Here is a 141,862-nt window from a genome sequence, read left to right as displayed (position 1 = left end):
CTACTGTTCTCCCACTCCATTTTGTAGTATGTAACTGAACTATCGAGTGATTGGAAGCTTCTTCATGTTGAAATGATTTTGGATATGTTACTGCTTGGCCGATGGGGAAATAATATCTTGGTTCTATTTTTCTAGTTGTACATGTTGATGATAGAAAATTACTGGCTATAGAACTATTTGCCCAAAGAACTAACTGAAGCTAATGGACAATGCAGAATGTTGTATGTTCCATTCTTTTTAAATAGGATTACTGAAACTGAAGAAACAAAAAATATATGCATGAGCTGTAGAGCTCAAGAGTGCCAAGCATTTATGAGTTGTATTTTTTACATCTTTGTGTTTATGCTCTGATCCCTAAAGATTTCTAGGCAGGTCTTTTCTTCTCATGCTATTCATACTGTGTTTTGAGATAACTGTTCTACCGTTCATCCTTGATCTTAATTTCTGACATCTAAATTCTGCTAGTCAAATTTCATACTATTTCATGGACATCTTAAAAGAATTCAGACAGGTGGTAATCTGTGCCTTTTACAAGGACTTGGATATTTTAGTGACAGCATTTTAGAAGGCATTATTGTCTTTAGCCTCCCAGTCGGTGAAGTATGAAACCATCCAGCTGAGATACTGAAACATCTGTGTATTGTAGTGTCTTTTTTTTTTAACTCTTTTTGAAGTGGTTAGGAGGAAGCAAAGAAAGCACTTCCCCCAATTTATTAGAAGAATTCAAAGATTACAGGAAGAAGGAGGAGGTCAGACAGAGAACAAGGATTGCAGAGCAGAAGAGAAAATACAAGAACAGAACTCGATAAAACATCAGAGCCTCAAAGTCAATCATGAGAGCCTCAAGGTCAATCAATAAGCAAATCAGAGGCCTTTACTGCATGGAGGATGGAGCAAATGATGAGAGTTTGCTCCAGGTTTTCCGATGGCCCTCCAATGCTTTGTTCGAACCCAAGTGTTCCCAGATCTTGAAAGTATGCAGAATTTTCTGTAGAACGGAGAAGATAGAGTAATGTCGCTCGAGAAAGATTCTACCATTCCTTTCAAGCCAGATGTGCCGAAAGACTGCCATCAGCAACTGATCCCAGGCTCTTCTCAATTCAGATTGAATTCTTCTCTTCCTCCAAGCAGTCCACAAGGCGTGCACGTTTGTAGGCCATCCTCTCAAGTTGAGACAGGTTTTGATTGTGGTTCATATGCTTCAGACAAATGGGCATCTCAGAAAGGTGAGAAATAATCTCAAGATTACCACCACAAACAGGGAATTCTTCCTCACTGCCCAACCTTTTTTGATAAGCAACTGACCCGTATGGAGCTGGTTCTTCAAAGCAAGCCCCATGAAGACCTTGATTTTTCCCGGCACGCCTGCTTTCCGAACAACCTTGTAGAACGGGCAAAGCAAACCACCATTGTTGATGAATTTGTAGAAAGAATCGACTGTAAAAGAGTCAAGCCATTTCTAGTGAGTTTCCAGCAGGGAGAATTGGCCACCTGCGATGATCAAAGTGTGAGATAAGATCCATCAAATTTTGGAGTTGTGCCATTAGTGAATGTTGGAGGGGGTGGCGCAACTTATTTTCCCTTTCATGGATCTCCAATACCATTGTGATGCAGTACACTCATTAGGTTTGAGTGCCTTTAAGAAGACATCAGTGAACAGGTGGGCAAGCGGAGAAATTTGATGTTCCTCCAATTTCCAAGTCTGAAGGAAGTGCAATTCTAAAAGGCATTTAGATCTTTGCTAATGTCCTTCTAGACATGGGAAAACTTGATAATACCTTTACTAACCCTCATAGCAAATTTTCTTCTAAGATAGTAAGAGCTTTTGATTTGATTCTTCCAAAGTAGCTCCTGTATCGAACAAGAATTTCCATGCCCGTTTTGCCAATAAAGCCAAGTTCATATTTCTCATGTTTTTGATTCCAAGGTCCCTTTCCTCTTTAGATTTGCAAACATTATCCCAGATAACTAGACAATGGAAACTACTAATATTCTCTTTTTCTTTCCACAAAAAGGCTCTTCTCATTTGATCGATCTTGTGAATCACCTAGTTTGGAAGCTTGAAGATGGACATAAAGCAAGAGGGAGGGCTGTGAGAGCTGTATTAATCAGAGTTAGGCGGCCTCCCCAAGATCAGCATTTACCCTTTCAAGAGGCAAGCCTCGAGAGTAGTTCATCATGATGGTGGCCAAAGAAAGAGGTTCCTCGTCATCCAAATTTAGGCATAGAACCAAACTCTTATGGAAGTTAACCTTCAAGCTGGAGGATTTCTCAAAAGCAAGCAGGATGGCCTTCGCAACAATCAAACTAGCCCTCTTTCCAGCACAAAAGAGGAGCCTATCATCAGCAAAATGTTAGCTTTTAATTCCATTAGTCCTTGGGATTAATAATAAAAAAAAAGAAGTGAAGTTTGGAATGAAATCACGCTAAATTAGTGTGAGCCGCGGAGTTTAGCACCAAGGCAATTTGTTAAAGTGAAGTTCGGAAAATTTAATGCTGCAATCCAAGGCAATGGGAATGTGATCGGAGGTCAATCCAATGAAAGAATTGATTGGATCTTTAATAGCTCTCCATTCGGCCGGAGCACCAGAGCCCTAGATATTCCATGCGACAACTAACATGTTAAGATGATGGCAACCACAACCATAGGGGGCCTACCCAAACCACACCACGAAAGATCCAACCAATTAGACATCAAAGATCCTCTGAAAGATGCACAACCAAAGCACTCCGACCAAATAAAAAGACGAGACAGAGAAAGCCGCCGCATGGAGGAAGCCGATTCACACCGCCCAAGGATGATGCCTCTGCATTGCAGTGTCGGTTGTCATTTTTCCCAAGACTAGATTTGGTTGCAGGTATTTCATTTCCGTTCCTATCATATGTCCCAGATTCAGAAAAAAAGCCAGTTTCACCAGCTATGGCAGTGTCTCCACTTGTTGTCTCGTTAATTTCCGTGCTAAGGTAGGAAGTTGTCTTTTTTTCTTTTCTGAAAAAAAGAGAGAATTACTTAATGGTGCACTATTTTATTCGAATGAGCCATGATTTTGTTTTCTTGTTTATTTCTGGCTGTGCTCATCCGTCTGTTTCTGCCTCTCTCATGGACTCTCTTGTCACGGAATTAAGATGGAAACATTAAACTAGTCTGGGATGCGAAGAAGAATGCCTCGAGGCCATTAATACATGAGAACTTATTACAGTAGACTGGATGCCAGTCGCACAAATCGCCAAACAATGGTTTTGCTGCAGCTGCCAACCCTAACAAAATAACATTGGATAGAGGGAGCCATGCCAATCTAACTGGCTGGCGCTTCGAGCATATGGATCGATGGCTTATCAATGGCTTGGATTGGAGTGTGAGATGTTAATTTTATCAGCATTATCCACTCGTTAGATGGTGGGTCAGCAGCAAACAACTGCAACTGTGTACTGTCAGCAGACAAAGACCATGAATTGTCCTTGACAGATAGGGATCCATGGCCACCTAAGTTTGGCCCACTCTGTATGATTCTGATGGAAGTATTTAAAGAAGGATTAGACGTATGCTCAAAATTAAAGCAGGTCGGTAAAATATCTTGGTGGCTTCTGACGTGCATTCTTAGTGTACTATTTGCTGACAAAGATGGCCATGTTGGCGATCAAGCAATCAATGAATGTTCCCTCTCGGGTAAAAGGATATGATCCAAATCTGAACCCTAAGATGGGTCAGCATTGGCAATTACTTTGTCATTGTTGATATAACTTATGTGATGATCCAATGGGTCTGACAGTAACCATGATGGTTGGATGTAAAATAATAGCATGTCAGACCATCGAATCTCCAATTTTATCAATTCTGATGGTATGGTGAATGCGAGAGAACTCCTCAGGTGGAGTGTTTTTTTTTTTTTCTCTCTCTCAATACAAGAACTTTAATAGTTGATGTGGTGAGACTTCCATCGCTTAAAGAGAGTAAGGTTGATAGCATCTGTCAATTGATCATTTCAGACCTTGGCTAAAATATCTTCATTTCTATGCTCGAAAGGAGAAAGTATCGAGGAGTTTGGAACCTCTTTCATATGAGCAAGAGGATGCTCCCATTGAGCTAATTGAAACTGCCACATTAGCCCTCAAGATCATATTTTATCCAACCAGAGACTACTAATTTTCTCGTGAAGTAGTAAACCTCTATGACCTTTATCTCGCCATACTTGCAGACCCAGGTTATGCGAAATTCCGTAGTTCCAACCAAAGGGATTCTCCAAATTACTTCATGCTAAAATTTACCTTGGGTATAAATCCAACGTAGTAACTAGCAACCAAAGCCCCGAGTTTCCAGGCTTCATTTAAGGTTGCAATGAATTTGTGGCCGTACGGCCAGCAGATGCAGTATAAATCCCTCATTGCTGACATTAAAATTTAAGCTCACTGATGCGTTGGTCATTTACCACTATTCCACAATCTCGTAAGCACAAGAAAGAAGATATTAAGGGCCGATGACTGGCTTTTTATCGTGCAGCTCGATCTGACAGGTTGCCTAGAATCTTACAACAAGGGTAACAGGTCAACCAGAATCTTGTAACAAAGTTACAAATTCCCCTCACTTGATAGTTGATACGCATCAAGGCTGTCGTAGAAAGGGCATAACCTTAACATGTATTAGATTGATTGGGCCACGGGTACAGGAGTGAAGGCAACCCAGCTAGCGCCAGTAGCTGAAGGCGTTTTGATAATGGATTCTTTATTTAATGCATCTCAAATTGATTAGAGCCAAAGCTGATTGGGACCAGAAAGGTAGACTGTACATTGTTTTCACCTATCATGTGGCACGTACATCATTGCATTTGTATATAAAAGATTGGGACAACACTCACCTGCACACAGCTTATTATTTCATACCATAGATTCCAATGATTTATCAAACAGATCTCACAATTCAAAAGCGCATAAGAATGGAAAATCTAGGTAGAACCGATCTCACAAAATAGCAGGAAAGAAACCGATTCATGCTTTCATGTTTAATAGCTGCTGCCAAGTGCAGAGGCCAGAAAACCTTTACCCAAAGAATCACAAGCACCAAAGAGCAAAAACAAGGAAAACTAATTCCTGTTTGATGACCAAAAATCAGTAAATACCCTGTCGCTTCTAATTAGATTAGACACTTCAAATAATATCAACCATGACGATATGCAGCTTCCATATCTTTAGACTGGAATATATATCTGTACAGGAGAGCATTCCATTATTCTCTGCTGCCACACAAATGGCAGTACTAACATGCTGCAACCAGAAGCATCTTACAGCATAAAACTTCAGCACTTCCATGAGCAGCTAACAATTGAAAAGATGCAAGAACTCCACTAACTCTTCATCAGCAGTAAATCATAATTAAAAAAAAAAAGATCAAAGGGACCAAATAAGCTTCGCATTGGCCAAAGACAAGCAACTGACCGATGTTGCATACCAGCAGGCAAGATCCTAGTCATGTAAAGAGAACAGCTGATGGTTGCTTATAACTTGAAGTAGTGGATTTGATGGATAATGTAAGAGGTCTGTCTTTTGAACTAGCAAAACCTGCAACTGCTTCGGAGGAGTTTGATTGGGTGCTTTCACCATTCCCAGGCCTCACCCAGATCTTGATATGTCCCTCCCGACAAACAGTAAGCACTGATTCATTAGTAAATATCAAACCAGAGAGTGGCTCTACATGCACACGGTGAGCAACCAGAGGCGAGAGTTTGGGCACATCCCGCATACTTGGAGAAGGTTGAAGTGTGCCTATGGGACAAATGTTGTCCCAGTGAGCAGAATGACTTCCGCTGCTGAGTGTTGGGGACCCACCAGGAGGACAGGATCGAAATGGCACCACAATTTCATCCATTACCAGGTCCCACAGCAGCAGCTGAGTGTCCTGAAAACATATAATGAAAGACAAACAAATGACAAATATAAAACGCCTAGCACGCAAATGCAGGTTAAAAGAGATTAAACCATTGAATAGAAACTAAATCTTTGGCCCACATTTTGCTTGAGATAGCTTGTAGGTGTGACAGCATTCAACAAGAGCTCCAGAAATTATTTGATACAAGACCACAACAAATTATTGAATTTTCAGCAGTAAGTTTAAACCATTCTATCAACAGAAAGCATGAGGTCACATAGTTACAAACTGGTCATGGCTGATAACGCAAACTATCTCAGAAATCCTGTGGACAAAGTTCGGTCAATTCCTACAAGGTGCATTAGCCACTCTTGTAATAAGCACAAAAAATGCAGAAAATATAATATAAAACATATTTTTTAGAAAAAGAGAATCTTTACTGAACTATAATGATTTTTCATAATTGTTATACTTGTACTGTTACTTTTATTGAACCACTTACAATAACACAACAATTTCACAAACCAAACATCATGTGCTATCATGCTCGAATCATCCAAATTGCATGTAGCTAACCTACATGAGTATGGAGTCAGAAATCAGTGAATTTGATTCTGATAGATGAATGTTTCAAGTGAAGACAGCAAACAAATGTCCCAACAAACGTTATAGTGAACTCCACATACCTCTTACAATTCTCAACCTCAAAGCCACTCCAGCTAACCCTTTGACCACCTCAACTATATGGCACTGTATACCCATATGTAGACCCCCATAGATGGAATAGGGTATGTTCATTTATGCTGAAAAAAATATCATTTCTCATGCATCATCAATATCCAAATCCATAACAATATGCATGCATGCACAAGCATGGTTCACCGAATCATCACAAATCGGGAGTTTTAGAGCGTACCAAACCGAATTATTCGCTAACTAAACAGCATAAAAGGTGGTTCAAATATTTCTTGCTTCATTTCTATCTCTGGCATCCCCTAACTGACTGACACCAATGCAGATCATTCCCAGGTAAGCCCTCCATCTCTCTCTCCCCTCCCTCCCCCTCTCTCCCTCCCTCTCTTCCTCCTCCTCCCTCTTCCCTTGCAGTCTCCTCGACGCCACTGTTTTCGTTTCAAAACAAGGGAGAGTGGAATAGGAGAGCAAGGGCACGAAGCATAGGATCGCAATCATGATTCTCTGTTTTAAACTTTTTTTATTTTCAAATTTTGAATTGAAGTCGGCAAACCATGTGGCAACATTCCTACAATGAACTCGGCAAACGGTCTATAGACTTCAGTTCAAAATTTAAAACTAAAAAAAGAGCCACCCCAAAACGGCATGGCACAGATCCATACAGCATTGTACCGCCCACCGACCAATACGAGTCTTGATACTGGTATGCACAAGTATCCAAGAAGCATAGAGAAATTTATATGATTCAATATATGTGAAAAAAAGTCCTAGGTTCATCTCATTAGTCAACTTAAAATGGGAAAAGCATGCTGTGATACATTAGTTCATAATCATATATATTAAAATCAACTATTCATACCTTGTATGATCAATATCGGCCTCTGCATTTCAAAGAGTGTCTCAGTATAACATGACCATGGTAGAGAAGATAATTCAATGGCAAAGATGCAATAAAAGCTAGGTAGGCTATGATGAAGAATCATTACATCAAAGAAAGAATAAGAATTGTATGAATGGAGGCTAAGGTGATGGATAACCATGATGGCAAAGGCATGTGAAACAGATACAAGAGGAGAAACCTTGAAAAGGCAGTTTAGGCTTGTATTAAAAGGTGAGCAAAGAAAAGAGGAAGACCTAAAATAACATGAAGATGTGAAAAAAGATCTAGCAAAGAAAGAAGGGAGAACAAATCTAGCCACATGCATTAAAGACTTGCAAGCAAAACTCAGAAATCCAAATTGAAAAGGTTGTGGATAAAGCACCATGGTTACGGCTAAAGGTTTTCCTACCATATATATTAGCATGGCTTTGCCAACAAAGCCATGTATACTGGTGCATCTCTTAACAGACTCTATAGCATAGGCAATATACACAAACCTTTAGTACAGAATTTCCTAGTGTATCTACCTTCAAATAGGAAGGAATAAAATATTGCTCGGATGGATGAATGGATTGGATATGATTGGTCACTGCTCACTAAAAAATAAATCAGATGAGAATTCAGTTAGCCTGCAGTAGACAACTGAAAACGAGATTATTGAATTTTAACACTACATTCAATTGTCAGAATGTGGAAGAATTACAAGATATGTATATTATTTATAGCTTTCTTCATGTCTAAATGACAATTGTAGCTGAAAAGTTCAATGTTAGCATGATGGTTTTGGTTCTTTTTTACCTGGCCAACTGAACCAAAGCGATACATGACATTCTCTCCTGTTCCATCTGAATTTGGTGCTGACCAGTAGGAATCAAAAGCAACGCCACTAACCTGCCAAATAACTTTACATCAATATATGTTAAATGGCTAATCAAAAGATGTTACACAGAACATTAGATTAAAAACTTACCCATGAATTATGTCCCTCACCCCACGCTACTATCTTCCTGTCTTCCATGCTCCAAACTTGAACTAGATCATCTTCACCGCCAGTCAATATATATTTCCCGTCTGAACTGAAACAATATATAACATTCTTAATAAGGTTTGTTCTCCTAAAAGAAACAAATTGCAAACTCATCTAAGAAATCCGTGTTATATATAGTTTTGTGCTTCATGAATTTTAAGCAATTGTTGTATGCTGGTGAGACATAAGATGATGAATATGTCCAAGCACATGAATGAGATTGGCAGAGGTAGGAAGCCGATGTAGGTCAATGAGCATAAAACAGGATTAAACTTGTGGTATAAGCATGATAACAAGGCTAAGATGTCAAAATAATAGAGGCCAATTCAAAGTTGCAGTTGCACCTATAAGAGTGATAGGAAAACAACTGAGATGGTATCGCTCGAGAGACTGACAGCAGTGCAGAAAAGCCAAAAAATATGATGAAACCATATTTGTACATAATAATGAGTTGATAGGAGCCAAGGACCTAATAAGGGCTGGCTGCAGATTCTGCTAAAAGATTTGGAAAGGTTTCTTACAAGGTTTGTTGTACCAGTCAATACCATACCATAAGGAGCATACCATACTGTGCCAGTACCAAACCGCTACGCAGTTTCATACCGCACCAACACACATACGCCTTGCTATCTCGTACCGTACCGCAAACTGACATTGTAATAGGATGGTACCGGTACCGAGGTAGCGAACCTTTCTTATTTTATGGAATAGCTCTTAATAGGTATGCAGCAAAGAATGATTATATTCAAGGATCAGATAAATCTAAAGAAACAGAGAGAACAATATCAATGTTGGATTGTAGGAACCACATCACAGGTTCCAAGCAGAAACAAGCATAATTTGTATGGAAGATGTTTTGTAATACCTCCAGGCACAACATAGTAAGGCACCATAATAGCTTTTCCCACCAAATATTAGTTGCTCTTTTGTGAAATCAAATACTCTCAGATAACCTACAAGAGCCAATCTACCTCAGGTTAAAGTGAACAAAGAAGCACAGAATATGATGGAGAGATACTAAAAGATAATGGATCTATATGCATGAAATGAAGCAAATACCATCTCTGCCAACAGTGGCTAAATATGCTCCATCTGTTGAGAAAGAAATGTTGTTGATTGAACCTTGGCAAATATGCCATCTAGCGATTGGATTGCTCTGCAAGGAAAACCATTGTCTCAGGATTAAAAATATAACAGGACTGCAGAAAATAGAACATAATTGTCTCATAAATGTCCAAAAGAAAAATCTTGAAATGCACTGATGCAACATCCTGTCAATGATGTATCCAATAGACCTCAACTGATGAGAGAAGACAATGACCACATAAGACTGCCATCTACAGTTGAATTCCCCTAAGAGAGTTTCTCCTAGAAGAAAATTGTACAGGTACTATGATTTCCTCCTCGGAGTTCCAAGGGAATGCAAACAAGAAAATCCGATTTCCAATATAAACCTAGGACATGAATCACAAGCATACATAACAACTTTTGCCGCAATATAGCAAATAATCTGGGACATACTTCACTAAGATGGAAACTTATAATAAAGAGCAACTTATCCATTAAAAAAAAAGGAATGTCATGAATTATATGAACCTTTTTGGGCCGTACTTTCACCAAGATGAAAGCTTATCATAAAGAGAATCTTATCCACAAAAACCAAAGAGAAAAGAAATGAAAACACAATGTCATGAATTACATGAGCCTGATCATGCATGGCTTAATAACCAGATCAAGCTAGTCTAGCTACTAGTGTATATATCATAATTCTCAATTCAGGTTCAAAAGGAAGCGCTTTTATGTCCATAAGCTATCGGTGATGATTTGCATTAGGAATATTTGCAATTTTTTTGTAAATTGAATTAAATAGAGGTGGCATCAAGCTGATCAGTGAAGCAAATCATAAGTTCACCAAATATGTTTAAGTTTTCAGAATAGATTAAAAATTTGTATTTAATTCATGATATAATGCAGTTTTCATTGAATCCATCTTATTGAAAGATTAAGCACATTATCACTAGTATCAGCACTTACCACCATACAAAAACAAGTTAACAATATTTCTCTTGACATATAAAAATATGTATTGGTTAGTTGTTCTATAACAGAAAATACTTCTTACAAAATTCAATTACTGATTTGTGATTTCTTTCGATGTTATGCGTTCTTAAATCTTCCAGATTTGGATGCAATCTGAGTTGTCAAAAACATGCTCCCATTGCTCATTTAAAAACGAAATTATACCAGCTCTTTTAACACAACCACATTAGTCTTTTTCCCCCTTATCAGGGGTGCAGGGGTGCGGGAGTAGAGGAGGCATGATTTTCACCAATTTCAACTATATTCATGCATGCATATGAGAAATGCATCAAGCATATGACTACAAACATGATTCGATGATCAACCGTATTAGACAAAATTTTCCTAGATGAAAATGCTGTTTTTACAGGATCTACATATTTTTATTTCATTTTTATTCGCCAAAAACATGCATGCTTTCATCTTTTGTGCCTAATCTCTTCCTCATAATGTTGAAAATTATGTAAATTTAAGTAAACTTGTGACTTTATCTATCATCTTGCATAACTTAAAAGGCAGTTTGTCACAATTTTAGTCATTACCATATCTTAACACAAAGAGCCCCACCATGACTTCATTCACCTCCACCATCTTATGTACATAACTTTTTTTTTGCTCAAAACAATCTAATACAATTTCTTTCATCTAATCATGACCATATTCACCATTACAATTGAACTTAGTGAATTTCTCATAAAAGTTGCTATTGTAGCACAGAACGAGCACATCATTAGGGAAATTCAACAGTAGATCTGTCACTAAGACCCAAAGACCAATCTGAATCCATAGACCCACAAGCTGGGCATAGATTCAATGATTAGGCCCATAAATCATTTCAGATCAGGGCCTAGGTCTAGTTAAAGTGCAGAACCCAGACCTCGCCTGATCGTATAATACATAGGGTATATGATTGATTATTATGAACGCAATAGGATCGATTACTATGAACCCAACTCAACCCACCCGGATCCAACTCTGATAGTTTGCGCAGCATACAACGTATGTTTCTACACTCGTATCCTTCACATTTCTTATGATATTTATCTAGTATACTTATATCATTAGGGACTTGTTTCGAGGGTATGAAGGACTGGTGGATCTTGTCAATTTTCTCATACCCAAACCTTGACTTGGATCCCACTAGGGCTGTAAAAAGAACAAGCTGCTGGTAAGCTGGCTCATGTTTGGCTCAAAATTCAGCTCAAGACTGGCTTGCTCAACTAGTGAAACAACCAAGCTTGAGCCCGATTTTTGAGCTCGAAAACTTGAAAATTAAATGAGCCAAGCTTGTGCTAGGTCCAACTTGTGCAAAGTCAGCTTGAATAACTCAAAATATAAAAACATAAAGATTTATTATTTATTATTTATAGAAAAATATTAATGCAAACGTAACAAAATAATGGAAAAGTGACATTTTAGTAGTGCCATATCTTGGGGCAAGATTTATGGGTTACTACATTTAAAATATCCTCTCACCTATTTAAATCATCTCAACCATTATATTTCTATTTAACAGCTGAGATAAGCTGCGAGGCATAAGAAGAAACAAGACAAAACCTTTCACTAGCCTTAAAACTATCTCATGATTTGTTGGAAGCCTCTCCCTCCATCTCCATCTCTCTCTCTCTCTCTCTCTCATGCGTGAGCAAGCGCTTGCTCTTTCTTGTAGATGTTCGATCTATTGCTTTCTAGTGCCAATCTAAAAGTTTGGCCAAATATGCTGCTTGTTGCCTCTCAAGTCTCAACATTATGTCAAGATTGGTGGTGTCACCACCAGCTATTCCCTCACTCCACTCTCAAGCATAGCCTTGTCCTCTTTCACCTCTTTCTTCTAAACTCTCGCCATCTCTCTTTCGCTCTATCCATGTGAAAAATATCAAGGCTAACTGAGCCAAGCATGAGCGAGCTTGAGTTTAAATAAGCCAAGCTTGAGCTCGAGCCTCGCAGCTTGAGCTCATGTCAAGCTCAAGCTGAGCTCCAGCTGACCGAGTTGATTGTCGAGCTGGCCTTTGCTCGCTCATGCTCTGCTTGTTTTCATCCCTAGACACAATCTATTACTTTAATGGGTGGTGTTTGGATCAAAAGTTTGGTCCAGAATCCAAACAAGTTTGAGTACAGGTCTAGAAGTATCTGGACCCAACTTGACCAAATAGCACCCCTATTCAACAGCTGGAAAATAGAGAACATAGAAAGCATTAATGAAGTATATCAATCTTAGAGTTTAAATATGCAAATAATTTTATATCTGAATTTTATTTCAAGCATAAAATAATTTACTTCATATGCAGGAAATTCTATGAAAGGAAACATTTGGCATCCCAACTATTTCTCAAGCACAAAGGAAGAAAAGCAGTAAAGAAAGAATAAAAGAAAAGATAAGTAATAGACTAAAATTTTTCATTAACTTGTATAGTTCATCCAAAAATTATATGCCTCAAACGCTCTTGAACAACACCCAACCGACCATTGATAAATGGCTTAACTTTGAAAACAACTTAAATGAAACTACTGTCAGAGCAATTTCCAATGACTCGATAACCCTACTAATGAGCTTTCTAAACAATTCCTAAAAATCACACGAAAAATAGATTTCCAAATACCAAAAGGTCGATAATACTCAAAGCCCCATCTAAACCTAGTTTGCGTTAACTACGAGAACTGCCAAGTGCACAAACAAAGTTTATGCTCAATCAGCTCCCCAAGAGCAAGGACATGGATATATCCAATAAAAGGCCTAAAGAAAATGTCAGACACAATATTAGCAATTCTACAAGGCAAATAAAAGAATGATACTAGCAAGGCAAATAAAAATGTCAGACACAATATTAGCAATTCTAGCAAGAAAATCAAGTTTGCTCGGTGCTTGAAGGAAATTGGTGGACAGCTAATCCTCACACATGAAGGAACAATATTCTACAGAGAAAACAATGTAGGCTCATCCAGGCAAACATCTAGCTAAAAAGATGGTTAATGTCAAAAGAAATGTATGATTTAATGAAATCTACCTATGGTGCCATTACAGCCAGCAAATAGGCAGAACAAGATACCTAGTAATATTATATCTTAAAAAAAAGGATTCAATGGTTGAACTTCTCCACCAAAAACAAGCCATCTTGATCGAATTTTCTAACATACTGGTCTTTTTTAATCTCAAGAGTATTACGAGTAAATTAAAAGTATAGAGGTAAAATTCCAAAAGTTGTCCAACAATATATTTGATGCACATTGAAACTGACTTCAAAATGCAGATCAGGTTTATTTCTGAAGTTACCTTACTTGACCGTGCATGTGCAACAGAAAATTGGGTTTGATCCTTGATAACAGGAAATGAACAATCTGCAGTCCCATCCTTGCTCTATACAAACAGGGCAAGAGTCAATTTCAATTTTAGAACAAACTTAAAGGCAATCACTATTAGATTAAACTGAATAATCGATCCCACACCTACTTTTTCATACACATACAGATTTCCATCAGCATGACCAACAACAAAAGCACCATCACCTTCTGGAACCCATGCAACACCAGTGCATCGGCTGCAGAAAACCAAGGAATGCGCACATAAATGGTAAATAAATATTACTTTTGAAATTAATAAAACAACAAAAACTAGATAAAAAAGAATCAACCAAGCACAATAAGACTATAAAAGGAGCTACTTTATTCAACCCCACCCCTTCATGAGCTCACATGTGCGCACACCTCCTTAGTTTTCCATTTGACTTGCTACTTATCAAGCTTTCCTAGAAAAAGTTGTTCAAACAAAGTTCCCAAAGTTTAGCAGCTAGCATGATCTTAACAGCAATAGTTGCCCAAGCAGTTTGACTTATTCCCTAAATAGCATTGTTGTAATAAAACAAATGAATTAAAATGTTTAAGCTCCCCAAATTTTGATGAGTCTTAAGATAAAACTCAAAAGAAGCTTATACCCATCATTTTCTTCTAAGTCTTTAATGCATCATCTAGAATTTTCCCTTTTTGCTCACAACTACAAGTGCAGCTACTGGATAGTCCAAATTCAATCAGAAAGAATGAATCTTAAGTGTTGATCGGCAAAATATACCCAATACATGGCACACAGGCTAGAATCTTAGCATGCTGTTGTGCTGGGACACGCCAAGAACTGGCACAATGCAGCATGGAACCATACCACTAGCAGACCAGCATGCCCTTGGAACTTCAATCCTTCGTCAAAGTACCCCTTTCACCAGATCTTGCTTGCGAAGAAATATGCCAGCCATCTGATGTTAAACAGCCCCTTTCCAATGAAGAATGTCTGGAGTCCTATTCCAATGGGGTTTTGTTTAAAAATGTTTAAGAGTATTTCAAAGAAAATTCAGAGTCATTTTCAATCATCTACTTCGCTGGTTTTAGGAGTATAGTTTATTAATAGTGGTTTTGATATAAATGAAGGGTAATGCTATAGGGCGTCCCTCATACTCAATCACACGAAGTTTGTTATGCCATATGTCCACAAGGGAATTATTATGATTCACAGGGGCCGGTCAAACCACGACACGCCATATTGGCGCCATATTGGCACCATGTTGGTACAAGGAAAATTTTTTATACTAAAAAGCACTCATAGCATTTTAGATTAGTGATTCCTCATCAGAGTCTAGTTTGGGGAGCAAGCAGTAACTAGTTAGTCCATTTAATACAGGGAATATTTGGATGCTAAATATCCCTATTTTGGAATCCTGAAAGGCGATGAATAAAGAAGTTGAATGGTCCTCATTTTGGAGGATTTAATCACCATTTTGTTTCAGTTTTATTTTTAATTAGGGAATCCTAAATTAATTGAGGTCAGAAATGTAGCTGATCAAAGCTCTCTAAAAGAGGTTTGGTCAGTTGATTACGAATAGTTGATTCCTAATTTGATGAATCCTAATAGCAGGCAAAAAGGGGATGGTCTAGAACCGACCTTGGGCTGCTGTTTGATTTGAATGTATGCAGAGCTTATTGGAGAAATAAAAATTGGCTGCAAGACTTTACCCTTTCTCTTCTTTCCTCTTGTTCCTCTACTCTATTTTCTCTTATTTCCCCCTCCCCCTCTTTCTAGACTTAATCTATTGGTTGTCTGTGATAAAATGCAGCAAATTAAGCTTTGTACCCAAACTGAAGCCACATCTAAATAAAATTTGCTTCTGTTTTGCTCCTGACAGCAGATTGGTGGGCAGTCTAGAAGCTGATTACTGTCATAGCTGAGTGAGCGATAAAAATTGTATATTAATCAAATTGTTTCCAATCTGCTTAAACTTTACTAACATGAATTTCATACAAAATCCCAAAACTCCAGTAAGATGCCATCAACAACTTAAAAAACTGGAAATTGATTCCTTTCTGGAAGTTATTCCATATCATCATTATGCATCATGCAAATGCATTAAATAAAGGTCCAGGTCTTATCATTGTTTTTCTCATACCTAAAACCCTGCACATTAATTCCATAATCAGGTTTTCCTTAATCTCCCCCAACTCTTTTCAACTGCAACCAAAATGTCTCTCCACGAAATGTTGTCTTCATTCTCATAGCAAATGGCTCCATCAGCTCAATCGGTTTCCTATTACTTTGTCTTCAGCTCAACTTTCCATAACCATATTGGATCATGCTATCCTTTTAAGCTCCTTGTAATGTACCATCCTTACATCTACTCAAGCATATAAATCAATAGCCACACTTTTTACTATAATTATCCTATATGCATATACCAACTTTATTGATCGAAGCATTGATCTTTAATAAAGCTGCATATATCTTACTGTTTCATACTCCCCCCTGACCATCTTCAACATGTTAAGAACTCCGAACACTTCTTATTTGTATAGGCCAAGGTCTCGCTCTTCAACAAAAAGGAAAAGAAAAAATCATCCCACCCAATTCACTTTAATTGTACGGCAGAACTGAGTCAACAAATATGAACCCAAGCCTAATATCAATATATTGTGGAATTTGCTATTCACTTGCTTATTTTTTCTAACTGACTTCAATGTTTATCCTCCCAATATGTTCCTCCATGGTATTAACTTAGCCCTCATCCTAAATTTAGCTTTAACAATTAACAATGAGTACCTAAAACTTGTCACAGCCCTCCTCAATGCCTGGATACTGCTGACAATTTTCTTGGAATTGTCTTTTTCCCTTGTAAGCACTTGCTTAGTACTCTATGAAAGTATTTATTTAATGGTAGGCGCATGGATTAAAAATCTAGAGAGAAAAATAATGAAGGTACAAACTTGGTTCTCGAGGTGTGGAATACCCATGACACTGACACTGTATATAATGATATTTGCTGGAATAAAACATTGTTGGATGATCACATTAATCCATTAAAAGTGTCAAACCCCAGAGTGCAAGATTGATGCAAGTGAGAAAACAAGAACCGGGAGAATACATGCCTGTTATTTATAGTGCCATCCTTGTTATAATGCTGAGCTGCTACGAGCTTCCTTCCAGGGTCCTGCAATTGTTGCCTCAATGACACCGAATAAACTAAGACACCATAGATATTGACATTTAGTAGGGCAGAACGACAATTGAATCAACAAGAAATCATAAAAACAGAATATAACCAGACTGATTTAACCCCATAACTGAACTCACCATCACCGGAGTGCAGACCAATGAGCAAATCGTGCCCATCCTTAGCCTCGGCATCAAAGGCATGGCATACAGGGTTCGAGTTGCTGAAGTGGATGGACTTGATTGGATCCTGGAAAACAACAACATCCGGTGGTGATCAAACTGCATCGCAAGCCAACAAAAAAAAACAGATAAATGAGAACCTTATCCTGCGAATTGAGATCACTGATGAAGAGAGTGTCAGCGGCATTGAAGATAAGGTACGCCCCCTTGCCGTCATAATTAGACGTGGACTGAGAACTACTCGATCCAATGGAGGATCCAAGGGACCCCCCGGTCCTGCTGTTCCCCGAAACCACTCGGCTAACGCCATTCCCCCCAACAAAGCTAAGCGCCCGGCTCCCGTTCCCAGCCCCAAGCAGCCTCGCCGCCGCCGACCTCACCCCTCCGCCGGAGCTCGGGGTCGACGGCGTGGACGGCGCCTGGTTGGCGGGTTTCTCCTTCAGATAAGCGATCGTCAACTTAATAAAAAAAAACAATCTTTAGCAAAACATGGAATCACGCAAGCATCAAAGGGTGAGGGGCAAAACCCTAACCCTAGGCCAAGAAGCACGGTACCTGGGAGACGGCCTTGCCATGAGAGTAGTGGAGGATTGCGGCCGGGTGGGTCTTCTCGTACTGGAGCTTGTAGCGGCCCTCGGGGGTCTTAAAATAGGTCTTGAGGCCCGGCGACTGGGCGTTGATGGAGGTTGACGTTGCTGCCATGATCAGAGGCTTAGGGTTTTCGAAATTAACAGAATGAGGACAATCGATCGAGTGATCATACTACCCTCTTTGTTCTCCGAGGATTAAACGTTAGAGACGATCAAGGATCGAAGAATAACGGTTTTATCAGGGAGAAGATAAGGATGGAGGCGAGAAAGAGGGGCGAAGGGTTTCCATCCGTCGTCTTCGTTGCCTCCGCTTAAATCTCAACGGCTCCGGGGGAGAGGAAAGGGGAAATCAGAAAATAAAAATAAAAATAAAACCAAAGCGTGTCGTATTTCGATATGCCGGTTTAAAAAAGGCCTTAAATGGCCGTCTTTCTCTTTTTTTCCGCTTGAACTTTCACCGCCCGAGGTATCTTGACCGTCCTTTTGGTGGCCCCTTCTGTTGGACGGATGGCATTATGGCTCTGGAATGTAAATTTAGGGTATAATTAGATATGGGAATCGTAATCTATTTCTCAAACAGATCAAATCACGTTAAATAAAGTAAATATATTTTAAATAGATTGAATAGATTTAAATGGATTTAACAGATTAAACAGATTGAATTAAATAAGGTAGGAACATATTGAGCAAATTTTAAATTAGTTAAATAAGCCGAATCTTTGACTTATTCATTAAATCGGTAAATGAATTAAACAAATCAATGATTTAATTCCAAATCTAAATTATTTAATTAATAGATATAGACGATTTGATCCTTCAAATCTATTTATATCAAATCTAAAACTATCTAAATCAGATTATTTATGAATTATAAATTATCTTCCTTAGATGTGACATTGGATCTTTTGCGCCTCTCTAAGATCAATCCAAGAAGAAATGTTTTGGCGAGGTAAAATAAAAATAAAAATAAAACCAAAACGTGTCATTGTTCAGTTTGCTAGTTTAAAAAAAAGCTTATATGGCAGTCTTTCTTTTTTTCCGCTTGAACTTTCAGCACCTGAAATATCTTGACTATCCATTTGGTTGGCTCTTCTATTGGACGGATAGCATTATGGGACTGGAATGTAAGTTTAGGTTATAACTAGATATTGAAATCAGATCGGGTTGAATACGGTTCAAATCAAAAATTCATAATTCAATCTCGCCTACATAATTTATTTCTTAAACAGTTTAGATCAGGTTAAATAATTTTTAAATAAATTAAATAGATTTAAATAGAGCAAACAGATTAAGTAAATTTTAAATTAATCAAATAAGTTGAGTCCTGATTCGATTTAATTATTAAATCCATAAAAATATATTAAAATCTACTTAAAAAAGGTTATTTATGAATCGAATTGGTCTGTGAAATTATAAATTACCATTCTTAGATGATACACTGGATCTTTTGCGCCTCTCTAAGACCGGACGTTCAGGAATGCAGGATCGTGGTCCCGGTGGCTAGAATCTTAGAGATGGGAAGTATATACATCGAGGGTTCTAATGTTGTTCGGATCCTCTCCAATCCGAGGTTACACTGGAGAGCTTGAGCCATCCAATCACAGCCGTCCCTGCATCGTACGATGGCCGTGATAGAGACGGATCCATGCGTCCGTTTCCAATTGAATCCGGGATGGGAGAGGAGGTCAATTGTGTTTTTTTTTTAAATAAATTGGACCTTTTATTCCCGTCCGAGATCGATTACCGCTAAGGAGTCATATCGGTTATAGACTCGTGTTGTTTTGTGCATGCCTATGGCTAGGTGATCAGCATTGAACTTTTCAATGAATGTGACTTCAAAATCCAGCAAATATTTTTTTTGCAAGACCAAGGAATTGAAAGGTCTGAATAAAAAAAAAAAAATTAAGGTAAAGTTTGGAAATCCGTGATAACAAAATTTTGATCTGAACAAAAAAAAATTTAATATACTATAAAAAAATTATGCAAAATGATAAAAAGCATTTGTCCATGAAAAATATGGACCATCCATGCGCACTATTTTCATGTCATGTGGAAATACAAAAGAACGTGCAGGTGTCAAATTTCATGAAGAAAATCTTCAATCTAAACTTAGGTTACATTCAGTCCCATACTTTAGAATTTAGATCTTATGCATATGACTTTATTCAATAATTTAGCCAAGTGACATATACCAACATTATTTTTTTTGCCATTTAATTGAATATGGATATAGCATTATTAAGCAAAACCAAACCAAAATAAATACAGTCTAACTCAACAAATAATACATAAATCATGAATAACTTGGCCAAGCAACATGCTTATTAAAAGAAAAGAAAATTTATCAGCTATCTATGTCTTGTATGATTGGACTTTTAACCTGAAGACAAGGCAAAAAAAAAAATCTCTCTTGCTATACTTTAATAATAAATTATATATGTTAAACGAAATGGTCAAATATTTTGCAAGCCCCATAGAGTGTGGCAACTTTTAATCGATTTCCAATATCTTTCTAAGAAAAAAAAGCACAGAAAAATATTTTCTTTTGTATATACCAGATATGCAAATATTAATAAAATATAAAAACCAAGATTTTAGAGAGAGAGATAGATTAGGATCCTTCGAAAAGGTTTGGAGTCAGATTGACTCCCTCATCGTTCAATTGGCATGAATCATAGATTAATAAATAGTCCACTTAAAAAATTAACTTTAGCCATAAATAAAAAATAATATTTAATGAGTCGAGATGGGAGGCCAAGCAAGCTCCCATTTTTCTTTAGCCTTTTCCTTTCAAACTAGCTAACTTCCCCCTCTTTCTCTCTCCATAGCCATCTCTCTCCATTTGAACCTTCCTCCCCGTGTCTCTCTCTCAATTGAACCCTCCATCATCTCTCTCTCATCGGAACCCCAACCTCCACCTCTCTCTCCTGCTAGAACCCCAACAGAACCCAAAACCTCTCACTTCTCTCTCTCCCAAAATCCTAACCCCCCTATCTCTCTCACGCTAGAACCCCAATCCCCTACCTCTCTATTTCTCTCTCGTTGAAATTCCAACCCTCACCAAAAAACAACTCTCTTCTCCTCAATGCTGGTTTGGTAGCCCGAAGATAATAATTTTGCATACATCTCTATGTAATGTTCTAATTTTGATTATTTTATGTTGTCTTTTAAGATAGTTATCTTTGTAATTTATATCCAATGACTAATACTAATTTTACATACATATCCTTGTAATGTTTTAATTGTTATTAATTTATGTTATCCATTAAGATAGTTGTCTTTGTATTTTCTATCCAATGATTAAAAAAAAAATCTGCAATTTTCTATCCATTAAGATAGTCGTCTTTGTATTTTCTATCCAATGATTAAAAAAAAAATTTTCAATTTTCTAGCAAAAGAGAGATAGAGAGGTAGAGGGTTAGGGTTCCAACAAAAGAGAGAGGTAGAGTGTTAGGTTCCAATGTGTGAGAGAGAGAGGTGGTGGGGTTAGGAATTTTGCAAGAGACAAAAGGTCGCGGCTAGCTTTCTATCTCATCTCATTAAATTTTATTTTTTATTTTTTTAAATAGTCAATGTTAATGTTAAATAGACTTTTTATCATTATATGATTCGTGCTAATCAAGATAGAAGAGTCAACCAAATTGACCCGAAACCTTTTCGAAACAAACCTAGCGTGCGTATGTATATACAAAAAAAAAAAAAGCAAAATAAAAAGAATCATAACCATCAAAATTATCAGAAAACTTTTATAAAATCAAAAATAAAATAGATTTATAAAAAAATTAAAAAATAATTAAAACCGCACAACCTAATGAGAATAGAAGCTTCTACTTCAACTCATCCCTTTGTCCCCTGTCCCCCAAAAATAGGAGTTTCCTGTCAGCCGCCTTTTGATCTCTCTCTCTCTCTCTCTCTCTCTCTCTCTCTCTCGTGTACGCTGTGGTTCTTCGATCGACCAAGTCCAGCGTTCCCGGAATCAAATCAAGGTAGTTTGAAAGGGAAGTCGACGCGGAACGCCGCTCCTTCCTTTGTTAAGTGATGATTAAGGGCAGTGGCACTTTATAAATAATCCGGGAAATATAACGCCCCTGATTCCACTTGTCCTAACTTCTTCATCCATCCCCCCTCGCGCCCTAAATCCAGAACAAGAGCTCGCCAGTCTCCCCTCCAACCCCTCTAGATCTCACTCCGCGCGCGTATTAAAACCCGGAAGATTCGATGTCTCGAGATGACCTTTTTGGATTGATGGCTCTCCGTATATAGACCCGATGGGTCGCGGCCGCCCCGCAGAGGATTCTTGGAGTGGGGCCAGGAACGGCGGCAGAGCCTCGGCTGCTGACCGCCGGCAATGACATGGCCGCCTCCGCCAGCTCTCAGCACCGCTGCGTCTTCGGTCAGTGATCAAGAACCACTACTTCCTTCCTTTTCCCTACCTTACACCAAGAAAAATCCTCTTTTTTTTCCCCCGCGTTTCTGATGCTTTTCTCCCGGTTCAGTCTCGGTTCTTGGAGTCTTATGTCCTTCTTGGTAGTTCTTTCTTCGTTTTTTATTGGTACATCAAGAAAGATTCGATTATTTTCTCTATCTTTTATCTTGTTGTTGCTTAGAATCTCAGGTCTTGAAGTCTTGAGACTGCGTTTGACGTTTATTTTGGATTTGTGGCAGTTGGGAACATACCTTATGATGCCACGGAGGAGCAGCTGATACAGATATGTGAGGAGGTTGGCCCCGTGGTGTCCTTCAGGTCAGCCGCCTCTTAAAAAACCTAGAACTTTGATGTCTTGGAGATCAAACTGAAAACGTTTTCTTTTTCCTTTTTTTTTGTTTGAGTGACGATCCTCTGGTTGGATTTCTCGAACCGATGTGTATGGTTAAAACCAGAAGTTTGAAATCAGTTATTCTTCAAGTCGCTGCACTGAGGTAGTGAAAATCCTTAGGCTTGTCTGGAGAGGATCACCCAATGTTCGATCTAATTTCTCTTCTGAATCTCTGAAAAATGGTTATTGTTAAACTACTGGACAATTGTATTGTTCTCTTTCATTCTATATCATGGTTTTTGATGTTCTTTCACAGCTTGCACTGAAGCAATACATCATGAACTTATCATTTTCTTGCATTCGCTTTTTTTTTTGGCCTTCATTGCAAAAAGCATGCCTTTTCATTACACGATGAGTTACCAATAATGTTAACAACCTATTGGCTAAGCTTAGATGAGTAGGATCACTCTCCCAGATAACTTAAGGTCTCTGCAGATCTTTTAGTAAGAATTTACTAATCCATCTTTGTTTTCTATTATTCCTTCTTGACTGTTTTTGCTGAAAGCATGTACAGTTCCCTCTATTAACAAGAAAGGTTACATAGATAGGCAAAATTAGGAAAGTCTGGACTTACTGTAATTTTTGTATAACAAATGACAACGTATAGAAGTGAAGGAACAAATTTCATGTCATAAAAGTAAGTTGCTACTTATTAACCTCAAGAGTTGAAAACCCACATTATGAGTTTTGAATTCTTAGTATCATATCCTTCCCTTATCACAGGCTATAAAGACACTAGTACCTTATTAATCTTACGTGTATTGAATATGAGTTTTATAGTTAAAAAAGTACATGGAGGCCAACTTTAGTGGCAATATGCATGGATTGGCGGATACAGTTGGAACATATTTCTTGGGCTTACTACTTTAGAAGATTAATCTGTCTACTTCCAATTCCATCTTCATTTACAATGTTTCACTTGTTTCTCCACTACCTGCATTCTCAGTCTTTACAGTAATGTATTCTGACCATAGGAACATTTCCAAATTTACCAAGTCTCCTGAAGTAATTTAATATCATTTGTAAATAATATAAACAATGGTTCTCCTGAGTCTCAATAGTTTGCTGAGCTATTGAGATGTAAAGAGATACAAGCTTAGTTCCATCCCTTATTGTAGGCTCAGCAGGACTAGAAATCACCAATTTAACCACAACTATTTGATATCCTTGTGAGCACTCTTTCATACATGTCCTTGATAATTTTAAACTACCCTTTAAGCTTTTTGTCTCGCTCAGAACGTACCAAGTTATCTCTAGTGATATTTATAACATTTTTTAAAAATCGACAAGGATAATTTAACCACTTTTCTTCTTCTTGAATGCCTCCATCAATTGCCTTAACGAGATGACAATGTTTATTATGGCATAAATCAAAATTGGCTCTCCAAAATTGTAAGTATTTTTTTCTTAGCCTTCTTTTCATCCTCCTCCTCATTTCATATCCTGGCTCACAATTCTAACTTAAGAAAGTTGATACGCTGATACATTATCACCTTTATGTTCAGCCTCTTTCCGGATGTCGTTGAATAAGCTACTTAAATAAAGTCGACTTAGACTCTCCTATGATTTTCCATATCTTAAGTGGTATAATTTTTTTTGACTACATTTCCACTTTGCTTGCTTTGCAAAGCTATCTGTACTCTTATTTCACTAAAATTGAATTGGGGTATGTCTACCAACTTGTTAATTGTGTTTCTTATGATAACTCTCTTTAGTAGAGTCCTTGACTTATTTTCTTCTTACTCATCCTAGTGTACTTCTGAAACCTACAATTACCTGTATTTATATTTCGAGCTCAATCATATTGCTTTTCTTAACCTACATATTTTAGTAAATTTCCTAGTTTTTCTGTATTCTCTATAGATTTATAGAAGTGTCAAGTTATTCAAAATTACTTGCTTTTTGCAATTTGTTAATATTCCTCATTTCCTTGATTTGCTATCACTACTCATAATTCCACCACCTGTATATGGTTGTCCATTTAGGCTCTCCTAATAACTCTATAACACCTGTATTGACAAGATGCCAAATGATATCACATCTTATTCAATGCAATCCTTGATTTCTAGTTCCCTTCAGTGCTTGGTCTATAAGGATGTCATGTCACCCTTTCGGAATTGACCACCTTATTGTTAGCCATGTTTATGTCTTTTCCTTTTGCTTTTAGAGTACACATTCATAAAGGTGACATGTGTTTTGTAAACAGACTTTCTTTTTATCACCTTGCAACCTTTGTATGTTGAACTCTTTACTCTTGTTTCCTTTTGAAACAAGAAAAAAAGAAGTTTATCTATGACATATTAGATAGGCTCATGAAACTAACTAAATGCTCAACTTTCATTTGAAGAAAGATTGGAGAGTGTTGTCATATTATCTATTTGTTGGCTGAGGTTTGTCATGACTTTCTGCTTACGAATTTCTTAGTGACTAATCAGAAGATAGTGTAAAGTTTGTGGCAGCAAAAAAGTTTAAAATTTCATGGACCTTTTTTTATTCTTCATATCTACACTGTTAAATAGTGATCTTTAATGTTTTGACGCAGGCTAGTAATTGATAGAGAAACTGGGAAGCCCAAAGGTTATGGATTTTGTGAGTACAAGGATGAAGAGACAGCTCTTAGTGCTCGTCGCAATCTTCAGGGCTATGAAATAAATGGCCGTCAATTACGTGTCGATTTTGCTGAAAATGATAAAAATGCTGACAGAAACAGAGAGCAGGTCAGATATGATTAGCTACTAAAAGAAGCATTAAATTTTCTACTCCAGTTACCTAATCACATAAACTGCTAGAATGGTGGATGTGCTTTTAACCTTGTGATTGATATATCCTTGCTATACTTGTCAGTTAGTTTGACTAGTGCTAAGAAAGTTGTTTCTTTAGAGATATATTTTGGCAAACAAGTGCTACCACCTTGTGTGAACTTATATGTAAGCAAGTTGTGTTCTCATAGGACTCGCATCACATTAGTTTATTTATCTCCACCATAATGGAATGCAATGGTTTTCTTTTACCAATAGGGTATACTCCACTTGTTCTGCTATGTCAGTTTGGGTTATGTTCAGTTCACCAGGAGGATTGCCCTCCCAATTCGATGTTTTTTCCTGGAAGTTTCAACCATCATTGATAAGACAGCAGTCATGACCGACTATAAAGATCCTTGCAACTATGGCAGGGGATACGCTTTGTTCTCTCGCCACTCTACTCTAGTCGAATAAAGGCCCCTACAGAAGATGAAAAAGGCGGGCACTGAAATGAGAAAGGCACAAGTGATGCAAGCTTGAATGCTTGTTGATGATTGTTTTGTATTGAACCCTGATCTTTTAGAAAAAAATATGCATGTGATAATTGTACTTATGTTTTATAACTGGGGCATGATTTGCCTAATCAGATATTTGATATACTTCTTTAAATTTCATGGCCTGGCATCAAACTGGCAGATTATCATAACTACTGATCCTAAGATGTATTTTTGCTGCAATTGCAGTGCAACTATATGCTTCTATCAATCTAGATAATATTGCAACTGGTACTTTATTATCATTTAGTGGATGAAAAGTACATTTGGAAAAGTATACAATTATATGATACTTGATGGGGAAATTCTAAGTTGATAATTTTTGTTGCAGGGTCGTGGTGGACCAGGGTTGACATCAAGTATCAGTTCGACTTCCTTTTCTCACTTCAATTTATTCTTCGTTTTTTGTTTTTTCGAGACTTTATTGTTGCATGCACCAGTTTCTTTGCTAATGCTTTTGATGAAAATCTGCAGATGTGCAAAGGCAATTAGGTGGACCCTCTATCCTTGGGGATTCAACTCTTCATCAACCTATGGGTCTGCCATTAGCTGCAACTGCTTCATCTCTCATGGCTGGAGCTCTAGGCGGGGCTCAGACTTCTGGCATACAAAATGGTTTACAAAGTCAGTCTGGAATGGGAAATGATCCCTTGACTCATTATCTAGCTGGGATGTCTAGACATCAATTGAATGAAATTATGTCTGAGATAAAGGTCATTTTTTTCTGTGCTCTCACCTTTTATTTATCATCGCTCGCTCTCTGATGTATGCAAACCATAAGATCCTGATATTAGTTTGATTACAGGCTCTGTTTACTCAAAACAAGGCATTTGCTCGACAACTATTGCAAGGGAGTCCACAGCTGCCAAAGGCTCTCTTTCAGGTTGCTTTTTCATTCATTCAACTTTATAGACTAGAATTTTTTCTTCCCTTATTTTACGATAGTGGGCTATGTGCCTGAAGATGGTATACAAAGCTATGCAAGTGAGGATCATCATATCAATAGGAGGATATTTTGTCTCATTAATAAATAACCATGCTTTTCACATTATCTTGAAATTTGCTTTTCATTTGAATCAACATATAGTGAACCATGCTGACCAGTTATGGTGGGAATTTAGCAAATGCTCGGGACAAAAGGTGCTTCATTATGATGGTCTCATTTTATGTGACTATATTATCATATTATATCCTTTTCCCTTAAAGTTGCTCTCAGTTAACATAGGCAAAGTTTCATGTCAAAATCAGATCTTCATTCCCTACAAACATCAGTTGCCACCTTAATAATATGAACATTTTTGAATCTCAGCATTATCTGCAGCTGGTTTATGTGGTTCGAATTTACCTTAGATTTTTTTTTCTTGCTTCCATCCTCATGCTTTGATACTGATTTGTCATTTTATTTAGTATTTAATTATTACTTATATTTGATAAAATGAAAATTTGGAATTTTGTGCTATGTCTATGTTGCAGGCACAGATAATGCTTGGCATGGTGACACCGCAAATGGTCTGTCTCGTTAACCTCCAAAGGATGTACTGGTTTATTTGGTAGAATGATACTGAGTTTGTATAATATCAAATGTTGATTGTAATTTTTGAACTGCAGATGCAAATGATGAACAGTCAGCGATCATCAATTTTGGCCCCCCAACCTTCATCTCATATTGGCCAAGCATCTTCACAAAAGGATGCATTGATTGGAATGTTGTTGAGGCCATCTGAAAGTCAGATGCCCAATGTACCACAAAATCCAATAGGTTTGCAGCAATCTGCACATCCGCTGCCCAGTGTGCTTGCTCAACCTCAACATCAGCACCCTCTGCCACCGCTAGCCCAAGTTCTCCAGGGAAAAATACCAGGCAAACATGGAGCTACCAAAACATCATCAATACAGCCCCAGCCTCTTGATGACCCTTCTATTCAGCCAAATCCACCTGTACAGGCATCAAAAGGCCTGGTACCACAAATTCAACCCCCTCTTCAGCAGCATCATGCTAGACCACCTGGAGCTGCCCCTTTGGCGCAACATCCTCAGCTGGCCATCCCAAACACAAGCCTTCATCAACCACTTTTGCCTCATCCTTCAGTATCTCGGGCAAGTTTTTTCACTGTTAAATGCCTAGCTGATTGTATCTTCTGTATGTAGAATTCAATGATTGAAATATAATGATGGGCATGAATCCATGTGTGGTCCAATTATTCGGGCCCTGCTTTGTACTATTGTTTATCCTGTTCATGCCTATCTATGGCATAGCATGCACTTTGGCAAGAGCATATGTTAGGTTCTGATTTATTTCATAAAATTGGATTAGAAAAATCACTGGCCTACCTGATTCTATCTTCTTTATTATGGCCGAGAACCAGCATAGACATATCGGATGATATGTTGTTTTGCTATGCAAGCTTGAAGAAAATGATACTACTTAGTTCTTATTGTCAACTATATGTAGTTAAAACACCCAATCATGTTGCAGCCTCTTTAAATAGTAATCAACGATATTGTTGATATTTGCTGTTTTCTTAGCCATCATAACTATATTGTTGGATATATTAGGATCCACTGAATAAGTTGAAAAAATAGACTGTGAAAATCAAATAAGTATTTTTGGGCTGTGGTCTAAAATCTAAGTGTTGGTCTTGAATTTCATTTTTCACAAGCATGGAGCAAAATATTGCAAGTGCCATTTTCTTTTATTTTACTGTATGGTTGTGCATTTGTTTCAATTTTAAGAACTTATTTCCTGAACAATCACATACTTCAAAATTTTCAGGGCTCCTGTATGTTTACATATTGGATCTTTCTAAATATATTTTGGTAATTGTATTTCAATTTTTCCTTCCATTTGCTGAACTCTGGTTGTATAACAGATTAGCTCATCAAATTATCAATTACTGATGGGTGGACTGGAGATGCTTTCAAAGGAAGCTGGAACATCTGCTTCTGTTTGCCATGATCCAACTTGGGCATCCAAAACTAATACACAAAATTTAGGTGTAGGATTGGTAAAGCAAACAAGAATGGCAGGTGATGCATCGGAACTGATGAATCATCCTTCAAAAATACGTAGATCGGAAGATGGAAGTGGTGCTCCTCAGTCAATGAATAGCCACTCCTTTTCCAATAGACCTATTTCAGCTCAAACAATTGGCACTGAATCAGTATCTGTGAGTCAAATGACAGGTTTTGATGCGGTGCAACATTCAGAGAAACAGATGCCTCAGGTATTTTACTCATGGATATTATATCAAAAAGTTTGGCCTTCTATTGTCGCACCACATCCAATGGTTGATCAGGAAACTTAGTAAAGACCATATCATTGAAGCGTTGAATCTTGACCACTGCAAATGGATAAAGTCCAATGTTTGATTCAATGGTCAGATCCTTTTTCTCATTCAATGGTTCACCTGTACTGGCTTTGGCTCTTATTGCAGCAATAGTAGGCAGCCATTAAATTGATCTTTCACTGTTGTGGTGGAGGTTGAGTCTTTGACCATAGTCTCCTCGATCCACAAAGCTTCAAACATGGTTCTTCCACCAGGATAAACTTTGGTGGACTGTTCCAATGGCTTTCCCCTTCACATAGGTTATGTGCTTTCACTTTCACATAGGCTATGTATCTCACCAAGAGCTTCTTATTATCTTACCTTCACATAGGAGCTTGGATGAATTATTTAAACTACTAGGCAGCTAGATGTGATAACATTATTATCATTATGTTCGGAGTGATGGGAAGAAATGTACTGGTGCTTTTATTCATGTGGGTAATGTCATGATGTGTATCTTGAACAATGAGGGCTGCCTGAGGATTTTGCTGAATGAGTTAAAAGTTATTTATGAGAAAAAGCTTATTGATGGCTATTATGCGTGGAATGATGAATTTAAAATGGAGTTTTGAAGAGAGAAAAGTGGGCACCTCCACAAGTCGCGAGGATTCATACTTGTCTTCACCAGTTAAAGTGAGATTAACAGAGATATCTCTCCTTGCTTGGAACATTTAGGGGGGAAATCTGGGAATAAGAAATGGAATGGGTCTTGTTTTAGCATTATTTTTGTTTGATGTTTTCATCTTTCTTAGGAGTACGAGTGGTGGGTATCCATCATCATTAGTGGATTAATATGCAGACTTCTGTTATAAAATGAGGATGCAGAAAATCTAGGAAGACATTCGCTTATTGAAGGATCTGGGTTAGAGTATTAAGGCTTCAAGTTAATATGAACTCAAACCTGATTGTGCATTGCCATGGGTTCATCCATTTAGTTTTGATTCAGTCTTCTGCAATCTCTGTACTTGTTTTTCTGCTTGTTTTTTCAGAATCAACTCTGTTTCATTGTGGCCACTGTACGTACAAATGTAGTTTAGCTTCATCTATATATTTATATTCACCTGGAGTAGCTTGTGTTGGGTTTCTGCATACCAGAAATTTATCTTGATCTTCTGCGCTATTTCTTTATTCATTTCTTGCGCATCCATGGCTGTTATATGTCATATGCAATTGCTTATGTTAATCTTCCACTTGATTTCTCTTCTGGGTGCAGCTTACACCTGAAATGGAGTCAGCTCTTCTGCAGCAAGTACTGAGTCTAACACCTGAGCAGGTAAGTTCATTACCTGTAGAGCAGCGACAACAAGTACTTCAACTCCAACAGATGTTATCAAGCAAGTAGCGTAACTCTATACTGATTCCTCGATGCCTACATCGACATATGCACAAAGGAGGATCCCAGATCATTTTATTTATCACCTGTTGAATGTATTTGTGCATGCATAATGCATTCTTTGATGTGTAAATGTGATGAGAGAAGCATAATAGTCCATCATCATCTTAGTTGTTGAATGCAAGGCTGGCTTCCTTGATTCCATGTAACATTAGAGTATAATTCATTGCCTTTAAAGCAAAAGCATGGATCTCTCTTCTATCTATTGTTGTAACTTTGCACCCATGTGCAAATACCCTTTTCTTGTCTCCAGCAATTAATGCAAAGGAATATAAGACGAAGGAAGATTGTACCTACAAATTTTCCATAATTGTGTATCACTGCTTTGATCCTATCTATGAGAAGGCCTGCTCGACTATCTTGCCTCGTATGTGATAGGTCTTGGGAGTTTTGATGCCTCTTCAGCATCCACATGGTTCATTTTAGAAGTAACATTGTCTAGTAAAATCTGGACAACTGCAGTTTGCCTGATCATGTTGTTAGCTTGTTTGGCTTTAGGGATTTTTCTATCTGGTGATAAATGAAGCGTATTTGGAAGGTTTAGTTTATGTTTAGAATTAATATTTTTTTTGATGGAAATAAAGAAGTTATAATGTACGGGCAGATGTGTTGGCATCTGACTCATCTGCTTACAGCATTTATGGATAAGCAAAACTGCAAATGACCCTCTCTCTCTGCAGCCAAAGCATCCCTCTACAGATTTGGGATTGCAGTCTATGTTTTAGCATGGGTAGTGACTTTTATTATCAATTGGGAACCTCATTGTCATGCTTGCTCTTTTATCTTGTAACCATCATCTATTTGAGTGTTTATTAGGAGGGATGGGGTTAGGAGAGAGGCCTGCACTTTAAAAGAGATGTATTCTGGGATGACCATGCAGTGTTTGAATTTATATCTTGCTTGTTTTCTTCAAATTCAGATTTATCAATTCGTATGTTGATATTTTTATCACTTTCAGCTTCACACGGCCATTATTCAGATTTGACAAATACAATGGTTGCAAATGCAGAATCATCATGATGCCTGCTCTAGACATGCTTGCAATTTTTTCTTTATAGCACCTCAGAAGCATTTGACCTTCCATGAAGAGAAACATAGAACAAGATCTTTGACCAAAATATATAGCCATGGAGAGTGTATCCAGTACAGGGCATAACTAGAAGGCCATTAGAACCAGAGAAAAACTCAAAACAAAACTCTAAAGCAGAAGGGTATTAGAAAGTTCTGGTGAGCTGAAAGTTCCATGTTGTCTTCCTCGGTCTCTCCCGGTCGATGGTCCCTGCACCTTTCACTCTCTGAGGCAGACCTGTCTGAGCCTTCAGCCTCAGCTTGAGTTTGTCTTGTCCATAATTTGACTGCTCATGTAATGTATTCAATAAGCATAAGAATGGCAAACACAAGGATGACGAGGCAAACTTTTCTGATCCTGATTAGTGAGTTAATGAAGCCAACCAGCAAAGGGCCAGTAATTCTATTCTTTAACATTCTTCCTTCTCTATATCCACACATACACCATAAGGCCATTGATAAAGCAGCAATATTAACAAAGCCTCCATTCATATATTTCTCATCCAACAAAAGTATCAAGCCTTCATCCATTCCTAGTAAAGTCATTAAATTTATTATGGAAAACCAATTCTCCGATTAGGTTGACTGCATTGCGCGGAGTTAAGATCATCAAGTAACAGAAGGAAGCATGCATCCAGTAACAGAGAGTATTCAAACATTGCCAAGATCATCAAGTAACAGAAGGAAACAAGCAAAGACTTGTTGCTTTTAGCATGTCGACTGCATCATGCTGAAGCTGCCCTCTTCTTCTGGTGTATGACACAAAAAACTGGCAAACCAAAATCAATGAATCAAACAATCTGAAGCAAGGTATTATCTGCCGAGTTGAGTCAGGACCCTAACAGAACAGCTAATGTCCAACTTCTATTGGAAATAGGTGACTAATTTCATGTATTCATACAGTTATGGCAATCATTAGCCAAAACCATAAAAAGAATTTTTTAGCAGGCTACCTGTTAAGTAGACTAGAGCAATTTATAGACTAACTACAAAGGGTTTTCAAGTCAGCAAGATGGATCATCTCAAATATTATATAGGACTTGAGCACTTGGCTAAATGTTCACTAAATAGTGACATGTGAAATCAGAAACAAAATTGACTGCCCAGCTGCCTCTAGAGTTACAATATTATACAAGGAGAAGTGTATGCACATTTGTGTTTCCATAATAACTTTTGCCTTTTGAAGAATGCCTACATTAAACTGAGTCATTCTACCATCCAAGACACACACACACACACAAAAGCTGCTCTGTTCACTTGCCCAGAGATGCATCAATGCAACTCAGTCCCTTAATTTCCCATAAACACAAGATGCATTTTAGCAAAGAGTATAAGATAAAGGCAGAGAAAATAATGGACTGAAAATTTCTCTCAACCATTTTGTTTATATTTTCTTGATGGTTTCCCAGGCTCCTGCCTGCAGGAAAGCACGAGTGTGTTCAGCATTCAAGTGGCTCATAACGTATCTTGTTCTACCTAGCCTAAGAGCCTACTATTTTAAACTGTATATGAGAGCATGCATACTTGTGTATTGATCAAATGTCTGCATTTCAAGCATACCAACAAGCACTTACAGGTAAAAACATTAAGATACAAAAAGAGTTGTAGATTAGAATTACATGCTCACATCTAAACAACCTTATCAAGCCCACAAGGGATTGGCTAAATGGAATAAAGTATCGCTAACAAGTTTTAATCATCTTCCTCTCACTCTGACATCAACCCACACCATCTAAATGGGGCCTATCATGACTGATCACCGAGACACACCAGTGCTGCTGGAGCAAAATAATCACTGTACTAAATGCATCAAATTGAACAAACATATTAAAAAGCAGAAAGCAGACACTAGTAATCACTATATACGCAAAGCGGCAAAATTTAACAAAAATCGAAACGTATTGGGAACTGAACTAATAATCGTGATCACATGAATTGTTTAGGATTAAGTTTTGCAACGTTCTCATTTTAGATGGTCTGAAACAACTCTCGGTCGTGAAAATACCAACCATTTGCACATTTTATATGATTTAAGTATCAAGGTTCTCGTTTTATTAATTTCTGCATGAATTCATCGTAAAATAATACTAGAACCTCATCCAAAATGGCCAGCCGAAAAATATTAGTTGGGTTTTTTTTGATCTTATCCAAAATCTATCCAGCGAATAACTGATATAAGACTAACCAGTGAAAAGCTAATCGATGCTGACCATGGGTCGATCATGGTGCTTGTAATTAGATTTAAATAAATTTGAACTTCTAGCCTGACGCCTTGTATAGTTATATGTTTAGTCCTACATCATTCGCTAGATAGATCTTAGGTGCCTATTCAGGATCATCATCCGCTAGATAGATCTTAGGTGCCTATTCAGGATCAAAAAATTTAAATGATAGGTCCTGGGTTAAGTTGGGTTGGGGGAGAAGCGCACCCCCATCAAGTCATCCACCTTCCGATCCATTGACCACCCCGGCGAACTCCCCCGTGCTCGCATCCTTGTCGACGCTGCCACGTCCACCTTGAACGCCGGATCCTCGCCAGTGCCATCACCCTGTCTTCGTTCAGCAGCCGCCGCTCTAGGAGCACCAGCACTGAACACTCCGCCACCGCCGCCCGCTCCGCCTTGAGGCCGAGGATGCCGTGGAGGAAGCGAGGGAAGTCGACGGTGGAGAGGCCGCAGGGAGCGTCCAGAGGAGGCTGCCGTGGTACCTGCCCCACCGGCACCGGGAGCGGAGGTGGCTGGCTGTAAGGAAGAGTGGATGCATGAGATTGTTGCTGACGTCGTGGAAGAAGTTGATGTTGAAGGTGCCGGTGGAGAAGAGGACGGCGGGGAAGAGGTGGGTGACCATCTAGTCTTGGGAGGCAAGAGCGGGGTGGGAATGGTGGAGGCAGATGGGGCACTGAAGCTTGAAACCCGTTGAAACGGGATAGAGATACACAGGGGCGGCTGGGGCCTAAGGCAAATCCATTGAACGAGGCCCTTTTTTTTTAATAATTTTTTAATGAATATAAAATACTTAAAAAAAATATATAAAAATAGATAGCTATCAAGTACACTATTTTAACAAAGATACATGCATCTAACAAATATAGACAAAAAGCCTTTTTTATTTAATATAATTCTTGAATGAAAGCACATAAAGTAATTATACTAAATGAAGGGCCATGAAACTGATTAAATAACTGAGATAATGCTTGGCAATACTGTTTACCATGTCAAGCAAGAGCCAAATAGGAAAAGATCATCCCATGGCACTTCATAGTCAAGGTAAAGAAAAGAATTTTTCCATAAATGAACCTCTTTATAAGAGAAAGTAGGGTCATTATGGAAAATTCACCCCATCCCACCATCTCCCCTTCAAGTAAGTACCCAAGCGGCAACTGCAACATCATAGCACAGCAGCCATTAAACCCCCTCCCTCCTTTTCTCTCTCTACCACCCAAGAGGGGAGAAGAAATCGAGAGGAGAAAACTAAAAGAATCTCCACCCTCGAAGAAGTCCATCTCCAATCCCCCTATCTTTCTTCCGGATGGCCCAGCTGGATCAGGAGTAATGTGAGGGAAGGAAAACCAAGACCAAAACCAAAAAAGAGAAGGGATGAAAGATAAGAGTGGCTTCAGGCGTCTATCAAGCCAACCAAATCCCTCCTCTCTCTCTGGCTCTCCCCACCTAAAACAAAACTACTGTCCCCAACATCCCAAATTGCCCCTCTGCAGGCCAGGAAACTCTCCACCTCCTTTCCATCAAGGGAGAAGACTCGTAGCCAGCCCCAGATCGGGGCCTTTGCTTCCTTTTGGTCAGCCTCCCGGGGGCCTTGCATTAGCCCGGGGCCTTAGGCGACCGCCTCAGTCGCCTAGAGCCCGGACCGGCCCTGGAGATACAAGGACTCGTTGGTATCCCTGTGATTTAAAATTGTTATGAATAAAATATAAAAAAATGCACATAAGACAAACTCTTATATGTCTAGATTTTTTATTTTTTATTATTTTGAAAATAATAATAATAAATTAATTATTTAAATCACCATTATTTCTGCAGCTATCTCCATTGCCGTCGCCACTATTACTTTCACTACCACCACCATCATTATCTCTTATTTTCGGTGTTGCCATATCCACCACACTACTGCCGGCATCTTTGTCACACTACTGCCACATTGGTGGCTACTACCACTCATCATCAGCACTATCGGCTCATCTAGCACCCATGTTTTAAGAACAAAAAACTTATGAAGATGCCATCACTTGCTGCGGAACGTTCGGGCTATATTGAAGGACGGTGTGACCTTCTAGGCTAAATATATATTCAGAGAGGCAAACGAGGCTATGGACCGAGGCGCTTCGTATGTGGTTAGCCACTCCAAGAGTATTTTATGGGTTACGGAATGGGAGGTGCTTAGTGCGCTCCGAAATTTGTGATTTTTTATCTTATTAGATGTATATGTACTAGAACTGTATAAATCCTCCAGTTTAGAAAAAAAAAAAAAAACTTATGAAGTTTTTTTACTTCTCACATAATTCTGGTTAAGGGGTGTACTTAAATGGGCAACTTAATCCATGAATTTAACAAAATTCTGCCCACTGGATTACCCATATAGGTTCTTAGAGAGGAGGCTAAGCACTTCATTCTCCCATATCGCCAGATCGAGAACTATAGCCCTTCAAAAAAAAGAGAAAAAGAAAAAATGTCACATGAGATGATCATGCAGAATTATCCGAAGTTTATGGATATGGAATTCAATGTGAGGAAATGAAGGGCATAAAACTTCTCAGTTGTTTTTTTTAAAAAAAATGTTGGGAGTTAAAAGATACTTAAGGTCTGCGTGGCTGGAGCAAGTATAGGAAATCTTTGTGGGCTGAGGCGAAGTGGTTTGCTTTGGACTGGACGACCTCAAAATGTGAACGGGAGAGGGCGAGGAAGAACGATCAAAGTCACTGCCCTTGAGGTTATGGCGTAATTAAGCATATAAGCCCGTAAGTCTCTACATACCAAACATGCATGGAAAATATTAGGTATCATCAAGAACTCAACTTTGTAAACTAACAATCAAAAATTATCTAGGATACCTTTGGTTCATGTGAAGAGAAAGAGAAAAACTATGGTCGGGAAAAGGAAAAAAAAAAGAAAGAAAGAAAGAAATAAATGCCTAATGTTTGGTTGGAATTTTTAAAGAAAAGAGATAGGAAAGTAGGCTTTTCACGAAAATAAGATTTCTGAAAGAAAAATTCATATATGACATAGAAAAATCTAATTTTTATGGTTAAAAATTGAGGTTTTTTTTTTTTACATAAGTACTCTCTTTTAAATAGAATGGAGTAAGGTCTTTTTTTGTATTACGGGCATAACATATATTTTACATAATTTTTTTTTAGAAAAGTAGATAGTCAACCAAACATAAGCCATCTTTTCATGGCAACTAAAACATAAAAAATATTTTTTTAAGCATCATATATCTTAACATTTTTTTTTTTCTGGGAACCAATCGACTTCCTGATAATAATTTCAGGAATGCATGCAACTTCAGCTATCTTGACTCTTATGATGTGTTAACCTCTGTCATATCCATCATTCAAGAGTCAAAATCCATATTTTCTTAACCTGAACCCGAAGGTCTAGATTAGATAATTTTTGATTTGTTTCCGCATCAGATCACCTTCCATGAAATGGTGTTTCAAGATTTGTACACAACATGTGTGAAATTCACGCAGCCAAGCTTTTATGCTGAGATCGAACTCCATCAGACCCCGACAATCCCGACCGCCCAATTGATCGTCTCGGCAACACCACCTCCCGATGCGGTTTAGATCCTTATCCAGCATCGACCGCGACCTCGTATATTTCATTAATATATCAGAGGATTTTTTTTTATATGTATCCATCTAAAAATTTAAATTTATATAAATATTTTTTTAAAATTTATATTTATTTTTTATTTTTATAAAATACTAATTTTGCACAAATACCTCTAATATAACAATTTTTCTAACACCATTAAACAAAACCATATTTATTTTAATTAAAAATAAATTAAAATTTATCTTCCATCGCAACCGCCTTATAAATATTTACTTATTAGATCAGAAAAGTTTGCCTCATCATTCCTGCTTTTTTCAACAGCATGGCGTGGATACATATGAAAAAAAAAAAAATAAATAAAATAATAAAATAAGTATTTTATAAAAAAAATATACATACAAATATTAATTTGGGAAGGTATTAATGCAAAACTCGGTATTTAGAAGGTATTCCTTAAAAAAATATCTTAGATATACTTGCAACCGTGCAACAGTTATACCTCATCACGTATATAAACTTTTATGCGATCTCATCATCGTATTGCATCCACGTGGTGTTTCCATCTGATGAACGGCAGATCTTGTTTTTGCATGGAAAATTTTATGAGCAGGTTTATATGGAAGGGGCACGTTTGACAAGATATTTATTTCGTACATTAAAGTTGGCGGATACATGCGAACTCGCGAAAAGATCCGGGCTGGTCCTCTCGACTGGCTCGTTAACTCCACCTCTTAACGTACTCCGGCACCCTTCTTCTCCTCCGCCGTTCTCTCTTTGATGGCAGCCGATGTCTCCATTGCTTCCGTCTTCTTCGCTCTTTTCTCGACTCGGAGGTTGAATTTAATCCCTCTTTCTGAGATTTTTTCTCCCTCTGACTCTTATGAAGGTTAGGAAATATAAATGAAAGTCGAAAGATTTCTTTTAGGAAATATTAATTGAAGTGGGAGGATTTATTTTAGGAAATACAAATGAAGGTGGAAAGATTTCTTTTTCTGAACTTCCTTTTTAAAGTCTTCTCGTGTTTGTTTGTTGGATTTTGTTTCGGAGTTTGATTCATTGATAGTAATGCCAAAAATGATTTAACGAACTGAGGTTGGATTTATATGAGTGCAGAAGAATTCTAAGATTACTGGTTTCTTTTTTTTTTTTCTTATTGATTTGAATCGAATTTTTGGTTGGACTTTTCTTTGGAGGATGGCTTTTTTGCGTTGCATTGATAAAGTAAGGTCGGCGGCTTTTATGTGTGCTTTTCTTTTTCTTCTGGTGGAATTGGCGGATGGGAGTGTGGTCTTGATTGGCAGGAACCTGTCGAAATCTTTTGATGACATCGAGGCTAAATTCGGTATGAGTTGAAGGGTTTTTTTCCCCCCAATTATACTGAGAATATCGGCGATGAATCAAAAAATTTGTAGGGTTATCAATGCTTGGATGCTGCGTTCTTGATGTTCTTATTTGTTTGGTTAGGGTTTGAAAATTTGTAAAGACTCTTAACCAAACACCTTCTATGAATCAAAAAATGGCTTTCTTGTTTGGTTTTCAATGCTTCTTATGTATAGGGTAGTGGCAAACAACACTAAAGTGTTCTTCGTTTTCTAGGCTACTCCTCTATTCATATTTATTTATTTATTTATTTTCTTCATGTATCCTTTTCTTTTCTTGTCCATGGCGAGTGTTTTGTAGGAATGTAGCACAAAGATGCGGTTCAGTTAGGTGGGACTTTAGCATGGACAAATTTGTTTTCTTGGGCTAATCTTAAGTTTGTCCCGTCTATGGCACTATGAACAAATTGATAAGAGTGAAGGCAAAGTGCTGGAAGTCCTGAAATCTTCTTTATAAATCATATTTTGTTTCATTGATTTATATTATGATGCTGTGTCTTCTTTTCTCTTTTTAATTTCTATACACATGATGGGGATGCTTGAGGAACTGCTTAAATAGAATGGATAAAGACAGTAATGTAAAGTAGCTCTTTTGATAACTTCCTAATCTCTGTCAAAAGCAAATTCCCCAAAATAGCAAGAAGTTGTCACTAAACATGGCAACAATTCCTGTTATGTGCTAGCATGTAGCTACTATTGGACTGATGAGGATGAAACAAGTTAAATATGATATGTAATGATGCTTTATGACTTTAGATGTAATGAGTGTCCTTGCAACTTCGATCACAAGTTTTGATGTGCATTAACTGATCAATAAATGATATCAGAGAAGCAACTCAAATTTTAGCAGTAAACATGTTGTAAGGTTCCTTAAATATCTTGTTTTTGTGTGTGGATGGATTAGGATTTCAGGAACCGAGAGAAGCTGATAAGAAAACGTAGGACTGGACTGGTATCTGGTACAAACTTAAAGAACTTAAAGTAAATCATACTCCTGTGCCCTCCGCCCCCCAATGTTAGATTGTTGTTGCTTTTCATCAGACTCAAATTTTTATTTATTGGATGAAAATTACTTTATCAATTGTACCCTCTTCAATAAATCTATCTTGAGTCCAATGTACTCATGCTGACCTGTTCACTAGCATGAAAGATCGGTAGATCTGACGGGCATAGGCAATTCATTTGGAGCTTTTACAATCTACACTGGGTAATATGTAGGAATGGCCTTGCTGTTGAAATCGATTTCTTCCTTGATTTCTTTCTTTGTTTTGGATTATTTGCAATGCCCGATACATATTTTGCTTTGAATGTTGTTCGAAACTGCAGCTTGCTCCCCCCTTTTCTAATGCTTCAATAATATTTTATCTTACATTCTTTGTCTCAATGGTGACTGTTTTTATTATATCTTTTTTCTTACACGATTGTTTTCCTTATTCCAAAAAGAAATGCAGTGACTGCAATGATAGTATTTGTGTAATTCCATTTCATCGCCAGAATAAATAGTAAAGTTCTGACGATATATTAATTTTGTTTTTTCCAGCTCCAGTTGTAAGAAGATCTGGTGAAAGCGGGGTCATGTACCCAGCTGAGCCTCTTGATGCATGTACTCCATTGAATAATAAAGTGGTCAATGATTCAAGATCTTCATTTGCATTAATCATAAGAGGAGGATGTCATTTTGATGAAAAAGTTAGGAATGCACAGAATGCTGGATTTAAAGCTGCTATTATGTACGATAATGAAGATCATCCTCTAGTATTTGCAAGTAATGTTTTCGCATTTATAAACTTATATTTCATTTTGTGTAGCCTAAAATTAAAAATTCTCTCTGTTATTTCTTACTGTTATTTATAATGAACTCTTTTTACTTGCAACTTTGAAAAGTCTAGCAGCATAGAAGAATTTTTAGTGCGTGTATCGTCAGTCATCACTTTAGACATGAATAGTTACATCATTACATTATATAAAATATTATTGATTTGCTATTTCTTCTGAAGTTGATATTGGTTCCTTTTCACAATTTTATATGTTATATTTGACAACCAGCTTGTCCAACTATGTTTATGGAATTCTATGTTTGGTAAACCATTTTGTGTTTGTATGTTATTTCTAGTCGTTGTTACATCAATACATGGACTATGGAGGTATCCTCATTGGCATTGCTGAGTAAATAGCAGGGTTGGTGTCAGGTTGAGAGTTTGTTTGGAAAACATTCCCAAACTTTGATGGATCATACCTTGGTACGTAAGGCTGGATGCACGTATGCAGAATAAAGCTTATCGTTAAGGTTCTATTCTTCATTAGCGCTATTATAATGAAATGGAACCCATTAGCATGAGCTCAAAGAAGGTTTTAGAGCAGATTCAGATGCCAGAGTGAGGAGGTGACACTTCAAAAATTTAGGAAGATGTAATGCATGTGGTGCATCTGTATAAATAATTCTAGATGCAAATGTTAAATTTTAGATTATTAGGTAGTTGCATTTTAGATGATGTATGATTCTATTTATCTGAAAATAATGGAACTTAACTCTTGTTCACCCAAAAAAATGTGTAACTATTAATTTTTTTTTGGCCTATGATTTAGCAAACATGGGCAGTGAGTCACTTGGGAACAGTGATATGGTTGTTAGACATGACATATCCTCAGGATTCAGATACCACTCCAGCAAAAATATTTTATTTTATTTTTGGGAGGGACTGGCTTCTATTAATATGTATACAAATGAAGAGTGGCTGATTAGATCTCTCCTTCTTCCTTATGATTTAAAATATTTCTTCATGTTGCAAGGAGGCCATCTAGCTATCCCAGCAAACAATAAGGACGACCATTTCATCTCTTATTTTCCTTCTCTTGCCAGTTAGAGCAAGGAGTTTGTTTGCTTCTTTGCTCTGTCCAATCTTTCTTTTGCTTACTTTCCTGTGTCCCAGGTCATGTTTGGAGCAAGTGGAGTGGCAAACAAGGTGGGTGGGATCAAATACAATGGAGAGGAGCAAAACAATAATCAGTGTGAATTTATTGTGGACAAACACAAGATGCTTTTGATAAGTTCTTTTTTTGATTATCTAGTTATTTCTTGAGGTTAGATGTAGATTACGGTAAGTTTATGGACATAGCACATACTACAATCTTGTGTACAAGTAATAAAAGTTGGAAAATTTTGGAGGGCAAATGGATTAGAGTTTGAGAACTTCTGGCAGAAATAATTTGTACTATGTTGACCAAATAACACAGGGGACAGAAATGTGACATGATACTTGCCAATGGGAGGAGATCAATCTACAATAGAAGAAAGGAGTATACGCCCATTTATGAAGCTCAGGTTTTGAAGCAAGTAAGAAGAAAATTCTTGCTTTGACAAAAGGAAATCAATTTGAATTTATAGCAGGATGGTCCTGAATGGAGGTTATATTAAGATAAGCAGCAAGCTTCAACCATCTATAGGGGTTTGACATCTCACTTATATATATTTATGTGATTTTCATTTTATATGCCCACTGATACCATTATTCTAACTCACACAAGCTCCTATGTAGTGCATAAAAAACAAAAAAATCAGAAAGCATGGACTCTCAAGTCGGAATTTCTCAGTCGATAACTATTCACACTTTCACAGTTAATTATTGAATTTTCTCTTGAGTTTCCTTTTGTGAAGGCGATCAATTATACCTCTATATAACTGCATTTATCGTAAATCTGTGTCATTTCATATAAAATATCCTATCGTCAGTACCTGACTATGAAATTATTGCAGTCGGAGGAAGCCCAGATGGCATCACTATACCGGCTGTCTTTGTATCTAAAGCATCTGGTGAGGCACTTAGAAAGTATGCAGGTCTTACAGACATGGAGTTGTGGATCTTACCAAGAACTAAGAACTTAGAATGGTTTATTATGGCCATCTCTTTCATATCTTTACTTGCCACGGTAATTGGGCTAGCTGTATGTCTTTTTGTGCATAGACAGCATGGTAGACATGAACGGTCTAGAGCTTCTGAAATCCATGGGATGAGCAGTCAACTAGTGGAAGCAATGCCAAGCCTCATATTCATATCAGCATCAGAAGATAATTGCACTTCACAAACATGTGCTATTTGCCTAGAGGACTACAAAGTGGGGGAGAAGCTTCGTAGGCTGCCATGTCATCACAGTAAGCCACTTCATCATATCATAATCACCATCACCTTTACTGTTTCTTATTCTCTAGTAGATGGTGAACCTGCTTTTCTCAGGTTATTTTGGAGAGTTGAATAAAGATTTTTTTCAAGCATATCCAGCTATCATAATATTATTACATATTTCCTTCTGTCTTAAGTTTTTATTACTTGCTAGTTTTGCACCCATGCTAAACGAGACAATGCAAAATTCTACATTGTAAGCTGAACATCTTAACATTTATTTTGGTGGTTATCATGAAACTTCAGAACTAATGCTATGAGATTTAAGTCAAAGATCTTAGCGGTTGGAAAGATGTGGTTCTTATAGAATATGTGCACTCCGCCAACTTGCACACTTAGTTGGAACTTCATGCTAAGATTGTAAATGATGGGGGTCATTCTCTGAGAAACTAGACGATAAGAGTTAGAAGAAATGAAAATTTAGAAGTGATCCATACTGAATTAGAAAAGTATATGTTAGATTTTCATCAGGAGAGAATATTTGGTTGGCAAGGGAGGAGGAAGGATACATTTTGTTGCCAAGAACATGTATAAATGAGCTGCTACAAGTGATAACACTAGTTGTGGCGAGATTGAAAATCCAGCCAAGATGTGCATAGGACAAGAATCCTCATCAGCCAGAACATATGTGCTTGTCGCATGTTATTGATATTCAAGAAGATGTATTACAGTTTTGAAAATGATTTAATGTTTACAAATGTGATCCAAACGAGGTTAAAGTGCTAATTGAAACTATGAATTATGCCTTCTGAAGATATGTATCTAAAGGTTGGTAGAGCTAAAACGAAATACATATTATAGTTTCAATGAGACTGAAAATGAGGCATCAAATAGAATGACAAAATGGATGACTAAGACCTAAACCGATGGATTGTTATTTTGAAATTTGGATCAGTTATACAGAAGAATGGGCGAGTGACAGGACATACGTAATGTAGCTAGAGTGAACGAAATCAAGGAGTGCTTTCAAGGTGTTATAAAGCAATTTATATTTAGGACTTAACTGGAATTGCTTATTAAGATGTCAGCAACATACACAATTTTTTTTTGTTTCAAAATTTTAAGCATTAAGTACAAAAGATGTCATAGTTGGGATGATTATGCTGAGGTGGATGTTTACTAAAATGCAGGACATGGTGAGGAGTGAGGACTGAATAGATTAAATGAAACATAAGTTTCATCAATCATGGATGAGCTGATGCAAAAACATTGCAATTTCACAAGCATGTGTGATGGTGATCTTAGGAGCTTCTGATGAGGAGAGGGGATTATATCTGTATTAAATGGTTTTAGAAAAAGGACGGGGAGATTTAAGACTAATTTGGATGAAAATTGTGATTTTGGATTCGTAAAAGTTGGTGGTAATGAAGGATGTAGCCCATAATAGGAAGCAAGTACCAGAAAATATTTCATCAATGTTGATGCCACAGTGGGGAAAAAGATTATTGGTTGTGGACTTCATGGTTTGCAGATCAGTGCAAGTTCAAACCACAGCCTAGTGATACTTAATTTCATGGACAGTGATATAACTTTGGATGTTTGAGGATATTTTGCTTTTCAGGATTTTCTAAGATACCCTTCTGAACCGAAAATATGCACCTCGATGGATTTTTTTATTTGTTTTCATTTTTCTTTTTGTCCCATCTGAGCATCTATTATTTTATTTAATTCATGTTGCATTCGCTTACATTCTGCATCGTATTATTTTGCAGAGTTTCATGCTGTCTGCGTTGATTCTTGGCTCACTGCATGGAGATCTTTTTGTCCTATGTGCAAGCAAGATTGTAATTCGAGCACAATATATATTCCAGCTTCTGAGTCTACTCCATTACTTTCTTCCATCTCCTCATTTCCCTCTTCCTCTGCTAGATCTTTAGCAGCATCTCCCCCTACCCACAGGATTTGACATACTATATTGTTGCCGATCAGTTTGAGCTATAGGTACTGATGTTGAAGTAGGTGAATGATGTTTCAGCAAAAGAAAAAAAAAAAAAGTTGGTGAATGATGCCTAAAACTCATTTATAGTTAGTTATCTGTGGTGGAGCTCAGGCCCTGAGAGCAAATCTTTGTCACGAAGGATTTGGTATTTAACCAAGTGAATACTTTATAAGTTCTTGCAGATATTATGCCAGTGACTATATTTCTTGCCATTGCCACTCGACCATTGTTTTTGTTTCAGTCTGATTTATTTGGTAGAATTCCAAGTCATTTTCATAGAAGCTTCTTGATTATTCTTTTTCAGGCATTCTTGCCGAAATATATTCATGTTTCTTTTTCTTATTCAGAAGTGTTATGATTTCTTTTCATGCAGCGATTTCCGATGCATATATGTTTGTTTCTGCAATCTGGTTATTCCCACCGCCTGAACTAAAAGCCAAAGCTAATTCATACAGAATCTATAGGACCTTGAGTCCTAAACTTCTGGGCAACAGTAAGTGGAAGTGGTCAAGAACTTAGGGACAAAGCTGGTTGCAATCAAGTATTTGTCCTCACCAGCCCAGCTGTTCTCCCTCTCTCCTTCATTGATTGGTTTGCTCATCTCATTTAGATCTGGATTTCCTCAATGTTCACAACGGCCAGGAGCCCCAATATATATAAAAGTACTTAAACTATTCCGGTTGTTAGATGGGCGTCTAAGAATAATAGATAACGTTGTAGTTTGCCTCACGTGTATACATCCAGTAATTTAGATCTGGTCCTCGGACTACTCCAACTAATACTTTGTCTGCATCCATAGTCCAGGGAATAATTTCTGATGGAGAGAAATTATTTCTTATGTTTGCATGATGTGTGCAACCAATCGCAGCCAACCATTTTTATAAAGTGCATCACTATAGAAACAAGCAGTTGTGATGGACGGCATACACAGCCATGTGGTACGAAGGCCTTTAAAAAGTTTGCAGGCTACGCAGGCTGAAATTACTCTATTTTGTGGAAAAATATATTCAAAAATTTGGATTTTTCAGCTTAGTTTAGCCTATGAATAGTTCGAGGTGTAAATGTTGGTATTGTCTGGGTTGGCTCAAATGCAATGGGGATGGAGCCATGGGTTATAGTTTGAGGATTCCTTGTTTGTTGGGGTTTTTGTAGATTTCTTTCTTCATGCATTATGATATAAATGGACACTTTCTGTAATTATATGATTTTGTCTTTGATATTTTAGTTAAAAAAGAAAAATTTTGTAAATCTAAAATGGCTTTTCAACGAATGCTAAAAGTACTTTTCTAAAGAAGATTTATTTTGGAGCTTCTTTCAATTAGACGTTTTCAGATTTCTGGCAAACTAAAATAGTTTTAGAGGGTCAGAAAGTACTTTCTGGACCATGAAAACCTCTTCCAAATGGGGTACGCAACAAAGTTATGCCTTTGCGACCAAGTTCAGTTGATGAATTGGAGGCATGTGCTGTCAAGAAACGTGCTTGTAAACGAAGTTGTTTCTCGTGTTAGTGATTACAAAACCATTTATTTTGCCAAATTTTTCTAAATGTGTGGGTGTTTTGGGGTTTTATTTGGCAAAGAAAAGGATTAAATCTGGGTCCAATGGGCCGGTAGGGGTCTTCCATGACCTGGTCTCGCTCGTCTGCATCACTCGGGGAGTTTTTAGATAAAGACACACAGATGGCCAGAGATGGAATGGCTTTGAGTCCAAGTGCGACGACCCTCCCTAGTATCTCCTGTCCTCCTTAACATCATTGGAGGATCTCCATTATCTAAATGAATCGGGAGTGATATATGACCAAACCCAAGCCACACGACGCAGATGCTTCCCTTCGAATTCCCAGCCCTGAACCATGTAGCATTTTGTCCTTGATGTTTTTATTTTATATATCGCTGTACCATTCATGAGAGCAAGAGAGAGGGAGAGAGGGAGGGAGGGAGAGAGAACCAACATAAACCTCAAGGTCCAAGGAACTAGGAACAAGAAAGGTGGTGATCAGAGAGATGGAATGTAGGTGGAGAGATGACATGATATTGGGTCGGCTCAGCCAGCTTCAACTCAAGGAGGATCTTGCATCTCTAGTTCTTCGGGAGGCCGAGCCGAACCAATATCACTTCTTCTCTTAGCCGCCATGGCCTTTTGTGGATCAACTCACCAAATCGTCCTCGTTGCATCCTCTCAGTGTTTGGAATTGTCATTGCTCCGAGACCTGCTTTGTACTCCTCTATCTCGATCACATGCATGGTATGTTTTGTACGAAAGCTTTTTGTTTCTTCCAGGATCTTTACTTGATTTTACTGTATATGATTCTTTATTCTTTTATACATTGCATGATAAGAATTTTCATCAAAAAATCTTCATAAGAATTGACCTTTAAAGGGAACTCCTAATGGGATATATATTATAGCAATTGCTTGTTTGATTTCTTTTTTTCCCCTCCTTTTTGTTCCTTTATTTTGTGTTGTTTAGGCAATTCCACCAAGTCAACTACTCTCGAAACGGGTCACAAAAGTACTTCATGGGATGTTAAAAGAAAGAAACATTTGAAGAGTAACAATCTCACATATGAGAGATATTGCAGGATGGATCAAGGTAAGCTATGTGCAGTCATATTTGTCACTCTAGTTGTTTTACTTATGAGAATCATGATAGATTCAAACCTGAAACCAACCGGAGAGAGTTGTCTATGGATATGGAGAAACAAGGATTGAGCTATGGTGGAGATGAGATGAGCTTGTCTTCCCTTGAAGTCCAAAGTCCATGTAAACTACTTTATTTCAGTCTTCAGTGACAGTCTTGACCACAGGCAGGCAGATAAACTTGCAGAGAGGACTGCCAAAGGAGTGAAAGAGTTGATAAGGACTTGATCAAAGCCAGCCTGATTTTATAAAATGATGTAAGCGATAACCAGCATGAACTCAATCCAAAAAATGGTCGACAGTTCGAAATCTAGTTCCTCAGAGCCGAAATCTTTTAGAATCCAAGTCAATCACAATCTCTAAGAGTTATAGAATGTCAACACCAAGCCATTCCCCACCTTTCTAAGAAACAGGAAGGAGAGCCAGGCCTGTCTGTCCCTCCTCTGTTCCTCTGCCATTGCTTCTTCTCAGAGTTGTCTGTTTCTGTACTAGGTCCGGTAGTTCCTCTTTTGAATTACTTATTTTGTAATTTCTTGCATGGTTCTCTAATTTTAAACCTTTTATTTTCTCTGAATTTTTTCCCTCATGCATGCTTTACTCGGTTCGAGAATTACATTGATCAGAATCTGCCAGTGCTTCGTTTTGTTTGGGATTAGTTTCATGGGAAGGAAATGCAGAATATAATTATACATCTAGGTGGTAGTCTTTTGAAAGAAATCTAGACTACAGTTTATGACACAAATCTCTGAAACTTCACAAAAACAACTCAATTACCTGTTCTTAAAGCACCCACTCGTCTTCCTCGGCATTGGGGTTGACTCACTCGTCTTATAAAAGTTATGTTTTTAATAAAATAGTTTAGACTAATAAGGCCAATCAAGTAGATATATAGATATCATAGTGGTGATTGATAATTACGTTGCTTCGAACAATACATGCCTTTTAGGTTGACAAGAACTAGGGCCAGTTTTTGATGCCCATAAGTATTTAGAATCTATAGGTTGATGAGGATTTTGCTAAAAAATAATTTATTTTATAAGTACAACTTTTTGGCAAGTAAAGTTAGCAACATTGTAAGTTTGTTACATGGTTATTAAGCCTATAAGTGGATTGTTGATGTAAAGTATCTCTTTTCATTGACGATAAGGATAGAACTTGTATTGATAATAAGTAACATGAAAATATGAAACCCAAAATATCTAAACCTCCATTATATCTCGGCAATTATATGGATTAGCGAGGTAGAGAATGATCAATCTTCTTTCATAACATTGGCCATCAAATCAAGCTATGCACAAATCTCAAAGCACATTGTTCTTCCTGCGAAAGATACAATCTTTGTCTTTGAGAGAGACGGTCGTGTCCTCCGTGTCTGACTTGGTCCGATCAAGCCCGGTTCAATTTGAGGTGGGTCAGGCCGGCTCTGAACCGGCTCCTCCCGTGCAAGAAAAACCCATCGTCAGCAAAGGCTTAACCTCCATATTTGACCAAAAAAAAGAGGCTTAACCTCCATTACTAATCCTTTAATTAAAGAAGGATTCCATTAACAGTCGCCCTCCCTTTTCTCCTAAGCGATAGAGGCCAAGCCCGGAGCCGAAAGCGTCCCGCTCTCTCGCTCGATCGCCGGCAGTCTTCCGGTCGCCGTCCGATGGATGCTTTCGCGTCCCAGGCGAAGCAGGCGGGCAGCCTCTGGCTGGCCGGATTCAGAGAAGCGTGCTCTCTCCATCGCGTCCTCATCTTCTGCTTTAGGTTCTTGATTTCTTCCAGTTTTTCTCCAAACATTCTTTCTGTACCTTCGATTTCTACATCTCCAATGCTTAATTTCGATTAAATGCCTGTTTCTTTGATCTTCTTGGTTCAGGTCGAAGATGCTGTCGATCAGAACTGGCCAGTGCTTCCTCTTGAACGGATTCATTTTCTTGGGAAGGTACCGGACTATGGTTTTGAATCTTTTCCTAGGTTTTAATCTCTTCGCATATTCGTTTAATTCTTGGCTTGGTTGATATGTGATCCTAAATGGATGGTGTTCAAAGGTTAGATAGACGGGTGGGTGGGAATTAAGGTGTCATTTGGAATTGTTTGTGAAATAAAAAGAAAAAAAAAATCTGTTTTTGGTTGCTTTTTTTTTTTTTTTTTTTTTTGGTGGTTTTTCTCATGCAATAGTCTGAGAAAGCTGGTGATGTTATATAAGGGTTTCTTGTTTTAGATTTTGGCTGAAATATTATGTTTCTTTTCCATCGTTATCTTTCCTCTGGTTTCACCTTGAGTTTGTTTCCAAGTAAGAATTTTGACTAGTTTAGCGAGCTCATATAATATACCCATTTGTAGAGACTAGCTGTGCGACAATGTTTTGATGATGTCTTAAACAGTTAGTTGAAATGTCGGGTTGTTGTGGCAAGTAAGGCAAATGGAGGATGGAGGGAAGAAAGAGCAACCTTTTGTTGTAGCTATCTTGCGTATGCTGTTTTATTGATAGTATGATCTTGTGCACATATTTATGCTGATTCTATGAATATGGTGATTAAAGTTGCACTCGGTAAAGTATATAACATGTCAGAAAGGTGGCTATGAAAAATAGTTTATGATTTAAGGTCTGATTTTCTTGTTTGCACGTTCATGAATGTTATTCTCCTTCCTTTTCTTTGTTTGGGATTATAGACTCCAGTTAAGCATCCATGCTAGCTATAATGGTTTTGGGGATTTGAAGATTTCCCTTGTGAACCTGACTAAAGATAACTTGTTTGAACAGTAGTATATGGGTTTTCTAAGGGTTAGTAGGATTTGTTAGGTTGTTTATATTATTACGATTGTGTTTTTCATATATTGGGGTCTAGATTTGTTTTACTTTTTTATATAATCGTGATTGTGCTTTCATATATTGGGGCCTACATTTGTGTTAGGGTTTCATTGCTTTCTTCTTCATGCGAGTTCTATGTCTGGACAGTGGTGAGCCTACAAACTACAAAGATTGAGAAATTTGTTAACTTTCATTAAATCATACAAAATTGAAGTTTTTAATATCTTTTCCCCACAAGTTCTCTAGCAATTGAGGGGTCAATCTAGCATCCCAGTTGTTAAAATATAAAAATTTAGAAAAAATGAGAGATGTAGAAGAAGAGGTACATAGGAATTAGATTGACCATAACCTCCCAACCAATTACATCAATCCAACATTTTTTTTCAAAATAAAACATAAAACTTAATATCCTTACTTGATAGCTTCATAAAACATTCTGTTATAGTAATACATCCAAGTTTATCATCCTTTTGATTCCCTAATTGATAGCTTCATAAAGCATTTTGATATAATGATATATACAAGTTCAGCATCCTTTTCATGCCTTCTAAATCTTTCCAACTAGCCTTACTGGCATGATGTGGTCATGCACTCACAGGTATGTTGTGGCCATATATTTACAAATTATGTCATGCATTTTCGACAGAAAAATTGTTATATATACTGTCATGCTCTAATATTAAATGTATGATGCATTCAATCTATGTCGTCTGATGCTTTACACTATATGCTCGTTTACGTTGGGACATTCATAGATTACCTCTTTTGCTGTATTGGCTAAAAGTTTGACGTTATGCCTCCAGTGTTCTCAGCCTGCTTGGGACCAGTATTTTTTGTGCGATGGCTTTTTTGTCGTTATCAAAATAATTTGTTCAGATATTTCTGTAATATTTGTCTAAAATTTTGTATTAATTCCCTTTATTTCCTTATACTTTGTTATGGCCTACAAGCTACATTAGTCTGCAAGCATCTTAAAGGTGGTTATTTGTTTATATTTATTAAAGAAAAACTAATGGACATGAAAATTGATATCAAGATTTCTTTTCTCAGTACTGGTCAATTCTTTCTTTCAATAAACTTCTTTTATGGTTGTGGAACGAAGTGTATTTGTCTGTATTTGTCTCAGGTGTTAACTTTTGCAATGTTATGCATAATTTTATTTGCAGTTGGTTGCAATCGATCTTGTATTTTTTGTAGCTAATGCTTAACAAATTATAATCATGCAGGAGCTTGAACAGATAGCTCTACGGTTAATTGTTTTCAAGTTTTATATTTGATAATTTATTTACTGATAACTTCTTTTCTCGGTGCAGTTTATTTACACTAAAGTCTGCAGTCATCCCGACACTGCTGTGGATATTACCTGATCAATGTGAAAAATTAGGTCCACAGCATCTTTGCAACCACAAAGAAGCTTTAGCACTTTATTCCTTCTTACGTTTCATCCTTATTCAGATTTTCTATGTACGTGCTGCTTATGATATGTTAAATCTTAGTATTTTTTATTACTTGCTTTTTTCTTTGGGGGCTGTAAATCAAATATGTTATATAATATGTTGGCAAATTAATTGTATCATGTATAGTCCATTTGAAACACTTCCAGAAGGGTGAAGAGTGAAGGTGCTAGAGCGCTTAAATAGCTTAAATCAGGAGCAATTGCTGTAACAAATTCAACTACTAATGAAAGCAGGTTTTGGGGCTTTTAAACAAGTTGGGAATGGGAATATTTAGGAAGAATTGCATACGCAATAATATTACAAACTGACATATTCCCTTTTGTGTGGTTGCTGGTTTTGTTGTAAATAAAGTTGGTGGTTGAATCTTAAAAAAAGCATGTGCATTAACATAGAAAATGACAAAGCAATAGAGAATGTTACTTCAATCAAATCAAGGTTGAATTTGGTAGCTTATAATGGCTATAAAGGTTCTTGATTGAAGAATGTATTAAAAATGTTAAGAGGCAAGTCTGGGTGAACAAGATTTTGATGTCAAAGTGACACAACCAGTAGAATTTCCTTGCTGCCTATGGATATTTTCCTACCTTGAGCTATTGGAGATTTTCCAAAGACCTTAGAACCAAGGTACACCATCCTGGTATTGGGCCCCATACTGGTGCCACTTTGTCACTGTGTTGATACGCCCTGATATGAGGGGCGGTTCAGCATACGGAATGTCGGTGTGCCCTCCGTACCGTACCGGTATGGTGCGGTATGCTCCGTACCATTATGTTCAGTACGGTATGACATACCATGCTTAGAACTTTGCTTACCATGTTAGAAGAGAAGTGCAGATGATCCCATCCCTCCCTCTTTCTCTATCTCTATAATATCTATATATTTCATGATAGACATGAGGTAAGCCCAAGCCACATTGTCTGAAATTTTTTATTATATGACTTGTGGACGAAAGTAGGTGTCTTGAATTTTTTACATCTTACTTCAATAAATTCACGTGCTATAGAGATTTATCTTTTCAATGAATCCACTATAGTTTTTAAAAAGTGATTTCTGAAACATCATTTCAATAAAAAGGTTCTTGCCATGATATTTGTCATGTCCTTCACTCTTTAGGAATCAAGGTGGTTGATGTTGAGGTAAGGGATTTTTTTCATCAGGAAAGAAAGCATGTTGTTACGTTGCTTTACTTCCAATGAAAATATTGTTAGCAAATAATCTTCCCATTAAACCATATTCTGAAGATTTAGTGTATGAAACAGGTTATCTTGTTTTTGAAAATTCTTTTTCAGAATATGTACAAAAAGAGTTTGCCGCACAACATGTGTTTTCCTTTCGGTGAAATTTCTTCGTAACTATAGTATTTCAAACCCAATAACAATAAGAATGTTCTTGAATGCATGCTTTGAGATTCCTAATTAGCAGATCAAATGGAAGTGATTCTCCCACTTCAAGAGAGATATACCTCATTGTTAAACCTAGTAAATTTATTGATAAATTAAAATTATTCGAATTGTTGTAAATGAATATTATTTAAATTGTTGCTCTTTAACAAGATATCGAAACAACCTTCACTAACACAGCTTGAACTGTTGATTCGGCTTAGATATTGAATTGTTGTTCTTCCTGGACCTCTAAAGTATCTGATCAACTAGATTTCATCTTCCAGTTCTCCTTATTTTGCTCTTGAATAGCATAATTATGATGTATCTAGGTGAGTACGTGCTCCTAGTTTTTCGTTGCTTCTCAAAGAGGCTGCCATACCATGCACTTTCAAAGAATTAGTACTCATTAAGAACAACTGTATATTCTCTTCAACAGTTATATCTATCTAATCCTTAGATATTGCATCCAAGAATCTAAAGCACAGCTGTTGTAAGTGGGTGTCCAAATAATTGCAAAACACTTAAGAAAACAATATGCATGCCTCTAATCTTCTCTTGGTGTGCTCAAGGCTGTAATCTTGGTAAAACATCTTAAGTTGGTTGGAGGAACTTCACCAAAATATTTTTTATTTTTAATTACCTAAAATAATCATGTATCTTGCAGATATCATTAGTTGTTTTTGTGGAAATTTTGGGGATACCTCATATTAGAAAAATTTAGCTTTTAAAGTTGAAGCTGTTCTTGCTCTCACTCAACTCTGTTGAACATTTGTAACCAACTATACACATCTCTGTGCATAACGAATCTGAATTCTTCTTCTAGAGAAGGAACCATACAATCTCACAATGATATAAGAAATAAGAAGCAAACCAAAGTTCATACTCGCAGATCAGGTGTATAATCATCATTAGACTTCGACCTGCCTAAGATTAGTTTCTTATTTGTTGATAGTTTGCCTGTGACCATATTCCTTATAATACATAGAAATTTGATAAAATTTGTTCATAGTATATTTATGTATCATCCTTCCATATCATTGCTATCCTTAGTTGTTTCTCTTTTCTTAATGTTTTCTCTCTTTTCATATAAATGGCTTTAAAGTTTGCTTACTGTTATCTTATGCATTGACTTTGTCTATTACGTATTATTGATGTTGCAGATTTTCTGGTTCTATCCTCTGTATGTTTTCAGCTTCATATTGAGCACCCTGTGGTAGGTATCATGCTGTTTACTTAAGCTTTCACACACACACACACAAACACACACACACACACATCCTTAGTACTGCCATTTTTTTTCATTTTCTTGTGTAAATGAGGTAATTATTGTCATAGTAGGTGTCTTTTAGGTGGAGGGGATCTGGCAAGTTGCTGGTAGAAGAGTCCTCTATGAAACTAGAACAAGAATAAGAAAGAATGTGTAATAGAGCTATGAAGGAAAAAATCAAGTTCAAATAAAATTTTGAGTAAGCTATAAACCTATGACATCATGAAGAAGACAATCATGCGACCAAGCTGGGTTATTGAGGGATAAAGTTTTGGAAGTGAAACTAGATGTTTGGATGCGCAAGCAGTATTGCAGGAGGTAGGACGGTATATTGACACTGACTCAGTGTTTTAGGAAGGAGAGGATTTGAGAAGATAACAATTGAAGTGAAGATGGGATAAACATGCTTACTGTGATGAAGTAGGACCTTGCAAAGAAATGAATGATGGAATAAGTATATTTCAATCCCACTAGGAGTGAATGAAATTAGGCCATTTGTTTGTAATATTATTGTCTCTCACAAAGTCTTCTTCCTCATGCAACACTCATGATTGTCAATACTTTATACCAATTTATTATTATTAATTTGTTCATTATTTAGCCATTATTTATTTATTTTTTGGTGGGTTGGGGGCACAACCCTCCCCAATACTCCTAAATTCCTCAACATTGCTGATGTTGAGATAGATCACCAACTTCTAGTATACAATCACCAAGAAAGTAGTTGGCACCTTCTCATGACCGTTATTTAATTGTGCAATAGATTTGAAATTGGTTATGATGAAATTTTGTTTCTCTGATGCTCGCCCAGGTATAAAGATTTTATGTTATTTTCTCCAAAATATGAACTTGCATCAGATTGCATGTATTGAGTTGGCTCATCACTATTCCTCCTTCTCCTTTGTTTAAATATATGCTCCATTACTGCTGGCCCTAAACCAGGTACAATGACATTGCCAAGTATGCTTTTGATGTTCTGAGAAAACAAGGACCTTCCAAGGCACAAACACCTAACAGAAAAGATTCACCAGACTCCCAGAGTCTCAGACAAGTGGGAAGGCCAGGTGGATTTGAGCGGTAATCTTGCTAGCATAGCTTTCCTGGTTCTACTATTCCAGTAGTTTCTGCAATTTCATCAAAATATGCACGATGTTTTTCACAGTATACTCAAAGGTCTCTTTCATGTTTTAATGATCCAATAGGGTCTTTCTGGGAATTGGCGAGCAGGTTTATTCAATCCTTTTGCTGAACATCTTCTTCATAGAGGTGCAGTGGTGCGGTGGTTTCTGCTTAATGCCTTACATGTTTTTTTATGTGATCATATGCTGCTTTTCCACTTGTTATTCATCTTGGAAGCAAAATTTTGTAGATTAACATGGCCAAGGTCTACCCCAGCTTTTCCATATTGTTCATATTATATCAAGTATATTTATGAGAAAACTCTTTATGTTCTACGATGCAGGTTTTTGCTGCAGGTTTTATACCCTATATTGGCAAGGCAATCAATTTTCTGCTTCTTTCCTTGATATATGCCTACTACTGTTTTGAGTATGCATCCAGTTTCTAGAAAACTTTTGTACAAATACTGTTGTTTTGAGTATGCATCACAGCTTATGTGTTCTTGTATGAGTATGTAAAAATAGTGAGAGGACATCAATTCATTTGCTATAAACATGTTCAGGTACAAATGGAATTTTTCTGAAGTGAGTTTGAATGAAAGGCTTGAGTTCTTCGAATCAAACTGGGCATTTTTTGCAGGATTTGGTATGATTTTTGTCACTCAAGTTGGTTACTTTATGGATAATCTATTGTATACTACGAATGCCTTGTATATTAATGAACATTAGAAAACAAATAAATGCTTATGTGCATGTATTTGATGACGCTACTGTACAAGTATTTGCTCATGTTGCTTTTGCTATGAGATGCTTTGTTATTATTCTTTAACAATGAGAGTGTGCACTTCAATGACATTCATTTTATGTATCTTACAAATGCAATCCTCAAAGAATGATTTTACTAGCACTTATAATATACTTTTTTTGTTAATAAAACTTATGCACTTTCTCCATATCATCAAACTTGATTCAATCATTCTTCGTTATCTTATTTCAGCTTTCTAGGTTTCTCATTTATATACTATTTCTGGATTCAACATGTTAAAAGTTTTCATTTTGAATTTTCAGGAAGTCCATGTGTTCTTCCAATTCTCTTTTTCTCCACACTTGTTAGCTATGGAATTATGGCTATACTTTATCCACTGGTATGCCCTAAAACTTTTTAATTTTCTTGCCTTAGAGTTTAGGATAGATTTTTCAAGGTGTTTCCTGTTCATGCATATCTGTATGTTCACCACACAGCTTTCTTTTTCATGCACCCTTGGGATACTATTTAGCATTATGTTTTTCTGACAGAGTATTGCTTAATATAGACAAGACAGGCCAGTAAATTCTAATCTGATTTGAGCTAGTCCTGGATCAAGTCCTATCTCATGAGGAGCTTTGGGAGGTAGTCTTACTTGTGACCTTGTAAAGTCATCAGAAACACTGTCCAGTTAGCTAGTCGTACAATTGTGGACATCAATGAAACCGGCCTGGTCATTGAGTAGCATTAGTAATTTAGGACAAAGATTCAACAATCTCAGAAAAAAAAAGAAAATAAGTGTCATTAATTGTCAGTTAAAGTCGACAAATTAGATGGTCGTCTTTTAGCATCTGTATCATGATTTTTTTTTTTTTTTGTGATAAGGGTGTCATGGTTATGTTTGATGCATGGCTGGTGCAGTTCCTTGTTCTTGATTTCATTGTGACTGTTTGGATACTTATCCTTTGTAAATAAGCCCAGTCGTGGTGGATGAGCCAGTTAAAAGTAATGTCTAGATCCACAACTTTGGTTGCATTGTTGGCTTACAGGATTATCTGTTTGTTGCATAATCCTGCATCTTAATATTTTCTTTGCCATCATGTCTCAAACAGCCATTTGAGCAAAACAGTACTCCAGTTTGTTTTGACAGCAGCAGGCACTCAAGTAGAGCAAGTTATTTATTCTCTAACAAGTTCGTGGGGAGGAGGTGGACCAAGAAAGCTTCGAATATTTTATGCTGCAGACAAAATATCGTAAGTTATCATGATCAAATTATTTTTTGCTTATTTTCAGCCAATAGGTTGTTTGGATGGTTTGTTGGCAGAATTAAGTTAATCTTAAGATTCTTAGGCATCATACGTTGTTTTTTTCATGCTTCACCACCTGAACATCATGCACTATTTTTTCTTGTCTAGAAATGACAAGATAACAACAGTCTAATTTCTTGCATTTGTTTAGGTCTTTGTTTGACTTATAGTCTTATAGTTGACTCTTACAAGGCAATTTAAAACAGTTTTATCAGGACGAAAATGCTTGCTGTTAGAAATGTTAAGCAGTCGGTACAACTAATCCTACTCGTGAGCTTCTTAATATATAGTCTATTATGAAATGCTTGTGAGAAATGTCCTTATCCTGTGAGATTTCTCAACAATTTCAATACCTATTATAGTTTTCTTCACCAAAGATAACTTTGGATCGTAGTTGGATGTTAATTATGTTTTTGCATCTCCTTTTTCTTCTTTCCTTCCTTCATTCCTTTGTTTTTCTTCTCCCTTTCTTCCTTTCTTTCTTTACTTTCTCTCTTCTTCTTCCTTTCCTTTTCTTCTTGTTTCCATCATTTTTTTTCCTGTTCTTCTTCCTTCCTTCCCTTCTTCCTTTGTTTTTTTCCTTCCTTTATTTTCTTTTCTTCTTCTTTCATTCATTTCTTTCTTTTCTTTTCTTCTTCTTTCCTTCATTTCTTTCTTTTCTTTTTCTTCTTCTTATGGGTACTTCATACACGGAATAAAATGCCGTAATATTATTCTAAAAAGGCTGCATATCAATTATTAATTATACACTGAATCAATGCATGCTACACTCTTTCAAAAGTATTTGTAGCAGTAGAAACAGCTTCCAGCACGGCATTTTCATTGAACTCTTAATGCCAAATATACAGTCAATTGTTCTCTATTTACTCTCTAATATCCAATAGTATCTGTCCTTGCCCCTCTGTCAACACCTGTAAGGTCTTAATAACATTTAGACACAAACGAATATATATAATTTATTTTCTTATATGGAGAAGGCATATTATTTATGCACCACTTCACTGTCAAGGGAGGAGTCCGTTATTGAATAGCCTTGGGAGACGATAGACCTGAAGAATAACTCTTACTAACAATTTTATATAACTTGTCATAAAGCAAGACACAAAATTCAGGTGTACTAAATAAAAATGTCATGTAAGAACTTCAAATCCGAGAAAAGTTTGCTCCACCCACCCACATAGACCTCCATTTAACTGCTTCATGCGGAAAAAAGAGCAAGGACAAAATCATAGAGAGTTGTTCAAATATGTTGATGATAGATCTAAGATAGCAGTTTAGTTCTGCCTCAGAGCAACGAAATGTAGTTGATGGACTTACTTCAAATTGATCATTTGATTTACAAAAAACAATGAGCGGCTATAGACTTTGCTATTATATACTGCCGACTTCGAAAGAAATAGGGGATGCGGCCGTCGCCACGGCCTCCGCCCCCCCCCTCCCCCCCCCCCCCCCCCCCCCCCCCCCCGCGCGGCCCTCTGTAGGTGTCCATGGCCGTTCCTTCTCCCTCCCTCCCTCCCCCGCTCGCTCTCTCTTTCTCTTCTCCTTCTTCGGCTCCGGCTGGTTTTCTCTCTCGTTACGGGCCCAACACGTGCCGTACCGACTCGTGCCGCCGGACAACCGGTACGGTGTCTGGTACCGGCACGGTAGATCTTGTGTTGTACCAGAGTGTATGTTATCACTGTTACATGTACGATATTATGTAATCTATAAACTTATGTCAAATATTTGAAATGAACATAGCATATTCTTAGCTTAAGAGGGGAAAAGGGAACTTAGCTGCTCAATATGAGGTATGGAATGCTGGATGTTAGCTAGAAGTACAAACAACTCGTAGGTATTACCGAGTGTAGGTCTTGTCCGGTACCATATATGTCATGTAAGCTAAAAGTTCAATCCGTAACATATTTAAGATAGAACCAAAGCGTACATGCATTGTTTTGGGTTGGGCAGACGAAATAACCAAAATGTTGTGGGTGGAACTGGAACATTTAACTCCAGCCAAATTACTAATCTTTGGGATCTATTCAGAACCGATCAGGAACCCAATGAAAATACGTTGGCTAAATACTGGTGGTTTCTTTTTTTGTGTGCTTGCCAACAAACTATTAGCATTTTCTTGCTACATAAAATTCAAATATTATGAGGTAGACGAGTGTGGTTATCATTTACGCAGTATCATGCAGAATGGTATGCGCTCAAGCAGCAGCTACTGCAAACTATAATGACAATAACAACACTAAATCTTTTTGCTATTTCAAGCGTGCCAACATAGAAATTTAACTTAAGGCATTAATCTTAAATGGAGTATTCCAAAAAAATGAAATCTGTCAGCTACAACCTTCAAATCCACCTTACTTTCAAAAAAATGAAATCTTACTACTTGTCCTTTGGTTTTAAATGTTCTCGAGGAGCAGTTCACAAATTTGATGTAAATATCACAATTTGCAAGTGCATTGTGCTAATGCAATGTCATGAACTTCCTTTGTTTCATTACTAACCTCAATCTCTCAGTTCCAAATTTTGGGCTCTCTTCATTTTAGCATTATGGGCCCCATTAATGTTTCGCAAAATGGCATAATCTGACATCGTTTCTTTGCTACAGGATGCTGGTGTTGCAACTATTCCCTGAGGTACAAAAAGGACATTGACTAATTACAAAATCCACAAGAAGTTGCATACAGTCGCATTTTTCTTTTTTCTTTGCAAAATTTGATGATAGGCGTGGGACTCAGAAACATGTTGCTTGTGGAAGTGCTATGGTTTCACCTCCCTGTACAGGAATTGGAATAGGATGCTGGTTGATGCTGTTGAGCTCCAATTGGAAACCAGTGCAATTGTAGATAGATAAAAAAACTTACTGCAGTTTGTTAACATTTATTTGATCAATGGATGAAAGAAACATCATTCACCACTATCCTATACTCTTGCGTATGCTAGAACTTTGTTCCATTTTGAATTATTTAATCTTTTTAAAGCCTTCTTGTTGATTTTGTGACTCGAGCTTAGGCTTTTTTTTCAGTGTGTTTATGGTTCAAAGATAATTTTGAAGGGCTGACATGGCGCACTTTGGCAGTAACGCTGTACAGAGTCATCACCTGAGCTTGTACTTCGCACCATATAGCTAATAACCAGCCTCCAAACTATTTTATCCAAAATATAATTTTGACAAATGGAAATGTTTCACGCTGCTTCTCAAATTGCTTTAAAAAAACATAGGGAGAGGGAAGATAATGTAAAAATGACATCAAAATTTTTCATGAGGGAAGGATGAAGATGGAAGGCCTCACGCTTACTAAATGATGTACGTCGCTGCCCTTCAGCAACTTGTGATCTCTGTACATCATTTCCTCAAAAAAGTTATAGGTAGGCGCTTACCCCTTCTTTATATATATATTTTTAAAAAGAATCTCTTTATCTTTATTGTGAAACATCTTTCCTCTATTACTGCCCTTGGTATTACTACTCTTGGTCCACCTCCACATAGTTCGGATGAACCACTTGGTACTTCAAACATATATATATATATATATATATATATATATATATATATATATATATATATATATATATATATATATATATATATATATATATATAAGAAATCTTAGTAGAGTAGGTATTTTAAAATCAGCCATCAGAGCTGCCATTGGCACATGAAGCTGCCCTTCTAACCCTAGGTCTCATATGGTTTGGTTGAAACAACTCAGCCTTACATCTCAGCAACACTTATGGCTTAATTAGTTGATGAGAAAATACAATAATAAAACACCATCCCAAGCCTTCGCACCCTCCCCTTCTCTCATTGATTAAGTCTCTCTCTCTCTCTCTCTCTCTCTCTCTCTCATTAGTACTAGTCTCTCCCACCTCTCCATAGATGGGACTAAAGAAAACTATTTTTTATATCTATTATTTTATGTTTTTAACACTTAACAAAATTTTCCTTCCTATTATATGAAATTTAATTTATTTTTCTTATTTCTTTAAATAGTTGTGTTGATGCTTTTTTTGAAATTTGACCATGCATTGCTGATAGGAAAATAGTGCTGGGTCTTTTCCATTAACTTTAATTTGTTATTCAGTTTTACATTCTATAGTTTTTTTTTAAAAAAATTATTATATATTTATATTCAAATATTTATTCTATTTATATTTTTATATGATTTATTTTTTTTGTATTTTAATACTTTACAAGTTCGACCTATTTCTTTCATAAAATTAATCTTTCAGAATATTAAATATGCACATATACATTTTTCTAATCTTTGTGTTGATTGGACTGCCAGTACAAGCATGCTTTAAGTTTTTCCACTCATGTTTAATCCTTGCTTCATTTATATCAATCTTACATTTAGTTCTTATTTTTTATTATGTCTTTTGTATTTAATTTTTCACTCTAGTTTTTATTTTAATATATTTATACATTACATTTTAAATTATATATGTTATTATATTCCATTTTCTTGTCATTACACTCTAATGTATTTTTTATATTTTATTTTACATGCTGTATATTATCTATCTTTTCTTTACACTATTGTATTATCTATTTTTTTTCATTACCAGAAGTTCATGCATGAACTTAATTATGCATACAAAGGTTCTGGGGGGAATTTTTCTTGCTTAAACTTGGATCGACTTGATCCATACTCAATCCATTGCTGCCCGGGCTTACTAAATTGTGTACCTTTTTCATAAATAGCTCAGAAGTTATGTTTTTCTTTTAAACACCCCTTCACTTATAGCCAAAAGGTAAAATATAATCCCAAACAGGGTCCCCCAAGTACTCTCTGCACGCTTAATAGTGTAAAGGAGAGCTTGCAGCTCCACCAAAAAGAAGGCACCGGCTCTACTTTTGTGGTCATCGTTTCTCTTTCCATCATTCATGTCATGGACTCGAAAGGAGCTTTTTGCTGTTTTCAATGGACTTCAAGTATACTAGATACTAGATACCTCATGATCACATCATTAGCACGCATTTAATATTGCTTCATCACCTCCAATAAAGTACTTGACCCTCTCTTTTCTCCTGCGATTTGCGGAATCTTAGCTCCTTTAAACGGTCATTATTTCAAATCTTTAGATTACTTTCATGGCCCGTTTGGTTGGGGTAATCCAACAACATAGGAAAATAGATCTTATATCAAATACCACCAAGGGATGGAATTTGTTTTTTCATTAATCCGAAAATATTATTTATTGACAAAAATATCCTCACTTATATTATATTAATATTATATTAATTAAATTAATATAACTAATATATATTACATTCTTATATTATAAATATATTAATATATTTATTAATAAAAAATATTAGTTATTAATAAAAAAATATTTATTAATTATCAAATATATCTAACATAAAATTTATTCATAATTAATATATTTATTTATATACCCAAATATACTAAATTTTATTTATAATAATAAATATATATGTGTATAATTAATTTTAAAATATTTGCTAACTTATGAAAATATATTTCAATATTCGAAATAGCAAATATTGATAGTGTTTATATAAGTAAACTATAAATAGCTAACAAATGAATTGAAAACTTAACTGTTTATTCAAAAATATTGTTGAAAATTTTACAATATTTTCATATAAGTTTACATCCAATCAAACATAATAAATTTTTTTTGATACTATTTTTTGAAGTAATTTTCTACCAACCAAATAAGATAAAATTTACTTTTTTAAGAATAGCCAAACTATTCTATAATCTGAATATCCCAATCAAATGAGCCCTTAGGTGGAAAGGCCGAACAAAAGCTTCCTTTAATCACGGGTGTGGAATATGTTCCCTTAACAAAAGTATTTCCAAAAAGCCCAAACTAAAAGCAAAAAGAAAGCAAAAAAGAAAAAAGAAAAAGAGAAGGATAACGAAGGAGGAATATGCCCTCTTTTTCTTCCCACCAACATGTATGCTTCTTACTGGTCGGCTGATAGCCTGGGTGGTGCCAGGTGTGACGTACTCACACAGAGGGTCGGGTCGGGTAACCGAACCGGCCCACGGATGGGGAAGGTATAAGTAAAACCGGCCGGAGTGCCCAACATACGGTCTCTACCCGCATCGAACATTCTTCTGGCGGGGTGGGGGCCCAGTGAGGGCTGCTACGCGAGGGTGAGCTTGTCTCTTCCCCCCTCTTCCCCTTTTTCTAAGCCAAAAAAAAAAAAAAATATGTATGCCTCCCTCTCCCAACCTCGTCATTCCCAAAATACACTTAATTTACGGAAATACAAAACTCGCATTGTCATGTGATGGTTCTTTAAAATAACGTCGAGACCTCACGTTCAAGTCATTTGTTTAAGCGATCTGGAGCCAAGCTGCAAGCATTAAATTTATAGCTGGGCTTGATGCGTGACAGGGGTCCAAGGTCAAGATGGCGTTCTAGAACCTTAAATTTCTCCCATGCATTCAACCGGCATCAACTTGTTTTTACCAAAATAATAATAATAATAATAATAATAATAATAATAATAATAATAATAATAATAACAGCATCAAGTGTCTGATTAATATATGAATCATTTATTCTATCAAGCTCATGTTGTCCACCCAAATGGACCTTATAAAAATAGAAAGAGAATTATATGCACACTATTCTTGGTGGACTGGCATCGGGCATATTTTGTTGGAGATAGTTTGAGAATACGAGTGACTTCTAATCCAGCCATTTGGTTGGAGAGAGTTTCATTTCTATTCCTATTTCAAAGAAAAATGGGAATGCCGCTATTAGGAGTAGCAATCGAGTTGGATCAGAACGGGTACAGATTGAGTTGGATGTGGGTGGAGTTAAAAGTTCGTCAAACTGAACTTAATCTATTAATTAAACAGGTCACAAATTCAGATCTGAATCCGACATATTTACTAGATAAGTAACTTGATCTTATCTACATAATTTGTTTATGAAATATGGGAGATATCACAAATTCAAGCTAAGAATAAGTTGCCTCTCTCTCTCTATGGAGCATGAAAAATAATAATCCATCCAAGGTTTGGGATTAAGTTAGTGAAATATAAGGTAAATTTCACTGGCCCTTTTGGCATTCCATCCTCTGGGATTTCCAGGTTTTGCTACCAAAGTTTGACGTATTTTTGTTCTAATATATAAATCAGCTTAGCCTAGATGTATAATTTTTTTTAAAAAAATATTATTATATTCTCGTATGCTTAGCTTACATTTTTGTATGTACGTGCATACATGTATATATGTATATTCGCTCTCCAATACATTAATACACATGCATACACACACATACATACATATTTATAATCATCCATCTTCTAATCAACCTCGACATACGGTCATGTCTCGTAAATATTTTCATAAATATTGTAAATTTTGAAATTTTGAATTCTTGGATCTTGATCCAGCTTGGTTTCCTTATCAATTACTTGAGAAAATTAAAACTCTCAAATCTTTGTCTTGCTTGGTTTTCTTGAGAGAATTAAAATTTTTAACTCTGGAATTTGAGTTTTTAATTCATTCTACCTTCTAGTAAGGAAAGAGTCGACAATTTATATCAAGCTTAATGCCAGGTCCATGCATGTTGAGCAACACAACTGAAATGATTCAATATGATCACTAGGATAACTAAATGAATAATTAGCAGGGAGAAAATTCGAAATCACGTCCTCAGATAGACCTGAGTTTTGTTATCAAGGAAAAATTTTATAAAATCTCTAATTTCATTCATAATATTCTTTGTGGTACAACACATCGCATATATATTTTACAATACATAATTGTGTAAGAGAAGAAATTCTGCCGAGAGGATCAATATCACAGCTTCTATGGAAACTCAAACCATGATTGTAACATGGATATTTGTCTTCAATCACTTGAGAGAACCATAATTACCTTTTTCAATTATCAAATCTTGATCCAGCTTAATTTCCTTGTCAATCACTCGAGAGAATTAGAATTTAAACTTTGAACTTTTGAATTGATATTTAAATTCATTAATATGGAAGGAGTCAACAATGTATATGTGTGGCCTGGATCATGTATGCTGGGGGGACAACAACTGATATAAGTCAAACTAATAACTAAGACAATTAAATAATTAATTAGCATGGAGGGGATTTGAACCCATGGCCACCAGCAAACCTGAGCTTTGCTACTAAGAGATTTGTTTTTAAAAAAATTCTAATTTCATTTATAATATACTTTGGGATACAACAATCATATATATATATATATATATATATACACACACATATACATATAGTTTATGATGCAAATTTGTACAAGAGAAGAACTTTTGGTACGAGAATCAGCATCACAGATTTTATAAAATGGAAATCATGGTAATTTAGGTAAAAGAATCAATATCACAGGTTTTATGGAAATCCAAACAATGATTGTAGCCCAAAAATTTATCTTCAATCACTTGAAAGAATTATAATTCAAATACTGGATTTATGAATTTAATTTTAAATTCTTAAATCTTATCCCAGCTCAATAATTTTATTTATCACTTGAGAGAATCAGAATTCTCAAATCTTGATATAACCTGATTTCCTTATCAACCATTTAGAGAATTAGAGTTTATATTTTGAATCCTTGAATTTGATTGCTGAATTTACTCGATCTTTTAATAATAAAAAAAAGGCTAACGATGTATATCAAGCATAATATCCCCTCATGTACATCTTGGACCATACACATGGAGGACAATAGCTGTGATAAATGAATGAGTAATTAGGATAGAGGGATTCAAACTAACACAAATGTGAACTTTGATACCAAGAGAGAATTTCAGAAAATTTCTAATTTTATTCATAATATTTTTTATGGTACAATACATCAAATTTATATAATGTTTTTTTACCAAAAAGATATATGTACAAGCTTGACTTCTTTATGAAAATCATCTTTCAACTTTAAAATTTTTGAATTTAAGTTTTAATTTTTTAAATTTAATCTTTCAATTCTTAAGTGCTTACCAAAAAATCTTTATATTAGATAACCATACAATGATCCATCAAATGCCAAGAACTTTTTCTTTCCTTCTTTCTTTCTTTCCTTTTTTGCCTCCCTTCGTCCCTCTCCTTCCCCCAGCCTCCTTTTCCCGTTCGTTAGAAAGAAGGAAAGAAAGGAAGCAATAAAGATTTCTAAAATCTAAATCCACATACTTCTTCACCGCTGGCTTCGACACTTAAAAGCTCTGCCCTCCCCTCAACCCGACCGCTGGAGCGCGCCTCGAGTCGCGTCCTCCGCCATTAATTCCTTCTTTAATTCTTCTCTCCCCTCCTCTCTTTCTCCCCTGGCCTTGAAATGATCACGAAGGAGAGACCTTTCGCGAGATCTAGGGGGCTGCGACGGTGATGATGAACGGCAAGAGGACGAACGGGAGCAGGCCGCCGTCGCCGGCGTCGTCGCCGAGGACGGGGCGGCGGGGCGGCGGGAAGGGGTGGCTGGCGCGGCCGAAGGCGCCGGGGGTGGAACGTTTGCTCCGCGCGGTGCTGGCCGCGCTGCTCCGGAGGAGGGGGATCCTGTTGCTGGCACCGCTTCTGTACGTGTCGGCCATGCTGGTCTTCATTGGCAGATGGAATCTTGATTCCACTCCGGTGAGGGTCGGGGTGCCGGTGCTCCGCCGGCGGCCGCCGCCGGGGGCTGCGTACAGGAGCCCCCAGGTGTTCGAGAGGTTGTGGCCCTTCATGCAGGCCGACGTCAACCACTCTAATGCGGTAGGAGGGAAAGATTTTTTTTCCCATTCTGCTTTCTTGGTGATTCTGATCTTGTTTTTAGCAATGTAGATAACAAGGTGTTTTGTTTGTTCTTCTCTATTCTGTATTTTTTTTCTTATTTTTTGTTTTCCCGTTGGAAATATGCATCTAGTAGTTAGAATTTTTTAAAAAATGTATTCATATCGTAGTATTTTGTGCTATGTTGATAAAAAAAGGTGAGATTTTGCCAAGAGTTTAGTGGTTTTAGTTGTTCGGTCGTGTCGGCAATCCATTCTATAGGCTTTTGCGGCATTGCTGTTTGTTTGGGTGTTCTTTCTTGTTTCAGGTTTCATATAGAAATTGTTTTTCACTTTTCTTGTAAAAAGAAAAAATGTGGAAAGGGATAGAAGGGAAAAAAATCGTAAGTTGCTAAGGGTCCAAAAGGCAAAAAAAAAGCCAGGTTTGATAAAACAGAAAACTAATGATCACTTCTTCTGATCGATGACATTTCCTCTGGCTCTTAGACTTATTGGCAACCTGTTTAATTGAAAGGTATACAGAGGGAGAAGCTTGACTGCTTGTTGGAGTGAACTAACTTTATAGAAAGATTATGTTTCCACTCAGACAATCTTCATTAAATCTTTTGTTAACAAGGTCTTGAACAGTATTCCTCGAGCTATCCCACACAAGGTAAAGACTGAGATACCTAATAAGTAGTAATGCCGGCAAGCTTATGTCTTTGCAACATTTTCCATTAATTCTGCCTCAACTGAATCCCAAGGAAATCTAAAGCTGCTCAAGCACCTCAAACTCTATGCAAGATGAAATTCCCAACAACTTATGATTACTGAGGGTAAGTCACCAGGTCTGATCCTCTTTGGTCTAAGTCTATTATTAAGTTTTCCTTTGGCCTCCGCCAAAATTATGCTGAACATTTATATAAATAGAAAACAAAGGAGATCATCCTACTTATACTCTTGCAATGGTGAAAGATTACACAAGGCTTCTAGATGGTATTCAATATTTCAATCCTTGCCTGTGGGTGTTGCCTAATTACTTTGAAAATTTTCCTTAATATGATTACCTGACAATATGCGATGTATTCTTTTAGTTATGTTTTTCATGGAATTAATTTTATTATTTTTTTTAGGCATCCAAATTTTGAACACCATTGTATTAAGTTTACCAATTACTCCAGTTATCTCTATGACGATCTGTCTATATGTGCTATAGTCTTTCAGAGAGCTTTTTCTTTCTTTTTTTTCCTCATTCGTTTGTCATTTCATCAAGGAATTTCTAGTTTGTCCTTTCGTGCCCTTGTTGTCATTTTGATGAGTCATATAATTGAAAACCTGTTATATGAATATGTGCAGTTGATGACAGCTTGGCATCAAAAAGAACGCCAGAGGTGGAAGCCATGTATCAACAAGAGGTTATCTCATGCAGGTTTGAATTTCAAATTTATGTTTGTATTCTGTCCCAGAGATTTAGTACATGATGCTGTTCTTTGGAGAAATTTTTAAGAACAACGGTGTTTGTTCTATCGATAAGCATTTACTATCAACGTTTATTTCCACATATGACATACTTAGTTAATTTAACATTTAGATGCTGAGTTTGCCTACCATTCTCAGAATTGCCGCCTTCAAATGGCTTCCTCATAATTGAAGCAAATGGTGGGCTAAATCAGCAACGTCTTTCGGTAAGCTTCAGTATGAAAAAAAATCAGTTGCCACTTTCTTTTTAGAAATTACTAATAATTAGTGGGCATTTTTTTAAGAAAGTACTAATAGGTGAAAGGATATGTCTATATTATATTTGTTTTCTTTAACAAGCTTTAGACCCCCAAAGAGTAACACCCTTTCGGAGACAAATTACTATGTCTCTCTTCACCTGGACTATTTATTCTTTTGCAAGAGGTTTTGGAACACCAAGTGATATATATAACATTATGCGACAAAAAATACTCCTGAAACATAGTCTGTTAACATGTGACAAAATTCTATAGGTGCCTGCGATCAAGCAGTAGCCAACATATCACAGTCTGCAGAGTTGATTTCAGTGAGATTATTTGTCTGTGATGTGCCAACTGCTGGTTGGCTCAGGTCATCAGTTGTCCTTAGTTATGTTTCAGTAGAATTTCCCTTCTGTTGTAATTCAATTTCAGTAACATTGTATTTTGGCTCACCATAGGGAACACATGCATTGCTTCCAACAAAATCAAGACAGCTAGCTGACAATAAAATCTTGGCCTTGAGGGATGTTGGAGAGATCCCATCATTCTAATATTTGCTACTTTCACTTTGAAATTTTCTTCTCTCTCTCTCTCTCTCTCTCTCTCTCTTACATGCACACAATCAAATGTGCTCAAACACACATCTTACTCATATCTATGTCCTAACCTTCGGCATGTTGAGTTCCTTCGGATATCAATTAAACATTTTCTCTCTTTTCTGTGATATAAAGCTTTATTTATCATGTTTGTTTACTGCAAATTATCTGACATAGCTTGTTCTTTGGGACAGATAAGTGATGCAGTTGCTGTGGCAGGTTTACTGAATGCCACACTTGTGATCCCAATTTTTCATTTGAACAGTGTTTGGCGTGATTCCAGGTTATTATGTAATTCAGTCCACATCTTCTTTATAGTTGATTCATCTCTTGCTGCATTTAAGATGGCTGGTTCCTGCAACAATCTTTTCTTTTTGTTCTTTCTAGTAAGTTCCCTATTAGGAGTTGTTTCTACCACCCCTTCCCCCTTCTACCTTATCGACACATTATATCCTGGTTTTGTTATATCTATTCACCTTAGTTTTTAGGATGTTTTACCTTTTCTTTTATAATTTCTTATAAGTGCTTCCATAATTGTTGATTGCTATTGGTTATAACATAGTACATCCCTGAGCAGCATGATTCTTTGTACTGTACAATGATAATTGGGAGGTTTGCTAATTGCCTAATTCCTTTAATTTTCTTTTGAAATTTTGAAGTTATTGGCCACTTGCATTTCCCTGCTCATTGATGCATTCTTTGTTACATATGTCTATACATATTTCATTTGCTTTGATAAGGTGTAATGTAATACAGGATGCTGTGGTCGCTTTTTTGATCTGTGCAAAAGTTTTGATCAATACCTCTCTATTTTGAAGTTTCAATCTTGAAATTTCATTGTAGCGTGTATTTTAATTGAGCTGCTAATGCTTTAAACAAATATCGTTATCAATGATTTTTCACTTGTATTTATATGCAGTTCTTTATTTTAGCTGCAAGATATTTGGAAGACTAACAATTTCTTTTTTCTGTTCGGATACCTTCAGCAAGTTTCGGGAAATCTTTGATGAAGAGTACTTCATTGAGACACTCAAGAATCATGTAAGAGTGGTCAAAGAACTACCACAAGATATGCTGAAGCGCTTTGATTACAATATCAGCAACATTGTGAACATGAGAACTAAGGCCTTATCATCAAAAACCTATTATTTGCAGAAGGTCCTTCCCAAATTACTAGAATTGGGGTATGTATGCTCTCTATCTCTGTCTAGTTTGCTCATCTAGCATATTTTTAGGATCTTTGCCTGGTTTTGTTTACCTCAGGATTGGACATCTCTGTGATCTTCATTTTGCATTGATTGTGCAGTCTCATTTTCCTTCCAAGTGTTGGAATCCACTGGATGTTATATGACATTTTATGCATGCAAAGGCAGTGAATAATATTATTAAAACAATCAAGACGGGCAAACTAGAAACTAGAATTCAACCCAAAAACTAAATCTATCTGAAGATTTGCATTTAAAAATTGAATGTGATGTGGTCAAGTAAAATGCTGAAAAAGTCTTCTTCTACTAGCATGGGGGTGATGCAGCTAAAGCCCTTTTAATCTGAAGTATTTTTCTTTTGGGTGGCTTACAGCTTTAATGAAGCAACGGGATAACATTTCCCTTATTTTATGGCAATTGTTTAAACTCTGCACCTGAAAGCTGTTACCTTGTTTTTTTGGTACAAGTACTCTAATGAATAGACTTAAAAATGCTTAAGGCCATTGGTTTTGTGAAATGGCATAATGATGCCTTATTTTTTTCATCCAATACTTCTTCTGAGTTTTTTTTTTTTTTGGGTGGGGGAGTGGGGATTGTTCCGGCCTGTTCAAGAATCACTTGCTCTTTTGAATGTGATACCATCCCATTCTAAAAGGTGCCCCAGTGTACAAGGCTTCCACCATTGCAGGGTCTGGGGAGGGTCAGATGTATACAACCTTATCCCTATATGTGGAAAGGCTGTTTGTATTTCAAACCTGTGACACGTAGGTCCCAGTGTTGCAACAAGGCTCGCCCCATGGTTCCATCACACTCTGATAATCAAGTCAAGTTGTTTGGATATTTTTCAGTATAAACCATGCTTCCTCAAGTTATAAAAAATATTGAATACTAGATATCATTTGAAATAGAATATATATTGTTTACAGGGCAAGTTTCAATATTGCATGCCATACCAGTATGGTGTGATACCATATCATACCATAAGGACACTTGATATGCAAATACACATTAGTTTGGCAACGATACGACATTTTTTTTTATTTTTAAGATTTTTTAAGGTTCATGGATTTTTAAAAGTGTGCTTGGAGCATACCATACCAGTGCGTGGAGCTTTTTTTCTTTAGTATTTGAGGTTCCAGCACAATATTTTTCCTTGTTGATCCTGAAATTTGTGTCTAACATTATGACATAAGTTATATTAAATTGTTATTAAGATTGATTTTCCTGTCTATTCTCTCTCAAGACTATTCAATAATAGACTCCTCCTTGAGAGTGAATTCTCCATATAAGACAATAAATTACATATATCCATTTGTGCCTAAATATTATTAAGACCTTATAGATGTTGTCAGAGAGGCAAGTAGGGATAGATATCTCTAGATTTAAGAGTAAATGGGGGATAGTTGATTGTAAATTTGGCATTAAGAGTTACATGAAGGTGTCATGCTGGAAGTTGTTTCTGCTATTGCAAATACTTTTTGAAAGAGTGTAACATGTAGTGATACCATGTATAACTAATGTTTGATAATGTAACCTTTCTTGAATAATATTAGGGCATTTTATTTCATGTATAAAGTACCCATCCATGTGGGAAGAAGAAGAAAAAGGATGAAAGGAAGGAAAGATGGAATAAAGAAAGGAAGGAAAGAAGAAGAAAAGAAAAGAAAGAATGGGAAGAAGAAGAAAAGGACAGAAAGAAATTAAAGAAATAAGGAAAGGAACGAAATAAAGGAAGGAAAAAGAAGAAAAGGAAAGAAAGGAAGGAATGGAATAAGATGAAAATGGAAAGAAAGGAAGGGAGAAGAAAAATAAAGAAAGGAAAGAAAGGAGAAGGAAAAGAATGAAAGAAAGGAAGGGAGGAGAGAAAGGAAGGAAGGGAGGAAAGAAGGAAAAAGGGAAAGAAGGATGGAAAAAAGGAAATTAAAAAAGCCTAGGTTCTCATGGTTCAGAGAGGTTCTTGGTGGTTCGAGCCTTTTATCGAGCTGAAACCCTGAACTGACTTGAATACTGTGCCAATTTGGGTTGGTTTAGTGTACCTTAATGAATGGTATTGACTAAAAAAACTTCTAACAAAACAAAAAATTACTTGCCATGTAAAAAACTATAATTCTTGTTGAATGAGTTTTTCTTCTTGATTTAAGAGATACATTTCACTGAAAATAAAAAAGTTCCAGCGGCATTCTTTTTTTTTCATAAATAAAACAAGATGCTTTTGTTATTCTTGTATTAATATTTATGTGTGCATAAACAAATATGCTTTTATGTATTAACCAAATGTGAGAGGTTCTCCTGTTTCGTTTTGCATCTTGCATTGCATCTTATTCCTGTTGCCTGTTGGTAATTTTTTGAATAATTTTCGGTACTTTCATTGTGTTGCTTTACTTAAAGCTTTGTCCTATATTGCATCTGATGGCCAGTTGGCTTGAAAACTGGAATAGGAGTTTGGAAGGGGAATCTAATTAAAGGAAAAATGGAAAAAAAAACGGATTAATATTAAGTATAAATTGGTCTAATTTGGCTCAATGTGAACGGGGATCGGGAGAGACATTTTATGGTGATCATATATTGAAACTGATGGATTCTGTAGTTCTTGCTTTCATGTGTCAATTGGTTCCTTGGGTCATCTTCTAGAAACCCCTCCATCACAACCATAACCAAAAACATCTGTGCCCAGGTGGCAGGGTATGGAATGATGTTCATCAGCTCCTATGATGTCACTACCTCTTGAAGGCCAAAATGCTCCAAGACTGATGTTGAATCACTAAGAGAATGATGTAAATGAAAAGAGATACACCCTAACAGCTCATTGTGGCATCACTTTCATTCAACTTGTATTTGATAAAACTGCAATATTGTGGACTTGTAATCGTCTCAAAGTGATAATTTCTTCTAGGTGGATAAATAACCACATAAGATCTAATGTTATGTATGTATCTAGAGCATTTCCCTGAATCTAATCTTGGTTTAGTTGTACAACTAATTTATTATGTAGAAGAATTTGTACCGGTATACCTTTGAGTTTTTAACAAGTATTGGGTACTTATTTTATAATAACTATCATTGGATGTAAACAGTTATTATGTTTCATTTGTCAGTCCCTTTCTGAATACAAACTGTTTGTTTTGAAGGCTGTTCGCCGCTTCCTTCTGTTTTTAGATGTTTCAAAGTTTTATATCTTCATTTCATGAATTTTGATTCAGTTCTTGAATTCATTGGTGCAGGGCTGTACGTATAGCACCATTCTCGAATAGGTTGGCTCACTCAGTTTCATCCAATATCCAAGGGCTGAGATGTTTGACCAATTATGAAGCATTACGGTTTTCTCAACCTATAAGACTTCTTGCTGAAAATATGGTTGATCGGATGGTGAAAAATAGCTCCATGAGTGGTGGGAAGTATGTTTCAGTGCATCTTCGGTTTGAAGAGGTATTACTTCAGTCTTTGATTAATGACTTAAAAATCTCATATACTTTCATAATAAACTCACAAATCTGTTTGTATTTTAGGATATGGTAGCCTTTTCATGCTGTACTTATGATGGTGGCAAGGAAGAGAAACGTGAAATGGATATTGCTCGTGAAAGGAGTTGGAGGGGGAAGTTTAGGAGACATGGTCGAAAGATAAACCCAGAGGCTAATCGAATGGATGGAAGATGCCCTTTAACCCCATTAGAGGTTCGCCACTTGATTCCAACTTGTTTTGTTGTTTTTTTTTTTTTTTAAATGAATTAAAGCTGTGATTTTGATATTTTAAGTTTTTCATATGTGATTATTAACCTAGATAACTTAAATATGATTTGTTATCTTCTTTGTAATTTGACATATTGTCAGTCAGATTTGAAGTACAATTATTGTTGTTTATGTGTAAACGAGGACTCTTAATGACATGATGTTGCTTGAATATGAATCTGAGTTATCTTCTGTAATGCATTTCTAACATCTGATTAAGGTGTCTATCAGTTGATATCCAGCTGTCTTCCTTATCATCCTTACAGAGGCATCATTTACTCTTTTGGTACTGAAGAGTCTTCTAGTTATAAAATTCTGATACACTGTTCCGAGAATTTGAGAATATGGAGTTTACAATACAACAAAATTCCTGTTTCAGCGACAAATGAAAAATCAAATGAAAGAATTGGTTTGCAGCTCATAGGCAGTTTAGGGCTATAGAAGTATACTCTATTTATCATATCTAAACAATCCTTAGAAATCTATGCGGACACATAGTCAATCTCTACTTGGCCATATATCACAATTTCGAGTTAAATAAAGGAGGGAAGTGGCAATGTAGGCACCAGGTCAGATCTGTTTTGAAAACAGAGGGATGCCGGATCCTCATTGCCAATATCACTTATGTTTTACTTTGATAGCCTTTCCCTGTTTGAGTTATTGTCCAAGGTCTATTGTTTCAACTATGGTGCTTGAACCATGGATTGTGTTTCATCTATTTCTGAATATGTTTTTTTTCATAATTAAGTATTTCTTCTTTTACTCTATGTTGGCAGCTAAAATCCTATTAATTCAGTGTGCATCATAAACTGCAGTATGCATGGTTGTGAACTTCTCAAATTCATTTTGATTATTCAATAGCCATGAGATTCCACAATTTTTCTTATGATATGAATTTATTTTTTCACTTCTTGAATCAAGTTATTGATTTTGTAGGTTGGGATGATGCTTCGAGGCATGGGATTTGACAATACCACATCAGTTTATGTTGCTTCTGGTAAAATTTATAATGCAAAAAAATATATGGATCCTCTCCGTCAGTTATTCCCACGTTTAGAGACAAAGGATACTCTAGCCTCCGCTGATGAACTTGCGCCATTTAAGGTAATAATATTTGTAATGCTTGATTGTCACAACCAACTCCTAGAGAAAATTTGAACTGCAAACTATACGGTGCCGTAATTTTAAATTTTATTCTATATAAATTACAGTCTAGTTATTTCTCTAGGAAAAAATGAATTGCAATCTTTTTTAGTATATCTTGTTACCATTATCATTAAGTGAGGGATGTTATATTTTTGTCCTCCACTCCCCCTCCTTTGAGGTATGCATTTCTTGATTTCACAAAAAAATCTCTTGTCGTGGCACCCACTTTTCATAGAAAGCAATCATGATGGTATTCTTATAGCTTGTTTTATGATTGATGGGTTGGTTTGTTATCTGATATTTAGATGTTTTTGTAGGGTCATTCATCTCGTTTGGCAGCATTGGATTACACCGTGTGTGCTCACAGCGAAGTATTTGTGACAACTCAAGGGGGTAACTTTCCCCACTTTATGATGGGGCACAGGCGTTATCTTTATGAAGGACATTCAAAGACAATAAAGCCTGACAAAAGGAGATTAGTGTTATCGTTTGACAACCCTAACATAAGGTCATTTCTCGAACAATTTTCTGGCCTATTTTAAATATATATTCATTTCTACCTATTTTTTCCTTAAATTCCTAGAAATATTAGGAGAAAAATGCTGCTTTGAGAGACACTAAACAGTAAGAATTATGATTGTTGTGCCTAGCCTTACTCTTTGCTAGGATTGCAATTTACGATACATAAATGATAATACCCATTATGGTAATGTTAATCATAGGCCTTATAATAACGTAATGAGAAGTCAAACTAAGAAAGTACTTGTAATCAATATTGTATTATCATTTAGTTTGAATGTTGATGTGGTCAACTATGTTGCCGCCAAAACCCGATCTGACGAAGTTGACGAGTTGAAGGATGATGGTTGGTCTGCCTGGAGTGGGAGTCCGACCTACAAACAAAGAGATGAACAGAGGTTGTCGGAGCTGATTTGGTGGGGGACTCTCTAATGACTAAGTTAGATAGAGCTTTGGTGGAATAAAGTAGAGGAAAGAAGATATGAATAGTGAAAAATACAAGCTGAGAGATGAGTTATGAGATTAGGTGAGATAAGATGCATACCTAGGTCCCTTGGTCCTATTTATATAGAGATGAGGGCGTAGTTTTCTTATGCTGTGGCTCCAAGATCAGTGGAAGAGCTATAACCGTCTACCCTTATTTGCACCCCTTAACTGTGCAGAGCTGTAACTGCTCCGCCTAATTTGCCCAAGTTTTAAATGTACTTGCCATGTGTTGCCTTGTCATTGGGCAGTAGATCCGAGTGGTAACGCCAGCTGGACATCAAATTTGGGCTGTATCACTTGCCTTCTACTTTCGAGTCTGAGCCAATTTTCTTATCTCGGATGAAGGAAGTAGCCGAAACTTCCAATAGTGAGTCGATTTGAGTAAAGTCGTCTAGTCAGACTGAGAAGCTTCTAGATGCGAACTTCAAAGTTTGGCAGAAAATTTTCGAACAGCATAATGTGGCGCTTTACCTTCTTGAGGCGATGCGATGAGGCGATTCGTGCAACCGCCTGGCTGGCAACGCTGGTGCGACGCTTGTTAGCTTGTCTGTTTATACCATTTGGCTCTCCCCAGACCCCACAATAGTGGGAACCTCGTGAACTGGGCTGCCCTTTTTCACGACTCTATTTACCTTTGCAAAGTTCTCTTTTACCCACATATCACATGGCTAGGTTATACCATGCGACTCCGTTATTTGTAATAGTGCTACAAATAAGCATTAATCTATTGTAACCTATAATGCTTGACATCTTTTCCAATGCTACTCTCGTGTGCTTATGCTCCCTTTCTTGAGCATTCTTTTGATCCATATTGCAGAAGTTTGTCTTATATTGTTCTGTAAGATCATGGTTTTTAATTTAATCACATAATTTCTCCCCCAAATCTATAGCGGTGTCTTTAAGGGCCTCCATTCTCCACTCGAACTCATAAACAAGCTAATCCATATTAACAAAATGAAAAAAACCCTACCGTACATTCCGTTTCGTTTCCCATCCCAGTCTTTCGCGACACTTCTGGTTTACTTATTTTGTTAGGTCTCGACTTCTCCGCTATGATCTCCCCAGTAGTTCATATAGGAGCTATAGCCGTTTCATTCCTATTCGTGGTTATGATGTTCAATAGTATAACATCACTTTTTTTAGACTGTGCCATTCTTTCAACTGTTAGAATAACTTGAAGGAAGAACTCTGAACTTCAAAGCCTAGTCTTGAGCCTACCTTCGCACACCTCCGTTACTTCACAAGGCTCTGTTTTTGAGGTGGACCCAAGTATTGAGCCTATAGGTGTGAGGGTTTTAAGTGATGTAATAAACGGTTGGATTTCAGGAAGGAGGGTGAACTTGGGTGGTAGTACCAGTTCAACGAAGAAGATTCAGCTAGTGAACTTGGGTGGTAGTACCGGTTCAATGAAGAAGATTTAGCTTGCTGGATTGCTTTTAGACTGGATCAGACACATTAAATATCCAAGTGGGCTATAAAATATTGGCATACTGACTTCAAAGCTGCATATCAACTCTGCATGTCCTTTTCCTATGGGTTGAACGCTAGGATCTCTGGGAATTTTAAATGCTTGAATTCTTTGAAATTTTCTGTGATTTTGTAGAATGTAATTAAGAAAGGATATTACGTGAGAACTAAGGACAGTTCTTTGCTAGTTATTGAGCAGCATCACAGTTTGACATTGTGGATCTTATTTGAGCAATTTTGTGTTCAAGGTCCCCAAGCTTATAGTGCAAAATCTTTTCCCCCCTACCTCTGTGCATGTTCTTTGTATGATTTCTTAAACCTTCATTCATGGTAGTTACCAGCTTCACATTTGTATTTTCATCTAAGTTGTGTTCTATTTGAATCCACTACAATGCGAGATCAAGTAATCTTATAATCTAATCATGATGTTGACTTCAGATGGGATAGGTTCGAGCGTAACATGCAGGAAATGCTTCATTACAGTGACTTGAAGGGCGTTGCATTGAGGAAATCCAATGCAACTCTGTACACTTTCCCCATGCCTGACTGCATGTGCCCACAATCAGAAGCATGAGTTTGTAGATGGCATACACTATAAGTCATTGGTGAATTATATGTTCATACATGTAAGTAAACGCGCATTAACAATCATTCAATTATATTGGAAATTCATTCAATTCTTGTTAGGTCCGGGAGAGAGATCATAATTTTGCAGATTATATACCAATTCCTAATGCCTTATGTAAATTGATACATGTATTCATTGTATATGGAACAAAAACAGCTTACTATAAGATTTTTTGAAATATTAACCCTTCTGCATAGGGTTAGCACTTTATCTTATCAGCTCCTATATGATTTGTTATGAAGAATCAATTGTCTACTCCATTTTCATATTGCTTAATTTATTCTTGTGGACCCATAGCAAGCTTTTCTTGCAGTAGTGTGAAACCTGTATGATTTTTGCTGCTTGATCTGCTAACTGTGGTCCATAAAAGTGATGACAACCAAGTACCTGGCAAGTATTTTACATTGCTGTTATGTGAAATTTTCTTCCACAAATGATCTTATTAAACCTGGCTTCGCTATTGCGGTTCGACATGTTCTTGTGGCTTAAAACATGAGATTTAGCATCCTTCCTGACATATTGTTGAGGCTTGAGCTTAGAATTTCAGATTTCTTGTTTACACCTTTAGAGTTTATTTTATCTGTCATTCAATGCGTTCCGCATAGCAAATTGATTAGACCTGAGTCTTCCTCCTCTCCGGGATGAGATATGAGATGTCTTGCCTTTAACTGCTAAACTGGAAATAATAGGACATTATTCGTGGACCTTGTTTCTCCTGGCAGAAAATCATGTGCCATTTTGCCCTCGCCGAATAAATTTTGTCAAATTGCATATCTGAATCATTTATACCACCATTGACTTGGTTCTAACAGCTGAGACTAGTTCATGATATTAGAATTTCCATCAAAATACAGTTCTGGGATGTGGCCGGTATAAATTAGGGGTAGCAACCGGGTCAGATCGGCTGAGATACAAATTGGGTAGGATATAGAATATATTAAAAATTTATCGGATTAGATATAGAATATATCAAAAATTCATCAACCCAAAGTTCGATCCTTTTTATTAAGCGGATCCAAAATTGAAATCCAATTCCGATCATTTTATTAAAGAAGTAAGCTAAACTCATCTATAATGGATCGAATCAATCAAGTTCAACTGATTAAACAAGGGTTAAGCATGCCCACCCCTACCAATATTCAAAGAGTTGGAAGCAGCAGGTTATTTGCCGTCACTCCATGCGAATCATTTTATAGTGCCTTCTAATGTACTTTGACACGAATGCAATTCTTTTTATTATCAAAAGGTTGCTTCTCACCAGCAAACAACCGATTGGGGAAAATTGCAATCATTTGCCTCTCTCTGAAGATGCTTCTCCCGTCATCTTTGTAACGCTTCTAGGCATTGCTAAATCGAACCTCGCCTTGTGACGCCAATACAAAAACACAAATAACTCCGTTTTGTGAAGCTGGTGCTTTTCCCCCCCTTGTTTCTTTTTTTTTTTTTTAAAATAAATATTAGAGATTCCATCTATTCATATTAACTAAATAGCTGCCATTTATACTAATAATAATAAATATACACATTTCTACAAACACCACAATCTATAAAATTTCGCTTCTCTAAGGTTAGGTCATCCCATCTCCATTTTTAGATATTTTATTTTCTAATTTTATTAGATACATTTATACTAAATATGTATGATGCGTCGTCCATTTTATAAATAAATAAATAAATAAATAAATAAATAAATAAATAAATAAATATATATATATATATATATATATATATATATATATATATATATATATATATATATATATATATATATATATATATATATATATATATATATATATATATATATATTTATTTATTTATTTATTTAACGAAGCAATTGCAAAACCAAAACCTATCTTTGCAAATAACTCGGTCCATCTGCTTAAAACAAAATACGAAACCTCCTCACTCTACTCACTGTTCATTACTCAACTTAATCGAGTGTGATCTTCGGGAATAATTCTGCTAGATTCTCATGATACAAATTTTGAAAAAGAAAATCTGAAAAAAACTCATGCAGAATTCAAAAAAATTAAGATGACAAAAAATTATAAAAGTAATAAAATTTAAAAATACGAGCTTTGTAATTTTTTAATTTATTTGTCCAAAAACAAGAAAGTTAAAAATAATGAGAGAGAGCACAAATGCTGACATATGGAATCATTCATATATATAATATATAAAATTGTTTAAAGTGAATAATTCAAGATTAATTCATTTGTGAAGAATAATTTGAAGAACTAGTCGATCAAGAGAAAAACTGATGATAACTAAAATTTTTTAATAATTCGGAAAATATTGAAACTATATTACTGCGCGAATCTTGAGACAGTAGAGATTAAAGAAAAAAAAATCGCCTTTCTCACGGTCTGGAAGGGGAGCCATAACAGAGCCTCCAGCCCAGACGAATCCCGTATTATTCGATCGAATCGCCCCCGTGGGAATAAGAATTCAGCGACTAATTCCTGTCGTACTCGCCTTCCCCTTATACAATTCTTGTCCGAATCCGATGCTTTTCTCCTTCCTTCCCCCTTCTTCCTTCCCAATTTATTTATTAATTATTATCAAAAAAATCCAATCCACGAAGAGAGAAAGAGAGAGAGAGGAAGAGCAGAGAAATCCGGGTCCAAAAGATCAAAATTTCGTTATAAATTAAAAACCCTAAATTCAAACTAAGGAAAAAAAAAAAGAATAGACAGAATTTTTACACTCGCTTCGCGTGATTTCTGGGCCGGCGATCTTTCTAGCAGCTCTCTCCGTCGCCGCCGTCGTCGCAGTCCCACACGGCCCCGACGAGCCCCAGTTGGTCCTCCAGGTACCGCTGCATCAGCCGCCCCTCGATCGTCGCCGCCGCCTCCTCCTCTCCCTCCTCGCACCGTCCCAGGAACCACGCGGCGACGTCCTCCCGTAGCTCGGCCGGCCTCCTCCACCGCCGGAGCCGGAGGCACAAAGCGGCGATGCAGAGGACGGGTAGGGAGAGGCAGATCAGGGGGAGGAGGACCGGGGAGCAGCAGATCAGGGCCAGCGCCAGGCAGGCCCTCCGGCCTCGCCCTCCACCGCCGCCGCCGCCCGAGATGGAAAAGATTCCGGGGATCCACCGCCAGCCTCCGTCCATGTCAAGGGATCCGCCTTTGAAGTTCCTTTCCTCTTTTCCCATTCCATGCTCCTCCCACGCCCCCGTCACCACTCCTTCCACCAACTCCTCACTCTCCCCTCATTTATATTCCCGCTTTTGTTTTATCCTATCTTATATATATTATATTATACTTCATATATCTTAAATACTTAGCTTAATTATATTATATACTTTCAGTAGTTTCCTTCAACGTTTCAATCACAATAATCACACTAATACCGTCTTAAATACTATGAATATATATATATATATAATCTAATGGAGGAGATAATGTAGCCACATGGTAAATTTTATGTGCAAATGTTTAATCAAGAGACAGATGCGGTGCAATTTACAGGAGTTTGTATGAATGCCATGTTAACAAAAGAAATTTACAATATAATTAAATGAGTTCAAAAATATATTTAGAAGAATATTAAATTTAATTAATGTTAACAATTTAATGCCGTTGTTTTCATGTAAATTGTGAAGCCCATCCTCCTAAAACACATGTAGAACAATGGTCGCTACCTTTTTCAGTCTAAATCCAGAATCCAACTAGATTTTTGAAATCCGACAGAAATTATAGCAGTATTGGTATGATAAAATATTATTTATTTAATTAGTATGAAGATTTTAAATTTTAAATTATTTTTTTGGATTGATGATCAGCGAAAATCTAAAGTAACGGTGGACGGCAGTTAGATAACAACCGCCATGAGGCAGGAACGGGGGACCACCAAATCCTGCGACGTTATGATGACCGTTATTTAATTTCATATCTTATCTTAAACGTGTGAATCGGCTACGCCTTCCCAGCCGCAACTCCATAAAGCAAAAGATCTAGAACGAGATTTCCTATCAGCTGAACCCTTTTCACAAGTTGGGCAAGATATGAGATAGATAATTCTCAATCAAACCATTTAATACTTATTCCTTGGACTTTTGCTATTCCATATGTACCATGTAATAATCTCGTATCTATCCTTTGGGCCAATTTTTAACACATATTTTAGATTATATTCTTGATTTTCTAAATTATATATTATAAATTATATAATATAAATTTATAAACTAATAATCAATATTATAATTTTAATAAAATATGTTATGTATAATATTGCTAATGTGAATCTTATTATTCTTTTAGTATTATATAACAAATATTATAATCTTATAGTTTGTATTGTAATGTCTAAAATATAATAATATAAGAATCAATAATATGATGGTGTAATATTATTATTGATACATCTTTGAACCAACCAAATTGGTGGTAGATCGACCAATTAGAGCTTGTCACGAAGCCTCCAACCAACCCATCAATGCCCACTATATGGCCAACCCCAGAGACGTGCGGAGAGACTTTTAAATTTTAAACTCCCTTCCTAGCTAGCAATATCTTAGGCACGATCACAAATGGTTTTTATAATCACGTGACGAACAAGTGAGATATACGGAGTGTGATGGCCGGGTGAGATGCCTACACATGATCTTCAGGATGTGCAATTGATTATTAAAAATGACCAATTTGTAGTTCTGAACTTTTTGGCGACAGGCACCGACCCTCGTCTATATAAACTTTTTCCGAAAAACCCTCTAAGTAAGTATTCTTGCTCCTCCTTACATTCTTATGATGCCACTTTGCTGTTCTCACAACACATCCATTATTTTTTGAGAGTCTATCCGACTTTCGTATTGGAGTCCCTTGTCGGATACTCCACAGCAAGACGTATTCTTTGTTTTTACTCTTTTAGATTAGATCCGATGTCAGAGTAAAGGTCCGAGCATAATCTTCTTCTCTCAGCACTACCTCGAGAGTGATCCGCGCTGGAGCCATCGCCACCCAAGCATACAGGCCACTATATCACTATTTCAAAGATATATCATGATTTCAGTAAATCTTTATGGTTTGAATAGTTGATCATTTGAACACTCTAGTAGCTCAGCCAACTTGATGTCTTGATCGGGCCGATTTCTAATAATAGTAAAATAAAATATTATCATAACAACTATTTTTACATTTTAAACCTATAACGTTTGATCACTAACAATAATTAATTTAGCATAATAACATCATTCATTGTTAAATACATATGGTACCGGACATTAAGATATTTCTAATGCATTGGTCATATTTCTATAATAAACTATGCTATAATTACAGCATTGGTTATCATATTATATATTAATTTCTATACAAAATGACTGAAAATATAAAATACAAAACTAATGTATGAGTTATTACTATAATAGATTACTGTTGCGGGATTTTCACCCCGGCAACAGCCCTAGTCCCAACCGAGCTAGCAGAGAAAAGAGACCGCGTCCCTCACGAGGTATTGTCCGCTTTGGGGGCTTTCGGGCACGGAACCACTCGTGGGCACGGAACCACTCACCCCCTCACGGTTTTGTCCCGCCAAAGGGCCATCGTGAGGAAAAGGCTTCGCCCTCCTCATTATAAGGCACGGAACTTTTCCGCTCTAGCCGATGTGGGACTAAGTTCGGCACCCCCCCCACAACATAGCCCCCCCAGCGGGAAGGTTCCGTGCCGGTTTTACCCGGGGTCCCCCACAGTCCTGGAGGGTAGCCTGCGGCAAGGGGCACGCCTCTCAACGAAAGCACCATCTGTTGCGGGATTTTCACCCCGACAACAACCCTAGTCCCAACCGAGCTAGCAGAAAAAAGAGACCGCGTCCCTCACGAGGTATTGTCCGCTTTGGGGGCTTTCGAGCACGGAACCACTCACCCCCTCACGGTTTTGTCCCGCAAAAGGGCCCTCATGAGGAAAAGGCTTCGCCCTCCTCATTATAAGGCACGGAACTTTTCCGCTCTAGCCGATGTGGGACTAAGTTCGGCACCCCAAAAATTACTATATCATAATAATATATTAATATGTTTTCCAAAATATAATAAGATCCGACTTAATATATATTTTATTACAACATATAGTACTTTAGAGTGTAATAATATTATATTTCGTATTATAATATTAATATTATAAATATAATATTGATAAAGAAAAGTGATGGTACATGATATCCCTCCAAACAGGAAGGTACATGTCAATGTGTCTAGTGGTTGAATGAAGTCAGAAGAATGTAGCAGCTAGAAAAAAAAAGGAAGATGATGGACGAAGACTAGATGTGAATGAACTTGAGGGAGATGTCTCACTTCCTCCACACACACACGCACGCACGCGCACACACAGACAGACAGAGAAGGAAAAATAGATGTGGATTTCTCCTGAGATGCTCAAAATCAGAGACCTGCGCAAAATCTAGTGCTACAATTAAAAGGTTGCGCAGCTCTTGATAGAGGTAAAAAATTTAGTATAAGCTATCAACACCAACTTCAAAAGTTGCTACTGTCAGAAAGTACTGCGAGCGTCCCTACAAGTACAGGAAAATATACATCCTAACTAGTTCCATTGACACTTATTCACATTACAACAACAATGAAGCAACTTTCACAGATTATCCTCAATGTTCATAGAGAAATCAGGTTCCTCTGGCTTCATTAGCTTCGGCATCCCCACATCAACAGAAGGTTTGCGCTTATGGATCTTCTGATTAGCTCCCCTCTTCGTGTTCTTTGCAAATTTTTTAGCTAATATCGTCGCTCCTAGATGTTGATTAATGTTCCCACTTTCAGTTTCCATTGATGAGCCTTCACCACCATCAGCGTACTCCGCAATCAGAGGAGCTCCCTCATGCTCGCTAGCTGGGCCTTGATCATCCATCCCTTGCATGTAGTAGAGGCTTTCTTGTGTGGCCAGCTCCTTCGCCAGCTTCCTCTTCTTGTACCGCCTCCATGCAGCCTGTATGAAGCAAGCTCCCCAACTCCTCCATTGATGAGAATAGAACCTGAAAGCATGCTGAAGCTTCTTGCTGTGAAGACGCTTGAACTGGTGGGCCACAAATTTGAGATCCTCAGCTCGGAGAGCGAATGCCTCGACCTCAGTGAGGGACCGAACAGTTCGAGTGGATGATGGAAGGTTGACACTCGGATTTGGCATCAAGGCCCATGTCAGCAACTCTTCACCACAGAAATCACCTGGTCTGAGGGTTATGGAGTTGAAGAATCCAGTTCTACCACCATTGGTGGTAGAGCTTTCGAGGTTGCCTCGGATGATGAAGAGCATCTCATTGACTGGGTCGCCTTCCCGAACAATGTAGGTATCCTTGGTGCTCAGGGATGAGACCAAGCGTTCACATATGGCATCCAGTAGTTGATCATCCATTTGTGAGAAGAATGGGACCTGACAAAAGTGGGTAAGAAATGAATGGATATCGAAGATTTGAATAGACAAATGCCATGCCACAGTAAATTCTGACAACCGTTTACTTTGTATTCAGAAGCGAACTAACAAAACTATGAGAGAACCGGGGGGCCTACTTGAATGGCTGGAATACTTATAAGACATCTACATTGCACCAAAGTAGAAGGAAAGAATGGAATGCCATACTCACACGTCGAACAAGGGCAAGACATAAATGGCGCTGAATTTCACGGCGAAGGTCCAAAGGTAAAGCATGTAAAATGGCTTCTTCATCTACACCTCTAGTAGCAAGCCACTTATACTGAACGTACCGCTGAACTCTTTCTTGCAAATCTGGTGGCAGTTGGCGATGCCTCATCCACTCCTCGATATCTCTTCGTTTGACTCTCCATTCTTCAAGTCTCACAGTCATTGATTGCAAGTAGGTCTGGAAACAGGAAAAGAAGACTATCGATATGTATATCATGATAATGAAGTTGAAATTATGAGTTAGCAAGAGGCTCGGACAAGGGAATTTGACTCAAGAAAAAAAAAAAAGACAAACATAGTATCATGTCAAAATTCCATATATTGCATATGCATTATTATGACATAATAAGCGAAGTGAACATCATGCAGGGAGATAGGCAAGTAGCAAAATGATCTTTGAGGATTTTAACAAAAATTACATGAACATAAACAAGATGGTGATAAAAAAAATAATAAGAATGATAACGTTGTGGATGTAGAAGCGATCGATGAACAATAAGAATATAGAATTTACTTTCAGTAAATAAGCAATATATTCTCAGGAAAAAAAAGTAAGGTTAAATAGGCAATACATAGGCAACTATACCAAGCCTCAGATGATCTGCAGACCTTCCACACGCATTTCTCCTTGATTTTTTATTATTACTGATGGTATTGCTCAAGCAATATAGTATGAGTAAGTCTGTTTATCTACAAATTTTGCAAACTTTCATGGTACAGGACTCCTGTTGGTTCATTCAGTAAATTCCAATCAGCCGTTTTAATAATCTGCTGTGAGAGAATAATGTCACAAAACGTTTTTCATTATGTATCTGATAATTAAACACCATACTTTAACAGACAGCTTAGCTGTATTTAGCTATACAGCTAAGCAGTACCGAGTTCATCTCATTCTTATCCTCCTTTTCCTTTCTCCCATCTTGCCTTTCTACTTATCATTTCCCTATTGCTATAACAGTTGTGCCCCTTATGCCAAAAAGCAATTACTACTCTGCTGCTGTGGCTGCTTGTACCACCCCTATTACTACCCTTATCCCTGCCACTGCCACCACCATTATTATTATTATTATTTCGACTAAAAACCACCATTATTATTATTATCCTGTGCTTTGATTGTTATATCAGTTGTCCCTTTTGTCCCAAAAAGCAACTTAATCTCACCCTCACTGTTGGTCCAATGTGTCACCATGCTTGATCATCTTCGACCTCGATACCGACTGCATGAAGCTGACTTTCTTCTGTTCATGGATAGTAATATCCTAACATGGTAATAGAGTATTTCATCAATTCTTATAACATTCTACCTACAAAAAATTTCTGTTCTTTCAACAAGAATTGATCTGACATAACCATACTTGTCTGGCTGTTCACTATCTTCGTGAATAGTAGGTATTCACATGGGTGATCTATTCCATTTGTCAGGGGCCAGAAAAACAACTGTGCTGTGCCTTGAGTTTGCTGTTGTAATCAAGACTTGCAAAAGCAAGTTTAGCCGTCCAAAGGAGGTCCACCCCCGATTTAAGGCCCAAAAGGGGTCCCTGCTTTAGTTGTGGAGCTGTACTAAAGATATAAGGATGGTTCAAGAACATTTCCCAAATTCAAGATGAAAATAGACTACAATTAAATAAGGGATAGCCATGTTAAAATATGTTGGTATCGCTTATCTGTTTGTTAAAATTTAACTTATTTTTTATTATTCACACAAAAATACTGGCAAAATATTCTTTTCAGAAATAGATATAACTTGCAGAAGACAACAAACAGTACCTGCATGTTTCCAATTAGATGTGAAAACAGAACAAGACCCACAATACATATAAGAATTGCAAATGATGTTTCTCCAACATAAGTGCTGGTCACCAAGTCCTGTCCATATGAACTGAATGACAACAAAAGAAAACATGAAATGAGCCTCCAAGTACAGGAATCTTATAGTCAGATGCATATAAATATATCTTGCAACAGAACTTATTCTCCATATGTATAAGCTATCATCAGTTAGGCTCATTAATCCTTACACTATATAAAGTAGAAGAATACTGTTCTTGTGCATGATTCATGGGACAGTCAATTCATATGAAAAGAAAAACACTTTCAAGAAAAATATAAACTGAAAGGGGTATTTCTTTGTGAGGTTTTGCAAAAACAGGTTAACACCAAATTTAAAACGAAGTATCACAATAAAAATTGTTTGGTTACTTTCCATGAAAAACCCGAAAGTTGGGGTTTCATAAAACCTGCTTTGCAGAAAAACAGATTTCATTCATCTGCTTTAGGGAACCTCACAGACAACCAAATGGCTGATAAGTAAAAAGAATTAGCTGCTGAAATTTAATGACGCAAAATTACTCATTAGTTAACCACCACTCAATCTTCAAGATCAAGAAAAGCAAAATGTCAAAACTAAACATTTATCAAGAAACTCAGAACAGGTCATAATGCCCCCAGGAAAAAGCTGCTGCAAAAAATCTAGAACATGAGCTTATGAGGCAAAGACAGAAGCAATCATACAAACCCTCCCCATAATGACAACAAAGTCAAAAATCACCAGAAATAAAAGAACAGAACCAAAAAGTGCCGCTCCTTATGCTCAAAAAGACCATAGTAAATACAGCAATGGATGCCTTATCCGAAGTAAAGAAATTTAGCCTATATGGTGAAGCCAGAAGTAGGAAAGGTTGCTTTAAGTCATCATTAATTTCCACTACAAAAGTCTTCATTCCACAATGTAGTGGAATCTACAAGTCTGTTTTTAAATATGTATGCAGAGTCACATGGTTTTCGTGCAATAAATGGGCAACAAATAAGAACTAGGGAACTGTAATAGATCCATTATGGTGCAACTAGTAAGGAGACCATGCATGATGATAAATCACAGATTATAATTTAACATATACAAAAATTTTATTTCTTTTCAGAGAATCCACAATTGATTCTATTCAACTATGTCTTCGTCTTTTCTATCCCATTCTCTCTACCTTAATCTAGCTAATCTCTTCATCAAAAATCAAATTACAAAATTCATCACCACCTGCAAGCCTCCCTTATAAATTTCGTTAAATGAAAATGGAGAAGCAATTTTTTTTTAAAAACAATGACAATGCAAATTGCAAATATGCCACATGCAGAAATTGTTGCAACTAGAGCTCGAGATCTTAGTGTGCAAAGGATTTACCTTAAGTTTTTCAAACCCCACCAGAGGCAATAGAGGTACTTGTCAAGGAAGGTCCCTGAAACAACCTCATTACTCAAAGCATCTGCAAAAATGCCAAAGTTGAACTGGGTCTTATCACTAGTAGCGTCACAATTAACCCGCACAAGGGTGGAGTGAAGCCAGGCTTTTCGTTCAGGTAAATTCACAGTACTGCAGTCCAAAAACCTAGAAATACATTTTGCTGTATTATTGGTGCCATTTTCTTTTGCACACTCAGTTATCCAACAGTTATACTGGCGCTCAATGGACAAAAGATACCATAAAGCTCCTAATACCTGTATATGTCATAAATTAGTCAAATTTTCTTATTCAATACAATATATGATGATTCTTGATGACTAAGATTGTGCAGAAATAAACATACATGACTTGCTAGCATATAGAGAAGGAGATTATATGCAGCTCCAGTCCATGCAGTCTTTGCAAGTACTCCAGTTGCCTTGACAATCCGTGCATTCAAAGGAAAAATAAGAAATAACCTCGGAATATACTGGAGCAGGACAATCAGGGAAAGAGTATGATTAGTGTGATTCACCGTTGAGCTACTCACTGCTGGTATCACAAACCATATTAGTATCTGCAACAAAAGAAAAGGAACGCTTTTAAAATTCTGATAGGATTACAGCATATGAGCCATCAATCAAAAGCAACAAAATATCCAAGAAAGCTAAGCAATCTTGAAGCATATTCCGTGCAAATATCATCCAGAACAATTAGGAAATATGATAAACTAGGAAAATATCATCCAAAGGCCTCAATGCTGGACCTACATGATCATGTAAATGAAGACAGATGGAATGTAGCTGAAGAAAAAAACAGAATGAGGAAAGAGAAGGATATGACTTTTAAAACAAAATGTGGAAAATTTATCATGGTCAGCTCTCCTGTATTCAATAGACTTTAATTGCTTTATCCAGCAATAGAACAACCGGCCATATAATAGGTCAACTTTGGGAGATTCAGAATTCATTTGACGGGTGAGCATAAGTGGAGAGATGGCAGACATTAGTTTTTTGCGGCTATCAATTGATTTCTCTGAGCATAAATTTTCCCACAGCTTGAAGGTATGGAGGATTTTGCATAACACCACGTGTACTGAGATGTTTCTCTTGAGAAAGATGCGGGAGCTTCTTTTGTGCCAGATGTGCCTGAAGAGCACATCTACAGAGTGCCTGTCCTCAAGTTATTAGATGCATTACTTCAAAGGCTTCTTTATCGATCTTCTCCAGTTCCTATTGAACTTGATATTTCAAATGACATACTAACTTCTTTATCGATCTTCTCCACTACCCTTGTGGCAGCAGACCCCCCATGATCCCAATTTAAAATGACATCCTAGTAAACCATGGTGGAGAAGGTTCAATACATCCCTTTACCAGATTCAACACATGCTTTTAATGCAATCAAAGGATAACATTATGGGGTCAATACTGAATGCACTGTTCCTTATTCTGTTACATAGTTGTTGCCCCTGATAGATTAATAGGTTGACTGAGATATTAAATTTAGATAACGTTCACTTCATATGAACTAGAACTGAGATTCAGAGGTTGCATCCCTTCACCACATTCTTTTCTCTACCAAAGCTAATCACCTCTAGCAACCACTAGAACTGGGTTCTTTCAAGAATACACACCTAAAATTTCAACAGGGTACAAGTAATATCTAAAATAATTGTCGCACGCATAAAATAACTCAACGCTTTAAATGTTGGAAAACCAACGCATTCACGAGTTGCTCATTGAGTTTACCACATAAAAAGTGTTAAATCCCGATAGGATTATAGCATGTCAAGTAATGTTACAATCTGCATTATAAGGTTTATGAATTCAAAGCAGTGCAGGATATCAAAATTTCTGTAAGTACAAAATCCACATATTCATGATCCAAATTTGTTATAGTGTAAAAGAGATTTCATCACACGAACACACGCGCAGAAAAAAAAAATCTGGTTTTGCTCTAGCAAAAAACGAAAAAGAGAGAGCGATAGAGAGAGAAACATTTTTTTTATTGCAAAATGATCGCTAACACAATCAAGAATAACAGAAAGGGAGAAAGGATCATGAATTCAATTGACTGAGACTTTTGGGGGGCTTGCCTGAGGGATCGGGAGGGTGGCGGCGAGATCGATGATGAAATCGCCCTTGAGGTAGCGCATGGCAATCTGGTTGGGGTCGGTGACGAGCTCACCACGGCCGAAGACCCGGGAGCTGGGGGAGATGAAGGCGATGCGGAACTTGAGTATGAGGTGGGCGAGGTAGAACAGGTCGGCGATGGTGCGGAAGATGGTAACGCTGCCGCGGATGAAGGGGTCGATCTGGACGCAGACGGGGCCGCCGATGTAGAGGAGGTAGAAGTAGAGGGGGTCAATGAAGAGGGCGATGAGGCAGGAGATGAGGAAGACGCGGTTCCACCTGAGGACGACGTCGCCGCCGGGGTCGAGAATGCGGCGGGGTTGCCATGGCTTGTGGCGGTGGAAACGGACGGGGACGGGGGGCAGCGGGGGCCGGTGGAAGGGGAGCGGCGGGCGGCGGAGTCCGAGGAGGATCCGGGAGGTGGCGGGGCCGAAGGCGCTCATCGTCCACGCCGGAAGGGGGAGGATGAGGCGGCGACGGCGGCGATAGCGGCGGCCATGGGAGGAGGGGCGATGAGGGAGATCAACGAGCGGGAGTGGAATGGAAATCGGTGGTTACTGTAAGGGCTAGGGTTTGGATGGTTGGGGGGCTCGCGGGGAGCCGGGAGAGCCGCAGCGATTTCCGGGGGGAGAGGAGGAAGAGGAGTCGTCATCGCTGCCCGCGTGCGAGAGAGGGGGGCGGGGTCCGATAACGAACCGTTAAGGGCGGGATGCAACGGGACACGGGTTGTATCTTTCGCGCGTAACAAGGATTCTCCTTCCTTCGCGCGAATCCACCGTTGGATCACGAAATGGTCGCATCGAGATCTGCGCAGTCGGATGAATGGGGGTTCCGAGTGCTTTGAAAGCTGTGTGTCGTGCGATCCGACGGTTGCATCGCGAAAGAAAATAAATCATTCTTTTGCGAATCATACAACCTGGATCCGATTTAACGGCTCGGGTGGACGCAAATGGAGGTCTCCACGTACTTATCAGTACGTTTCCGGTAAACCGCGCAGCGGGCAACTGCCATGGTCTGAAATTCGAATATAGGCCTTGCAACGGTCATATCGATCAGCGCATGGCATGGATGATGATATATCCATAGCAATTGGAGTTTGGAGTATTTAGGGAGGTGATGGATTGGGGAATTAAAGCTAGCATATATTGTAATAATTTGATCGATCATGTTAAAACTCGGCTGATCCCTACTTCAACTCATAATGCCGACACTTCGATCAACAATACATATACATACATACATACATATACATACATGCACGCGCGCGCATATATATATATATATATATACCGAAAAATTGGACAAGTTCGGTGTACATCCATAGCTAGACCCACATGTATCCATGCCAATAGCTATGGTTGATTAACAATTAGAAAATAGATACAAAACCTACTGATTCAACTAAATAATTTTATCGATGTAACAGAAGGAGCATTCTATGTAGTGTTTAGAGATAAGCTATATACTAGCCTTGGAAAACCTGCCATAATTAGGTAAATTTAAGTTGGAGCCATACTTCTAATTGAACATTGTTTAATTGGTGATATTTTTATAAAACCTAAATAATTGGTCAAGTTCAAAAGCTCTATTCGTCAACTAGATGAACTGATTGACTTCTATTAGTAATAAGGTACTTAACACGTAGAGAGACAAATTGGCTTCACATTGCATGCGGAAGAAATAGAGAGACTAAGTTAATCAGACCATGGTCAGCCCATGACACCTTTATACCGAATAAAAAGATATGCTAAACTATGACCATATATACCATATAACCTAAGAAATGCCAATGTACATGTTTTTTAAAAATCATCAACGAAAAGGTTCCTGGCTCGGGACTGCAGGAGCTAAAAAGGTTTGTAACAAACCCTTCACTTTAGTGGGTGGACCAAGAAATTGTTTGAACATAAAGCTGAAAAAAAAAATTATGGGACGTTGCATTTTAGACCCACGCTCGCCGAGTGTCATAAGTATACCTCCTTGAATCATGAGTTCCACGTAAAGCTAGTACACAATTTTGACCAAAACCAAAAGAAGAAATGGTTAATACAAGCAGTAGAATGTGGATTAGATTTTGGTGAGTGTGTACATGGAATGCATGATGGATTTTGAAAATATGTACTGAAAATTGCAGGCAGGCCCTCGGTAGAAGCTTAAGTTTTGCTTCGCAATGGAACTCAATTGCACCTCAATTATTCGCACCTTGTTTTAGAGGCATGATGTTTTGTCATGGGAATTGTTAATTTTACCCATGGTTCTTATGTATGTGCCCGCTATAATATCCCATGGATTGATGACAACTAGTTCCTTATACAAAACAAAGGTTTGTGCTCTAATTATGAAGACCCATTGGATAGGCTGGGGGAAAAAAAAAAAGCTAAATGATGCAATGGAAAACAATAGCAGCAGCAATAGCAGCAGCAACAACAATCAATTGATCACATATTCTAATTAGAATTGCTTGTTGCTAACTTGCATTCCAAAGATGTAACCAAGCTCCCACAAGTAACAAGGCAAGATAAAATTAGAGATCTCCCAATAATTAGAATGATGCATGAGACCAACATTCATGTAGTGGTGAATTGGACCAGCTCCTCAAATGAACTGTCGGTCGATTGATCAAGTCTTTGGAGTCGAAGTAATAAAATTAAATACTCATTGCAAACCTATCCATCAAATCCTCATCTGACTATTGCAGAGAGAAGAATGTAATGGTGCACATACCAAATTTCACTAATTCTTATGAATAACTTTTCTCTGCCTTTCTAATAAGTTAATGTTTTATTTAACCTATTAGCCTAAGAACCTGTGCTAAAGTACTGTACTTGAACAATATTTGATAGGGACAAATCACTTCAAAGCGTAGGTGAACCATATCCAATTGTACTTCCCATGCCTTCGCACCCAAGTCTTTACAAAGGCCGACAGATACTCGAGGGCATATCCCTTTCTAGGTGCACCAGTTGGTGACAAAGTTCTTTGGAACAGCACCGGGATATAACACTTGCCATGTCTTTTGTTCTTGACAATGATGGCAACAACAAAACCCACAAGAAATAATATTTAACACTTCTTTTCCTGGAGATTATGCTCGTTTAATTCAATATGACCTTTTGAGCTGTACATATATTTTCTCTGTATAGTTTATTTTCATAATTTCTTCAGCCTCCTAGTTTATCTAAAAATATATAACAAAAAAAAACTATCTTATTTTTTTTCTTTAAGGGTTCATTTGGTTAGAGTATATCAGATAATAGGATAATTCAATGGTGCCTAAAAATCATTTATCTAAAAAAAATATAAGAGAAAATTAATTTTACCAAATTTGATTCTTGAAAAAATTATTTCAAAAAATGGCATCGAAAAAATGTTACTATGTTTGAATAAAAATAATTTTATATGAAAATATCGCCAAATTTCTAACAGCATCTTGAATAAACAATTTAAGTAATAGTATTTTTTCGATCCATTTGTTGGCTATTTATGGCATTTAAAATATATTTATATAAGTTAATAAATATTTTATAAATTAATTATATATTAAAAAATATTTGTTATATTATAAATAAATTTTAATATTTTTGGTATATAAATAAATATATTAACTAATAATTATCCTATATTATATTTATTGATAATTAATAAATATCTATTTCTTATTAATTAACAATTAATATTTACTAATAAGTAATAATTAATAATAAATATAATATTAATATAATATAAGTGAGGATTTTTTAATATTTCAGATTACCTCTGCTAGGTAAATATGGTATTTGTTTTATTTTTTTCTTTGAAAAATTTGGATCTACCTTTTATTTACCATCTATTCTCTCTATTTTTCGTACTAAACATAATAATTTGGTACGGATTTTATTTTTCTATGCCAATTCCCCCCAACCAAACGGGCGTTGAGATTCTTCCCATCATATCCAACAGCCATTATATTCCCAGCGCGGACTTGTTAAATCGTTCTCTAGCGACGGCAGAACCAACCGTCTCGGCGCGTTCTCGCCTCCCCGTCTCCATCTCCGTTTAAAACCCCCCACTTCCCCGACTTCCCTGCTTCCTCGCGTCAGAGAAGAAAGTGAGAGAGTATTAACGTCTCCTTCGCTTGCTTCATAGCTAAAGTGCACGATCTCTCTCTCTCTCTCTCTCTCTCTCTCTCTCTCTCTCTCTGAGATCGATCGAGGAATCGATGAAGGAAGCGGCGGCGCCACCCCCCAAGACTCCGGCGGAGCTGACGACCGGATCTCCATCGGAAAGCCGCCCGATCCGCCGCCGGACCGGATCCTCTTCGAGCTCCGCCTCTTCCCTTTCCTCGGCCATTCCTTCATCCTCTCCTTCCCCGGCCCACCGATACCTTTTTCCCCTCCGCTCCTCCTCCGCCGTCCCTTTCTCCTGGGAGCACCTCCCCGGCGTCCCCAAAAACCCCAAATCCTTCCCCTCCCCCGCCGTCCCCCACCGCCTGCTTCTCCCCCTCCCTCCCCCTCTCCGATCCAAACCCGACACCTCGATCCCCCGCAAGAAGCGATCCGACGCCCGATTCTCCAACCTCGCCCCCGCCGACCCCTTCGCCGCCGCCCTGGCCGAGTGCACCAAGGACGATCCCGCCGGGACAGGACTGGCCAAGCTCTGGGGGGAGCCCCCAGCCGGAGCTCCGCGGCGGAGGGCCTTGGCGACAGCGGCGATCACCCACCGGTTCGGGCTCTTCGATCTGTACGGTTCCTGCAAGATCTCGTGCTCCGTCGCCGACGCCATCATCCATGTCCCCCGGCCTGGCCCCCGCCCCGCCGCGTACGGCTTCCTCAACCGCCGGTCCAGCTCCTGACCCCCAATCCGGTCCGGTGTCCGTCCCGTCCCAAGATAAGTACATAAATAAAATTAAGAAAAAAAAATAAATCTTCTGTTAATTATTTGTTTTTCCAATGTTTAATGCCGCTGCCTTTTGCCTTAATTTTCTCCCTCTTCTATATCGATGTAGACCACGTTCTATATGGCAAATTTTTAATATGTAACACTCGATGTCGAGATTATTGCTGCTACCAAACCGTTTTCCTCCACGCTGGCATCCGACGTGGCACAAGGAGATTGGTGCGAAGTACCAATGCCTTATGCCACGTGGAATGCTAGCAATGCAGGGGGGCGCATTTGTAATACGGTTGTGCTTCATTATTTTTTTTATTATTCTTGATTTATTTTTATTTTTTTTTGTGGGTGGGGGGTAAAGCATCGGTGGAATAGGGTCCATTGGGTCGTCGGCGAGTGAGTTTTCCGGGTCTTCAGCATGTAGGCTGGAATAAAGGCATAGTTGACTACTGGAAGGTGGAATAATTTGAGGTGGGATATGGTAAAGAAATTAGAAGACCGTGGAGTGCTTGGTGATGCACGACGTCTGCGTCGTCATTCGAGAATCCACTATTTTTAAATTGGGCTTTTCCTTTGGGTCTCAGAGTGTTACGTAGGTTCCACCCTTAGTCTTTTTCCAGTAAAGCCAAGGTATAAAAAAGCCAGGATAGATCCTTTCTCCGTGTTTTTTACAGAGGTCACGGAATAAGCTGGTGCGTTTACCCCTCCTCCTCCTCCTCCGCCGCAAGCGGAATGGTTGGAATCTGAGTTGGATGAGACATTCTGACTGTTGGATGTCAGTTGTCGGAGTGAACATAACTTTACATTTGACCGGATGAGATGATTTCATGGAGTGAATGATTGGAATTATCGTTTCTATTTGGGCTGAGATTGAGTTATTATTTCCAGATTTTCCTGGGGGCAACATTTTGTGACCACATTCTGGCGTTTGATACAAGTTTAAAACTATGAATGACTGCGATCATAATAGCCATTTGACTGTTGGTTTATAAATAAGCGGAAAAACCATCTAGATTTCATTAATATAACGAATTTGTTTTTATAGGATTTCTTTTATTTTATCATCCACGTATTGGTTTTACATATTGTATTTTTTTCCGTGCTTCAACGTCATGCCGAAGGAGGCGGTAACCAAGTCAAGCCCATTTGGTAAAGATACGACCCCAACCCCTTTTATTTATATTCGCGTGAGAGTACGGAGTGTTTGCCGTAAGGACTCAATAAAAACGACAGCTTGATGGGGGGTTGGGGTTGTCATGTTGTTTCCTTGTTACGCTTGACTTTTTCTGACTCTTTCCACCGCCCCAACTTCCCCCGGAAGGACCACCATCGACTTCGTACGAGAACTATTACTTTGCTTTTGCCGCAGTACAGATCCCTTCAAGTGTATGATATAATGCCGACTCGGCCTTTTCTTAAAGCCGCATTTTGCCGACTGCCTGTCCTGCCCACCATAATAAATTTCAGATCCCTTGGCAAGCAGTGCTGGCTTAGTAGAGAAGCCTTCAGCAAAATGGTTGTTCAGATAAAGGTTATACAGCTAAAATGTTGTTCCTTGTACAGCTGAAACTTGGTATGGATGAAACAACTATTGTTGCTTATGGCAAGGGATGAGGGTTCCTATGTATAAAATTATCAAACTAAATAGGAATGGGATGGTTATAGGGTAGAGAATTAGGAGAAATCCCTCTCAACTCTAGAAGAAAGCATCGTCTAAGCTTCATAAATGCTCGTATAATATTAGGACATGCTTTGCATAATGACTTCATTCCCCATTAAAAGTTTGCTTTAACTAGTAAAACAGATTCTCTGTTGTTGTTAGTTCCTGCTGATCCATTTAGTTATAACCAAAGTGAAAAATGATGTAATGCTTTAATCCCACCCTTGAAATGAGAATAACCGAGAGCAAATCTGTTTGGAAGGTCAACCCACATTCTATAATCTGAACCCTAGAAATTGAGGGAGCTTGACAGTCCTTAAATCCCAATTTTTAAGGATTACTGTATCCACCCAAAGAATAATTTGTCCTTTACCTAAAAACTCAGATTAAAATCAAAGTACCTTCTCCTCACCCTTGGGAATCCCCTTTCTACTCTACTCTTAAAAGTTTGTGTGTGTGTGTTTCGTTGTGTTGAGTGAGCCTGAACCACCAGTTGCTAAGATGTGACATTCCAACATCCAAATAGACCAAAAAGAATATAATTAACGAGGGGCTTTGTAACTCTATTAGACCTATTCTGAAGGAAGCTGAGAAGACCAGCTAGTTGTCTAGATTTATAATACCAGAGAGCGGTCAATGGTCTGGAAAGGCGAGGATCTAATTGACCCGAAAGAAGACAAGTACAATGGATCCGAATGAAGCACTCAAGCAACTTACAGAGTAATAAACAACTATTAAAAGGACTAATTCTTTTGACACAGGAACCTGCCTTCTCCTATCCAAAAGGACCTTTTTTTCAGCTTGGCAGATCCGTGTCCTTATCCACAAAGAATTTATCCCTTTATACCTGATCAATACCTAATTTCATGTATTCAAATTACCAACTAACTGAAAGTTAAACAAAAAAAAAAAATTAAGGATAGAATTTAAACACCACATCGGCTACTAGCAGGACCCATGAAACAAATTCGTACAACTGCATTTAAATAGATTTTAATGGCATTTGTGGATGTAGGGCCTGTCTTAGACGGTGAGTTCGATTCCATCGAGGATACGATCATCCAACATGGCATGGTTAACATTATATGGCCCATGAAGTGGGGTTTGCCGAATAATTCAATCAGCAACCAAGCATTTCGATCCGTCTTCAAATAGCTCACCTGGTATAGTCCCCCCAAACTGTTAGCCAATTCTGATATATATATATATATATATATATATATATATATATATATATATATATATATATATATATATATATACACACCTAGATTTCGTTTGAAGTTATTGCCAAGCCACATCCTCGTTCCACTACAAAGATGGCCATAAGGATGGAGGGAGGTGCCATTTGGTAGTGCTTTAGGCAAAGGTTTCAAAAACATGTAAACGTGGACCAACCCAAGAGTGAATCTGATCAGTTAGACGCATTAACATAAAAACTTGATTTCTGGTAGGAGGCCATATGGCCGAGGCACATCCCTTTTTTCTAGTTTTTACCATTTGCTATTTCAGTGATCCCTGGTTTCTGAAGCTGAGTTGAGAGCGGCTTGCATTCTCAGGGTAGATAGCATTCCCCTCGAAGGTCAATGATAGTGATTTGGTGGATTATGAGATAGGCTCTTTGTTGTTGGTGCGGGGCCTGGTGGTGATGGTTAGTGCCGCTCGCGCATGCATGCTCATCTCTCTCTCTCTCTCTCTCTATATATATATATATATATATATAGAGAGAGAGAGAGAGAGAGAGAGAGAGAGAGAGAGAGAGAGAGAGAGAGAGAGAGAGATGCACAGGTCTACTTTGCTACCTACTTCAAGGAAACCGACATCCAAAAAAATCACTATACAGAATGCATGCATAATGCCAAATGCATTACGTGTAAGCAAATACAGGTCTACTTTGTTACCTACTTCAAGGAAATCGACATCCAAAAAAATCACTATACAGAATGCATGCATAATGCCAAATGCATTACGTGTAAGCAAATATGACAGACTTAGCTCTTGTAAGAACAACATTTTGGTACGAAATAAGTAAAAACGCAAGTGGTACAAATTTTGGCAACCATGCATTCGAGCTTGCCGAGAAGGACGCACGGCTTAACATGATGCCTACGCGTATTTAATTGTGCATATGCATTTGAAATGGCCGCCGTAGAAGCATTAAATACACACGCCTAACATTAAGTACCGAATGCGACGTTGAAACCAGAATTGCACCAGCAAAAGGTGGTCTTGTCCCAAGGCCTTTAGAAGTGAAGAGACTGCTCACCACCATATCACGATCGATCATTTCGCTACTTTGAGATTGGGTCCAAGGATTGTGACCCCGTACCATATGGGTCGTTTGACGTGGCCAGTGACGCTGGCTATTTGCATTCAGCTGCACTTCTTTCACTCAAACATAAACTTATGAGCACCAGGGGCGTGCACATTTTGATAAAGGAAGGATTGTGATGCGACACCAAATAGATTATTCTCTGACATGGATATGAGGGTAAGTCTTAACGAGATGTGGAGGAAAATCTAGCCGACTGAATATTCTTGGCATTCAATTACACTTCCTTCACCAAAGTAGCCACAAAAAAGAATTAAACTATGAACAATGGAAGCTCTTTCGTACTCATCACCAATTTGTAGTGTTCCTCGAAGCTCCGATCAACAACCCTCTTCCAATTGTGAATCTCAGCTATCTTACCTTCATGTTGGTGATTTATATTCTATATAACATGGGTTAGAATTAAGCGACAGGGGTGGCGACGGCGGCGGCGGCGAGGAGGGTGGTGGAGATTGCGAAAACTTAAGTTGATGCATTCCGTTGCATATGTCCAAATTTAGTACTTCTATTTATACTTTTTTTATTAAAAAGGAAAAAAAACTCCAAAATTCCACTATGTCACGAGGGAGGACCAGCAAAACATAACCACAAGTCTACGAGTCTGCGACAAACGAGATGAATATTTTTAGATAATATTACAACCAACAAACGAGAAGAACATTGAGAGAACAAAGCAATGGGATATTATACTGTTGCCACCTAGGATGGTAATCGGTCGAGTCAAGTCAAGTTTGGATTAGTTTGAGATAACGTATTAGAGAACACTTGTGAACTCAAAGCTTTATTAAACGAGCCAGAAATCAAAATCGAAAAATTATCTCATTTAGTGAACAACCAATCGAACCTACATGCCTAACCGATTTGATAAATATGTCGGATAGGATTGGGTCTATAACAATCTGTTAAACTAATCAGAATTTATAAACAAAAACAAGTTAAACATTCTTAAATGCGTTAACAAGTAAACCAAGTTAGGATGGAATCATCAAACTCAGCCATTAAATAGATTAAAACTCCAAACCTAAACCCAAATTTATTTAATAAATAAGTTAATTAGGCTGACTCATTTACGACTCAAACTCGTTATGCCGAACTCGAACCTGCTTATCACATATATCCATTATGGGTCGTGTGAGGACCTGTGTGGGCGTGTGTTTAGTCCTACATTAGTTATTTACTGAGTAAATTTGGGTATTTATACAGGATCAAGAAATTTCTAAATAATACCTTCCGGCTAGCCATAACCTATGTGGATTAGGAGACACTGCAGCACGGATCCATTGCGGCTGACAATAGGCGTATCGTGGTGTTTGTGATTAGATTTGAATAGATTTGATCCCTTAACCTGACGAGAATGTCAGAGCTTGAACGGAAGGAATATGTGAGGACTCGTGCGGGCGTTTGTTTAGTTCCATATTGGTTATTCGCTACGTAAATCTTGGGTACTTATACAAGATCAAGGAACCAAAATAATACCTTTCAGCTAACCATTTTAGATAGAGTTCTGAGTTGTTACAGGTCGGACCATGCATTAACATTACCTAATGTTAAAAAGGAAGCAAACAGGCATGTATGCCATCAAAAGACTTTTGCCTACTAATAGGATCCGGGTTGGAATCCTCTCCTCCCTCATGGAATGCAGGCATAAACCATCCCGTAGGTAAGTTCGAAAGAGCGTAGAAAACTTGATAAATGGGAGCTTTCGAATCATAGAATCTATAAAAAAGAACAAAAAATAAGATGGTAGATTCCTTTATATCCCAAGCTTCTAAATCCGGAAGCAAAAGTTTCCTTCTTTAGAAAATCTCTCTACTTTTTTCCCCGTCCTTTACGATTCATGGTATCGTCTCAGATGGTTTGCCACGGCATCCGAACTGGCCTTTATTAGAACTTTAATGGGCTAAGCCTAAGTTAGCCTGTCAGACACTGGGGGTTGACAGCAGTACAAGTCCAACTCAAGCCCGAGAGGAAAACTTCAACATGGAAGCCACATTCGACATGAGAGGGAAAACTTCATGTTGCATGGTTCAGCGACTTCACTCACTATCAAGAATCATCAATTTAGTGAACCAACCAACGTAGGTCTGTTTCAGCAGTAACATGACTAAAGGGTTGCCATCGGATGTGTCAAAAATTTAGAATTAGTTATAACTAAATAAGTCAAAAATCTAAACTCGAACCTGTTCATTTTATTAAATAAGTAATATAATCCAAACTATATCAGGTTAAAACAAGTTAAACAGGTTAAACTGTTCAAATATTGAGACCCATAAATATGGCTCAATTTACCACATGCTAATGCGGCTTCCAAAAACAAAAACAAGTTTAAACAACCCATACTATGTCAACTGATTCTGAAATTATTTTGAAAAAAATCTGGCTCATCACAAGTGGCCTTAACAAAGATGAACAAAATCTGAAGATTTATACAACTATTGTTATTGAAGAAACAAAAATGGCGGATGAAGAAATATTGATTTCGATTTGCAACCTTAGCAGGTGAACAGATTTAGCAGATAACTGTTATATATGACACACAATGGAAGCAACCCTTTTTGCTTCCTTACGGTAGCTTACCACTGCACTCCGCATTCCTATTTTTACAGAGCAGTAGTTATTAATCTCGGTGTTAGGATCCTAAACATGATGTTTTGACAACAAATTAATGCACGCTTGCTTGTTCCTGTAGTCATCTTGGTACGTTCAATACCCACATGCCATACGGCAGAATTAAACCATGTCAACCCTGCAACTGTGTTCATGTTTTGATGCGTCTGAGAGCAAGATACGCCAAAAGCCTGTATCCTACAAACATGGCGACCAATGCCACAATGCACGCCGCCGAACCGGCTTTCCCCCCCAAATTCTCTTCCACTGCTGTCTCCCTTCTGTTCCCTTGGTGAGACAAACTTAGAATAGTAGCCAATTCGCTTCCTCGATATTGCACGTCGATGAGCAGCCTGTAGCAGTAGAAGGTGAAGGAGGTATACTTCATCCAGGCGATGCAGCTCGGCACATTCTGAACATAAAAACCCCCAGTGAGGAGGAATGACAGCATGACTACTGTGACCGCCGTGGAAGCCTTCTTCGCATCCACGATGGCCGCGCCGAGGGCAAGGCCAAGACCTTGCGCCACCAGAACATAGCCAAGCAGCACAGCCAGTGTCATCATGAACGCTTCTGGCTCCTCCCTGAGCCCGGCCATCCAATAGAATATCAGAGCAAAGACAGTGGGGAGAATAAGCTCCATGGGGAGGTCGCCGGCCATTCGAGCCATGAAATAGGAGGACACGGCGTACATGCCTGCGGACCTCTCCTTGATGAAGATCGCGCGCTCCTGCGGGAACGTGAAGACCGCATTGAAGGATGCAAAGACGCCCCAGAAAATCGAGATGAAGAAAAGGAGGCCCAGCCGGTCCCGAACATCATGAATGTTGGAGTGCCACCACATGGACCCTGCGAGGACGGCTGCAGCCATGACTTGGAAGACTCTCAGGGAGTTGAAGGTCTCGTGCCTCCTTTCCTTGAGGCTTCGGCGCAGGAGGATGCCGAACTGGCTGAACCAGCTGATGCTCCTGCAATTCCTCTGCTCCCTCATGGTGGATCTTTCGCTACCTGATTAAATAACAAGAGTTCAAAGAGACTGGTTTTAGAATCTGGTTGACCTACTTGTTTGTTGCGTATGGTACTCTATAATGTGGCTTATCAAGGCTAAATTTCTGGTCTTCATTCTCTAGATGCTATTAGTTCCGTGTCTACTCTCTAATACATTATCGATGCATTTGATTCTGTTTTCCTCTGTTTTTGCTGGATGGCATTCATTCTCTTCCTTCTTTTCACCTTTCTCATATGGAATATTACAGGTCCCCTTGTTTGTCATGGAAGGTTAGCACATTGGCTTTACTTGCAGACTAACGTACATGATGTATAATATATAGGACTTGAGACTATAACATGAACTAGAATAAGCTATTAGCACTCCTGTGTATTAATTGTGCTTTCTTTTAACATGCTTTGCAATCAGCTAGCAGGTGAATTCTACAAAAGTTGTATCTCGTTTCTTTAAGGAGAGTGGTGGTTACCAGTTTCTGCAACATCTCCAGCTTCGGCAGCACTAATGCAGGCTTTCACCTTTGGGGCTAACACTCTGTTGTAGGAGGTGATAAGAGATTGCTTTACGTTGGACTTTTCCGCGTCAGCTTGATAGTCTATCTGAGCAACCCCTGCAATTAAATTAATACATCCACTCAGCACTAAACTCTTACATTAACAAGTACTTAAATCTTAGCTTCATGGATCCTACGTCGCCATCTTCTCTTTTATCCAAACTAAGAGTGCCTACCAGGAGCAGTAAAGTAACAGACTAGTCTGACCATGTTAAGCTCTATCCCTATTCTCAGTGCTTCAAGTTGATTAAGAAGCATTTCTTTTTTGACTTTTCAGACAAACCAAAGAACATCAAATGAGCAATGGTGGGAAAAAAATATGTGGAATTCCAACAGGGCAATGTTGTCGATCCACCTTTAGGAATAGATTTTCCTTTTTCTTTTTGTTTTGATGGAAGGAGAGTCAGGGAATGAGTATTTATAACGAAAACAGAGAGGAGAACCTAAGTCCTGCGACCACTAGGTGAGGTATAGTTCGAATACTGCTCCTTGTGGCTATGCAGGATATCGCGGAATATGTATAGCTGCATGGATTAAAAGGGGAACACGGGGGGCTAACAGTAACAGGGGAATAGATTACATATATAATCTCCAGGGGAACATGGTCCCTGTGAGAAAAGGCCTGCAAAAGGAGAAAAGTGGAACTTTCCAGCTCCATCCACCGAAGGGTCACCAGACACGTGCCACTCTGTGAGAAGGAACATTTTTCCTTCCCACTAACGGTGCCACGTGTCTGGTGGGTAATCATGGACAGCCAGATCCTAAGCATACCTAACATGGAAATTTATGAGCCCAATCACTTTTAGATAGATACAGACACCACCTTTCTCCACCGAAAAAGGTGGCAGGAGGAACGGGGTACCAGGAGAAGGAGGAACCACAGAAACCGATATTTATTACGCTAGTGACGGCATCTCAAATTGAAAGAGGGAATGATAACATAAACAGTTCGATATTTATAAAAGCATAAAGACTGTATGAGTATTAAGTGGAAGGATACGTCACACTAGACAAGAATTCCACGGCCTCTGCTTTCCGCACCTTCTTTATAAGTTCATTTTGACTCTTCAATATATATATGTATCATAGAATATTACACCTTGCTCAAGGATCATCAACAAAAATAGATAGTTATCAGCAATGATGTACCATGTATGATATATAAGATTGTGCTGTAGCATGCACTGTAGAAAATTTGTGCTTAAATAGAAAGCAACAGATGCACTCATTTAATGAATTTGCTAGTTCAATACTTTGATAAAATACTTTTATCCCTTTTCTTGTTAAATATATATGTATAACTCTTATGTGATGGACTGATATTTTAGTAGAGGATATGAATATTATCCTTTCAAAGAATGGAGGGAATATAAGTAGAAAGAGAATGATAAGACTTCTCTTGGATCACGTCCTCCAATCATGCAAGAAAAAGCATTTTTTGTAAACTTTGAATCAGATTTCCTTTCTGTTTATTCTAATCTATTCAAACCAACAGTATATTTTGTTAGAAATTCTGGAAGCTCCACTTGCGCTTACCGTTTGCAAGGTCGAGCATGAAGTCGGCCGGGTTCATGTGGAACCGGGGAGCGAACCCGACCGAACCGAAATAATCCATGGCCTCCCTCCCTCGCCCAAAATACAAGCAATTCCCCTCGGAGAGCAAAAGAACCGAGTCGAACATCTGGTAGACCCGGCTCGAGGGCTGGTGGATCGAGGTTACGATGGACCGGCCCTTCCGGGCGATCCCGGTCAGGGTGGCCACAAGGCGGTAGGCCGCCGTGGAGTCCAGACCGGACGTCGGCTCGTCGAGAACCAGGAGACTCGGGTTCACCAGCATCTCGTGGCCTATGCTGACCCGCTTCCGCTCGCCGCCGGAGATCCCCCTCACGAAGGCGTTCCCCACCGCCGTGTCGGCGCATTTCTCCAGCCCCAGCTCCGCCACCACCTCGTCCGCCGCCGCCACCTTCTCCGCCGCCGCCACGGTCCGAGGCAGCCGGAGCATCGCGGAGAAAACCAAGGTCTCCCTTACGGTTAGGTGAGGATAGAGCACGTCGTCCTGGGCCACGTACCCGGTTCGGCGGAGAACCGGTTTGGTAAGCCGACGGCCGTTGGCCAGCACGGCGCCGGAGTGCTCCCCCTGGAGCCGGCCGGCGATTACACTTAGTAGAGTCGACTTGCCGCTCCCCGACGGGCCGAGGACCGCGAGGAACTCGCCGGGCGAGACAATCCCGCTGACACCATTCAGGATGGTTCGTTCTTCGGGGACCGCCGCCGGGGAATTCGCCGCGCCGCCGGCATGGAATATCCGCTTGATTCCGCTCCCTGTGGCGGCCACCTTTGGGTCCAGTTTGATGCGATACGTAATATCCATGAACTACACCAGCGAATATAACGCACCCTTATCAACATGAAGATAAAGAATGAGTGTATGATAGCGAATTGCTATGAATGGGAGTAGTACCTGGAGAGTGAGGGGATAGCAGGAGGTGGAGATGAAAGAATCCATACATCGGTTGGCGACTCCATTCTGATCACATTCTTTGCCAGTGGGAGGCATTTTGCACTGAGTGTTGCTTTGGAGAGCTTGGAGAACGTAAAGCCCCGAAGGATTGTAATAACTAGCAGCGACTTTTGGAGCGAGAGAGAGGACCAACATAGAGAGGAAGGGCCGAGGGAGAGGGAGTGGTATATAAAAGAGTGCTTGAAGGGGGGGGGTATGTGGCAGGCTGTGGAGGGAATCTTGGAGAACAGCTGGCCACCTTCACTCATTTGATGGGAAATTCCAGGAAGGTACGAAAGAAATAAACAAGCGTGTCCAACTCGAACGGCTTGGTTCCACTCTCTCTCTCTCTCTCTCTCTCTCTCCTTCCCGTCGCGCCGCTTTGTGGCCGAATCCTCTCTTTTGCAAAGGGGAGCCCCCACCTTTCGACTTTCTCGAGATAAACTTCTAGGCAGTGTGGTGGCGGATGGATATAGCAACGAGATCAGTTGGCCAGATTAATAGCAGCTAGAATGAGCGAATTTTCGATTAGACTGCTATCAGAGTCGAGATTCGAGCTGCTTCGAAAGATATTTTCTATGCAAAACGGATGATGTATGCGGATTACATCATTTTTGAGAAAAATGCTGTCATCGAGGGAATCTTGAGCTTTGAGCAGTCTGATAGGATGATGTATCCATGATACTCGCCAACTTTCGAGTGAATGTATTGTATTTCAGACTACACTTGTATACTGAGAGGCCAACTGTGCTTCGAATTTGGTGTATGACCCATCATTCCGAAGGTGTCATCATGACCCTATCCCGTCTACTTTGCATTTTTTACTTTTATGTGACCTTATGGGTACACTTATACCTGCTGTGTAGGAGTCGTCGATGTAAAAATAAATGAATAAATAAAAACCAAGGTACATGCATGATGATTTTTTTTTTTTATCGGTACACATGCATCAGGAGTTTGGGATTGGTTTTGTTAGTCGTTTTTAGCATAAAATTAAATGTTTCCTTAGGGTGCAGCAGAAGGGTCAACCAGTCAAAGGGTGGGCCCTTGCTTTCTTTGGTTCGAACATGTTGGGTAATATTTAGATTTTGAGCGAGTGAAGGGAGGTGATGATAACAGAGAGATGTAGTTTGTGCTCTCCTTGTTTTTGAAAACAGGTTGGGTTCAGAATCGGTAATGGTCAAAGTTCCTTATTGAAATGGAAAAATATCTGAATTTGTGATGCCCCCTTCAGACTACCTTCCCTGACTTATGCTTAAGGAGTCGGAAAAAAAAAAGAGGCATGGTGGTCAATTAAATCAAGTTATCTTCTTCTGCCCCTTCGTCGTTCAATCACAATTGACCACTCAACTGTTAAGTCTTCTTGCCATGGCCCGGAGGATCAAATCATTTGAAAATCAGGCAGCAATGACAAATTTTCCACAGCTGCTCTATACCCATTCGTTAATACTAGCGGCATTAAATGCAAGTCTGCATCTTCTCTTTGGAGTCTTTCTATTGGTCTTAAGATTAACACCAAGTTATCTTCTTCTGCCCCTTCGCTGGTTCAATCGCACTTGACTCAACTGTCAAGACTTCTTGCCATGGCCACTTTGATCCAAAAGGAGGATCAAATCATTTGAAAATCAAACATCAATGACAAATTTTCCACAGCTTCTCTATATCCATTCGTTAATACTAATGCAAGTTTGCATCTTCTCTTTGGAGTCTTTCTATATATCCCTCTTAGATTAAATATATATTTTTTGGTTGTGCTGGAGAAAAAATATAAATACTAGAGAGGTGATTGGAAAGAAACTTGGCAAGAACCTTGGCGAATGTGTATTGTGCAACCAGACTTTAGAGATGGTGGACTATGTTTTTTCTTGCTACTTCTTCCCATCTATTTGGAAGGCGTTATGCTTGGCTCTCAGAGTGCCACATCCCCAATCCTCTTTTAGTTACCTTTGTCTCGACTGGATTCAAAGGAATTTTGGAAAAAAGGTTCAACTGGTTGTTCTTATGCTTCTCGCGGCTATTGTGTGGGTGTGTTGGAAAGAACGAAATTTCATAGTTTTTCTTAACAAATATTCATCTGTTGCCACCGTAGCCTCCGAAGAACTTCGCATCTTCAATGACTAGGGTACTTTATGTGACCAAGATCTTTTGTCAGAATCAGAAGAATTTGGCAAGGTTAATAATATTCCTAGAGATCTTCATGAAGGCTGATATAAAAGATGTTTGGTCTCTCTCCCTCTCTCTCTTTAACCTTGTTCCATATACCAGCTGTAATATAACTTTTTCAAATCTTCCTTCCTTTCTTCTGTAATTTTTTTTTTTTCTAATCTTTAATAAAAGCCAGGTTGCCATCCCTGCCTCCCTTTCATTCAAAAAAATAAAGGAGAAAAGTTGGTGGAAAGAGAGATTATTCAGCTTTAATTAGAAAACATATTGGCTTTTAGCCTTCTGTCTATACCATGCAGGTTCCTTGTAATTTTGTTACAACAGCTACCACGACAAGGAATTTTGTTCATGTTCATCATTTGCTGGTGAGTGTGCAATAGATGCTGTCATATAATTGTGTTTATTCAGCTTTAACGGGACTCATGGCATAAATTTGCATGTCGTTGCTGGAAACAGATTATAGCTTTCCTAACTTTATATTTGTGTTAGGCTTATTCCTCTCAATCTTGTTACAAGATCTACAACTCTGAATTTTTCTCACCACTTGACATAGTTGAGAAAAACAATGCTGCGTGATATATTTTTCTTGGGTGTCGGATTGGGTAGTCAAGAAATTGGATTGTATTAGAAGGTCTTTTTTATCTATCTATGAGCAAGGGTCATTGTCTAGTCAATTGAAAATTGGTATGCATGGGAAAGACTCAAGTAGGTTTAGGAGTCAAGGATCCAAGGAACTTCTATATATCCTTGTTAGCCAAATATTAGGGGAAATTCCTTGATGGTGAACCAGGCTTGTGGAAGTCTCTGATATATTGTTTCTATTATAATAACAGAAGATTCTGGTACAATGGACTAAGAAATGGTATTTCTTTTTACTGGCGGGGTATATTGAAAACGAAGGGCATGAACTTTATGTGTGAAACCACTCTCATGCTAGGAAATGGGCAAAGGATCATACTTTGGTCGGATAGATGGTTGGATCAGTTTGAATCGGCTAGCCTTTTTTTGGGTTTATTCCTTTTGGTTATGGATCAATCCGTTTCTGTAGTTCCAAATAAGGTTTCAGTCAAAGGTTGCTTCTTTTGGATCATCATTTGCAGAAGGTTAGTTTTGGAACAATTTTTTGAAGCAAGATACGTCATCTCGGTATCAAAATCTCATACCGGTGCTATCCTGTTATTATATAAGTACATCCAGTATTGAGGCCAGTTCAGTACATCGAGTATTGGCGGTATTGAACCAATATGGTATGGTGTGCCCCATATCGTTCAGTCCAGTACGGGATGACATATCTTATTCTAAAGTATTACTAGCACATGGACATTCTCAATCTGATCTCACCTTCTTTGTTAATGATAAATTTGAGATGGCATTGGTGACCTTCCGGTTTATTTACGGTAGGCTCTTGTTTTAAGTTCATCATTTTTGGGGGTGAACTGAAAGAATTTTATTTGATCTTTTGGAGAATGAAGATTTCTGAGAAAGTGAGGTTATTTTGATGGCTGGCTTCCAAGGGCAAAGTTCTTACGGCAGGTAATTTGGAAAAGCCTCATCCTTCCTTGCATGTGTTGTGGCAAAGAAGAAACAACTTGTTCTTATCTAGTAGCGCCTAGGATTATGCTTATATCTTGAGAGCCCCCACCTCCTGGCTTCTCCAAGATGAATTTCGACGATAGTGTCAAGGAGAATAGTTGTTGCAGCATCGGGTTCGTCATCAGGGATCAGCAGACCAGACTAATGGCTGTCGGGGGTTGACATATTTTCGATCAGTTCATCGCTGGTGCCGAGGTTAGAGTTGTCTGGGAGGGGGTCTCCTACGCCAGACAGGTGCTGGGGGCAGACCGTATCATGCTTGAGGACTCCGATATAGTGACCAAGGGGATCTTGGGTCCCGAGAGTGCCGTTAGGGGGACGCGGCTGCTTCATCACATTCGCCAACTTTTAGGCAAATGCGTTGTCTTTCGAGCTACCCATGTCTTCAGAGAGGTCAATAGCGTTGCAGATTGGGTGATATCATGTGCAGCTCATCACTTCGAAGATTTTATCTGAGAGACCCATGCCTATGTTTTATCTCCCTTGTATTTACTTTTATTATCTGATTCTTTGGGCTGTGCTTACACTCAGTGTATGAGAGCTGCCGTTGTACCAAAAAAAAAAACTTCTGGAGTTCTTTGGAAGTAAGATTACGTGGAGAAATAGTGCTCCTCTCTCATCTTTTGGGGTGTTTGGAGGGTGAAGAGGATTGAGAAGAAGCGTAGAATGGGATGGGATGCTTCATAAATTGAAAAGAGATCTAGGCCTAATCCTTCCTCATGGGTGTTGTGCTGTGATAAAAAAAGAAACAACTGTTCACTTGTTACTCTGAGCAAGTTTCAGAGTACTTAAGAAATAAGGTTGATTTGAGAGGCAGATCCTTCTTTTTCATATTTTTGTGGTGTTTGGAAGGTTTGAGCTTTGTCTATGGTCTATGGATGATAAGTATCAAAGAGAAAATTATTTTTTAAAATCATTGTTATCTTGAGCTATTTTTTGTTAAACTTTTACATTTGAATTCTATGATATTAATAAAATTCAGATAGGCTCAGTTGGAGTCCCATCTTTTTTCTCAAGAAAAAAAAAACTTTTCTGGATAAAAAGGTAACTCCCAATGGATAGAAGTAGGCAAGAAATAAAACTCACCAGATATGAAGTAGGTGGAATAATGCACCAAAACTGATTTGATATGTCGAATAGAAGATTCAGTGCTAATGTCAAAACCGCAAATGATCAACTGAAATTTCTTCTTAAAATGAATTTAAAATATTTAATTAGTGCAGTCAATTTTAAGGATTATTGAGATCTATGAAATATGGCAAAACGTATGAAGTAGGGGAGAGCATGACATTTGGGCTTCTCGAATAAAGAACATATGCTTGATTAATAGGTGTCTTTTTTTTAGTGAACTCGAAACTTTTAACACATTAAAAAAAGCTGATACTTTGGAAGCAGGTGCAAGAGCAAGAGTAGCATGAAACAAATGGTTTGGCATTTCAAATTGATGACTTTGGTTTATAAAACATGCATAATTTATGTGGACTCTTCTTAATGCACTCAAAATTTTTTACATACATATTATGTTTGAGAAAGGTTTCCACTTATAATCTAGGCCTAGTTCTAGAAGCTTTGGACGTCGGACGTAGCTTAGCTTACATTATGCATAAGGGCTGCATGAAACGACTTTGGGTGTCTAGTTCTTTGAGCTGTACTCATATTTGTTGTGTGTGAGCAACGACGGCGAAAGAAGAAGAAATAGTAGAAGTAGTGGTAGTAGTAGTTGGTTGCCTGGTGGGTCCAAATGCTTGTGCGGCTTTGCAAGCTGCCACGTCACTCAGAGGCACTCTTGTACGTTCCTTATCATGTGGGCCCAATAAGGACCGCTGCCATCATCCACCACATATCTCATGGTGATAGGGACGGCGGCAAGAAACGACTTCGAATGTCTGGCTCTTTGAGCTGTACTCATATTTGTTGTGCGTAAACGATGGCGACGGAAGAAGAATAAAGAAGAAAGAAGGAAGAAGAAAAAATAGTAATAGTAATAGTAGTAGTTGGCAGCCTGGTGGGTCCAAATGCCCGGCAAGCTGCCACGTCACTCAAAGGCACTCTTGTACATTCCTTGTCATGTGGGGCCCAACAAGGACTGTCGCTGATGCAGGTGCATGGACGTCATACAATTTGCATGCCATTTTCAGAGCATTAAATGGCCGAATTTAGAAAAGGTATTAACATAAAGTTTCAAGTCTCTTTCTCTTCTTTCCAACAAGCCTAAGAATATTAAAATCCGAGTTATGGTTGGAAAGTTATAGGTATTTTAAGAGGCATGTGTCTTTTGAAGGATCAAGCGCTACCATTACACCAAAACCGACTGGTGTTAGTGAAGGCGCAACTCTATTTCCTTAAACCCCACCAAAGGCAGCGCTACGAATCGACTCCGACCAGGCCTCGCCCATCCCGGACTCCCACCTGGCCTCGCCATGGGTTCAGGGACCCTCGGGTATAACCCACCTACTAACCAAGCCATCGCCGTTGGCAGGCGGCAGGACATGCTGACAGGGACCCTCCCTTTGCTGCTGAGGGACTTCGTAAGGTATGGCCCGCACAGCGGCCGGCAGAATATGTCCAACATTCCCTCCCCCCCCCCAATGCGATGCTTGGGTTTCGAACTCGAGACCTCTAGCTCATCCACCACATATCCCATGGTGATGGGGACGATGGCGTGAGCCAGGAATGTGCCACCCACTTCCCATTGCGACAGTAAGAGAGAAAAAAAAACAAATATTATCCCCAGAGCCCTATTCTGTCTCTGCCATGGAAGAAACATTCCAGCATTTCTTTTTAATTAATAAAGCAGAGATAGTCACCCGGCCTTTACTGAAGATTGTAGTAAAAATTGTGAAAAAGAGAAAATATATATAGTGCCTAGCACAAGATCTCATTTTCATTAAGTAGACTTCCCATGACATGAATCAAGGAGAGATAGGTGGTTTAATTATTGCATATGTATGCTTAGCACCATGTTTAAAATAGAGAATGAACAACAAAAAAAAAAAAAAATCATGGCTGCGTGCTAAGGAAGAATTATTTGAACAACATCGAAATTTTATAGAAAAAAGTTACATAGACGATAGATGATGTGCAGCTCTTTTATTGCTTCATTGTCCACTAGAATCATAATTAAAAAAAAGAAAAATCATATACGAGATGTCGAAGTAGGAGCTATAGAGAGGCTACATATTGATTGTATAACATTTTGTGGATAAGATTTCTATGTAACAATTACATTGTTTAGGTTAATTTAGTTGGAGAAAGTATTTAAAAGTGTTGATTTTGGAGCCTGGTTGGGCCACCCATGATTAGGGGTGCAAATGGGTCGGGTCGGGTCGGGTCCTAGGTGACCCCGATCCGACCCGATTTTTTGTTCGGGTCCTAATTTTGGATCCGGACCCGACCCGGTTGAAGATCGGGTTGGGTCGGATCGGGTTCGGGTTGGGTCCGGATCTGATTCGGGTCGGGTCCGGGTCCGATCGGGTCCAATTTTTTTGTGCTTTTGGGAAAAAATTTAGGCAAATCTAATTTGGTCATATCATAATTATGAGGTGCTGGGTGACCCATGACTTGAAAGACTTTGCAATTGAGCTTCAGTCAGAACAGATGACCCATGACTTACTAACTAAGTCGGTCTACAAGCCAAATTTCATATCACACTATTTTTTATCTATATGACTGATTGAACGGAACTCCGTGTCTCCCAGCTCCCCTCTCACGAGGACAAAAAAAATCCCAGACCTTCTTCCAAAATCCAATTCCATTACAGAAAACTGGCACATGACCCATATTCAGTTGCAGTGTTCCCTCACTTTCTCCCTTCAAAAGTTAAAAGAAACAAAAACCAAAAAACAGAAGGAAAAAAAAAAAAAAAGGCAGCTACCGAGACACCAGAGGTCTCAACAGTGTAATAGATCGAGAGAGAATCCTGACGGGCCGACGTTCCTTTGGATTCTGTGAACCTATGCTTGTTGCTAACTTGCTATCCTCCCACACTGACCAACAGTACCACAACCCACGCCAAAAAAAAGAAAAAGAAAAAGAAAAAGAAAAGACTTTCTTTTGTTTTTCCTCTCTCTCTCTCTTCGGATCCATTCGGGTCAGGTCGGGTCCATTTGGTAAATCCAGACCCGACCCAGAAAATGATTCGGGTCCAATTTTAGGATCCGATCCGGACCCGCGGATCCTAAAATTCGGATCGGGTCGGGTCTACGCGGGTCGGGTCGGGTCGGGTCGACCCGTGTCGACCCGACCCATTTGCAGCCTTACCCATGATGGACTAGCCTGACCAAAGTTATCTAACATTTAAAAGAGAGAGTGAATAGTTGAAAGAAAAGAAAAAGCTACCGGTAGTTTCTCTCTCCCCCTCTCTTTTCTATATTTCTTAACATTATTGACATCCAGACTTCTCTCCTAAAAAAAATTTAGTGTTTTAGAGAGAGAAACAAAAATGAATAACTTTTTTTCATTCTTTTTCTGCACCATAAGCATTTGAACGGTAATTTTCATATTCTTTCCATTGTGATTGAATACTCGATTTTAAGCATGTTCTAGGAGTGGATAAGCATGTGGTTCAGCCCTTGGGATCCTCGGAGTTTCACTTTTACACTCTTTCAAAATAATTCATGAAACTTAAAATTCTATTTAGTATTCTTTATGTTATCAGAAATCTTATTCACGTCAAGATGCCATAACCAATTTAAGGAATCCAGCTTTAAAATGACAATCCTTTTATAGAAAATATTCCTCTTTTTTTCCTAAATAACAAGTTCTCGACAATTGCTGGCAAAATGTAACCATGACTTGAGTAAGAGGACTATTTAAAATTGTTTCGGCATTATAATTGCCTAATTTAGTTGTGTTGTTGCGGTATATCCAACTTAGTGAATTTCATAATTTTATAAGTTTTTTTTAATGAAAAAATCATTCTGTTGTAATCTAGAAAGATAGCTACTTATTAAGTACTAATTTTTATCCTAGTTACTCTTTGTTAACCGATATACTTATTCCTTTTTTAAAAAATGATATAATAAAAAAAGAAAGAGAATCATTAGTATGCTAGGCCCCATTTAGCCAGACAATTAACATAGTCGTATAATGATGAATGGTTGCACCAAAAGATATAGTGCCAAAAGTGATTTTTAACTTGTATTTTAATTATTTTTATTCATTAAACAATAATACGGTTATGCTAGGTGTTGTTTGGTATCTTTTTTTATATATTTTCAAAAATAAAAATATTTTTTTTGCATACTTTTCAATTTTCAAAATATAAAATATGTGGTATAATTCATTTTTTTTAAAAAAATAAAAATATAACGGTAATTAGTGGTGATAAAGGAGGTAGTGATAGGATGGTGGTGTCACAGAGGTGATATTGGTGGTGCTAGGGTAGAAGATGGCAGCCATATAGTGGAGGCAACTATGATGAGGGCAACGATGAAGATGACAATATGCTGGTCTAACAAAGTTCATTACAATGGCGGTGGTTGTGGTGCTTGCAATGGCGTAGCGAAGATGATAATCGTAGCAGTAGCATTGTGTCCAGATGGTGGCACTAATAATAAAGGTAATGATAGTGATGGGGACAAAGGTGACAATGATGGTGTTAACGATTGTAGTACAAAAATATAAATGTTTATTTTAAAAAAAATTTAATAAAAATAGAAACAATATTACCAAACATATTTTTATCTTCATCTTTGTTTTTATTTTAAAAAATAAAAAATAAAAAATAAAACTGATGCCACGTAGGTTTTTACTCTGATGAAAGGTGCATAGAGCGCACATAGCGGTTTTGATTCTATTTAATTAGGCCAAGTTTGACAAATTATAATGGAGCTAGGTATCCTTCTCAAGCAGTGGAGGTTAGAGTTATGCTGAGAAACTTTTTCTCCTAAGATTTTTAAAATCAGAAGGCTCCTTGGAGGGCAAATTAGAGGAAATTGTGCAGTAACCATCACAAAAAAGCATCTACAATATTTTTTTTTCAGTTCTAAATTTTAATATTAGAATGGTCTTCATACTCTTCTTTAGTTATCAATTAGATAACATCCACCTTCCTTTTTGTTATCTGTAGATAATGCTGAGAATTTTCTCATTTTAAAAGTTCTGGTGGACTCAAGAATTTGTTCCAACTTACAAATTTCCCCTCCTAGAAATATCTGTACTATTTTTGTTAAGTTCTTCTGCATCTTACTATGTGACATTGTAGCAGGGAAAGGAAGTTGACTATTTTTGGAAGCAAGGGCCATCGCATGTGCCAGTGATGTGAGGGTAAAGGTACAAAGAGGAAGTCCACACGTGTATGATGCAGCAGGAAAGGAGCAATATTTGATGATACATAAAACTAGCAGATACACCCAATCCTGCATCCAAGGGGAATCATATGCTTGTTGCTAGGTTTGGCAATAGACTTGCTTTGAAAGGTTCAAAGTTCGCCGAAGTAACCTTGTTTTCATAAAAAGGAATGATTTAGGATAAGGTTTGCTATACTGAGTGTGCCGTATCGTATACGTTCCTTCGCTGCTCTTTCCTGGATTCTTCATGGATTCCTCTTCCCCACCCCGCGATCCATAGTATATTCCATTGTACCAAATCAATACATTGTGCGATACAGTACCGACACTCGATATGTTAAGTTGTACTATACCGAACTATGTACCAATACTATAATAGAATGGTATCGATATAGAATCTGGTTTGGAGATGACGAATCGTGACTTCAGGACTTGGTAGCTCAAAATTGCCACTAAGATGAAGAACGATACAATTGTAGAATAATCGCAAGGAGGGTAACATGCTTGTTGTTAGGTTGATGGGGAAGAAATTGGTCTATAACTTGGAGGGATGGTTTCAAATTTGTCATGATAAGCTTGTTTTCAGAATTATTTGGGGAGTTGGTAATCTTGTTTAAAATTGTCACTTGGCTAAAGAAAGATATGTTTGTCGGGGCACGGAGAAGTCTCTAAAAAACCAACCGATGGGGCGTTCTTTTCTTCTCCATCATGATCAGGGTGCGGCCATGGGAGGAAAAAAAATTTAGAATGATGCTGGGCAAACAAACGCAGGACACATGTCAAGCCAGTTTCAAAAGAAGGGGTTGGGTCACAGGACGAGAGGTTTTGGACTTGACACGGCAATGTGTACCATTTCCATCATAGGACGACGTTTATATCATCCCCTCGCTTTCATTGCAGAATTTCCTGCACAACAAAACGGACTCATTGGCTTGACGGTGTTCAAGAACGTTCAATGGCTAGGAATGTCTCAACGTTATAGGTTCATTCTCTAGTTCTCTCTCTCTCTTTCTATATATGCATAGGTTCAATGGCTAGGATTGTCTCAATGTCATAGATTTATTCTCTAGTTCTCTCTCTCTCTCTACACACACACACACACACACACACACACACACACACACACACACACACACACGTATATATGTATGTATGTATATACACACATAAGTTCAATAGCTAGGAGTGCCTCAACTTCATAGTTTCATTTTCTAGTTCTCTCTCTCTCTACTTAGATCCATTCAGATCAAGATTAAATAATAAGGATCTAATAAAGATGATCCGATCCATCAAATGTGATTTATTATTGTTAAACTGTTTACATACCCAAAATCGAATGATATGGAGATCTCGAGCCTATGCATCAAATGGTTAAAAATTGGTTAGTTTAAATAATATAAAATAATATATATTTTTGACCACTTGATGCAGACTAGGAGTCTCCAAATTATATGATTTTTAGTATGTAAATAATTTAGAAGCAATGCTGCAATAGGACATATCCAATAGCATGGATCATTGTTACTGGACCTCATCATCCAATCATGACCTCATTGGATCTGAGTGGAGATTCACCCGACCGGATTATATATATGTATGTATGTGTGTGTGTGTGTATATATATATATATATGTATATGTATATGTGTGTGTGTATATATATAAGTGATGGGTGAATTAAAATTTTCCAATTCAGAAAGCATGTTCATGGTTATTTGGACGAGAATGCACTAAATGCCCTCATGTCCACAGGATGATAATAAGAACTATCTCGTTAGCCATTTGTGAAGCCCGCATATTCAGGATGCATTTCGTGGTAAAGCTAAAGATGAATTAAAAAGTGGATAACAAAGGATATATATACACGCATACATACAAACACACACGTATATAACTTTCAACTTAGGTTTTGCTTCAAACAAAAAAGACCCTATCAGCTTAAGGAATCTGATTTCATATTACTAATCAACTCGATCTCTTGCGTGACATGTAATTGCATGGGTACGAGAGAACTAGAACCTCTCCTTTGTTTTATAGTGGGAATTGATGAATAGACTTCCATTTTGGATATACTTTTTGTGTTATTTCTCTCCCTCACTGTCTAAAGATACTCAAGCTTAGAGTGAGTTCCAATTCTGTGATAAAATTCTCTTTATTTTTGTATAAAATTGATGCAAGAGGTTCACCACCCTCGTTGTGGATAACTATGGCCATTTTAGGGACGATTAGATAGGGTCTCGAGCAAGGTTCATTATTTGGGAAGTCAAATCACCTGCCAAATTTCTGGAAGCCCCAACTTGTTCGTACAATATCCAATTGCATTGTTTTCTTTTTTTCTTGAAAACAAATAATTTTTCGAGTTTTATGACGTAGTCATTCCTTAGAGATGTGGGCATCGAGCATTCAAGATCAAATTTAATCCTTTGGATCCCGAAGTGGGCTGATCCAATTATTTTTTATTTTTTTTGGAAAAGATTTTGATCGAACGTATCTCTTAATTCAAAAAGAGTTAGGTGAAGCATCTGCACGCAAAGTCAATCTTTTTCAGAAAACTTGTATCCTCTTTTATCTAGAAGAGAAATGTGACCTGACTTATAGAAAGACGGATTTGATTAGTATAAATAGAAGCTATATATCTCGATTTATTATTCGTTAATGAAAGAGAAGGGAATCTATCCCTACTTTAACCAAAATTTTTATTTTTTCTAAATTTTCGTAAGTAATTCGAGTTGAGCGTATTGAAAGAATTGCTTTCTTTATCTGATCGATCATATCAAAATGCTTTTGACTATTGTGATGTCATTTACTTTACGAAAGTACCACCATGAATTCCACATTATAATCTCTCCTACCATTGACCAGTTTGGTGACGCTAAAGATCTAATGCAGAAGCCTTCTTGGATGTTAGGACAGAGAAGAAAAGAGCTTGTTAATTGTCGAGGAGAAAGAACATTATGAAAAATACCTTTGCCTTTGTGGCGTCTAAGTGGTGGTTTTTGGTATCATCATAGTGCGAGCATGCTTTCAACCTTGCCTTCACCAGAACAACTATAATTGATGAGTGGGGCTACACTCAAATTACCTTTTGCTAGTGGATTAAGTAAAAAAAAAGGTAGTAGTACCTCCCCCTCCAACAACCACCATCTGTAGAAGAACACGGCTCCACATGTAATCCTCCTTGTGGGCATTACGTGCTTAACTAAAAAGCCTACCAAAAGAAAGAGTGGTCATTCAAACAAAGCTAAGGAATCTGAGGAAGAAGATTGGGACAAGTTGTGGCTCATAGGCTAAATCCATCCATTTATTTAGGAGGGGTCTAGATTTCTTTTTGATGTAGAATGGGGCATTAGGGTTTCTAAATGCGAACATGCTTGATGATCTCTTATGCATGTCGGGAGGTGGCCGAAGGGCTCGAGATAATGGATGTTACATTGGATCGAACCTAATCAACCACAAAGGGAGCAATCAACAACATGTCACTTTGGAGCATGCGGTGACCGTCGACATATCTTCTCCGATGAGGCCATGTGTCATGCTTTTTCCTTGGTGACCTTAGTTGATCTGGACCCAACTCATATAGTAGACCAACTCAAATGCATTAGACATGGCACATTAGTGCATTGGTTGTTTCTTTGTTAAGAACACAAGTTTGAATTGAAATCCCCACCTGCAGTCTATGCTTTCTATGGGGCTAAAAAGAGCCGTTACAGACCATGCCACCTTGCCCATGCTCATGTTAGTGGGTATAAAGATGGTGGCATGCCTAAATTATGTCCCATGATCCGAGTGGGTGGCCTTCCGGCAACTTTGCTATCAAGCCATGAGCACTTCGACAGCTTTGGCACTCAAATTCTAGTGCTTTCATTTCAAGGGAAGACAGCTTCAGCGTAATTGCCAAGTTTTAGGATTGGAGTTTCAAGATCCTATTCACTTCCTTTTCTAGGTGGGCAATGGTGGGAAGTATCTTTGGCGTGGCTTCAACAGTTTGATGAATGGTTTCTTGTGGGCATGGAAAGCACTATAACTTGGTCGCTAGTGAGCCTCTACGTGCACCAGTTTAAAATACTTATATTTTTCAAATATAAATATTGCTCATTATTGTTTAACCATCGCAGAAAGATAGACTAATAGTTTGAAAGTGCTACTTTTCTTTTAAGTAAAGCCGACCTTTGTGGAAGATCTCTTTTGCAGACATTTCAAATCAAAAGGAAACCCCTCTTAGAAAAAAGAACATCTTGCTCAAAGTTGATCATGTCTCTTGCTTCAAGAAGTGGCATGAGAAGCCTATCATAATTCAATATCATATATATGACTGCCAGAGATCGACCTCACGCCTTTGTTGACTATGGACCTTGGATAATTGATGTAATATGCTAAGCTAAGCCAAACCAAATCAGAAACTTTATATAGAGGATAAGATAGGGCTTTGACTCATGGTCGTGTACAAAATTTTCTTTCCTTTTTCTTTATTTTTTTTGCTTTTCATTGGAGAAAGCAAGGTTATGTACGTGCAAACCATGATCCTTTATAGATGGACAAGCATGGCCAGCTTAGAAGATATATGGATGCTAGAATAATGGTTGAGATATATGTTCGTGGAGTCATATATAGCTGATGACCGCCCCCCAAGATTTACTTTAATATTTGAGTAAGGCCTAATGACTAATTAGATAATTAAATAGTTTGATATGTTGGATATATACTGAAGCTCTATTCCATGGAGCATGGATGCATGACATCTATCCTTCTTAGTTAGAATTATTTGATCACAAAGTATAAAACAGCCGTATTGCTTGCAGAACGATATATAGACTTTTGGAGTAATTTTATTTTTTTTTCTTGGTACAACAATCATCTGAAATTTTTATATAAACAAAGAAGAAGTAACAGTCTCAAAACTAACCCACTGAAAAGAGGGACTGATTGGCTGATAAATATGGGCCATAAGTAAGCAAGAAAAAATTCTTTAAAAAACTTAATGATGCATTTGATATGTCCAACATGTAGAAGAAAATAGAGCAGCACAAAACAAAATTCTCCCGATCAATCTTGCAGCCACTGTGGTGCAAAAAATAGAGCATTACAACATGTAACTTTTTTTTTGTATGAGATTTATATGTTGTTCGAGCAAGGTTCAATTATTGAAGTACCAGATGATCCCTAGTGGTAATGCTTGCAGCACCACATTTTTTTATATAAAATTTAGGGCTTTATCAACATTAGAAAACATTGGGCAATCCCAAAGATGAGACAGCTGAGGCATGCCCAACCTCAGCTATACTCAGATGTTGCTCCTCTTTTTCTCTCGCTAGATATAATGGAAAGGAGAACAATCTACGGCTGGGCTAGATTGATGTACAGGCATACTACTGATTTCTGAATTAGAAAGGATGGACGGTATTTGATTCTGTTGCCTTACTTTTAAATAAATTTGCTATTAGGTTCTATCCTCTTTGAGAAGGGATCGATAAATATGGTGACACTACTAAAAACTACGAACTAAGAGATAAATAAAGATAAAGAAAGATAGCTGAAAAATAAAATGGAAAAGCTGATCATTCCATTGACGCATATCCCTTCTTAGATTATAATTTAATTTTATGCATGTCTCTTTTAACCGATAGATAATTGTCTATCTCTAATATTGACATGCGTCATTTCGGTTGTTATCACTCCATCAACCATGTAGTATCATTTTGGCCACTCTTTATGTACCTGATATAAGCAATCCTATCCAATACTTTACTCCAATTAGTGGCCTTCATGCCCGTTCTGTTAAATTAAACCTAAGCGCTCGACCTAAACCTAATTTCATTATCAAGATAAGAGCCTCTCACAATTACTCAGCTCCTAGCAAAGCATATCGCTACTATCTAACCGACTTCGAGGCTTCCACTATAGGATAGCATATTGTACAAACACCGAGTTTGTTCGACACAAATTGAACCTAGGGCTGGCCTAACCCTTAGGCAACTTAGGAGGTCGCTTAAGGCTCTGGCCCAAAGAATGCTCACCGAAAGGCCTCAAACACAAAATGGAAAGAAAAAAGACCTTTCTATGAGTTGGTCTTAGACCGGTCTACTGCAGGGAAGGCTTCAAAGGCAAAACGGCTTTAGGTCTCCAAATACATTGGGCCGCTCCTGATTGAATCCATGCCAAAACAAATCCATCCATCTTCCATTCCAGGTTAGAATGCGATATAAACCTCGAGTTTGTTCGACACAAATTGAACCCATGCCAAAACAAATCCCTCGCTGATGACCAGCCAATATCCATTAATTTATCTGGTTTGTGGGACTCATCAGAGTGCTGCGGACACTCTTGCCCTAAACATGGGGGTGTCAGTCCTTGCAACCAATTCTCTCTACAACACAAACTCGTGCATCTACTCAGAGACGCCGGCAAGCATGGGTTTCCCAAACGTCTCCATTTCTTTTGGCCGGGTGCGACACTCTTAAGTAATGGCCCAAGGTGTTCGATGGCCGGTGCATTGCATTGTCATGCCCTTTTTCCCGGCACTCAGCAATGGATTTCGGATACTTATCCTTGGAGAGCATGGGCGATGCACTTTTATGATGAGTGGACTTTCTGATATATTTTAGGAGCTTATGCATCAGATGTGCAGTGGAAGCGCAAAAAATAGTCCTCTTATGCATCACTGACAAGCAAGGAATTAAGCTCCAAATACTACAAGAAACAGAAGCTTTGGCGACGCTTTTTAAGGTCTATACCGACACTTTTTAAGGAGATGGCTTCTTGAATCTGGAGATCGAGAAAGAGCAACGAAGAGAGGAGGGGAGGGGGGTGCGGCGGCCGGAGGGGTTAGGGATCGCTTTTGAAAGCGAGCGATGGAGAGAGAAGGAGAGGGGGTTAGGAATTTGTAAGGAAGAATGGGCCTCCGACGACGCTTTATAAAGCGTCGTTCGGGGAGGCAGGATGCGGATTATTTTTTTTTGGAAAAATTTGGCCTCTGACGACGCTTTTGAAAGCGTCGTCATTTCAAAAATGACCTCCGACGACGCTTCGAAAAGCGTCAGTTTTTTTTTATTTTTCGACGACGGTATTTAGCGTCGTCTTAGCCCATGAAGCGTCGTCTATTGCCGACGATAAAACTGACTTTTCTTATAGTGAAAGGCATCAAGTATTTTCTGTTGTGTTGTGAATAGGACGTAAAAAAACCACAAAAAATAGTTTATAGTTGCACACTCTTAAGTGTCCATCCCACTGCAAGAAATCATAAAAAATTTTGACCGCCAAAAATTAATATTGGATTTTTTTTTGAAAAACTTATGATCCATTATATCTCCCACTTTTTTCGAAAATGCAGGGCAAGTGTTGGTGTCCGGTACTTAGAAAATGTAGGAATTTAGTGCGAAGAAAAACCACAAAACTATTTCATGTACTATCTGTAGTAGGAATTAAATCGGTGACCTATCAACTAAATAAGAACAGCCCAACCACCTGACAGTAATCTATTTTATTAAATTAATGTCTACTATAGTTAAAAGATTATTCGCATGAAATATACTCATTTGAAATATGTTGTCATATTTCATATTTTAATATTTATTTTTACAAAAGATTTAATCTTTTGTACTTTGATAAATGCAAAATCAATAACTTCATTCCTTTCTTTGTGATATTTTCAAAATAATTTTGTTTAAAGTATTTAAGAGCATCAATAACTTCAACACATTCTTATATTTGTATATAATTTTTTTCTTACAAGTTCTTTAAAATATAGATAATTTTACTTGTGTTGCAATTAAAAAATAATAAGAATATTATACATTATTTAAAAAATTATAGTTTTTAATATATTTTTGATACAAAATCTAGTCAAATTAATGATCGAGACCCTTTGCCAAGTCAATCTCCTGCATTCTTATTGTTGATCGAGTTAAACTCAGCATCAATATGCACTCTAAGTTAGCATTTTTATTTTGCATTAGTAAATCATGCTTCCAAAAAAAATTTTGACTTATTGATAAGAAAAATAAAGAATAACTATAAACTAATATTTGGTAATTAAATTATAGTACGAGTTAACATATTACGAATGTAGAGCAAAGTGTTTTTTCTTGATATTTTTTAAAAATATGAGAAATAATATCATGGATTTTATGATATATTGTAATGTTCATGTGCTTGTGTACAATTCGACTCTTGGGTGCACTTGTGCATGCATATGCATGTGAACTGAAAAATCTCATGTTTGTGCATGCATGTCGAACTAACATTTCTCACATCATATTAGCATACATATTATCCATCATCTTCCTCCTTCCTCCTCCTTTTCAAGGACAAAGTTACACCAGTGCCAATATGCAACAACGTTGTGGGCCATTCAATCTCTTGTGGGCTCCAATGTTCCATTGGTGTCTTGGTGATCAAAACCATCCATTCATCTTTCTTGTGTATAGCTATGCTTCCATAGTTCTCCCTCTGAAATGAGCCTAGCCTGGTATTGGGCCTTAATGAGGCTTGGTCTTGGAACTTGCTCAACTGTGACATGCCCATTCGTTTTATTGCAAAATGACCTATGGTGTGTCCCTGGCCGGTGCAACGAGTTTATTTGTCTTAGTAGGCACACCAACATGGGACATAAGCTATGGCCATTTTTAAGGGATTTTTCATTATTAATAAGAAATCGAGAACAAGATTTTGTCACCTAATACAAGGGGTGGTATCCAATCTCTTCAAGTCCAGGTATATGTAGATTTCCTAATTCTACAATCCATCAATTGGGTCAGTTTTTGTTCTGGGTAGGTACAAAATTCCAGCACTTATTGGGCTAAAGTCCCCATTTCTAAAAACAGTGACACGGAGGAAAGAGAAATGACGTCCATATGCTGGCTGAAGGAAATGATAGTTGAGTCTCATGGTGGTAGGTGACATGTTAGGCCAAGTGGTGGTTGTTGTGGGTGAAAACTTAACGAGACCTTTATGTTTTATGATATGTTAGATAATCGTCGGGTTTCTTTTGTGTCGTTATTTTTTTTATTTTTATATTTTGCTTTAACAAGTTCTTCATACAATACGCGTATGAATACATGCAAAAAAAATCAGAAAACACAAGCTCGCGGAGTGCCAGTGGCAGCTCCCGCTCTCCTGACCACATGGCGTATCCTGAGTGGTAGGCCGCGTAGGAAGCCACCCAGTCAGCCGTCTCGTTGGCCTCTCTAAAGACATGCTTGGCCTCGAAGACCACATTACCCCTCACCATCATCCCAATGTCCCAGATCAGAGGGTGGTCTGTGCTTTCACCACTCAGTCCCCTTCGAATCTACCCAATGACCATAGCCAAATCGTCCTCCAGAATGATCAAGCTGGCCCGCAGCACCTGCCGCGCATGGCGAAGGCTTGCCCAAGCAGCTCGCAAGTTCGCCCCTGGAACTGATGTGTCGAACAACTGGCAACCGCCCGCTGCCACTACCTTAGAGTGAGGATCCCGTATAACAAAGACTGCCCCGCCTCGCGTACCGCCATCCAGCACCGATCCGTCAAAGTCGACCTTAAGGAAGCTTGTTTTGTGTCGTTATTAGCTCAGAATGATTGTATCTGCCCTAGACCTAGACTTCAAATTTCTACTCTATTTAGGGCTGGTCAAGTGGCTGTTAGTAGGGTGACGCAGTTTGCACCTAGAGACATAACTCGGTAAAACAAATTCAATCGATAGGAACGATTTGAGACTTGAATAAGTCTACCAACAATGAAACAGAAGGCAATAAATTTATTCGTAATAGTAGCAAACAACGACAACGAGGACGACAATGAAGACGGCGATGACAAGAACAAGAAGAAAACAACATAACAGCTACTCTCCTTCATCGATTGTGAGGAAGATGGTGGCAAGCACAATGACACAAATTTTTGGTTTGATGCCCTGGGCGCATGGAGGATCTCCATAACAACATTCACGAGTAATCCAGCGTGCAACTTTCCACCATGCAAAGCATCCAAGCAATTAATAGCATATATCAGCTTGAAGTGGCAGTAGCAGCACGCTTGAGGCAGCTTTGTCGCCTTAGCCTGCACCAGCGTGGACGGAGGAACCATGGGGGAGTCAGCTTCTTGGTGGTAGTGCTTGCCATGTCCTTGCTCTCTACTCTATATGCTCTTTTATCACTCTATTCTTAAAAGGGAGGATGGAGATCATGATAGCAGATGGGAGGTCTAATATACCATAGGACAGGTTTGATAGGAGGGCTACTGTGGCATCAGCATGACCTTAGCAGGGACCGACGTACAAAAGATAATTAAATATTATTACTTTTTGAAGTTAACTGATGTGATGCTAATAAAAAAAAGATTTACGATATAACATCCGTCCAACAGGGCTTGTCTCATAAAGTGGTCCAATTAACATTTCACCAATTGGGATAATTAGACTTTTCCATGCATCCATGCTTCTTATTTAAGTTACCATAGATGTCGTCGTCGCCGCAGCATCCAATGTGATGGATTTCGTGGTTTGTTTTGGAAGATTCATAGTCTCTTCCAATGGTGCTGGGCTTACACATCCAATGATATCACACACAGACACACACAGAGAGAGAGAGAGAGAGAGAGAGAGAAGATGAGACGTCCCCATCATCTGGACCCGTAGATCACGGGGTGGAATTCAGTAGCATCCGGACTCGGTGGAGACGCCCTCGTGAAAGGTCTCACACGGCCACCAATACTTCGTCCTTTGTTTCACTGCTCAGCGACAAGCCGTCCATGCAAACAGAAGGGCGGTACCGTCCATGGGATAAAACTGTTATGTTATGAATCTAATCTAACTGAAGGGTAACTCCCACAAAGACACAGTGAAAAGGAGCCTGAGCATCTACCGAGGAAGAAAAGTATCAAATAAAGACACCAGTCTGCTTAAAGATCAACACTCAAAAATGAAAAGAAGACGACCTACAGCTAATTATTGCTTCAAGCGGCACTTCAATTATTAAGTTCAGTTCAGTAGTGCAGCACGTAAGCATTGTACTCAACAATGGCATCCCCCGTGTTGGGATTAAACCAGTGGGTTTGGGCCTGAGCATAGCCCCGGGCGAATCGGAACAGCCCGCTCCCTCCGACCACCGGCATCTCCCGTACCCGGTGAAGCACCGGGTTCCGTCCGAGCACGGTGAGCACGCTGCCGTTGTACTTCCCCTCTGTGAACACCAGGTTCATGACCATGAGCAGGCCCAGCTCCTGCTGGGCCGCAAATGCATACATCCCCTGAGCCCGGCCCACGGGTTTCGAAGTCGGCTCCGGCCCCTCCGTCAGCAAATCATCCATCATGACGGTCTTGCCGAAGCTCGATGGCAAAGGCATGACCGGATCGGTGACCGGCATCGCCGTCGCGTTGCGGCCGCTCACTACGTCATGGAAGAAGAAGTGGAGGTGGCTTACCTTCTGCCTTAGCTTCATGTGGGCTGGTTTGGAGAAATGGGCCTGGGTTTTTGCATTAGTTAGGCCGCAAGTGGGGAGGAAGAGGGATGGGAGGAGCATGCCAAAAAGAAGAGATGAAATGGTTGTGGTGACGGTAGCCATTTTTCTGCCAATGCGTGGAGGGCATGGAATTAAGCTAAGATGGAAGCTATATTTATAGAGGAAAACCATCGTGGCAAAGAGAAATGAAGTGCAATAATGAGTGTGGGGACCAAGTTGTAGTAAAATTCGTGACACAAACTAATTGGCTCAGCGGGAGCTTTGGTTCCATGGAGGTAATAGGGAACAGCCAAGTCAGCACCCAAAAGTATGGGAATAAGCCATGGTCCCACCATGTGTAGGATTATGTGACAGGATTGGATTCACTGGAACTTGCTGTTTTCTGTTACATATAGCTCCTGGTCTCAAGCTCTCAATCAGTGCGGGAGCCAGCACTTGGAACCACCGTTGCCTTTATTTATTCCATTCAGAGGTCTCCAAGTCTGTTAAACGGGGACGGTGGGATAAAATTAATTCACCGGGGAAAAAGAAACCAACGTTGTGGACCCGTCAACGCTACAATTAAGTGAGAATTATGCACAATCACATCTGTTATAATATAACATGCATGCACGACATTGAATATCACAGTATGATCGTCCTCGACCGCCATGACCTTCTTGTTGATTACTAGGCTTATGGTGCCTTCTGATATATTACAGTTGTCAGAATCATGTACAATCTCGCCTATTATAGTACGTATAATATTAGATATCACAGTTATTACATATTGCATGCATAATCTTGGTATATCAGCTCGGATCAATCTCTAAAAATCATAGAATCTAATTGTCATATTCAAATTCAGTATTCATATCAAATCATAAAATTTTGTTATTATATTATACTATATATATGTCCTCTAGTATTTTTCTCATAATCATAGAACTTTATTGTTGTATCTTACTATATCTATGAGCTCAATTTGAATATAAAGCACACTAGTGCTATGAACAATATATGTAATTTAAATCATATTTTTAATACAAATTTCTCAACTATGGTGTTTAAAGAATCCATATTTGACTTTGCTTAGCTACCACGCTTTAAAGGACTCTCATGCGGGGACTTCTGCTTACATGAGGAGGAAGAGAGTGTTCGGGAGAGAACTTTGAAAAGCAGCACGATGAAAAAGAAATCAGGGAGAGTCTAAAGGAAGCATAAAACAATTGGAAGGTGGAGAATGTTTGGGAGAAACCTCCCCACCCTACCTTCCGGCATTTTTATTACTTTAGGATCGTACAAAATTAATGTTCTGTGGGTACAAAATCATTTTTTTTATTTTCTTGGGTGAAATCATTACATGGTGGAATAAGGCCATTTGGGAATTCAAAGGAGTCATCATACATGTAATAGTTCGTGTTAATTATTATGTCCAAAGGTTAATATCTTAAGTAGCAAACTTTGGCATCCGAAGGTGGGGCTTGCTTTGAAGGCAAGTATAACCAAGCATTCGAGAGTTGATTCAAAGCAAGATTTTGTGCCTGGAATTTGGCATATTGGAGTATCAAACACAACTCTTAAGTGTTATAGAGGAGATCTCTTTTCTTTTATGATGAGGCACTCACATTATATGCACTTAAAATATATCTACTAGATTGAAATAACCAATACAAACCATCAACTAGTTATGTCTCACATCCCATGAAAGTGCCATGATGTTTGATGCCAACATTTAAACTAAACACCAAACTGTAACCATTGATTGCTAGAATTAGTCGGGCAAGAGAAAGACTATTGTATCATGAGGTTACGTCTCACAGGTGATAGTCAACCTTTTTTTTTTGATAAATCGGATGATTTAAGTTAATTGGGCATAAATACATCCATGGGAATGAAAAATAAAATATTACAAAATTGAATAGGAAGATCTGTTGAAAAAACCTATAATGTAGATCTCATATAATTTGCCACATAAAATGTCATCCGATCAGTTGCACTATTAGCTTATCTATAAATATGTGAAATCTCAATTTAGAGTAGTGAATGCATCATCGCCAACAATCCAGTGGAAGAAGTCTTCTGTTAGTAGGAAGTGAATTAGAAATATATCTAATAATTGTTATAGAGTCTTCGTCTAAATAAACCTGTGAAACTCTTAATGTATATATAACATAATTTAGATCTTTCCAAGCTGCACGTAACTCCACCATTGGAATTGTAGTATCCAAAATTCTAACACCGTCTGCAACTGGCGATGCACTTAGCACTTCATATAATAAAGTCTGCTCCACAAATGCACCTTTTTTTTTCATGACAGTCCCATTAAAATTGAACTTGAGGAAATAGAAGGGTGATGGTGTTGCTGAATTGATATATAATTGCTCGAGTTTAAAGATAATAGAAAACAAAAAAAGGGTAAAATAAAACTGGTACTATTCAACCAAGGAATAACAAGGATGGTAGCACTCACAAAGCTGTGGTTTCTCCTCTCTCTCGCTCCCAGTAATGTGGAAGATGTACGCAGAGCCCCACGCAGTGCACGCGTGTTTAAGCCAAGTCAGGTTCGACTTTAATCTTTTCTATGTGACCCATTTTCTACTCGTTTTGGGTCCCAGTTATTGTGGACGAAGAGTAGCAGGACCACTAACAAATGCAGAAGAATAATGTGGGGGATCCGTGGGCATGTGTTTAGTTCTACATCAGTTATTCGTCGAAGAGATCTTGGGTACTTATACAGGTCTAAAGAACCTAAAAAATACCATCGAGCTACCTATTTTGGATGAAATCTTTGGTTGTTACAAATAGTATCAGAGTAAATCCAGCCTATGACCCAAGTGGACTAGGGAACATTGCAGCAGAGGCTCATTGAGGCTGACCACGGGCCGATCGTAATCCTTGTAATTAGATTTGAATGGATTTAAACTCTTAACCTGATGCTATTTTGGGTGAGGTCTTAAGCTGTTACATAATGTCATGGTAACTCAGAAAAACCACCCAAAAAATTCACTCATCTGTCTCCCACCATTCACATTCTTCTTTACTTCCATTATTTTGCCACAATTCACGGCGCAAATACAAAAACAGCACACCAGCTGAATGATTTTGCTAGTTACATTTTTTAGTTATGAAAGCATGTGTCAATGGCTCAGCTGTTTTCTCTTATGAGACGAACCACATGGAAATTCTTTGATACAGAAGGAAAGATGAGAAAGTCCTCCTCCTTAATTTAACATATTGCTTGGCTAATCAAATATATAAAAAAATACAGAATTCTATGACTTTTGGGAAATTAACTTCAGCAATTTGAATGATCTAGTAGATTTTTGCATTGGCCATACCTAGCAAGAGCCATAACTCAGGAGAGAGTCGTATCTTGGAGCACTTTGGATTTGTATGGTTGATAGGGCTGTAATCACTTCCTTTCCTTCTTAAAAAAAATTATAAAGACTATTTTTTAAGCAAAAAATTATCAAGTTTTATTTAGAGCATAATTTCATGATATTTTGAAAACTTAAAAAATATAGTATGCTGGACATATGTGTTGGATTTTTAAAGCTTCAAACTACTTTGTTCCGACAAGGAAATCGTTATTATGATTTTTGTTTTGATAAGATGAATGATAATTAACATTCCTATTGGATGTCATCAATTCTGAGACATCAAGCCTAGTATTCAATATTGACCTATTATTGGGTCCAAAAACTGAAATGAGGAACATGTCAGATGATGACCTCTAAAGGAACTCACAAATGATGGTAAATTCACTACTAACTCTTGTTACAATTTCATCAACAGCTGCAGGATTTTCTTCCCCTACTATAATGTGAATATACATTGTCAGGTCCGGAGTGAATATAATTCTTGAATTTTTGTCAGAAAATCTTCTTCATTGGCTGCGTCTCATACAAAAACTCTTCAGTGTTTTTAGCTCTGGGGAAATCTTGTTAGAATAATTTCAAAATATGGGCTTACACTGATTGCGTATTTTTGTTTTATAAAACGGGTTAGACGTATGGCTCAGAATGGTACTATGGTTAAGCCCAATATGATGTGTGATCATTTTGTTTTATGGGCTTTGGTGCACCTTGGATGTATAGGATTGAGTCCTATTTATTGTGGTACTTTTGGTATGTAGGCCAGGAAACCCAATTAGAGTTTTGGAGCCTTTAATGGGAAGGCTCCTCTATGTTTCCTATATATAGGCTAGGTCCCCCTCTCCTCTCCATATGGTTGATAGCTTGCCCCATTGACGGCTATCTTTGGTGAGGAGCAAGGAAGGAAAGATCCAGCCGCTATTATTCCAGGTGATTGAAGAACGTATTCAATATGTCTTCCGCAGGTATATCTCTCAAACTTGAATACGGCATTATTGTGATTCTAAATCTTAGCATGTTATTATTTATGTTTAACAATTGGTATCAGAGCCTCCATGCTAAGATTAGAGTCCTTCATACACAATTATGATTTCATCTAGACTTACGGATTAATTTTATGCATTGGTGAATGGATCTTCTGCATAAATCTGCATACACAGATTTTTCATTGATAATCAAATATCAAATTTGATTTTAATTTAAATCTGCCATTGTATATTATTTTCGAATTTAAAAAAAAAAAAACTCTGTTTTCCTTCTCCCGCATACATCCTTCATCTTCTTCCCGCTCTACAACTCCTCTCTTCATGGGCTAAAAGAAGAAGAAGATGAAGGATGGCAAGGGGCCTTCCTCGCCGCTGGCCGGCGCCTCTGTGCCGTGCGACGGCCGGCGGAAGGAGGCCGAGGCGGCTCGCCCGCCACCACCGCGGGCGGACGGCCGCCCCACGGCGCCACAGCAGGCGGACGCCGCCGCCGCTGCGGGCCGCGGGCGCGTCCCAAGCCACCCCACGGCCGGCCGTAGGCCGTGGGGCCTCGCGGCGACGCCGTCAGGTCCTCGGGAGGCGGACGGCATGGTCCCGCGGCTGGGAAGCTGGGGGCGCGTCCCAAGCCTCCCCACGGCCGGCCGCAGGCCGTGGGGCCTTGCCGGGACGCCGCCAGGCTCGGCCGTGGGGGCCCTCTCCCGGCCACCCCACGGCCGGCCGCGCGTCTCAGGGCGTCGCGGCGGCCCGGCGTGGGTGGCGGCCATGGATGGCAGCCGCGGGCTGCCACCATGGGACAGCCACGGGTAGCAGCCACGGGCTGCTTCCCACACACACACAAAAAAAAAAGGGAACAGCGGCGGCCAGAGGAAGAAGAAAGGTCAAAAAAAAGGAATTTAGGGTTTTTTCCTTCTGATTGGGCTTGGTCCTACTAAGCCCAATCTGAATAGGTCTATAATTGCAAGTTGGGCCCTTTTATTTAATCAGCTCATATTTATTTTATTTGTACTACATCCTAATGGACCAGAATGGGTTTTTTGGGCTGGGGCTAAGAGTTAGTAACCTATTTAATTGTTATTTAAATATTGAATAATCTGAATCAAGGCCCTCATGCATCTTAATTATTGAGGTGTTAAATTTATAAATTGTTAAATTTTGGACATCTCTTGCTGCCATATATGCCTTTTGTAATTAACATTTTTGTTTAATCAATCACATGTATTTTTGATTATGTTTGAAGCATGTTTGATGATTATGTTTTTGTCACATAAACCATTATTTTTGTGATTGAAAATTGTTGGGCATAAAGACTATCCTTATTTTCCCATTAAGAGAATATTTTGAAATTGAAGTGGATGGTAGTCACCAAAGTGGCACACTCACTGATATTTATCTGATTTTCTCAACAAAAAAAAAGGGTAGCATTGCATTTTCCCAAATTATTGAATGCAATATCTTGCCCGAAGGTGTTATTGTGTATGATGATTTGGAAAAATGACATGAAGTGATTAATAAGATTGCATTAGCCTAGAATCATTCTTCTGCCCAAAGGTGATGGTGTTTCGAAAGCTGATGTGATTTTGTTAATTAGCTTCATGATATGTTTTAAGAGTACTTTATAGCGTGTTGTGTTGTTAGCCCAAAGGCGACTCTACAATGATGCACCGAGGCTCTTACCGTAATTAGACTTATATGTTTTTTTTTTTCAAGTTGATTACGGACTATCTAATTAATAGCCCAAGTTGATTAGATAGATATGTTATCATCCATTGATTGCATGCATCACTTTTTGATGATATTAAATAAAATATGTTGTTTCCGCAGTCTTGAATGCCTTTTCCCTATCAAGCCAATTGTCTGCCGTTCAAACCTTACCTGGAAATAATTATGTGAGATGGAAACGAGACATAGAAATAGCACTGGGTCTCTTGGGTTTAGATTTTGCTTTGGAGGAGCAGCCTTCAAAACCAACAGATAAGAGCACTATCGAATACAAGGCTGAGTATGTCAAATGGGAAAGAGCTAACAGGCTATGTTTGAAGATTATCAAGCGTTCCATATCTGATTCCATTATGGGTGCTATACCGGACCACGACAATGCTAAGAATTTTTTGGATGCTATAGGACAGCGATTTGTTGAGTCCGATATGGCTGAGACTGGGGACCTGATGGATAAATTTATGAATATGAAATATGATGGTGTTTGTGGAGTTAGGGAGTACATCATGAAAATGCTGCACATAAGTTCTAAATTGGAAGCCCCTCAAAGTTCCCATTGCAGAGCCTTTTCTTATCTATCATATTCTTAATAGCCTTCCTAGCCAGTTTAATCAGCTTAAAGTTGCTTATAATGCCCAGCGTGACAAATGGGATTTGAATGATTTGATTGCTGTGTGTGCCCAAGAGGAGTATAGAATACGTCGTGAGACTGTTGAAACTGTGCAACTGACCCATCAGCCTTCTCAAAATAAGAGGTCTTCTCATAATCGTAAGGGCAAGTTCCATAAGGGCAACAAATCTCACTACAATCAGCAGAACAAAGGGTCTGGTGGGCAGACTTCTGGTGGTCCTAAAGGAATTATGAAAAAGAATGACAAATGTAAATTCTGCAAAAAGAAGGGTCATTGGCAGAAGGATTGCCTTAAGTTTAAGGCTTGGTTGGAGAAGAAGAAGACTTCATCAGGTATCTCCTTGGTTTTGGTTTGTTTTGAGTCTTATTTGATAGATGTGCCTTTAAATTCTTGGTGGATAGACTCTGGTGCAAGTATTCATATCACTAATTCCTTACAGGGATTAATAAGGAGACGGAGGCCAAGTGAGAATGAAGTGAACCTATGCGTTGGAAATGGAGTTCAAGTTAAAGTTGAGTTTATCGGAGCAGTGAAGTTATCCTTGGAGTCTGGTTTTTCTCTTATTTTGGAAAATATGTTTTTTGTACCGACGATGAGACGGAATTTAATTTCTGTGTCAAAGCTTGATCAGTCTGGATTTTCTTTTAAATTTAGTAATGGAATGATTGAACTATTTTATGACTCTCGTATGGTTGGACATGGCATTTTGTGTGATGGTTTATACAAATTGATTTTGGCTCCAATTGATGAAGTCTCTTGTGTTACTAAAGTTGGAAAGAAAAGGGCTTTAATTAGTGAATCATCCTCTATATTATGGCATAAGCGTTTAGGGCACATTTCAAGAGAGCGAATGGAGAGATTGATGAAAGTTGAGATTCTACCCTCTCTGAATTTTTCGGACTTTGACACTTGCATAGATTGCATAAGAGGAAAGCTGACTAAAACTACAAGAAAGGGATCCACTAGAAGCGATGGTCTTTTGGATCTAATTCACACTGATATTAGTGGACCGTTACCTTCTACTATATGTGGGAACAAATATTTTATAACCTTCATTGATGATTTCTTGCGTTATGGTTATGTTTACTTAATTAATGATAAATCCCTCGCTCTTGAAAAATTCAAGATATTTAAAATGGAAGTTGAAAAACAATGTGGGAAAAGTATTAAAGTTGTAAGATCTGACCGTGGTGGTGAATACTATGGTAAGTATGACGAGTCTGGTCAGAACATGGGTGATTTTGCAAGATTTTTACAGCAAAGTGGGATAGTCCCTCAATACACAATGCCAGGAACACCTGAGCAAAATGGTGTTTCTGAAAGGTGTAATCGGACTCTAAAAGATATGGTCAGGAGCATGATGAGGAGAACAAATTTGCCAGAATTCTTATGGGGTGAAGCATTGAAATCTGCCATGTACATTCTGAACAGGGTTCCTAGTAAAGCTGTTGAGAAAACTCCTTTTGAATTGTGGACAGGTCGTAAACCCAGTTTAGCCCATTTTAAAGTTTGGGGCTGCCCAGCTGAGATTAGGATTTATAATCCTCATGAAAAGAAATTAGACCCCAAATCCACACCTGGTTTTTTCATTGGGTATCCAGATAGATCAAAAGGCTACAAGTTCTATTGTCCTAATCGTGGCACCAGAATTGTTGAGTCCATTACAGCAAAATTTTTAGAAAATGATGTTGGTAATAGTGAGAGCTCCGTGTTAAATAAATTTTTTGCTGAACCGGATCAAGTTGTGGTTTCGATTCCCGTTGTACAAGAAAAAGTTATTTCTCAGCCAATTACAATAGTTAATGAAGAACCTGAGCATCAAGAATAACTTCACGTTCCTCCTCCAACACCAGTAGAGTCATTTTCTGAACCACAAGTTAGGAGATCACAAAGGAAAAGAAGGTCTGCCTTGCCTAATGACTATATTGTCTACTTACTGGAGAGTGATTTTAATATTGGGCATAATATTGATCCTGTTTCTTTTAATGAAGCATTAACAAGACCTGACTCAGATAAATGGCTGAATGCCATGGAAGATGAAATGCTTTCTATGAAGAGAAATAAAGTTTGGGAACTTCTTGAACTTCCACCACATGTTAAGGCCATAGGTTGCAAATGGGTTTACAAATCCAAGTTAGACTCAAAAGGGGATGTTGAACGACAAAAGGCTAGACTGGTTGCCAAAGGGTTCACTCAGCGAGAGGGCATTGACTATAATGAGACTTTTTCACCGGTTTCATCCAAGGATTCCTTTAGAATTATCATGGCACTTGTAGCACACTATAATTTGGAGCTTCATCAAATGGATGTTAAGACAGCGTTTTTAAATGGAGATCTCTATGAAGAAGTTTACATGAGGCAACCTGAAGGTTTTGTCGTAGAGGAAAAGAAAAATTTAGTGTGTAAGTTGAACAAATCCATATATGGGCTCAAGCAAGCATCCCGATAATGGTATTTGAAATTTGATGAAGTTGTGACTTCTCTTGGTTTTGTTGAAAATACAGTGGACCAATGCATTTATCTCAAGATCAGTGGGAGAAAATTCATTTTTCTTGTTTTGTATGTGGATGATATTTTACTTGCCAGCAGTGACCTAGGGTTACTTCATGAGACAAAGAAAATGTTATCTGCTAATTTTGAAATGAAAGATCTTGGAGAAGTTTTCTTTGTACTTGGAATTGAGATACAGCGTGATAGAGACCGTGGCTTGTTGGGACTTTCACAGAAGACATACATACGATGCATCCTAGAGAGATTCAATATGCAAAACTGTGCACCCGGTGATGTACCTATAGTAAAAGGGGATAAGTTTAGCAAAGCCCAGTGTCCAAGAAATGAACTTGAAAGAGAATCTTTGAAGAACATACCCTATGCAAGTGCTGTAGGGAGCTTGATGTATGCTCAAGTTTGCACTAGACCTGACATAGCCTATGCAGTAAGCGTCCTTAGTAGATTTCAATCGAATCCAGGACATGAGCATTGGAAAGCAGCTAAGAAAGTTATGAGATATTTGAAAAAGACTGAAGGTTATATGCTTACCTTTCAGCGTACAGATCATCTTGAGGTGGTAGGCTACTCAGATTCTGATTTTGCAGGATGTCAAGATGATCTGAAGTCAACTTCAGGTTATATTTTTATGATGGCTGGTGGTGCTATTTCTTGGAAAAGCGTTAAGCAAACTCTAGTGGCTTCTTCTACTATGCAGGCTGAATTTGTGGCATGTTATGGAGCTACGGTCCAAGCCATTTGGTTAAGGAATTTTATTTCTGGACTAAAAGTTGTTGATTCCATCTCGAGACCAATTACCATCTACTGTGATAATAGTGCAGCGGTGTTCTTTTCAAAGAATAACAAGAGTTCTGGGGGCTCTAAGCATATAGACATCAAGTACTTGGTAGTCAGAGATAAAGTTAAAGAAGGGCAGACAAAAATAGAGCATATAAATACAGAGGTAATGATTGCAGACCCATTGACTAAAGGACTCGCACCGAAAGTCTTTAAGACACATATTGTTAATATGGGCATTGTGGAAACTTTTGATATTTTGGGTTAGTGGGAGTTATTTATGTAAAAGAACTACGTTTTGGCTTGATCCTCTTTACGAGGTACGTAGGCAACCCATATGCTTCGGGTACAGCCTTTTCCAATTATAAAAATATTTATCTCCCTATTTATAATTCTGTATTTTGTACACAGGAATTATAATTATGTTTGAGCATGATTTGCACGTATGTCTTTTATTATGATATCATTTTGATCTCGAGATATAATGCATAAAGACATGATGTGAGTCTCTTTTGAGACATATGGCTTCTTTTGAAGCATTTATGAGGACCGATATGAATTAGCACACCTTTGATCACATTTTGGTGCTAATTTCATACTACATACTACCACATTGGTTGGAGGATGGGGATCCATGTCGATAAGGATGTTAGCAATTGTAGCTATGGAGTGGTCTTACATCGATTAAATGGTGTAACGACTTTCATGCTCAATGTTGATGTTCTTGTTGGACCGGATCATGTATCCAAGATGATTATTATTTGGGCTATATGTGTGGCCACTTTTGTAGTCTAACCCGAGAGTCGTTTTCACAACAAAGTTTTTAAATTAATATGACAATCCGTGTTCGCCCAAGTGGGAGAATGTTAGAATAATTTCAAAATATGGGCTTACACTGATTGCGTATTTTTGTTTTATAAAACGGGTTAGACGTATGGCTCAGAATGGTACTATGGTTAAGCCCAATATGATGTGTGATCATTTTGTTTTATGGGCTTTGGTGCACCTTGGATGTATAGGATTGAGTCCTATTTATTGTGGTACTTTTGGTATGTAGGCCAGGAAACCCAATTAGGGTTTTGGAGCCTTTAATGGGAAGGCTCCTCTATGTTTCCTATATATAGGCTAGGTCCCCCTCTCCTCTCCATATGGTTGATAGCTTGCCCCATTGACGGCTATCTTTTGTGAGGAGCAAGGAAGGAAAGATCCAGCCGCTATTATTTCAGGTGATTGAAGAACGTATTCAATATGTCTTCCGCAGGTATATCTCTCAAACTTGAATACGGCATTATTGTGATTCTAAATCTTAGCATGTTATTATTTATGTTTAACAAATCTGTGCACCGAGGTTACTTGACAGCTATAGATTGCTATTGAACCACTTGTTACCCTTGACGCAGACTGAAAGGAGCAGGCTACCCTCTGCACTCATATTCTTCTCATGCCTTAACTCTGTATATATCTACAAGCTTTGTCTTCTTTTATTACCATCTCAATAAATCTGGGGAAAGCGATTCACTTCCTCCATTACCCTTCAGAAAAAAAGACAACCTTTAAACAATTTTACTATGGAAGGACTCCGATTCTTGCTCCATACTTATATTCGTTGGGCAACCAAGTCATGTCTATCGACTTTCTCAGGAAAGCTAGCTTTGTCTAGAATTTAAGCTTTCGAAAGGTAGCTGAGTGGGCCATGTACGAGAATGCTGATATGCCTAAAGGATCTAATTTAGGCTTGATTTAAGTATAAGAATTCATACCATCAGAAAATCTTCCAAGTTAATGGCAAAATGCTGTCTCCATTGTCTTCCTAAGAAGTCATGTATTAGTGGTGCAAAATAGGCCTATACTTGATCCTCCAGAGCTCCAAAGACTATGGCTCTCAATCAGATTAATTGGTTTCATACAAGGAAAGATCTGAACTTAAAAGTTCAGACTTGATTTATGACCAGATTACCAATTTGAGACCCATCTTACCTAATACCAAGTCAAAAGTATATTTCTTGACATTTTTTTAAAAAAAATTCAGTGTTTTTTTATTCTTATTTTAGCCGGTAGTTAATAGAGGTGAGCCTTCTATGCCAACCACTCCAAAAATATCCTGTGGGTTAAAAAAAAAAAAAAAAAAAAAAAGCTGCCTAGAGTACTCTACTATTTTTTATTTTATTTTATTTTATTTTTGGATATGGCCGCATTTGAAGGGTACGAAATATTTATTTTAGAGAAAAAAACAATCCAAGTGTTACTTGCATTCCCAACTCCCAAGCCATGCCCTTCCTCAGGTAAAGATCATGAGGAAAGTTTCACCCCCACCAACCCGGGCGCTTTTAAATAGACAAAAGAACGGGAAGCAGATCTTTGGGGCATTTAGTCGAACAGTGTGGGAGGGGAGAAATGGTCGAGGCTGGGGGTGGATCGTCGGCGCCGGTGGAGTCGACAGAGGCGGGGGAGCAAAACAGTACTCTCCCAAGGAAGGCAGCTAGGAGGCCTTCGTGGGCGGAGGTGGCGAGAGGCGCGCCGAGGCAGCCGGCGTGGATAAGTCATCGGACGTCCGGCCGTGACCTGGAAGAGTTGCAGAAGCGTTTCACGGAGGTGGTCGACATTGCGGAGGAGGAACTGGAAGAAGTGCGGTCGGAATGGAGAAGCTCCACAGTTCTCGTGAGGAGTGTGGGGAGGCCCGTTCCGGCGGAGTGGGTGGCGAAGGAGATCCGGCGAGTTGGGAAGTTGAGTTACGACGTTGAAGCCTTCTCCCTGGTGGATGGTGTTGTCGCAATCCGATTCGCCAACGCAGAGGACCGGGAGGCGGCAATGCGGTCCGGCCCGTGGATGGTAGCGGGTCAGCTCCTCGCAATGGAGAGGTGGCGGCCGAACTTCTCCACGGGGGCCGGAGGTGTAGGGCGGGTGGTCGTGTGGCTACGTCTCCCTAGCCTACCGTTGGATTTCTGGAAGAAGAACACAATCTTCAAGGTGGCGGCGAGAGCGGGTAACCCCCTGGGGTTGGATGGCTTCACGGAGGATCGTCG

The 141,862-nt window shown here is 38.2% G+C and overlaps 8 protein-coding genes and 1 pseudogene across 15 annotated transcripts; 5 read left to right on the top strand and 4 right to left on the bottom strand.

The window, feature by feature from the left end:
• Window positions 1–5,103: 5,103 nt before the first annotated feature.
• On the bottom strand, window positions 5,104–18,168 carry LOC103703215 (uncharacterized). Of its 2 annotated transcripts, none has more exons than XM_008785995.6 (11): window positions 17,741–18,168; window positions 17,326–17,643; window positions 17,144–17,252; window positions 16,939–17,032; window positions 13,988–14,075; window positions 13,811–13,894; window positions 9,520–9,616; window positions 9,326–9,413; window positions 8,404–8,509; window positions 8,232–8,324; window positions 5,104–5,890 (listed from the first exon to the last, which is right to left on the bottom strand). In XM_008785995.6, exons 1-11 carry the CDS (start codon window positions 17,885–17,887, stop codon window positions 5,462–5,464), a joined length of 1,653 nt encoding a protein of 550 aa, XP_008784217.4. In that variant the 5' UTR covers window positions 17,888–18,168; the 3' UTR covers window positions 5,104–5,461. The 2 variants fall into 2 exon arrangements, with proteins under 2 accessions (XP_008784217.4, XP_008784218.4); XM_008785996.6 differs by having other exon boundaries at window positions 5,148–5,890; window positions 17,326–17,622.
• A 3,446-nt stretch (window positions 18,169–21,614) lies between these two features.
• On the top strand, window positions 21,615–30,906 carry LOC103703217 (cleavage stimulating factor 64). Of its 2 annotated transcripts, none has more exons than XM_008786000.6 (10): window positions 21,615–22,168; window positions 22,441–22,519; window positions 25,135–25,309; window positions 26,219–26,246; window positions 26,362–26,600; window positions 26,693–26,770; window positions 27,361–27,396; window positions 27,496–27,984; window positions 28,758–29,111; window positions 30,427–30,906. In XM_008786000.6, the coding sequence occupies exons 1-10, from the start codon at window positions 22,129–22,131 to the stop codon at window positions 30,553–30,555; spliced, it is 1,647 nt and encodes a 548-aa protein (XP_008784222.4). In that variant the 5' UTR covers window positions 21,615–22,128; the 3' UTR covers window positions 30,556–30,906. The 2 variants fall into 2 exon arrangements, with proteins under 2 accessions (XP_008784222.4, XP_038986625.3); XM_039130697.3 differs by having other exon boundaries at window positions 21,637–22,168; window positions 26,219–26,252.
• Window positions 30,907–38,142: 7,236 nt separating this feature from the next.
• On the top strand, window positions 38,143–45,183 carry LOC103703218 (receptor homology region, transmembrane domain- and RING domain-containing protein 1-like). 2 transcript variants are annotated; one of them, XM_039130695.3, is made up of 4 exons: window positions 38,143–38,302; window positions 40,389–40,613; window positions 42,603–42,998; window positions 44,739–45,183. In XM_039130695.3, exons 1-4 carry the CDS (start codon window positions 38,257–38,259, stop codon window positions 44,930–44,932), a joined length of 861 nt encoding a protein of 286 aa, XP_038986623.2. In that variant the 5' UTR covers window positions 38,143–38,256; the 3' UTR covers window positions 44,933–45,183. The 2 variants fall into 2 exon arrangements, with proteins under 2 accessions (XP_038986623.2, XP_038986624.3); XM_039130696.3 differs by having other exon boundaries at window positions 38,143–38,355.
• A 3,920-nt stretch (window positions 45,184–49,103) lies between these two features.
• Window positions 49,104–60,591, top strand: LOC103703261 (protein EI24 homolog). 4 transcript variants are annotated; one of them, XM_039130694.3, is made up of 11 exons: window positions 49,104–49,353; window positions 49,466–49,531; window positions 51,715–51,865; window positions 54,401–54,453; window positions 55,450–55,584; window positions 55,710–55,773; window positions 55,970–56,055; window positions 56,189–56,271; window positions 56,694–56,770; window positions 57,508–57,623; window positions 60,280–60,591. In XM_039130694.3, exons 1-11 carry the CDS (start codon window positions 49,253–49,255, stop codon window positions 60,323–60,325), a joined length of 978 nt encoding a protein of 325 aa, XP_038986622.2. In that variant the 5' UTR covers window positions 49,104–49,252; the 3' UTR covers window positions 60,326–60,591. The 4 variants fall into 4 exon arrangements, with proteins under 4 accessions (XP_038986622.2, XP_038986621.2, XP_088565917.2 ...); XM_039130693.3 differs by having other exon boundaries at window positions 57,483–57,623; XM_088709791.2 differs by lacking the exon at window positions 55,970–56,055 and having other exon boundaries at window positions 55,710–55,781.
• Window positions 60,592–66,688: 6,097 nt separating this feature from the next.
• Window positions 66,689–79,092, top strand: LOC103703219 (O-fucosyltransferase 9-like). Its single transcript, XM_008786003.6, has 10 exons — window positions 66,689–67,378; window positions 68,731–68,803; window positions 68,992–69,059; window positions 69,883–69,971; window positions 70,675–70,872; window positions 74,115–74,319; window positions 74,400–74,567; window positions 75,558–75,725; window positions 76,085–76,275; window positions 78,678–79,092. The coding sequence occupies exons 1-10, from the start codon at window positions 67,016–67,018 to the stop codon at window positions 78,811–78,813; spliced, it is 1,659 nt and encodes a 552-aa protein (XP_008784225.3). The 5' UTR covers window positions 66,689–67,015; the 3' UTR covers window positions 78,814–79,092.
• A 6,174-nt stretch (window positions 79,093–85,266) lies between these two features.
• LOC103708137 (cyclic nucleotide-gated ion channel 18-like) lies at window positions 85,267–92,531 on the bottom strand. The gene is made up of 6 exons (XM_026804783.4): window positions 91,826–92,531; window positions 90,092–90,304; window positions 89,689–90,002; window positions 88,281–88,392; window positions 86,455–86,691; window positions 85,267–86,243 (listed from the first exon to the last, which is right to left on the bottom strand). Exons 1-6 carry the CDS (start codon window positions 92,303–92,305, stop codon window positions 85,452–85,454), a joined length of 2,148 nt encoding a protein of 715 aa, XP_026660584.3. The 5' UTR covers window positions 92,306–92,531; the 3' UTR covers window positions 85,267–85,451.
• A 3,389-nt stretch (window positions 92,532–95,920) lies between these two features.
• Window positions 95,921–96,819, top strand: LOC103708144 (uncharacterized). The gene has a single exon (XM_089926976.1). It carries the CDS (start codon window positions 96,061–96,063, stop codon window positions 96,691–96,693), a length of 633 nt encoding a protein of 210 aa, XP_089783102.1. The 5' UTR covers window positions 95,921–96,060; the 3' UTR covers window positions 96,694–96,819.
• Window positions 96,820–103,186: 6,367 nt separating this feature from the next.
• On the bottom strand, window positions 103,187–107,615 carry LOC103708150 (ABC transporter G family member 25-like). The gene is made up of 4 exons (XM_026804790.4): window positions 107,351–107,615; window positions 106,426–107,263; window positions 104,806–104,946; window positions 103,187–104,338 (listed from the first exon to the last, which is right to left on the bottom strand). Exons 1-4 carry the CDS (start codon window positions 107,543–107,545, stop codon window positions 103,482–103,484), a joined length of 2,031 nt encoding a protein of 676 aa, XP_026660591.3. The 5' UTR covers window positions 107,546–107,615; the 3' UTR covers window positions 103,187–103,481.
• Window positions 107,616–127,147: 19,532 nt separating this feature from the next.
• On the bottom strand, window positions 127,148–129,008 carry LOC103706853 (dirigent protein 22 pseudogene; annotated as a pseudogene). The gene has a single exon (XR_015972781.2). The product of XR_015972781.2 is annotated as a dirigent protein 22 pseudogene (transcript).
• Between the last annotated feature and the right edge of the window lie 12,854 nt (window positions 129,009–141,862).

The sequence above is a fragment of the Phoenix dactylifera genome, chromosome 13, assembly GCF_051530095.1.
Source record: "Phoenix dactylifera cultivar Ajwa chromosome 13, Ajwa_hap1_PhDact_Kaust_v1.1, whole genome shotgun sequence".
NCBI classification, from domain to species: Eukaryota; Viridiplantae; Streptophyta; class Magnoliopsida; order Arecales; family Arecaceae; genus Phoenix; species Phoenix dactylifera.
Note: the sequence above shows the minus strand (reverse complement) of the source record. Positions and strands in the feature narration are given on the sequence as shown.

Bases quoted from the DNA above. Each gene is read 5' to 3' on its own strand.
- LOC103703215 (XM_008785995.6), bottom strand. From the start codon at position 17,887: ATGGCAGCAACGTCAACCTCCATCAACGCCCAGTCGCCGGGCCTCAAG. The intron at 13,895-13,987 runs GTAGGTGTGGGA...CTGTTTGTATAG, and splicing joins ATCTGTATGTGTATGAAAAA to AGCAAGGATGGGACTGCAGA. The intron at 9,414-9,519 runs GTATTTGCTTCA...TGGCTCTTGTAG, and splicing joins AGCCACTGTTGGCAGAGATG to GTTATCTGAGAGTATTTGAT.
- LOC103708150 (XM_026804790.4), bottom strand. From the start codon at position 107,545: ATGTTGGTCCTCTCTCTCGCTCCAAAAGTCGCTGCTAGTTATTACAAT. The intron at 107,264-107,350 runs GTACTACTCCCA...TCGCTGGTGTAG, and splicing joins GCTATCCCCTCACTCTCCAG to TTCATGGATATTACGTATCG. The intron at 104,947-106,425 runs GTAAGCGCAAGT...ATTTAATTGCAG, and splicing joins CATGCTCGACCTTGCAAACG to GGGTTGCTCAGATAGACTAT.
- LOC103703218 (XM_039130696.3), top strand. From the start codon at position 38,247: ATGGCAGCCGATGTCTCCATTGCTTCCGTCTTCTTCGCTCTTTTCTCG. The intron at 40,614-42,602 runs GTAATGTTTTCG...AAATTATTGCAG, and splicing joins TCATCCTCTAGTATTTGCAA to TCGGAGGAAGCCCAGATGGC. The intron at 42,999-44,738 runs GTAAGCCACTTC...ATTATTTTGCAG, and splicing joins TAGGCTGCCATGTCATCACA to AGTTTCATGCTGTCTGCGTT.
- LOC103703261 (XM_039130693.3), top strand. From the start codon at position 49,253: ATGGATGCTTTCGCGTCCCAGGCGAAGCAGGCGGGCAGCCTCTGGCTG. The intron at 54,454-55,449 runs GTAGGTATCATG...GCCCTAAACCAG, and splicing joins TTCATATTGAGCACCCTGTG to GTACAATGACATTGCCAAGT. The intron at 56,771-57,482 runs GTATGCCCTAAA...TGTCTCAAACAG, and splicing joins TGGCTATACTTTATCCACTG to CCATTTGAGCAAAACAGTAC.
- LOC103703219 (XM_008786003.6), top strand. From the start codon at position 67,016: ATGATGAACGGCAAGAGGACGAACGGGAGCAGGCCGCCGTCGCCGGCG. The intron at 67,379-68,730 runs GTAGGAGGGAAA...GAATATGTGCAG, and splicing joins ACGTCAACCACTCTAATGCG to TTGATGACAGCTTGGCATCA. The intron at 75,726-76,084 runs GTAATAATATTT...ATGTTTTTGTAG, and splicing joins ATGAACTTGCGCCATTTAAG to GGTCATTCATCTCGTTTGGC.
- LOC103708137 (XM_026804783.4), bottom strand. From the start codon at position 92,305: ATGAGCGCCTTCGGCCCCGCCACCTCCCGGATCCTCCTCGGACTCCGC. The intron at 88,393-89,688 runs GTAAATCCTTTG...GTTGTCATTCAG, and splicing joins TGGGGTTTGAAAAACTTAAG to TTCATATGGACAGGACTTGG. The intron at 86,244-86,454 runs GTGAGTATGGCA...CACTTTTGTCAG, and splicing joins GTCTTGCCCTTGTTCGACGT to GTCCCATTCTTCTCACAAAT.
- LOC103708144 (XM_089926976.1), top strand. From the start codon at position 96,061: ATGAAGGAAGCGGCGGCGCCACCCCCCAAGACTCCGGCGGAGCTGACG.
- LOC103703217 (XM_039130697.3), top strand. From the start codon at position 22,129: ATGGCCGCCTCCGCCAGCTCTCAGCACCGCTGCGTCTTCG. The intron at 22,169-22,440 runs GTCAGTGATCAA...GATTTGTGGCAG, and splicing joins TCAGCACCGCTGCGTCTTCG to TTGGGAACATACCTTATGAT. The intron at 27,985-28,757 runs GCAAGTTTTTTC...GTTGTATAACAG, and splicing joins CTCATCCTTCAGTATCTCGG to ATTAGCTCATCAAATTATCA.